The 144,179-nt window shown below is 40.6% G+C and overlaps 8 protein-coding genes across 10 annotated transcripts in view; 4 read left to right on the top strand and 4 right to left on the bottom strand.

The window, feature by feature from the left end:
* Positions 1-23,963: 23,963 nt before the first annotated feature.
* On the top strand, positions 23,964-31,349 carry tmem33 (transmembrane protein 33). The gene is made up of 8 exons (XM_084041283.1): positions 23,964-24,084; positions 25,287-25,361; positions 27,294-27,388; positions 27,586-27,773; positions 28,766-28,833; positions 29,151-29,284; positions 29,626-29,709; positions 30,201-31,349. Exons 2-8 carry the CDS (start codon positions 25,305-25,307, stop codon positions 30,328-30,330), a joined length of 756 nt encoding a protein of 251 aa, XP_083897409.1. The 5' UTR covers positions 23,964-24,084; positions 25,287-25,304; the 3' UTR covers positions 30,331-31,349.
* Positions 31,350-33,342: 1,993 nt separating this feature from the next.
* On the bottom strand, positions 33,343-38,412 carry LOC311034028 (cholesterol side-chain cleavage enzyme, mitochondrial-like; the record flags this gene model as incomplete). Its single annotated transcript, XM_084041766.1, has 9 exons — positions 33,343-33,465; positions 33,590-33,799; positions 34,212-34,290; positions 34,817-34,983; positions 35,638-35,798; positions 36,327-36,530; positions 36,646-36,845; positions 37,206-37,361; positions 38,150-38,412. 9 exons carry the CDS (start codon positions 38,410-38,412, stop codon positions 33,343-33,345), a joined length of 1,563 nt encoding a protein of 520 aa, XP_083897892.1.
* A 1,919-nt stretch (positions 38,413-40,331) lies between these two features.
* On the top strand, positions 40,332-51,881 carry bbs7 (Bardet-Biedl syndrome 7). Of its 2 annotated transcripts, none has more exons than XM_084085801.1 (19): positions 40,332-40,752; positions 41,259-41,324; positions 41,550-41,612; positions 42,103-42,278; positions 42,534-42,720; positions 42,827-42,899; positions 43,287-43,394; positions 43,811-43,941; positions 44,341-44,425; positions 44,857-44,959; positions 45,751-45,943; positions 46,203-46,277; positions 46,632-46,700; positions 47,285-47,424; positions 48,051-48,215; positions 49,538-49,647; positions 49,929-50,032; positions 50,150-50,273; positions 51,108-51,881. In XM_084085801.1, exons 1-19 carry the CDS (start codon positions 40,717-40,719, stop codon positions 51,239-51,241), a joined length of 2,142 nt encoding a protein of 713 aa, XP_083941927.1. In that variant the 5' UTR covers positions 40,332-40,716; the 3' UTR covers positions 51,242-51,881. The 2 variants fall into 2 exon arrangements, with proteins under 2 accessions (XP_083941927.1, XP_083941928.1); XM_084085802.1 differs by having other exon boundaries at positions 46,635-46,700.
* Positions 51,882-52,717: 836 nt separating this feature from the next.
* On the top strand, positions 52,718-57,103 carry ccna2 (cyclin A2). The gene is made up of 9 exons (XM_084085955.1): positions 52,718-52,977; positions 53,231-53,460; positions 54,082-54,376; positions 54,636-54,742; positions 55,142-55,365; positions 55,462-55,666; positions 55,807-55,920; positions 56,207-56,340; positions 56,478-57,103. The coding sequence occupies exons 2-9, from the start codon at positions 53,239-53,241 to the stop codon at positions 56,527-56,529; spliced, it is 1,353 nt and encodes a 450-aa protein (XP_083942081.1). The 5' UTR covers positions 52,718-52,977; positions 53,231-53,238; the 3' UTR covers positions 56,530-57,103.
* Positions 57,104-67,887: 10,784 nt separating this feature from the next.
* On the top strand, positions 67,888-86,990 carry anxa5a (annexin A5a; the record flags this gene model as incomplete). The annotated part of the gene is made up of 11 exons (XM_084086035.1): positions 67,888-67,966; positions 72,134-72,228; positions 73,879-73,992; positions 76,139-76,229; positions 77,027-77,106; positions 77,720-77,770; positions 80,036-80,129; positions 81,050-81,145; positions 82,166-82,224; positions 83,053-83,175; positions 86,931-86,990. Exons 1-11 carry the CDS (start codon positions 67,954-67,956, stop codon positions 86,988-86,990), a joined length of 876 nt encoding a protein of 291 aa, XP_083942161.1. The 5' UTR covers positions 67,888-67,953.
* Positions 86,991-123,048: 36,058 nt separating this feature from the next.
* fgfbp1a (fibroblast growth factor binding protein 1a) lies at positions 123,049-124,551 on the bottom strand. Its single transcript, XM_084041326.1, has 2 exons — positions 124,473-124,551; positions 123,049-124,080 (listed from the first exon to the last, which is right to left on the bottom strand). The coding sequence occupies exon 2, from the start codon at positions 124,061-124,063 to the stop codon at positions 123,479-123,481; it is 585 nt and encodes a 194-aa protein (XP_083897452.1). The 5' UTR covers positions 124,064-124,080; positions 124,473-124,551; the 3' UTR covers positions 123,049-123,478.
* Positions 124,552-125,942: 1,391 nt separating this feature from the next.
* Positions 125,943-129,586, bottom strand: fgfbp2a (fibroblast growth factor binding protein 2a). The gene is made up of 3 exons (XM_084041579.1): positions 129,132-129,586; positions 127,745-128,091; positions 125,943-126,956 (listed from the first exon to the last, which is right to left on the bottom strand). Exons 1-2 carry the CDS (start codon positions 129,453-129,455, stop codon positions 127,753-127,755), a joined length of 663 nt encoding a protein of 220 aa, XP_083897705.1. The 5' UTR covers positions 129,456-129,586; the 3' UTR covers positions 125,943-126,956; positions 127,745-127,752.
* Positions 129,587-131,662: 2,076 nt separating this feature from the next.
* prom1a (prominin 1a) overlaps positions 131,663-144,179 on the bottom strand; it is a 90,009-nt gene continuing 77,492 nt past the window's right edge. For both annotated transcript variants that reach the window (XM_084085704.1, XM_084085703.1), the window contains 9 exons: positions 142,687-142,740; positions 142,448-142,528; positions 142,290-142,358; positions 141,612-141,701; positions 139,358-139,473; positions 138,169-138,192; positions 135,161-135,264; positions 134,289-134,318; positions 131,663-133,868 (listed from right to left, as the gene is read on the bottom strand). In XM_084085704.1, coding sequence (XP_083941830.1) covers positions 135,195-135,264; positions 138,169-138,192; positions 139,358-139,473; positions 141,612-141,701; positions 142,290-142,358; positions 142,448-142,528; positions 142,687-142,740 — 504 coding nt within the window. In that variant the 3' untranslated portion in view covers positions 131,663-133,868; positions 134,289-134,318; positions 135,161-135,194. The remainder of the gene's footprint in view (positions 133,869-134,288; positions 134,319-135,160; positions 135,265-138,168; positions 138,193-139,357; positions 139,474-141,611; positions 141,702-142,289; positions 142,359-142,447; positions 142,529-142,686; positions 142,741-144,179) is intronic.

A 144,179-nucleotide genomic window follows, 5' to 3' on the forward strand; every position in this document is an offset into this window, starting at 1 on the left:
AAAATCAACACTGATATCCAAGCTGGTTTGAAGAGTACCTACCCACAGAACCATACCAAGTCTATGAGTGAAGGAACCACTTCGAATTAATCAATACTCTAACTCCAAATATCTGCTGTAAGTATAGTATACTTTATCTAATGAGAGCTGAAGTTACCCTCTAAGAGGTGGCATAACTTGTCCCAGATTTTGTAAGAAAAAACTTTTTAGGCCACAATGTGACATCAGCTTTTTGTATAGCAGGCTTTTTGTGCCATTAATAATCCAGGTTTACAGTTAGAATATTACAGCTCTGCGTTCCAGTTGGACAGCATCGTTTCCTTCTCTCATCTATCCATTTCCTTCCAATAACCTACATCCTGATCTCTCTTTCTCTCTCAATTTTTCTCTCTCTCTCTCCATATCCATCCCTCCATCCTTCCATCCCACCCCACCCCACCCCACATCCCACCACCACCCCAGGCACTCCACCACCAGCCAACCCCTGCTATTTTCACCCCACACACATCCGTCGCTGCACTTATCCACCCTCAGACGGCTGCTGGCTCAATGGCTAAACGGATTACCTAACAACAGAGAACGGTACCTCCTCTCTCCATCCCTCCATCTCTCTCCCCCTCTTTCCCTCCGCTCTCTCTTCCTCTCTCTCTCTCTCTCTCTCTGGCTCCCTTTCACTTTTTCTCTCCCCTGCACTCCTGCTCTAGCCGTGGGTCTTCTGAGGGAGGTGTGGGGGGTGAGTGGGGGGTGAGTGGGGGGGTTGGGGGGTTGGGGAGGGGGGGGGGGGTATTGAGGCTCTCTCCACTAGCCGGGCTCTTTATTGAGGCGTCTATGGGGCTTTATGCTGCCAGCGCTCGGCCTTGCCCTCGCCATCATCAATCATCCCCGGCTCCAGGGCTGCTATCACGGCCCAGACAGGGCAGCCAATCACTGCCTTCCAGGAAGCTCTATAGGAGATGGAGAGAGAGAGAGAGAGAGAGATACAGAGAGAGAGAGAGAGATAGAGAGAGAGAGTGAGAGAGAGAGAATGAAAGGGAGAGAAGGAGAAAGGGTAAGAATGACAGAAGCAGAGAGAGAGAGAGAGAGAGAGAGAGAGAGAGAGAGAGAGAGAGAGAGTCATTTTGTTTCCATAGCCGATTTGATTGACAGCCCATCAGATGTGTGACAGTAGGCTATAGTATTAACTAGAGCTGGATTATTGTGTTTCATTTAGTCGCATAGCAAGAGTCTGTGTCATTAAAAACACACTGATAATAATATCCAGTGTTTTGACAGGAACAGCAGGAGACACAGCCCACAAAATTAAAACCAGGAAAAAGGTTATTTCAGGGGAGGCGAAATGTATCGTCAAAATCTGTCGACGGTATCACTTTCCTCTTTTTCATCAAGGCTCAACAGTATGTCGAATTCTACTCTGCGCTTAACTTTTTTAATAACGATTTTTTTTTGCCCCCCCCACCCCCCCCCCCCCCCCCCTCTCTCTCTCTCCCAGGCCCTGAGCTCTCTCATTCCCCTCCTGGAGGAATAGCACAATCTGATTATAGTTCTATTTTACAGCCGACGCCAGGGCGCAATAAAGGGAGAGGAGCACGGAAACGGGGACTTCACCCATCAATTAGAGCTCTATTAGCAGCCAATGCAGACCTCACCTCAGGAAAGACCGTGGCCCCCACCATGCCTTCAGCCCAGGCAAGAAGCTCAAATTAAACAATTCTTCAAAGCCCGACAAGCTCGAGAGACAAATCTTCAACATATTTTTTTTTGAAGGAGTGGGCAATTTGTTGTTCTATAATCACTGTCTCTGATATAGGCTATCTTTATCTATGGCTATGCGGTGCCATTAATCTCCCAATGTTTGACCCTTTGACCCGAGGCAGGGCACAATGTCAATAATGGATAATTATCTGCAGCAATAATGCTAGTTAGAAGGGACACCTTGAAAAACGCGGGTCGGTATAGCCAATTAATTCATTATTGTTTTCAGAAATGTAAACGTATACTTTCAAATTAGATTACTTTGGATAAAATCCAACCTTTTTAGCAGGTTGATATAACAATAACAGTACAATTAAATAATCATAATCTGTAAAGGATTTAGCCGTGGGATCTAACATTTCGTTGTGGCTTAGCGTAGGCTATAGGCATTTGAACGACTTGCATTAAAAGGCTTATATTGAATAAGTAGTCTGTTGCCAGCAATACCATGACCAGAGATTTGATCAATTACTGTTTCTGTCTGTGTAACCTAATGCAGTGAGAATGACACAAGTAGGCCTAGTGGTCATGCATGTCTCTGACTGGCTATTTTCCCCCCCATTTTTGTTTATTTTTTTATTGCTGCAAAGGGCTATAAGCTAAGTTTATTGAAATAACCGTGTGACTGAAACATACAACAAGCTGGTTTATTTGTTGTTGGGCCATCCTCAACTGAAATTACATAGGCCTTGTTTAGTGTGGCAAGTGATAATAGCCCAATTATGATTAGTATATATGTGTGTGTGTGTGTGTGTGTGTGTGTGTGTGTGTGTGTGTGTGTGTGTGTGTGTGTGTGTGTGTGTGTGTGTGTGTGTGTGTGTGTGTGTGTGTGTGTGTGTGTGTGTGTGTGTTTTCAGTCACACAAATGGAATGGAATGATGACGCAATAACATGAGATCTCCTTTAAACAATCTTTTGGTCCGCTTCTCAGCAGCCATATAATTCGGTGGCACGTAATTTCTCTATTTGCTTCAATCAAAGGATGGCCATGTGTGTGTGTGTGTGTGTGTGTGTGTGTGTGTGTGTGTGTGTGTGTGTGTGTGTGTGTGTGTGTGTGTGTGTGTGTGTGTGTGTGTGTGTGTTTTCAGTCACACAAATGGAATGGAATGATGACGCAATAACATGAGATCTCCTTTAAACAATCTTTTGGTCCGCTTCTCAGCAGCCATATAATTCGGTGGCACGTAATTTCTCTATTTGCTTCAATCAAAGGATGGCCATTTATCATCGAGAAGGACAGCTTCAGTATTTTCTACCTTGCTCTCTCTGGTTCCCCCGAACCAAATTCAGCATTTTTATGGAAAACCGCAGTCATTTTGATTGATGAAATCCAAAGATGTCCACAACAATCCGGGGGATCCCCGACTGCGGCGCACCGGCGGGGTGCTTCAGTGTTGTCATTGTTCCCTTCAAAGAAAGGAGAGATCAGGAGAATGCACCAGGGAAAAAATCACGATTTCTGTTTCAAAAGACGCAGAAAAGCAGCATTTCTTTACAGGCAGTGGGAAAGTTGAGCAAAACCTTTTTCCACTTTCAGGCGAAAACAATACCTGCTTGATGCATTCAGCTATAGGCTATAGCCTGGTAGAGATATAAAGAATTGATTATTTTTTTTTACTGTGAGGGTTGGTGGTATTTGTGTTTCTAGTCTAGCCTGTGGTTGGTTCAACCCTGAATAATTTGTGCATCACATCCCCCTATTGCACTATAGGCCTATATTTAGCCTAATTTTGTTTCCTATACGATTTTAATAAATAGCCTAGAGTAAAATAAAAGTAAAATATAGGACTTTTGCTTTAGGGTTGCTGTAGCCCAGTGGTTCTCAACCTTTTCAGGCTGTGACCCCCCAATATAATCATATTTGAACTGGGGACCCCCCACCCTGACAAGCACTTGGAATTGTAGGAGTTGAGGCATTAGGATCTAGTCTGACTTCACTTGGTTACACACAGTGGTGTGTTCTAGGTTTTTTTCCCCGGAGGTATAATAAATATTGTTAAAATAGATCTACAAGCTCACAACGCCTTGCAGCATGAGGGTTGTGTGCTTGTAGATCGGCTATTTTCACAATGTTTTTTTATAGTCTATAGTTTGTTGATTACTTTTGATGGAGTAAGGTTTTTTTTTAGGGATTAAAAGGGCCTTAAAAGTCCTTAAATTGTCACTTTAATGTCATCTGGGGACCCCCCCCCCCCCAAAAGAAAAAAAACATGTGGGGATCCCTCTGGGGGTCCCGACCCACAGGTTGAGAACCACTGGCCTAGCCTACATGGGCTTCATTTGGTCTTCTTGTCTTGTTTGGGTGTGATTTATATAATGTCAAGAAATGTCACCTGTCTAGGCTAATTGGTGCCTTTCTCTGTTATTAATACCGCGAGCGTGCCTCCCTCTCCCTGCCACCTAATAGAAGCTCTCCCAAAGGGAGTTTCAATAAATTTCCCCGCGTGAACGGCGTTTTCCCCTCCAAAGAAGTCCTCGGGGCAAAGTGGGAAGCCACGTCAAGATTGTGATTATGTGCCAGTGCTTTAGGACCAGCTGCTCCCAAGACAGACAAGCCCTTGTCAATTAGGCAGCGACAAGCAGGTTCCTCCGGTTGCCCGAGGCACTCCACCATGCAGCCAGCAGTGTCTGTACAGTCCCAGCAATTAGTATCAATTTGTGTCCAGACCTCCTTGGAGCTCACAGACACAGGCCGGCTAAATGGCCAAACATTGGCCAAATAAACGACCGCGTGTAATGGGCCAGTGTATTAGGCTATAACCACGCCGAGATGCTCCAAGAAAGGTAAACGTTTTGGAGAAAAACTGGGGTATAGGCCTACAGCCTGTATGTCAGTGGTTCTCAAACCTTTTAATTTCAAAGACCACCATAACTCTGACAGTCTACAATCCATTTGTACACTCTCAGAGTTACAGACCTGTAAGGGTCCATTTGGAACCCCCTCAAGGAACCCGAATGGTCCCTGAACCCCACTTTGAGAACCACTGGCATATATGCCACGAAGCTATGACTGTTTGTGTGGTTCCATGAGTGAGTAAATTAATGTCAACCAGAGCAATGTCACAATACTGACAACCTATACAACGATTGCTCAACGGTGCGCCTTTGTGGCTGGTGTCACTGCGAGCAGCTGGTGGTGGCATTCCCGAGCCATGGACACTGGCCTTTGGCCCAGGGGGGTGGGGGGGCCGGACACTCCGGACAGGGCGGTCCAGCCATTTCAACATTGCCCCATGATACTCGGGTCAGCAAGGGCCAAGTTTCCAAGCAGGACGTGCTAAAGTTCTCGGCAGCGGGGCAGCTGAGCCAGAACAAAACCAACCCCCGAGGCTCAGGCCGCAGACCAGAGGAATCATTAGCAGGAGCGTTTGTTTAACTAATTAGCAAGCTGGGCATGCGGAGGGAGGCCAACACAGATAGCCCATGCAGTTCAAAGTATAGCCTACAGGATGGAGATGCCCCGGCTGCATCATCCTGGTATGGTGGTGGCCCACCACTGAAGTTCAAGAACAGTGCAAACAGCACATGCCAACAATGGGGGACAGCCATGTATTCAGCTCTGCGGTGGAGCTAAAGTCCAACTATATACGTCGAACAAGATAAAGAGGGGTGGGGGGAGCCTCCCGCGTTAAATATGGGAAAGTTTGGGGAACGGGTCGATGGGTCAAGAAAAGTCAACAAGAGAGCAGTCTTGATGACAGAAGGAATTTAATATCAAAAATACATAAATCTTCAAGTGCGGGCAGGCGTATAATGGGCACAAAGGAGGCGAGTGTTAGAGTCAACACAGGTTTGTTGTTGGGGATAAAATGGATCGGGCCAAGTTGTTAACATTTAACACAAAACCCTGGCACTAGAATAGGAGTCGAGCAGAATGGAAGGGGGTTCCCTGGGCCATGGCAGGGCAGTCATGTCACACACAGAGACAGACAGCTCATGTTGGAGCCTCCAGCCTCGAGGCCAGTGGGGACAGATCTGGCGCCAGGAGCCACATCTTTTGCTCTTGGCTGTCATTGGCCCTCCAGCACACCAGTTTATGATTAAGAAATATTAATCATTCACAATTGTCTTAATGTGTATAGGCCAATTCACCTCGATTAATATTCAATTTGGATGCAGATTTGTACCTGTCTGATGGGGGTTATCAACCCAAGTCTGTAACTCTGACAGTGTAGAAATGGAACCAAATGGACCCTAACGGCCATTTGGTTGCATTTGTACACTGTCAGAGTTAAGGGGAGACCTTGAAATGGAAAAGTTTGAGATTCGATGATCTAGGATATGTCACTTGTGGTGGCACAGGGCTGAGCCTGGGCACATGATCGAGGCACACACTATGGTGCACTTATCTGGTCCCCAATATGCGCACAAGCTACAGGTTGATATTCCAAGTTGGAGATGCAAGTGGCACCATGCACTTCTCTTCCATCAGTGACTTGAGCTCAATAATTCATATCGGACGTCATGCTGTGACGCGTTGGTATAGCTTGAAGATCTGTTCTTGTCGGTGAGCGACGTTGTCGTGCGAACAAGCCATATAAGGCTTTCTTCTTGGGTTTATCCTTTTAGCATCCTTTTGTATGAAACTGTACTTCTGTGCTTTTTTTTCAAACAATTGATAAAGTATTCAATCAATCAATCAATCAATCAATCAAAGGGAGTGTAAATTAGGCATTATACGCACTGTGTGTCTGCAGTGACCGATAGATTCTCCACCGCTGAGAACTCTGTCTGACCTTCACCCGGCGACGCAGCGGTTGGCCGCCCTCGACCCCCGCGAAGCCACGCAAGTTCCCCATGCGAGTCGCAAACAACTCTGAATTCTATAATTCTTTCGAGAAAAGGGCCACTATTAGGGAAATCCTTCCTTTTTGACAATTTAATAGTGCAAACTAATCATCTGCGTGACACGGGCCATTCATCTCCTCGGGCCAAACAAAGACGGCCTCTTCCATCGTTTCGTCTGGACCTCGCAGCTCAGACCACACTCTATTTTCAGATCAAGTGCACAATAAAAGCATTGTGACTGCTTAATGGTTATGTTTGTGAAACCACACCAAAAACCCTGTGTATTAAGTGCATTTTTCCCCCCAACGAATTGGAAATAACATGGGCTTTATGGTCCCACAGAACTGAGAAGAATAAACCCAGTTTTCACTTGAGGCAATATTTAAAACGATTTTTTAAAATTATTTCCACGCATAAAGCCAGTGATTTTCAACCCTTTTCATATCAAGGTCCATTATTTATTCGGCATTTGAGTCACGGACCACCGCTTGATGAGATTTTGCCTCTCAGACCCAAAACTCAGAATATTTTGTAGGCCTAATCGTTGGATGAGATTTTGTCCACAATTCCATGCTGTATTGATGTTGGTATACGAGAGATTATACAGGCAAACGTTGATCAAAATAACAATTCTTCTACATTCTCTAATTGTGTAGACTTCTTGTAAATTAAGTGATGCAGATGTTTAACAATAATTTAACTGTTGAGCGCGTAAAATGAAACCAAATGGACCCTTACGGGTCCATTTGGTTTCATTTCACACTCTCGGGAGTTAAAGATCTATAAGGGTCCATTTGGTTACCAACTCTCCATCATTTAGCTGGGGACCACCTGGAACCCCCTCAAGGACCACTGGCAGTCCCCGGACCACTGGTTGAGAACCACTGCATGATAAAGCAATCAAAATGTGAAACACGAAAATGGGGGGGGGGGGGGGGGGGGGGGGGAATAAAAGCAGCCTCAAAATTGCCTTAACTCACCAAGTTATGAATTCGTTTCTGAATCAATTTAGCGGGTTCCAGGGCATTTTCCCCAAACATTGTCTTGCGGGAGTAACAAGACAGAGAAATTGATCCGGGGAGACCTCACCTTTCAGTGCAGCCTCAATAAAAGAGACATCAGCCCGCATGCGACGACTGCGTAATTTTTAATATATATGCAATAAATGTTCAATTTGTTTCACTGAAATGACAGGAAATAATAACGTCAAATTTTAAAGCCATCCATTACGGGCCAAACGATGCGCGTGCATGTGTGTATACGCGCTGCAACGGTATACAAGCACGTGATTAATTCATTTTATGATTGCGTTTGATAATAACGCAATAACGTTATAGTGCCGCCTGATCGTGACATTGTCCTCTCTCCTCTCCTTTCCGCGGGGCATGTGGACACATTCCCCCTCCCCAAAAAACCTGATGGTGGTGGTGGCCTCGTTTTTGTTTTGTTTAGACTAATCTGATCAATATTTAATTTATTAGTGGTGTGAGATCAGGGTGCGTGGTCTTTCTTGACATTCTAAAGCGATGGGTAAAACAAAAATCAAACCTTTCATTACAAAAACAGGTCTACCACTATATATTCACTCATATCGCATAACATCGCGTCAAACTGTCATATCTTCTATATGCCTATGCTGCATGTGAAATTTGGGAATACATCTCCAGTCTTCACAGATTAAAAAATGTCATCATCGTCATCCATGGACCTTGGCCGACCTCAAAAACTAAGCCCATATTAGCAGCCACAAACGACTCGTCAACATTTTCCAGGTTATTATAGCCTCATTTAATGAGTTTTTTTCTCCAACATCTTTAGTATAAAGTAGGGAAGTAGGTCCTCACAAAAATAATCAGCATTTGTGACGATTAAAACGTGACCTTTCTTTTGGTTACGACTCGAGGCACGCACACTGCTACTCTGCATCTATCATGAGGCGATCACAAAACGACATCACATAGGTGTAAAGGGAAGAATCGCGAACTACCTTAAGTCTTCGTAATAGAATAAAAAACAAGTGCATTAATTTGGCAAATCTTTTTCCGAACCCTTTGATTAATTCACCCCATTCAGAACGAAAGGAGCGAGGGAGTGGAGGGGATGTGACCAGTGACATAATAGGCTGTCAAACGGCTCTGCAAAAAAACGCCCAAGCCATTTGGTGACAATCCTGACGCGGTCGGTCAATTCCATTAGAGTAGACCGCTATTCAGCCCAGAAACAAACATATGCCCATAGGCCTACTCCCCAAAAGAATAGTTCACTTTGTTGTCTCGCGGCAGGCTTGTGCTGATCGACATGCTGATTGAGCGTCTCTGTCATTATAGATTTTAGCGTTGGCTAACCTTCAAAAATAGCAGATCTACAAGCTCACAGCAAGTCACTTCGTGCTGCGCTGCGAGCTTGCACATCTGCTATTTTTTAATATTTTCGGAAAATCTTGAAAGTTTGAGAACTACTGATCTAGTAGAAGGCATTTGTAGAATCGGCCTCAGGTCTTAATGGGTTAAAAAGCCATCTTATTTGTGTATCGGACGGGATTCGAACCCGGGTCTACCGCATGGAATTCTAACATCATATCTTCTAGACTAAAGATTTGTTTCGCAAATTATGGGATAATTAGACCTTTACCTCACCAGGCTGAGGCTGTGTGCCACTCTGCTATGCATATGTGTAATGCTGCATATCTGGACCATAGAGGTATGATCTGGACGCGGCGGGGCTCACCGTGACACTGAGCAGAGCATTTTTATCTAGGTTAGACTACCTGGTCTACACATAACAGGCCTATATTCTTTATTGTGACAATCCTTTGAACGGGCTTGTGGCCTTTTGCAAATGGAAAACCATGAAACCAGAGGCAACAAAGAGATAAAAGGAATAGAGGGAGAGAGAGAGAGAGAGGGGCTGCTGTTGATATTTTGCCTGAATTGTTTCTTTAACCAGAGTGAGTTCTGAGGGAAATTAACCGTGTCCTTCTTTTCCTCTCTCTACCAAACATGACCTTTTTATTCGTCTTCCTCGCTTGTCCTGATTTTCAACCCCCTGTTTGTTCTGGGAAAATAGAGGCAGGGAATTAAACACAGGCTGCTTTTTCTGGTCGTACAAGCTGCATTCTTTTGAGAGGACTATCTACTTTAGGCTTTCAGTTTAATGTCACTCGCTTTCATTTCTTTTCCCCCCGTTTTTCTCTCCTTTTTAAAAAACCTATAGTCTGACTATGGTCCTTTGAAATAGTTAACGTTAAGGGTGCGGGTTGAAAGCGTCTTTGTTTATGTTGGCATAAGACTGTGGGAAACAAAAACCTTGCTTTGGCTTAAAGTTGAAGAGCAATTGTAAGCAGTAGGCCTACAAAAATAAATTTACATTTGAACAACAGCAACAACAGCAACAACAATAATGATATACGGTCATAATAATAATAATAATAATAATAATAATTATTATTATTATTATTATTATTATTATTATTAATTGTTATTATTATTGCGTAGCCTATATTATAACGTAAATAGGCCTATACACAATTGTTTGCAATAGGCCTAAAATATTACATTTTGACTTTGGCTTTTTGACTTTGGTTTTATTAAATGTTATTTTGATCATATTAAAACAGTTCATTGGGCTTATTCAAAATTACATTTAGAAATGTAAAGCTTTAAGTTTTTAATCGTGTGGCTGCGGCATAGATTCTTCGTTCTATGCGATGTTTATTACTTGTACAATTTCTGCCTATAGAAGGGACATAAACAGTATGTCATCTATTTTCACTGCAAAAGACATAAGAATAAAATAAAAAAAACATTCCTTTCTTGTCTGGTCGTCAATCGGCAAGTCTATAATCTCTCAATGCATGCTTTATTGGGCCTATTAAAACACGGACAAATAATGTTCTCATCAAAATTCTAATGTTTGCTCTCTTGTGACAGGTAATGGTCCTCCAGGACATGGTGATGCTAAAAACCCTGCAGGTCTACGTCTGTCTGTCTGTTCTATCATTTCCAGCAAGCTGATGCGTCAAACAATGTGAGCAAACCATAAAACAGACCCCCTCTATTAGCCCAGATTTTTTTAAAGACGGTCATTTTAGACATCAGACTCAAAGGATAAACGAAACATGTAAAAAAAATGCATGCATGTTATGACGAGGTATAGCCTACTTACTCTGGCAGTCGAGCCTCGGTCCGGAGCTTTAATTATTGTCTATACTTTTTCCAAGCGCAGATGGTGTCAAAAAACTTCTGCGACTATTTCTCGGGGATTCTCTTTAACAAGTGGAAACTTAGTGTCCTCCCTGCACCATTTTATACATGATGAGCCGTCAGTAATGGGATTATTAAACAAAAACGTTTCAGGCGCTGGCGTTAACCTTTTTTAATGCCTAATTAGGTTTTGCAAAGAAATAATTAGATTCTCATGGTGCTTACACTGCCTATATTTTGAAAATGATATCTGCAGCACATACACAAGCCATCTCGATTAATCTCCTCCCAATAACTTCCGAACTCTATGAAGTGGCATTTAGATGTAACATTTTAAAACATGTTTCGACCAAATAAAGGTGCATTCAAAGCTAAAATAACAATCTACAAAAGGAAGTGGGCTATTATCTAACGCTGTTGCACATTACAGACCATACAATGGTCGAGGGCGCCCTCTTGTGGTAGCTTCTTTGTCTGACATTAAATGGGGAATTTTAGCAGGAACGTTTCTCTATTTTCAAAGAGACCAGAAGCCTCTCCACCGACCACCGTCGTCATCACCATCACTATATCACTTTATTTGTGTTGCTTGCTTATCTCTGTGTGTGAGAAGAAACCAGAAGAATCGTTCCAATTCACTCTCCTAGAATGGGGAACTTGAACAACAAAAAAAAACAGATTATGTTGTAACCAAGGGCGCCGATAACGTGGGTGCCCGGGGGCACAAGCACCCACTATGGGTGAGGAGCACCCACTGGGTGCTGGTCAAAAACAGCAAGTCAAAGTGCCTGAAGACAACGATCTATAATCGCAATAGGTGCTATAACTTACGTGATTCAATTTTCAATTCAAAGGAGTTTTATTGGTATGAGAAAACATATAGGCCTACGTTTACATTGCCAAAGCAAGTGTCAAAACATAATAAAAACAATTTAAGAAAAATATGGGGAAAGTATGTGCCTACAGTTGGAGGGGGAGGGGGTAGGCCTACAGTAGGCTATTGTGTTAAACAGAGCTTTGTCACATTGCAACGCTATACATGTTGGCAATGGCAAAGGTTTTTGAAACAAATAGCATTTTGCAGTCACCTTTGGGGCACTTTGCAGAATTTCCCCCAAAAAAATAGTATACAAAAAGCCTCCGATTTCAAATGTGTTTAAACTTAAAGCAAAGTAGCAGCTCCGTTTATATGTGCAGTAGGTTTATGTCAGAGATTCACTCGGTAGGCTACAGAAAACACGATGGTTAACCATTGCTAGAGTGTGTGTCAATAACAGGGGTAACTGTCCCCATCTCTCCAGCTCTTTACTAAACAGAAACATATTTTTCATGTCTGGATATCAATTTCTTCTACAGAACACTCATACAGAACACAGGATAAACATGTGGAATTTGAAATTACGAAGCAAATACATGGGCAGAAAACTGCATGGCACCTAAGATGATAAATGCTCTCTGAGGGGTTCTCTGCACCTAACAAACCATTGAGCTATGGCCACATCACATCATCAGCAGAGATTCTAATGCAGTTCTACTCTGTAACAGTAAAGGGGTTTCAGGGGGAACCAGCAAAATGAAGAATAATATAATAAAAGAATGTCTTGCTAAAGCGCGCGCGCGCGTGTGTGTGTGTGTGTGTGTGTGTGTGTGTGTGTGTGTGTGTGTGTGTGTGTGTGTGCGTGTGGTGCGTGTGCGTGTGCGTGTGCGTGTGCGTGTGCGTGTGTGTGTGTGTGTGTGTGTGTGTGTGTGTCCAGCAGGAGTCGCCCTATGCCTGCTATGTTTCATTTCAAGTTTGGGACATACCGTTAGCTTTCCCCCCTTCTTTTTCATACCGTAAGCCTTTCCTCTGTAGTGGAAAGCCTGGTGACGTGAGGTTACCGTTTCATACGTATTGCCTTGCCTACGTATTTTTTGGCCAAATTGAGATTTCTGCCTAAAACTCTACGCTCACGTCCTCAGCTTGTTAGGCTACATTCCGAAATCACTTTCTGCCGTAGTCAACTTTTTGAAATGAATTAATCTGATTTAAAGAGTGACATGAGTGAAGCCAGTCAGACGTGTTTTCATTTAGCCTATTATTTAGCCAAGCGTACTCAGACTCAGAGGGATGTATACTTTCATAAATCATTTTTAACTGTAGTTTAGCTCCATATTAAAACAATCTCACAGGCACAGAGAAAATACCATAATATCCTCTGTCTAAACCAGTGGACTTTTTCATGTCAAGGACCCCAAAATGATATTTATTAGACCGCGGACCCCCATCTTAAAATGTTTTGTGCCAGGGACCACCAGAAGAGAAGATTTGTGTTAAAAAAGTTTGGAAAATAGCCTACAAGCTCGCAGCGCTGATACGCCGTGAGCTTATCAGCGCTATCTGCTATTTTTGAATAGCCAATGTACGTGGTTAAAATGATTGTGATGCTGTATGGTCCCTGTATTAACACATTTTGTTGGGGACCCCATGGAACAGTTTACACCGCTGTCTGCGAGCCAGTAGTTTGAGGTAAACTCATATGCTTGTCGACTTCCCTGCCTTTGTTTGCTTTGTAGGCCAAGTTCAAGTCTGGATGTCCGAAACGCTCTTTGAATTGAATTGTGTTAAACTGAGTTCAGCTGAGCAGCAGAACATTCATCTGATTAAAAGAGTGACATGAGCGAAGCCAGACGTGTTTTAGTTTAGCCCAGATAGCAGCTGTGTTCCGTCAGCAGAAATAACGGAGCAGAAATAAGACTTCCGGTTGACGATCCCTTCAGAATAAGAGTACCCTCTAGAGTAAAAAGAAACCATTGAAAACCATTGAAAAACGGTTCATTTGCACATTAAAACTATAAATTAAGCATTTAAACTAAGCTATACAACACATATTATGTTTCTGTGTAACAAAAACGTTTTTTAAAAGATAAAAAATGCATCTAAATGGATAAATTTTGTTCAATGGAGTGCATAGCCTATAGAAATTGGACACTGGACCGGAGACGGACACGTGTGCCAACACTTGTGACATACTGACGCGTTCGGGGAGACCCCCTCTACAACGCCAAACTCTCCGCTAAGCGGCACAGGTGTAAAAAAAAGTGTGGCGGACCGTCCAGTGAGGTCAGAGGTCAGAAAAGTGCCGTTTTCAGTGCGTAGCCTATACCAATTGGACACTGGACCGGAGACGGACACGTGTGCCAACACTTGTGACATACTCACGCGTTCGGGGAGACCCCCTCTACAACGCCAAACTCTCCGCTAAGCGGCACAGGTGTAAAAAAAAGTGTGGCGGACCGTCCAGTGAGGTCAGAGGTCAGAAAAGTGCCGTTTACAGTACATAGCCCATACAAATTGGACACTGGACCGGAGACGGACATGTGTGCCAACACTTGTGACATACTCACGCGTTCGGGGAGACCCCCTCTACAACGCCACACTCTCCGCTAAGCGGCACAGGTGTAAAAAAAAGTGTGGCGGACCGTCCAGTGAGGTCAGAGGTCAGAAAAGTGCCGTTTTCAGTGCGTAGCCTATACCAATTGGACACTGGACCGGAGACGGACACGTGTGCCAACACTTGTGACATACTCACGCGTTCGGGGAGACCCCCTCTACAACGCCACACTCTCCGCTAAGCGGCACAGGTGTAAAAAAAAGTGTGGCGGACCGTCCAGTGAGGTCAGAGGTCAGAAAAGTGCCGTTTTCAGTGCGTAGCCTATACCAATTGGACACTGGACCGGAGACGGACACGTGTGCCAACACTTGTGACATACTCACGCGTTCGGGGAGACCCCCTCTACAACGCCACACTCTCCGCTAAGCGGCACAGGTGTAAAAAAAAGTGTGGCGGACCGTCCAGTGAGGTCAGAGGTCAGAAAAGTGCCGTTTACAGTGCGTAGCCTATACCAATTGGACACTGGACCGGAGACGGACACGTGTGCCAACACTTGTGACATACTCACGCGTTCGGGGAGACCCCCTCTACAACGCCACACTCTCCGCTAAGCGGCACAGGTGTAAAAAAAAGTGTGGCGGACCGTCCAGTGAGGTCAGAGGTCAGAAAAGTGCCGTTTACAGTGCGTAGCCTATACCAATTGGACACTGGACCGGAGACGGACACGTGTGCCAACACTTGTGACATACTCACGCGTTCGGGGAGACCCCCTCTACAACGCCAAACTCTCCGCTAAGCGGCACAGGTGTAAAAAAAAGTGTGGCGGACCGTCCAGTGAGGTCAGAGGTCAGAAAAGTGCCGTTTACAGTACATAGCCCATACAAATTGGACACTGGACCGGAGACGGACATGTGTGCCAACACTTGTGACATACTCACGCGTTCGGGGAGACCCCCTCTACAACGCCACACTCTCCGCTAAGCGGCACAGGTGTAAAAAAAAGTGTGGCGGACCGTCCAGTGAGGTCAGAGGTCAGAAAAGTGCCGTTTTCAGTGCGTAGCCTATACCAATTGGACACTGGACCGGAGACGGACACGTGTGCCAACACTTGTGACATACTCACGCGTTCGGGGAGACCCCCTCTACAACGCCACACTCTCCGCTAAGCGGCACAGGTGTAAAAAAAAGTGTGGCGGACCGTCCAGTGAGGTCAGAGGTCAGAAAAGTGCAGTTTTCAGTGCGTAGCCTATACCAATTGGACACTGGACCGGAGACGGACACGTGTGCCAACACTTGTGATTTTGAAATGGCTCCACATCCATTACCTGATAGAAGAGAGTTGCAGATTTTCATGGAACTTGGTAGAAATGATCTCTGGGCTGCCCTATAAAAATGGCTCAAGGTCACAATCATAGTCACAGTCAATGTTACATCAGTCATATCTCAGGAACGGAGAGAGACACAGAACGAGATGTTGGTCTGTGCCTTTATTAATGGTATTGAAATGTTTTACTGATGTCAAACTGGGAAACTGAAATAGAAGCAAGGCTTGTCCATAGCCATGTCTGTTTTGTGGGAGTATCCACACATATCAATCAATAACTGGTCAACGCAACAGTACTGTATACACAGAAGATGCTTTAAAACTTCCTGATTATATTCTGTGGCACTTCCTGGGACTTGCATCCTCTTCCAAAAAGCCAATGAGTAGGTTTGATTTATTATGGAGTCACAAGGAGGTGACATCAATAGAACTTTTTAAAAGGAATTTTATTTAATTTGATACGTGAAGTCACAGCAGTAGATTCATTAGATTGGCTAATTTCAGCATGCAACCAAGTGTAAAATGTAGCATTACGACGCCATCAAGGCCCGCCAAAATACATTTTTGACGACAAAATCAACTGTAGATTTAGTCGACTAAAATCGTATTATATTTAGTCGACTAAAACTACACTAAAACAAACATTTAAGGTGAATAAAATATGACTAAAACTAAATAAAAATTAACACTGCGTCACAGTGACATGACAACAACAGGTAACCTCAGTCTGTGATATTAATCTACAATTTTTTGTGTTAAATTGTGATTGTAGCCTGAATGATCAGCGGTCAATTGTAAGCAAGAACAGATTGTTATAATTGTAAGTAAGTAATAGTAAGTGCCACGGCAAATAGCTGTCTCATGTCCAGCGTCCAATTTGTGGAGTCTATGCACTGAAAATGGCTGTTTTCTGACCCCTGACCTCACTGGACGGCCCGCCGCTTTTCCAAATACACCTGTCTGGCTTAGCGGAGAGTGTGGCGTTGTAGAGGGGGTCTCCCTGAACGCGTGTGTATGTCACAAGTGCTGGCATCGGCAGCCGTCTCCGGTCCAGTGTCCACTATTGTCTGAAAATGGCAGAAAAGGGCACTTTTCTGACCTCTGACCTCACTGGACGGTCCGCCACACTTTTTTTTACACCTGTGCCGCTTAGCGGAGAGTGTGGCGTTGTAGAGGGGGTCTCCCCGAACGCGTGAGTATGTCACAAGTGTTGGCACACGTGTCCGTCTCCGGTCCAGTGTCCACTATTGTCTGAAAACGGCACTTTTCTGACCTCTGACCTCACTGGACGGTCCGCCAGACTTTTTTTTACACCTGTGCCGCTTAGCGGAGAGTGTGGCGTTGTAGAGGGGGTCTCCCCGAACGCGTGAGTATGTCACAAGTGTTGGCACACGTGTCCGTCTCCGGTCCAGTGTCCAATTTGTATAGGCTATGCACTGAAAACGGCACTTTTCTGACCTCGGACCTCACTGGACGGTCCGCCACACTTTTTTTTACACCTGTGCCGCTTAGCGGAGAATGTGGCGTTGTAGAGGGGGTCTCCCCGAACGCGTGAGTATGTCACAAGTGTTGGCACACGTGTCCGTCTCCGGTCCAGTGTCCAATTTGTATAGGCTATGCACTGTAAACGGCACTTTTCTGACCTCTGACCTCACTGGACGGTCCGCCACACTTTTTTTTACACCTGTGCCGCTTAGCGGAGAATGTGGCGTTGTAGAGGGGGTCTCCCCGAACGCGTGAGTATGTCACAAGTGTTGGCACACGTGTCCGTCTCCGGTCCAGTGTCCAATTTGTATAGGCTATGCACTGCAAACGGCACTTTTCTGACCTCTGACCTCACTGGACGGTCCGCCACACTTTTTTTTACACCTGTGCCGCTTAGCGGAGAATGTGGCGTTGTAGAGGGGGTCTCCCCGAACGCGTGAGTATGTCACAAGTGTTGGCACACGTGTCCGTCTCCGGTCCAGTGTCCACTATTGTCTGAAAACGGCACTTTTCTGACCTCTGACCTCACTAGACGGTCCGCCACACTTTTTTTTACACCTGTGCCGCTTAGCGGAGAGTGTGGCGTTGTAGAGGGGGTCTCCCCGAACGCGTGAGTATGTCACAAGTGTTGGCACACGTGTCCGTCTCCGGTCCAGTGTCCACTATTGTCTGAAAACGGCACTTTTCTGACCTCTGACCTCACTGGACGGTCCGCCAGACTTTTTTTTACACCTGTGCCGCTTAGCGGAGAGTGTGGCGTTGTAGAGGGGGTCTCCCCGAACGCGTGAGTATGTCACAAGTGTTGGCACACGTGTCCGTCTCCGGTCCAGTGTCCAATTTGTATAGGCTATGCACTGTAAACGGCACTTTTCTGACCTCTGACCTCACTGGACGGTCCGCCACACTTTTTTTTACACCTGTGCCGCTTAGCGGAGAATGTGGCGTTGTAGAGGGGGTCTCCCCGAACGCGTGAGTATGTCACAAGTGTTGGCACACGTGTCCGTCTCCGGTCCAGTGTCCACTATTGTCTGAAAACGGCACTTTTCTGACCTTTGACCTCACTAGACGGTCCGCCACACTTTTTTTTACACCTGTGCCGCTTAGCGGAGAGTGTGGCGTTGTAGAGGGGGTCTCCCCGAACGCGTGAGTATGTCACAAGTGTTGGCACACGTGTCCGTCTCCGGTCCAGTGTCCAATTTGTATAGGCTATGCACTGAAAACGGCACTTTTCTGACCTCGGACCTCACTGGACGGTCCGCCACACTTTTTTTTACACCTGTGCCGCTTAGCGGAGAATGTGGCGTTGTAGAGGGGGTCTCCCCGAACGCGTGAGTATGTCACAAGTGTTGGCACACGTGTCCGTCTCCGGTCCAGTGTCCAATTTGTATAGGCTATGCACTGTAAACGGCACTTTTCTGACCTCTGACCTCACTGGACGGTCCGCCACACTTTTTTTTACACCTGTGCCGCTTAGCGGAGAATGTGGCGTTGTAGAGGGGGTCTCCCCGAACGCGTGAGTATGTCACAAGTGTTGGCACACGTGTCCGTCTCCGGTCCAGTGTCCAATTTGTATAGGCTATGCACTGTAAACGGCACTTTTCTGACCTCTGACCTCACTGGACGGTCCGCCACACTTTTTTTTACACCTGTGCCGCTTAGCGGAGAATGTGGCGTTGTAGAGGGGGTCTCCCCGAACGCGTGAGTATGTCACAAGTGTTGGCACACGTGTCCGTCTCCGGTCCAGTGTCCACTATTGTCTGAAAACGGCACTTTTCTGACCTCTGACCTCACTAGACGGTCCGCCACACTTTTTTTTACACCTGTGCCGCTTAGCGGAGAGTGTGGCGTTGTAGAGGGGGTCTCCCCGAACGCGTGAGTATGTCACAAGTGTTGGCACACGTGTCCGTCTCCGGTCCAGTGTCCACTATTGTCTGAAAACGGCACTTTTCTGACCTCTGACCTCACTGGACGGTCCGCCAGACTTTTTTTTACACCTGTGCCGCTTAGCGGAGAGTGTGGCGTTGTAGAGGGGGTCTCCCCGAACGCGTGAGTATGTCACAAGTGTTGGCACACGTGTCCGTCTCCGGTCCAGTGTCCAATTTGTATAGGCTATGCACTGTAAACGGCACTTTTCTGACCTCTGACCTCACTGGACGGTCCGCCACACTTTTTTTTACACCTGTGCCGCTTAGCGGAGAATGTGGCGTTGTAGAGGGGGTCTCCCCGAACGCGTGAGTATGTCACAAGTGTTGGCACACGTGTCCGTCTCCGGTCCAGTGTCCACTATTGTCTGAAAACGGCACTTTTCTGACCTCTGACCTCACTAGACGGTCCGCCACACTTTTTTTTACACCTGTGCCGCTTAGCGGAGAGTGTGGCGTTGTAGAGGGGGTCTCCCCGAACGCGTGAGTATGTCACAAGTGTTGGCACACGTGTCCGTCTCCGGTCCAGTGTCCAATTTGTATAGGCTATGCACTGAAAACGGCACTTTTCTGACCTCGGACCTCACTGGACGGTCCGCCACACTTTTTTTTACACCTGTGCCGCTTAGCGGAGAATGTGGCGTTGTAGAGGGGGTCTCCCCGAACGCGTGAGTATGTCACACGTGCCCCCGCAAATAGCTATCTCGTGTCCAGCGCCCAATTTGTGAAGTCTATATGCACTGAAAATTGACCTTTTCTGACCCCTGACCTCACTGGACGGCCCGCCACTTTTCCAAATACACCTCTTCCGCTTAGCGCCGAGTGTGGCGTTGTAGAGGGGGTCTCCCCGAACGCGTGAGTATGTCACAAGTGTTGGCACACGTGTCCGTCTCCGGTCCAGTGTCCAATTTGTATAGGCTATGCACTGAAAACGGCACTTTTCTGACCTCGGACCTCACTGGACGGTCCGCCACACTTTTTTTTACACCTGTGCCGCTTAGCGGAGAATGTGGCGTTGTAGAGGGGGTCTCCCCGAACGCGTGAGTATGTCACAAGTGTTGGCACACGTGTCCGTCTCCGGTCCAGTGTCCAATTTGTATAGGCTATGCACTGTAAACGGCACTTTTCTGACCTCTGACCTCACTGGACGGTCCGCCACACTTTTTTTTACACCTGTGCCGCTTAGCGGAGAATGTGGCGTTGTAGAGGGGGTCTCCCCGAACGCGTGAGTATGTCACAAGTGTTGGCACACGTGTCCGTCTCCGGTCCAGTGTCCAATTTGTATAGGCTATGCACTGTAAACGGCACTTTTCTGACCTCTGACCTCACTGGACGGTCCGCCACACTTTTTTTTACACCTGTGCCGCTTAGCGGAGAATGTGGCGTTGTAGAGGGGGTCTCCCCGAACGCGTGAGTATGTCACAAGTGTTGGCACACGTGTCCGTCTCCGGTCCAGTGTCCACTATTGTCTGAAAACGGCACTTTTCTGACCTCTGACCTCACTAGACGGTCCGCCACACTTTTTTTTACACCTGTGCCGCTTAGCGGAGAGTGTGGCGTTGTAGAGGGGGTCTCCCCGAACGCGTGAGTATGTCACAAGTGTTGGCACACGTGTCCGTCTCCGGTCCAGTGTCCACTATTGTCTGAAAACGGCACTTTTCTGACCTCTGACCTCACTGGACGGTCCGCCAGACTTTTTTTTACACCTGTGCCGCTTAGCGGAGAGTGTGGCGTTGTAGAGGGGGTCTCCCCGAACGCGTGAGTATGTCACAAGTGTTGGCACACGTGTCCGTCTCCGGTCCAGTGTCCAATTTGTATAGGCTATGCACTGTAAACGGCACTTTTCTGACCTCTGACCTCACTGGACGGTCCGCCACACTTTTTTTTACACCTGTGCCGCTTAGCGGAGAATGTGGCGTTGTAGAGGGGGTCTCCCCGAACGCGTGAGTATGTCACAAGTGTTGGCACACGTGTCCGTCTCCGGTCCAGTGTCCACTATTGTCTGAAAACGGCACTTTTCTGACCTCTGACCTCACTAGACGGTCCGCCACACTTTTTTTTACACCTGTGCCGCTTAGCGGAGAGTGTGGCGTTGTAGAGGGGGTCTCCCCGAACGCGTGAGTATGTCACAAGTGTTGGCACACGTGTCCGTCTCCGGTCCAGTGTCCAATTTGTATAGGCTATGCACTGAAAACGGCACTTTTCTGACCTCGGACCTCACTGGACGGTCCGCCACACTTTTTTTTACACCTGTGCCGCTTAGCGGAGAATGTGGCGTTGTAGAGGGGGTCTCCCCGAACGCGTGAGTATGTCACACGTGCCCCCGCAAATAGCTATCTCGTGTCCAGCGCCCAATTTGTGAAGTCTATATGCACTGAAAATTGACCTTTTCTGACCCCTGACCTCACTGGACGGCCCGCCACTTTTCCAAATACACCTCTTCCGCTTAGCGCCGAGTGTGGCGTTGTAGAGGGGGTCTCCCCGAACGCGTGAGTATGTCACAAGTGTTGGCACACGTGTCCGTCTCCGGTCCAGTGTCCAATTTGTATAGGCTATGCACTGAAAACGGCACTTTTCTGACCTCGGACCTCACTGGACGGTCCGCCACACTTTTTTTTACACCTGTGCCGCTTAGCGGAGAATGTGGCGTTGTAGAGGGGGTCTCCCCGAACGCGTGAGTATGTCACACGTGCCCCCGCAAATAGCTATCTCGTGTCCAGCGCCCAATTTGTGAAGTCTATATGCACTGAAAATTGACCTTTTCTGACCCCTGACCTCACTGGACGGCCCGCCACTTTTCCAAATACACCTCTTCCGCTTAGCGCCGAGTGTGGCGTTGTAGAGGGGGTCTCCCTGAACGTGTGCGTATGTCAAAAGTGCTAGCACCAACAGCCGTCTCCTGTCCAGTGTCCAGTATTGTCTGAAAATGGCACTTTTCTTACCTCAGGCCGCACTGGGCGGCCTGCCACTTTCCTTTTTTTACAAATTATCTCTCAAATGTTCACCAGCATTCTGTACTGGTCTGTATCCATTTTCTATCAAGTTTATGGGCGCTCAGTTATGGAGAAGTACACACACACACACACACACACACACACACACACACACACACACACACACACACACACACACACACACACACACACACACACACACACACACACACACACACACACACACACACACACAAACTACAAATTTACTAATATTTCTGTCCTCTATCTTTTTTATGCTGTGTTTCCATGTTGTATATATGTTGTTAAATAATATACATTTTTAATGATTTTTTTCTGATTACATTTGTATTTGTATTATATTTTAGTTTTTAAATAGGTGAGATCAACTTTATAAACCCCAAATTCTTCTTTTTTTTTAATCTCACCTGCACTATCTACTATTATTATTTGTAGCATATTTTGTGGTCTCTTTTATCATTGTTTATTTGCTTCTGCAATAAACAATATTACATCATCATCATTTTCCAAGAGTGACCTGGCCTAGAGTCAGCATTATTACAACAATGGACAAACAATACAAAAACAATACATGTATATATAACACACACAAATCAATATCCAGTTAAAGTGCAAAACAGTGCTAAGTGCACATTTAATGGGGGTCAATAGCCAATTTCAAACTGGAACAACCATTTAAAAAGACATACTGTACATCATAAATGTATTTTTTAAATACAATTGTGTCTTTTTTTTTAAACTTGCCACTTAGAAGTGTTTTAGTATGAGCCATTTAAAAGGCATACATCATAAATGTATTTTTAAATTAGATTTGTGTCTTTTAAAAAACATAAAAAATTCATGATCTTATTTTGAAGGCAACCGGAACCCTTATTTCTGCTAGGTCGAAAACCGGAAGTCCAATTTCTGCTGACGGAACGGAGCTCCAGATAGCCTACTCAGAGGGTATTTTATGTAGTTTAGCTCCATATAAGAAAAAAGGAACACAGACAATTCCATATCCTCTGTCTAAACAACTTGCCATTGTAAATGAATAGGCCTACTACACATTTGGAGAACGTTGTTCACTCATGTTTGACATATGTATCAACATGTGTTCGTCTGGTCCAGAAGTTCTGTTCACAATGTTGCCAAAAGTCAGTGGGGAAAGTGTCTAAGTATATTTACTCAAGTACAATTTTGAGGTATTTGTGCTTTACTTGAGTATTTCCAATTTGCAATACTTTTACATCCACTCCACTACATCTCGGATCCTACATTTATTTAAAAACTTTAGTTACTATTACGTTGTAGATTTTGATTATCATTAGATTAATTACAAAACATACATTGCCCACTTCAGCCCTATACATTTTGGCCATTTGAAAATAGCCGATCTACAAGCTCACAAATTGCGAGCTTGTAGGTCGGCTATTTTCAAATTGCCAAAATCGCAATTTGCAGGTGTTTGCAGGTTGCTGCGAGTCGCAATGCATTGCTTTCGGGATGCATTGTGAGCTTATATATCTTCTATTTTCAAAAGATTCTTATACATTTGAAAATTGTGAAATGGGACATTCTGCATATACTTTTTTGATACTTTAAAGTACATTTTGAACACCAGCCTTTTAAAATGTGAGTACTTCCTCCATCACTGAGAAATTCTGTTCACAATTTTGCCAAAACTAATCATTCATAAATCGAGAAATCACACCCACTGTACCCAACAGTATGAGCACCGCTCCACTCCCTTTATGAACAATCTCGCGATAGAAATGAAGAAAACGGTCAGCTGATCTCTCCCAGCGTTGCCATGACCGCTTATTAAAAGCGACTTTGGGCTTGTTTTTCTGTAAAGTTGCTTGTAAATATTGGTATTTGCAGGTTGCTGTTGCAAGTGTAGTTGCTTATTTGGGCTTGTTTACTAATGTTGTTTAAACCAGTGGTTCTCAAACATTTTCATTGCAAGGACCCTCAATATTAAAAAGAAATGTCCTCCCCAATATTTATTTTTATTTTTATGGCAGATCTTCAAGCTCACAACGCGTCGCAGTGCTATCGAAATCGGCTATTTTCAAAAGAGTGTTTATACATTTTGAACTTGTGAAATGAACTTCAAAATAGCCATGGTTAGCCTAGTCGCTTTACCTCTTTTGGGCTTGTTTTCATAGATCTGGTTCCATACTTCTCACGCAAAATCTGGCAACACTGTTCTCTCCACTCCAGTCAGAGAGCGCATGACAGCTACAGCCGCACGACGCGTTACTTTTATTGAATGATATTGAGGTAGGCAATAAACACATATATTTGTGTATTATCTAATTTGACCGGTTATTCATATAACCAGGTATACATGCCACGGTGTGCCCCGGTGAAAGCTGTCTGTTGCACCCAGGACTTGATGCCGGTAGCCTAGTCACTGCATGAAGCTCAATGCTGTGGCTAGGTTTGCTATCTAGCTAGCAGTGTTGCCATGTCCGCTTATTATAAGCGACTTTGGGCTTGTTTTTCTGTTAAGTTGCTTGTAAATATTGGACTGGTGGTTGCGGTTTTTATGGGCTCGCTTTTTTTCTTAAGTGTAGTTGATTATTTTGGGCTTGTTATCTAATGTTTAAATATTCAATATGTACCCCCCCCCCCCCCCCCCCAAGATTATCTTTGAAAATATCATATTTATATAGGTTTAAAGTGCTCATGTGCTCCATATAGTCGTTTCTTTTGGGGTTGTTTTCCTAGACCTGGTTGCTTGTTTCTCTCACAGAATCTGGCAACACTGCTAGCTAGCTAGCCAACTAGCTAGCAGCGGTGAGAATCTTCTAGACTGGTGTGTCCCTGATGCTAGCATGCTAACATGTTCACTGAATGATGATCATTAGTTAAACTACAGAGATCATTCTATGAAGTGTCTCCTTGACAGACTATGCGGTGGTCCTTGATTCACGTTTGATAGCTTCCTGTTCAGCTAATGTTGGCACTAAAACTATGGACATACACAGTATACTGTACTGACAATCAGTTAGCCAGCTACCCAGTAGCACTTGATTGATTGTACAATGGTGCTAAAAGGATGACATAAAATCTTTCCATTGTGGTCCTGTGTATTCAATTCATAGAGACATTCAAAGACATACAATGATATATCCTAGACATCATCAACACTAGTAGCAATAAAACATATATATATGTACAGCATTCACAGCATACACTACTGTACGTCCAGGTAAAAAGCTATGGATATTTTGACCTCTTTCAAAGTGATAGCTTAGATATTGTGGCTTGGACATTGCACAATCAGTCAGTGCTATAAATGACATTATTGCATTGTATTATTTTATGCTAGTGATGAGATCCATTTTAGCCTTGGATCAAGACTAGCATAGATGTATATTATTAATGATTAATTATTTACATTAATTGACCAGCTTAGCTAGTACTGTAAATGCTTTGTGTTGAAGAATGGCTCATGGTTTGACTTCTCTTGCCAACAGGGTGACCAACACTCAAAGATGTCTGACGCAGACCAAGACCAACAACAAAGCCCTCCCCCCCGATTGGGGCCGGTGGTGAGCAATACAGCTTCTACTCTTAAAATATTGTACTATTTCACAGGAATGTTTATTTAGTTGGTTTCAGAAAGAGAGGGACAGAGATATGACATGTGTTTCCTTGAGACGTAAGCCAGATTCTGTCAATGTTACAATGAGGTCGACAATGATTCTGTGATGACAACCTACTGGTTCAGCCACCAGGATACATTTACTTAAAGGAAAGCAACTGTATTTCCTTTGCAGTTAACTGAATTGAATACTACTTTTTATTTTTTCCTTTTAAAAATGAGTGGGCAGTCGACCTTTTACCGTATTTTATTTATTGCCTCAATAATTAGTCCGATATTTAAAAAAAATACAATTCCTGTGTATTATATATAACAGCCCTATGTTGACAATCGTTGTAGCGCCACCAACCACACTTCACAAACATGGCCCAAAATGTACAGCACAGCCAGACCTTTGTTATAGCCTATAACAGCTACAAACAGCACATAGTCACCTTAAAAACAGCTGAAGGTTATAATGGTGAAAGGAGTTTCTGTGGACCAGCAATGAAGGTAACTGCTCAGGTGCTGTCCGCTGGCACACAATAATGCCTAAATGAAACACACACAATTCATGTCATCTTCTGCTGTGTTTCTGTCCAAATGTCTGAGGAAGGTAGTGTTTCATCAATGTCACCTTATCAGTGTTTCACAAACTTTTTCAGCTCGTGACCCAAAAGAGAACTTGCACAACGTAGAAAAATACATGTTAATATGAATTAATTAACCTTTTAAGCCCTGTTTCAAAAATAGCTAAAATAGCAGATCTACAAGCTCACAACTTGTGACGATGCGTTACGGATCTAAGCTTGGAGATTGGCTATTTTAGAAATTTGTGAAAGAAAATTTTACATGTATTTTTATTTTTGTTACAAATTCAAAGGAACAAAACATTTTACTCTGGTCTGAAATTGGTCACCATTACTACTATTATCATCAGAAATCTATTTAAAGCGTAAAGATGATCATATTTTGAGTTATGTCATTGGATGCAGGGGTCTTTTTTTTCAGGATCAAGCTGCACTGTTGACAAGAGGACAGAGAAATTGGGTTGGCCAAATTGAATCAATTACTTAAAGGGACACTTCACCCTTTCTAATCCATCAAATCCAAGTTTTGTTTGGGTGAAGCGTCCCTTTAATTTGGCTAGTATAGCGTGTGTGAGTGTGTAGCACTCTCCTAACTACCTTTTGCCCATAGTTTAGACGATAAACACCCTCGATATTACAACATGTGTTTTGCATTAGTCTTTATTGAGATGGACAGGAAGGCAGGACTCATCTACAGCCAGTATGGTTATTTGTAGTTCTGATGGGTGCAAGTTTGGACTACTCCACCTATCAGGGTGCACTGCTAGACCATAGCAGACCAGATGACGCATTATCAGCCTGGTGTCTTTCCTCCTCTCAGCTTCATGTCTCTCTACATTCTTACTGTTTAAAGTACAACGTCACCCATGTTCAACCTATCTTCATATAATAGATCCTCACTAATGCTCCTGATAAAATTGTGTCATTTCTTTCTACTCCGTCTGTGTCTCATAGGGCTGTGGACACTTCCGTTCACCAGTGACATTTTCTTTTTTTTATTAACGCGAGAACAATGGCTTCCATTATAGCATGCTAACTTTCCAGGAATAGAAAGCCTGTAGTTTCTATTAGCTTGGATTCCCCATCGATGTCCACAGCCCTCCTCTAAGACACAGGCTGAGTAGACAAAAATAGTGCCATATTATCATTAGCATTAGTGAGGACCAATTATATGAAGACAGGTTGAAAATGGGTGAAGTCGTCCTTTAAATACATCTAAAAGTGCTTGCGTAACCAGTTAAACCCCATATACCGTATAATGTGATTTAAAAGAAAATGATTGAGTTAAAAAATAAAGTTTTATTTTTCAGCAATTTTTATTGAGCAATAAGCTGGAAACGGCGATGTGGCTGTCCAGACTCTTCACTGTCTACTGCTCAGTCATGTTCATCCTGCCATTGTTGGGGTAAGGATACCAGTCATCGCACAATACCCATATATCACCATTTGACTTTCCTCTTTGAAATATGTTGAGTTGTGCGTTATTGGAACCGTATGATTTTATTTCCTTATTGTCATAAATTTGAATAGTTAACATGATGCAGTAGGGGGCCATTTGTACTCACAACATTAGAACTAATAACCATATCTCTGTGGTTTTAGAACCCAAGCGGCAGCCAACTTCTACCAACGGGCTTTGCTGGCAAACGCCCTCACCAGCGCGCTGCGGCTGCACCAGAGGCTTCCCCACTTCCAGCTGAGTCGAGCGTTCCTGGCCCAGGCCCTTCAGGAGGACAGCTGTCACTACCTTCTGTACTCCCTCATCCTCGTCAACTCCTACCCCATCACAAGTATCCTCATCTTTAAGGGTGGGCGGGGAGGGTGTCATTTTGCATTTAGTGGTTTTACATTTTAATAAAGATAATAATAAGAAACTTCTTATTATGCCATACTACCACCTTTCACGGATAAAATCCAACTCAAGGTGCTTTCTCGAGACAGTGTTGAAAGTGCAGGAAATTAGCCATGTAGTCCAGGTGGAAATGAGCAGATTACCTTTTTAAGAGGGAACATATTTGGTGGGGGAAAAACTTGCATTAAAAAAACAATGCTAGGATTATCTATTTTTTGGGTTAAATTATGCCAATTTAAAGGGAAACCTATAGTATGACGTTGTTATCCGTTGTCTGAGAAAATAATGCCTATATTTCCACTTTATTCCCATTATTTCCGTTTAACTCTTCATGAATTACCGTGGAAAGTTTACACCTTGAATATTCCCGGAATCTTGCCTCCCTTGGCAGTATGCTTTTGGGCGTAATGCTGCACTATAAGCTATTTCAAGGAATACTAGTACCTTCTGCACATTGGAAAACGCAAAGTCCCATCTGCTTGGACATTGAGAACTGTAACCAGCAAGTCCATTTATAGAACAGGTGATCGGAAATTTGATATTTAGAATGTATTGTATATCATTCGAGTATGGCATTGGTGTCTCATTGGTGGTGGGCAAGAACTTACCCCTGCTTCACCTGGACAGATTTTCTGACCGTTGAACAAACATTTAGAAATGCATGGAATTTGTTATCTAACTGTTCTGCTTAATTTGGAGTCATACACAGCACATGTCAATTGCACCATATGTAAGATGAACAACATCATAATAGTTCAGAATAAGCAAATTTGCTGTTAAAAACTGTCATTTGGCTTGGCTGCAGGCATTGGTAACATGATCTCATATAGCTGTATTTAAATGATTTGGATGGCCTTACTGGCTGTGATTGACTTGGTTAGTATGGTGTTTTATGTCACTCCCTGTTGAAGCCTTAACCATTACCTCCAGTGAGCATCTTCCCAGTTTTCCTCTTCTCCCTGCTTCATGCTACCACCTATACAAAGAAGGTGCTGGATGTAAGTAAACCAAGGCACTTGCCATGTATCAACAGTATTGCTATCTCACATCTTCTGTATCCCATCTGTGTCCAATTACCTGTCTCCAATTACCTACGGTTACCCATTTCTACAGGGGATTAATAAAGTTTGTTCTTGTGAAAAACAACACCACAGCCATTATACGCTGGTTAATTCAGGGTGCTAGTTGTTATTCATCCGTACGTGATGCTTCACTACTCATTTACAATTATTTACCAGTGTATATTATTTACCCGTATAGCTAAGTGACACTAGCAGCAGCTGAATTCTTGACTTGCTTTGTTTATTTCATGTAGTCCGTGGGTCCCACAAGCCTAGCATTCATCAGAAACTTCCTGGACAAACTTACATCCAACCAGCAGAACATCCTCAAGTTCATTGCGTGCAATGAGATCTTTTTGATGCCAGCCACTGTTTTCATGCTCTTCAGGTATGCTCATTTATTCATCCTAAAGAAAAATACATTCTTTTTATGAGCGAAAGTTGCTAGCATATTGACCATAACAAATTTAAAAAAGCTGATAAGTGGAAATGGTGGCACTCAAAGATGTAAGCCTTTTGCACAGACTCAAATGTATTTATTAACTTCATCAGAATATGTTCTGATAACTATGTTCTGATGATTTTTAAACCTGAATTTAACCAGAGATAGAAATGTATCTTGAATGCTCTTCAGAACATAGTATCTATTACTACTTAGATTTCCCTGAAGCAAGGTAAATCCTTAATCTAATGTGCAGTAATGATTGTTGAACTTTGTTTCATTCACAGTGGCCAGGGAAGCCTACTGCAGCCTTTCATTTACTATAGATTCCTCACACTCCGTTACACATCCAGAAGAAACCCATACTGCCGGTGAGAAGTCGCATTTAACTTGGCTGTAAACCTCCCTTGTTTTTATCGCCCACGAAGCACAAATTCCTTGAACATTTAGTATAAAAGAAACCCATATCTTGACTTTTTATGTTATTTCGTAAATTAAATAATGTGCTCTACTTCATCATGCAAGAGTGTTGCGACGCATTGTGAGCTTGTAGATCTGCTATTTTCACTGTTTTAAAATGTTTTTTTAACCCATTAATACCTGGAACGCATCTATGTCACTTTAGATTTCTTTGGCTATTCAAAAATAGCAGATCTACAAGCTCATAGCTCGGTTTGAAAAATCGTGAACATTTTTTTGTGTGATTTTTTTCAAAAAACTGTTAGGATTTAGAAAACATTTTTAAGAATGGCCTCAGGTCTTAATGGGTTAAATGATAAATAAAAAAAGGAATTGTTTTGGTTAGCACCCCACCGTAACGATATACCTTATCATTAACGGCGGCTCTGCGTCTGCCCCACAGCACCTTGTTCACGGAGCTGCGGGTTCTCCTGGAACACTTCATCATGAAGCCTCAGTGCCCTGCCTTCTTCAGGAGGATGTGCTACAGCAGCATTGCCTTCATCAGCCGCCTGGCCCCCACGGGAGTCTGACTTAAACCACCTGACCTTATTCTTCCTCTCCTTCTAAAAACCTAACCTCGATCTCTTTGTTTTTATTTTTTCTTTGTTTTTGTTCCCACTGTGAGGGGTGCGTTTATAAACTTCTGCTGGCACAGACCTTGCCAACAACTGAAGAATGTTACCAAGTCTAATAAGTCCTGCTTATCTGTATATTTGTGTACTGCAGCGGAGGACCAGGCTACCGTGCACTGAACCCCTCATAGTGCCTTTTTTCAGTTTGATTAGATTTTTTTTTATCTGACCTCATTCAGAAGCTGGACATTCCCCCTTGATCCTCTCTCCTCCTCTCTGTTGGCCATTGAAAAAGAACAGAAGTCGACTATGAGCTGCGATTATGACGGTTGAACTCATAGCTAACGACATCTGTCCTATTATTACCTTATTTATTCATGAAAATGGCTTATTCTGACACTTAATAAAACATAAACTTTCAGAGATTAGTAATTTAAATGAAGATATACTATACAGTTTCAGATTTTTTTATATAATTGTTTTTCAAAGGAACGTGGATGAAAGATGTTATTGTGTGAAATGTATACATCTTCCAATTCCATTTTTTTATGTGCATAACATTTGATGTTATGATTATGTTTTAACAACTACTATAAATGCCATTAACACTTAAAATTGTGAGCTAGAGGTGTGTAAAGATGGGTGCTGCATTTAGCAAAAAGGTATCTGCTGTTTTGTTTTAAGTCTATCTTAAGGTACCACAACATTGCATATATGAATCAAACGTGCATGTTTTATGCAGTACATGGAAAGGGTGCTGCAAATGCATATTTGCATTCTAGATTTTGTTAAGGTTCAAAAATTTCTTGAATTGCATTTGATTCAGCCTCTTTGTGGCTTTTGTAGATATGCTTATTGCATGCCCAGGTATTTCTACCATGTCACATGTATTTATTTGCTTACAAATAAGTCATGTTTGTAGGACCAGAGTAAAATAGAATAAATAAATAAAATGAAGAAAATCGTACAAACAAAAAGGTGTATTCGGTGTGACGCCACTGTCTTTTGTCTTCATGCATTTGGAACTTCTACTGTGTGTCTCTATCAATACTATAATTGTTAACTGGTGGAAGAAGTACTCATATTTTTTACTAAAGTAAAAGTATCAATACTGCAATGTAGAAATACTCTGTTAGGGCGCGCTCCCACTGCACTTTTATTTTACCTCTGGGGCAGAATCTGCCAATGCTTTGTCAATGCAAATGCGTGGATTCATGGTCTTGCGGAATTTTTCCAAGAATCCACGCATTTGCATTGACAAAGCATTGGCAGATACCGCCCCAGAGGTAAAAGAAAAGTGCTGTGGGAGCGCGCCCTTACAAGTAAAAGTTGGGTATTCACAATTTACTTGAGTGAAAGTACAAAAGTATTGGCATCAAAATGTACTTGAAGTACCAAAAGTACTCCTTATGCAGAATGTCCAATTTCACAAGTTTTCAAATAGAACTTTTGGAAATAGCAGATCTACAAGCAGTGGGAGCTTGTAGATCAGCTTTTTTCAAACGGCTTAAGTTTAAATAAGGCTGAGGTGGTTAATGTATGATTTGTAACGATAATCTAAAACTACAAAGTAACTAGTAACTAAAATAATATAATTGTAATGGAGTAAAGGTGCAATATTTGCCTCTGAGATGTAGTGGATTAGTAGTAGTCACAGACAAAATGATTCAGAAAGAATAACAGGAATACATCCCAAAACAGACAACATTTGAATGCCTGCTTACCTCCTTCGAGTCGTCCTTACACTCTCCCCTTGACCTTAATTACGTCAACACCCCGTGTCCTACTCTCACACCCCATCCTCCAGTATGACGCAAGAGCAAAATGCAGTGTGACTGACTGTGAATATGTTTAGTGCTATGATAAGACAGTCCATGCACAATGTTTGCCTCAGATGTGTAGTGGAGTAGAAGTATAAAGTATTTTATAAAAATGGAAATAGTCAAGTAAAGTAAAAGCAGTGGTATAAAGTAACTACATGTGCTCAAGTACTGTACTCAAGTACCATTTTGATGTGCTTTTACTTTACTGGAGTGTTTCCAATTTTCTGTACTTTTACTCTACTCCACTACATCTCAGAGGCAAATATTGTACTTTTACTCCCCTACAATTATTTGAAAACTTTAGTTACTAGTTCCAAAACATTATTACAAAACATACATTAACCACTTCAGCTCTATATACATTTTGACCATTTGAAAATACAATGCATCGCGACGCATTGTGAGCTTGTAGATCGGCTATTTTCAAAAGATTTTAGACTTTCTACTTTTGGTACTTAAAGTAAATTTTGATACCAATACTTTTGTACTTTTACTCAAGTCAATTTAGAATACCAGACTTTCACTTATAAACTGAGTATTTCTACATTGCAGTAGTGATACTTTTACTTAAGTAAAACATATGAGTACTTTTTCCACCACTGAGTAAAAGTAAAAACCTCAAAATTGTACAGTGCCTGAGTAAATATACGTGGTTACTTTATACCTCTGCATGTAGTGTAGGTCAAGGGCCCTGAACCTGCTGTGTTGGGAGTACATCTCTTATCTGCTCAAGGATAGCATGTGGCCCTCGGTAGAAGGACGTTTTTTTGTTGGCACTAAAGAACTTCATCAAGTCAGAAAATGCTTGCTTAACCATTAACCAATAAACCCTATACTTGGTTGACGGGAGTACCTCAGGGCTTTATAGTGAGATAATGACTCTTTTAGGTTTACAGTTAGGGTAGTATGTCTTCAGATTCTCTTTATATGAGCTATATTTTGCATAGAGTGAAAAATATTGCAAAATACATCATTCTCATAAAAATATTATTTTTGGTCAATCATATTTTATTAACCATTAAATGGATACATTTTAATTTTGAAAAATGCATGTGTGCATTGGAGACAGTAGGCTTGCTCAATAAAAACATATAGGTTTGCATTGAGTTACTTTTTTATCTCCAGCATACAGCTCTGACCTTTTCAGTCACCGGCTGCTGTTCAGAGGCTTCAAGGTCAATAGAATAGGTTTTTCTGGTATCACAATGAGCTCAAAGGTGCTCTCCACTTCCACATGCCGCTGTTTCTCCACTCGGAAGTTCTCAAGCATCTGCAAAAGGCAGAAGTCAATGCAAGAACATAGTTATAATACTGGCCTGTGCACATACACATCATGTGTTCATGTTTTGTTTCCACAGTGTAAATGTGTTATAACATGTCTGTGTGCATCTCACATGGATGAGGAAGATCTGCATCTCAGTCTCTGCTATCCTGCGTCCAAGACACTGCCGCGGGCCAAAGCCAAAGCTGAGGCCCTTGAAGTTGAAATGCTGTTGTTTCTGGAGCTCCTCTGTCCTCAGCCAGCGAGATGGCTGATACTGCTCTGGTCTGGAGAATACCCTGTGGTCTCTGCCCATGGCATACAAGCCTAACTGGACCAGAGTCTGTAAACACAACAGAGAGAGAGAGAGTAGAATGCCAAGTGCTGCTAAACTTTAGCTATAATTATACCAGTTACCACGCTGAAATTATACAAAATACAATTTGCTACATTATCACTTAAAATGATTTTTTTCTATCGATGAGTCACCCCATGGAGACTTGAATTCATGACTATTTCTTTTATTTGCCGCATTCCTAAGCCAATAATTTGATGACCGGCAGAGGTTCCGGTAGGAGACACAAGAGTCTTCTTAGTGTTTCCTACCGGAACCGATGCGTACCGGTCTGCTGGTCATCAAATTATTGGCTTAGGAATGTGACAAAAAACAAAAACATATCCATGAATTCAAGTCTCCATGGGGTGACTAAACTTTTTCTTTTTTGGGTGAACTATCCCTTTAAGCAGCCTCTTACCCCAGATGGTATGTGGTAGTTTTGAATGATGATATCTTCAGTTATGTATCTCTGCAAACTCACTGCCACAGGATGGAGCCTGAATGAGAAGTCAAGTCAATTCAAGCATTTATGTGCATACCACAGTTCATACTACAGTAAGGGAAAGATGCATACATGAAAGAAAGAAGGAAGCATTATCACTAGAGGTGTTTAGAAGTATTGGGATGGAATACTGGATATACAGGTGAATATTGACATTTCTGATAAAAATGAGGCAAAACGCAAAAGTATATACTGTAAGCCTCATCATTCCGGTTATAGAATCGCTTACGTATGTATTAAAAACATGTCAGAACACTGGCAGGTTTCAAAGCTGTACAAACTGGTTGCTGCTCTTTATACTGGCATCATGTTTGTATGAATCCGTTTTGTTGTTGCCACACTCTCAGTCAGAGTCAGATTAACCCTTTTAAGACCGGGGAAAATAGCAGATATACAAGCTCATAGTGTGGCACAGAGTTCTATGAGCTTGTAGATCTGTTGAAAAATCTTGAAAATATGTGAAAATGAAAGCGAACATTTGTAACTCAAATCTTTGGATAATGCTGAGTAGTTTGCCTTGCCTCAGTGTTTCCTTCAAGGTTGCTTTGACCAGAGGGACCCTCTGCAGCGTCTCCATCGTGTCTCCTTGGCTCGCCGCCCTGGCAGCAACCACCTCTGCCCTCAGCTCCTCCTGCAGACCGGGGTGTCTGGCCAACTCATACAGTGTCCACAATAGCGTTATGGAAGTCTATGGAACACCTCACAGAACCACACACAATCAAGTTAAGCCTGGTTCTTAATGTTATCTATTTGATGTGTTTCCAGTTTCATCCTGGCCAATAACTATGCATGTTTTAGTTTTAGATTTGAGCTAAAAAGCATTATTTACACATTTGGCTATTCAAAAATAGCAGATCTACAAGCTCATAGCGCGGCACCCAGTGCCACGCTACGAGCTTGTAGATCTGCTATTTTTGAAAAATCGTGAAAATGTGTGCAAATCTTTGAATATATATATTTTTAAAGCGAACATTTTTAACTCAAATCTTTGCTTCTGGGGGTCACTGGAACAAACTATTTTGATGGGGGTCCACGGCCAAATACATATCATTTTGGGGGTCCTTGACATGAAAAAGATTGAGCACCACTGATATAGAAACATACGTTTTTCAGAATACTGTTGGGATTTAGGAGACATTTAGAATCGGCTTACTACTACTATTCATTATGATGTAACTATCAATAGTTATATTGTTGAAATAAAAACGTCTTATATTACAAATCAGCGTTACGTTATTGGCCAAATGCTTGCAGTATACACAGACAGAAATGCTCTGTTCTGTCTGTGTTTAGGTAGACCAGATTCTGCTTTGCCAGAGCAAGTTTGTTGACGTATCTGTACCGTGTCCACTCCCCCAGCCATCAGCTCGGTGACACTGGCCTTGACATCTTCGATGGGAAGTTTGTCCAGCATCAGCAGGTTGGCCAGGACCCCTGGGTATTTGTTTGGAGAGGCAGTCTCCTGACGTAACTGTGTGTAGCATTTGTGGATGCATTGGTCCGCTGGTGAGCCACATAAAAAACAACGCGCGCACGCACACACACACACACACACACACACACACACACACACACACACACACACACACACACACACACACACACACACACACACACACACACACACACACACACACACACACACACATGCTTCATCCTTTTTACGCAGTCACCTTTCGAGTGTTGATGCTTATTTTGAGTTGTCTAGTGCTTTTGTGTACACAGTCCTACGTAGGCCACCCAGTCTGGTGGAGAAATATGCTCCGTGGGGCGCCCTTTTCTAGTTGATAGCAATGGTGGAAAGTAACTAAGTACTGTACTTAAGTACAATTTTGAGGTATTTTTACTTACTGGAGTACTTCCAATTTTACTTCTACTCCACTACATCTCAAAGGTTAATATTGTACTTTTACTCCACTACAATTATTTGAACGTTTTAGTAACTAGTTACTTTGTAGATTTTGAATACCGAACTTGTTCTTGTAACAGACTAGATGTGAGTACTTCTTCCACCACTGGTTGAAAGCATACCATGGTTAAATATAGCATCCCAGGCCTTCACATGGTCCTTCCACATCTTAGCACCGATCAGCCTCAGCAGCCGTGGGGGCAAGAACATCATTGGGGTGGTGGTCTTAAACATAAGGGTGATAGAGTCGATAAAATGCTGAGACTCAGGATCGATGTGATCGTGCAGCAAGCCCAGGCGTTCACCATACAGCACCGAGCTCACCGCTGCAGAGAAAAGATATAAACACAAACGTGTGACACCTATCAGCAGTGTAATGATAACAATCGCAAATGCGGACAGAAGGTTGTGAAATTAGAGTTGAGTTAAGCCCAGTCTTACATTCCAGTGCATATTTGAAAAGTTCGTGAGAGAAATCAGCAGTCCACTTGTTCTTGCCACTTCTCCCTATCTTCTTATGGACTCGAGCCACAAAGTCCTGGCCAACCTCATCCAGCAGAGGTATGAAGTTTCCCAGCACCTTCGGAGCGATCACCTCCTTGTTGAGAATCACCCTGTCTGATCTCCAGTCTTCACCAGTTCTTTTGGAATAGAGGTATAGACTTAGTAAAAAAAAGAAAGGAAACATCTTGGTTGACTGCTCTTACTAGCAGTCAAAACTCCCCAAATCACTGTCATGCAGGCTCAATAGTCTACTGGTTCTCAATGTGGGGGTATGTAACTGAGATTGTACAAAAGGAATCCTATTTTTACACTCAAATGGAATTCTATTTCCATTTGAGCATACAAATTGTAAATTACACTACATTTTACAGTGAAGATTGGGGTCCCACTAGTTATAAAAAATATATCAAATGGGAATCCATGGCCTAATGCATATAAAACTGGTCCTTGGAATAAAGATAAGTTGAAAATGACGCCTAAACGCCTAAAACACGTACTTGAGTAATACTCCATATTTGCGGCTTCTGTAGTCCCTGTATGATGTCCAGGGCTGTACATCCAGCCGTTTAGGATAGTAGCCCTCTGCTTTGAACAGGATAGCTGCATCCTCCGGATTGATGATATTCACACTCTCATAATAACCAATTTTCTCCCTTTTTTTATAGAGATAGAAAAGTTACTGCTATGTTGTAAATCAAACAATTTGTCTCTGTCAGTTCTTGCTAACAAGCACATTTTAAGAGAACAAAGTCTGAACAAAGACTGTCACCACTCACCACCATCAAAAGCTTTGCAAGATGAAAAATTAGAAAACACAGAGGTTTAAAAAAGAGAAATTGTCACCACCTCTACATTGTACAATGAAAGCCCAAACACATTTTTTTAATGATTTTTTATGATTTATATTGATAGGCCTTCATTTTCCATCAAAGTTAAAATGATCAAAAATAGAGCTACATTATAAATAGAGCTTTTCTATTATTTAAGAACCTCCGAAATACATGCTGGAGGAATCACATACCGTAATCTCAGAATGAACATTTGTCATTTCTTTCTGTCTATAATTGAATGGATGGATAGATATATTAAACTTAACAGATGGTTCCTGTGTGCTCATGTTGTCGTACAATCCATACTTGCCAAGTATACTTGTCTCGTCAAGGCCATGAGTGTTTTTGTTATTGAAAAAGACCCATTTGTTTATATAGACACGAGGATTCGAGGAAATAATTTCATATAGCCTTGCCCTAAACTAGAGTTACAATATGCAAGGTCAGATGCAACTTTTGTCTGCTAGATGTTAACAAGACATTTTTAAACACTTTAAACAACAGTTCTTCTATTTAAGGCAGTATAGGCAATTCATGATGATGTTCCTTGCAAATGCAGCTGTCAAGTATAAGCTTCATACCTGGTGGAAAGTGCCTTTTGCTTCTTTTACCTGTAAATGGGTCCAAAAGTGTTGAAGTTGTGAACCATGATGCGGTGAATGCTGCCGAGTCCACCCTGCTTCCAGAAACTGTACAGGCTGCCCAAAGCGCTCCTATTCCCGGGAATCTCGCTGAAAGGCCTCACAATGCTGCTGCTGCTGTTTGAGGACACCTGTCTGATGGCTGCGGCGTCGGCGCTGCTGTGGCGCACAGTCATCCGCAGATCTGTCCAGGATGTGGACAGAGTCCCAGCACATACTCTCCATCTGGCCATCCTGGCACAATGCGACTCCAGCTGCTCTGTGGCACCGCATGGTTATAGTGTGTAGTGACTCCAGCCTTAAGCCCCCCCCACACACACACACACACACACACACACACACACACACACACACACACACACACACACACACACACACACACACACACACACACACACACACACACCACACCCCCCCCCCCCCCACACACACACACACACACACACACACACACACACACACACACACACACACACACACACACTCACACACACACACACACACACACACACACACACACACACACACACACACACACACACCACACAACACACGCACGCACGCACGCACGCACGCACGCACGCACGCACGCACGCACGCACGCACGCACACACACACACACACACACACACACACACACACACACACACACACACACACACACACACACACACACACACACCACCCCCCCCCCCCCCCCCACACACACACACACACACACACACACACACACACACACACACACACATACCACACACACACACACACACACACACACACACACACACACACACACACACACACACACACACACACACACACACCACCACACACACACACACACACACACACACACACACACACACACACACACACACACACACACACACACACACACACACACACACACACACACACACACACACACACAGACTTGTTAACTTCCTTTCATGCTTCGCTGTTTGTTATTAGCTATTGTCTATCTACATGAAATCCAATGTGTCTTCAACTGAGAGGCACTGAATTGTATTATATGTTTACATAATTGTAATTTCTCTGCAGCAGCTTTCATGGTCATGGTTCTCAAGGCTGGCATGAGGGAAAATCAAACAGGGGCTCATTCACTTGACTTGCACTTTTTGTCTTTACATTGCATGCGCAGTGGCTCATCCCCCATAAAATCCGGAGGCTTAACTCTGAGAGTGTATAAAAAATGTATGAGGCACATGGTCTTCTCCCTTCCACCTGGTCTATGTGCTATGTTCATACTGCCAGCCCAAGTCAGATTTTTGGTCTATCCAGATTGGAATTAGATTGGTTTTGACAAGTCTGAACAGCAAAAAAACACATGGGAACTTACAAATCAGATTTGATTTACATTCCTATACATGTAGGTGGTTTAAAATGTGATTCAAAAGTCTGGAAGCATGCCTGATTTTCTCTGAGCTTGTAGATCTGCATTTTTTTGTCAAGCGACACTGTCATGACAAAGTATAATTTAAACTTAAAGCATTACTCACAACTATGTCATTATGGCGTTACTACAACAACCTGTCTGGCATGCATATTATTGAATGCAACAACATTCAAATTATGTCCAAAACATTTTCAGACAAATGTTATAGTCTTCCCCCATAAGGTGCCCACTCTTCCTGGTGCCCTCTCTTCTCTAGTGCCCACTCTTCTCTATAGTACCCACTCTTCTCACCCAAATTGCACACTTTTCCTGGTTTCACTCTTCCCTAGTGCCCAGTCTTCCCTATAGTGCCCACTCTTCCCTAGTGCCCAGTCTCCCTAAACAAATGGTGCCCAGATTTCCCTCGCAGTGCCCACCTTTCCTGTATTCCCATGAACACATAAAAGGGAAATATTCGATAAAGGCTTTTCTGTTTCGTTGCAAATAATGTTGAACTAGACTGGGTCCTGGGGTCACGGGGTCAGGCTTCTGATCCGATGTTGAACAGTTGTGATTGTGAAATGTGTTTCGTGTCTCTCTGATTGGCTGGTAGCGTGAACCAGCGAACCAATTCAGATCCTTGTTGAATGTGTCCACGTCTGCTATAAGCCAATGACATGGAAGCTTGTTACCATGGCTCGTTGCTAACAGCTTGCTGTGTTGTCATTGGCAACGAGCGTCCACCGTGACACCGTGTTCATCATCACATCAGATTCATGTGTTGTTGTTGCTGTCCACGCAATACATTGGAACAGGAGATGAAGTTCATCTCCTGTATAGCAGCACTCTGCGTTGATTATGGATTTCATTCTGGATTCATATAATTCAGTCACTGTCTAGTTGGCAGGTGCAGCTATAGCTGCTTTAGCTTGCTGGGCTAAAGTTAGCATGACAAGCTAACGCCTGGTAATCTCTCTTTGCCCTGGAGGATAATCCTGATCTGTGTGAGAGTCTTTTCATTCTCACTTGATCATTGCGTTGTTCCATAGTGATTCATAAGACACATTCCATTGCGTTATACTTTAAGTATTTGGTTCGCAAGACTGGTGTGCGAGCGAAGTGACTGTTGAGAAGATTGAAGATGGAGATCCATCTAAATCGAGTTGACTACATGCAGGTAAACAGCAGTGGTGGAAGAAGTACTCACATTTTGTACTTAAATAAAAGTATCAATACTGCAATGTAGATATACTCTGTTACAATTAAAAGCCCGGTATACAAATTTTAAAAGTACACAAGTAGTGGGATCAAAATATACTTAAAGTACCAAAAGTAAAAGTACTCATTTAGCTGAATATCCCATTTCACAAGTTTTCACAATTTCTTTAAATAGCAGATCACAGATCTTGTTTTTGAAGATAATTTGCACATTTGAGCATGAATTGAAAAGTATATACATGAATTACTGCAAAATTAGAGAGGCCAAACAAGATCTCAAAGTGGTGGTCGGTGCAGCATGTCTATACATTAAATATGTGGGATGAAGGAGATTAATACAACAGCAAAAAAAAAAGCTAATATATAAACATTATACTCGCTGATTTATGCCTCTAACAATAAGGCAAGGGATAAGTATGTGCGTATTGGCCAGATATCTTTCTCTTTTACATTGTATCATCTCAGGTTGGTGTGACGTCCCAGAAAACAATGCGTCTTCTACCTGCACTGGGAAAGAAGGCAACCCAGAAGGTATTTTTTGGGTAATTGATTTGGTAATAGCAGTGATATCCACTGTAGTGGGCAAAGTATTGAGTTTATATTATTCATTCATTAAACTTGTGTTTCTATAGCTGATATTAGCTATAGAAACAAAAGCCTGAATCTTAATATAGTCTGCGTTACATTATCACAATGTGTTTCACGGTGTCTTTAGGTTGCACAGATTCATCTTGCTAGACTCTTGTCTTGCTGCAGGTTGCCATTGCAGACCATGATGGTGTGCTGACATGTTTTGGAATGAAGAAAGGAGAGGCAGTGGTAGGCTATCTTTATATTTATAACCTGACTCTGTCAAATGGAAGAACATCCCATTTTCTTCTTTCTCATGCATAGGCCTGTCACAATCATTACATATAATAGATGATCTACAAACTCACGATGTGTCGCATCGCGATGCGTTGAGAGCTTGTAGATCGTCTCTTTACGCATTTTTTTAAATATTTTGAAAGTATGTATTTAATAAATGTCAAGCATTTCTTTATATATTCAAGTTATATGTCATAACTGCCCTGTGCAAGTTTTGTTTACAAAGCCTAAAAGGAAAACAGAAATTAAAATTGTATTCACGTTCCAATGTTCAATGCCAAAAACTATTATTCGTATGACAATTAATTGTAGTAAGTACAATTAAAAGTAAGTAAAATTCCATATGTCACGATGACAGCCAGTACTCATGCTGCAAGTTTTAGCCGGATAATGTTTTGAATTTGAGTGTGTACTGTCTAATTCTAAAACCAATCTCCTTCAGCCTGTGTTCAAAACCCTTCCGGGACTGAAGATAGGCCGTCTGGACCTGGGAGGGGCCGAGGGTACTCCTCAGGAGAAGATCTTCGTGTGTTCTGGTTCTGAGGTCCGAGGATTCACAAAGAAAGGCAAACAGTTTCTCACATTTGAGGCCAACCTCACGGAAAGCATTAACGCCATGTACGTGTTACTGTACTTCTGTGCACTTTCATCAGGTTAACCACTTCCACCCTTGGTTGAGTCATAATAGGCAAAAATAGCAGATCTACCAGATCACAACGCGTCGCAATGCTACACGTTGTGAGGTGGTACTGTAGATCGGCTATTTTTTTATATTTTTGGGCCTTAAGTGGTTAATGATGTACACTACCAACATGACTCACATATAGCTCTGTGTAGTGTGTTTGAGCCGTGTTGGTGATCTGTTTTTTGCAGGCATGTATCCGGCGCCGACCTTTTCGTCTGTGCAAGTTACATCTACAACCACTACTGTGACTGCAAAGATCAAGATTACTACCTCTCCGGAGACAAAATCAATGACATCATATGCTTGTCCAGTGAGAACCTATCTCGTGTAGTCCCTGTTCTGGCGTGCCAGGACCGTGTTCTCAGAGTCTTGCAGGTAAGCTCTCATTTTATGTACCAATTTCAATGCAATAAACCTGTTGTCACCCCAACGAAGCAAGGCAAGAATGAGCTCCTTTGTCAACACGTTTCATATTCCATAGGGATCAGAGCTTGCATATGATGTTGAAGTACCTGGCCCTCCATCTGTCTTGGAGCTTTACAACAGAGATGGAGGCAAGTCACACTATGTTTTTCCTGTCCACGTTCTGCTTCTATGTAGGAAAGAGCCTTATGTTACAGCTAATAGTCTACACGCTCACAAGGCTTCGCGATGCTTTGCGTTGTAAGCTTGTGGTTCTGCTGTTTTTGCTATTTTTGGAACTTTTGGGAAAATGTTCATCTGTCAGTAGGGACATCAGGGTAAAGTGGTAAATACTATATCTAATTGCATTTTTGCTTACCATAACTCCTAGGATATGAATATTTAAATAAAATGTAAACCTCCTTTTTCTTAGACTTCCACAAGAAGACTATGGCAAATAAAATAAAAATAACAATTTTATGAAGATCACACATTTTCATAAAGGCATCTTGTACTTAATATAAATAACCCATCAACAGGAGAGGACATTATTTATGGAACAGCTGATGGAAAATTGGGTTTGGTGAAGATCAGTGAATCCAGCGCTGTGTCCAAATGGGAGGTCGAAAATGACAAAAAGAAAGGAGGTATATTGTCTTTTCTAATCAGGACTAGGACTGCTGTTTTTCTTGTTTGTTTGTTTGTTTCATTTTTTGACAGTTATAGAATTGACACTAGAGCTGATATATAGTTTACTTTGTAGAGTATCAGTATATGCCTGGAATGGAATAAAAACTTTGCTATTCTCACATGGAAATTGGCTGATTTGGCTTCAGTGTGTTAGAATTAGCAACAGGCAAGATACAATAAACACACAATTAACAAAATCAATCTCCACAAGACACATCAACATAACAGCTCTCAAAATGTAATCAGTACATATTTCCCCAAAACGAATTCAAAGTATAAAGCCGTTCCAGGTGTTGCATTACAAAAATAAAAGTTATCAAGATGAGCTCTTTTATTCCAAATCAGTTGTTTACAGTGCTATATCACCTAACAGGTGTCCTATGCGTTGACACATATGACATTATTGGAGACGGTGTGGATGACATCCTGGTGGGCAGGGATGATGGGACGGTGGAGGTGTACGGCTTGGACAGCTCCAGTGAGCCCACGCTACGCTTTGAACATGTGAGTCTGCGTATCTTCTCAAGTAATGTTGAAAAATAAATCAGGTACAACAAACTTTGTTAACATGTATGAAAATGTCCCTCAATATCTGGCTCTGATGGCACATACGATTCAGTTGAAGTGATAGACACTGATTTCTTTATTTAAATGTTTATTTGGCCGGGACAGCTCATATTGATGAAGATTACATACAGGATTTTGTGTAAATCAGAATCAGAATCAGAATCAGAATCATACACTGGAAATACACTGGAGAATGGTAATTTCCATCCGTAGTCCCCATACAGAAAACAAGAAATATTTCAAAAGGACACAAAGAGTACAAAAGGTTCCAGAACACATGAGCAATTCCGTCCCCTTATTACTTGTCGTCAAGGTTCTTTTGGTCCCTTTCTTCAGGTGTTGTCTGAGAGTGTGACGTCCATCCAGGGAGGCTGTGTTGGGAAGGAGTCTTATGATGAGGTTCTGACCGCCACTTATACGGGTCAGTCGCAGAGTCCTTCACACATTATCCCTTGTCCCTCACCTCCCACATTAAACAAGCTTAGTGCTTTATGAGCTATCCAGTTTAGTAGACCTTGTATTGTGAATTTTACTTCAATTTACTGTTTATCATGTCTCACTAAATAAAGTACACTTTCTCCCTATGGCCAGTTTGGCCACCCCTGTACTTTGCATTGGTCATTTAATTAATGCATCTAACATGTTTCTGTGTAACTTGTTGATTGCATAATAATGTATTTTATGTAGTAATGCTGGTTATGCCTGAAGAAGGTTTCTATGACCCAAAGCTTGCTAGATAAAAAAAAAGTGAGCAGAGGCTGACATTTAATGTACTGGTGGAGGGGAAAAAGCTCACTTTGGAGCGACTTGAATGTGAACTTGAACATGTTTTTGTGTACTTTTGTGTTCCAGGCTGGGTGACAGGACTGACCACTGAGGCCCAGAAGGCTGAGGCCGGCCCTGGAGACGAAGTCAAGATGAGCAAGGAGACCCAGTCCAAAGTAGCCTCCCTGAGGTATCGGTTAGAAATGCTATTTCAACAAATATTTTTGAATTATTTATTTTTGGGGTGGTGTAGCCGCCCCCTATAAGTGAGTTTTGGACACTGACCAATCCTGCACCGTGATTGGCCAATAGTCTACAATGCATTGTATACCCCTAACCCTTCCATTGTTAATGCAAATCGATACTTTTGCAAAGTCAGCCAATCACATTACAGCTAGTGTCATCACCACTAACTGTAATGTGATTGGCTGACTTTGCAAATTCAGGACTGTGATTGGCTAGCGAAACACATGACACATGTGCAGCCCTATGAATAGCAGTATGTCAAAAAAAGTGTATGTAAGAAAAAGTAATTTATCCTTTTTTTAAAGTGAGTCATGTTGTGATGACCACACACCGCCCACTTCACGCTGGTTGTGATTTTTTACATGAGAAGCCGCCATCTCAAGTTAAATGATGATGAGAATGTGTGCATACAAGCTGTAAAATGGTAATATCAATCTAGCTTGCTTCCTTTTCAATGTGGGACAGGCAGATCAATAAATAGACAGATGGATTACATACAGTACAGTAAACATAATAATAATCCTTCAGTATACAGTATTTCAGTGGTTCTCAAAGTGAGAACTCTCAGGGTTCCTTTAGGAGGGTGTTCTAAATTAACCCTTACAAGTCTGTAATTATGACAGTATACAAATGAAACCAAATATTTGGTTCCATTTGTTTACTGTCAGAGTTAAGGGGGGGTTGTTGGAATTTAAGGTTTGAGAACCACTGCAGTATTTGACTGTTCTCCTACAGGGCAGAGTTGGACCAGCTCCAGGCTAAAGTCCTCCAGGGCAGGGAGAAGTACCAGCAGAGCTCCCAGTCCAGCACAGCCGTGTCCGCCGTGCCCATCTTCAGTGTCAACGACAAGTTCACCCTCTGCCAGGACGACGCCAGCTACAGCCTCACTCTGGAGGTCCAGACCGCCATCGACAACCTACTGCTACAGGTCCAGTATAGCACAAACACAGTGCATGTCCCCTTGGGTGATCGTAGGACTAGTGGGCATTAGAGCTGTTCATAGAGCGTTCATATCTTGAATATGTGTATGTTATGATTTTAGTTTTGACAAGTGTTTGACACAGAGAGCGTACACTACACAGAAATCAAGAGTTTAATTTACCTATTTACCATGTTAGAGTTTAATTTAACATTTAATGTACCCTTTGAGAGTGTAAAGAATATTTCATTCTTTCCTCTCTTTACAGAGTGATGTTCCAATAGACCTGCTGGATGTTGATAAGAACTCAGCTGTTGTGAGTTTTAGTGAATGTGACTCAGAGGTGAGATTTTTTTTTGTTGCTGTTAAAAAACAATTTAAAAATACTTTTGCTGTGCAGAACAAAAATACTGTGTATGAATAATAACTAATAACAAGCTTTATTTGTATAGCACCTTACATTTTATAGCATAAAGCTCAAAGGGCTATACAAACATGACTCAAGTGCACTACAAAAACAGGGGTTATTATGAAAGAGAGGAATTGATACACCAATGAGCAGAATTAGGTGCTGTATAGTTTTACAGCAGCTTTACAGATGTTCATTGCAACTGTAATATTAGTATAAGTATGACAATATACATAAAACAAAGACCCCTCCTCTGCTCAGTGATGGATTGTCTTCTGTTGTTTCCAGCAGACTAATGGAAACTTCCTCCTAGCTACCTACAGATGTCAGGCCAACACAACCAGGCTGGAGCTCAAGGTACTACTGCTAGCCCAAAGTTACAAAGTCCTTTATATAGAATGAATAAGTGCTAAAGAGAAAATGTACACGCAATGCCTATTTTATTCTTAGCTGTGCACCGTAAATAGCAGAGCTTGTGGATGAGCTATTTTCGGTGTGCCACACACTGTGCTGCCATGTATAAGTCGGGCTTCGGGTAAGCGAAAGAGGCGAACCGAACTATTGCACCACTTACGGTATGTTTGATTGATTTGATTTGACAGATTTGACAACTCAACTTAGTAGACAGTAGAGTAAACAGTATTGATTGATTGATTGAATACTTTATTAGTCAGAAATGTAAAGTGCAGTCAGACATTTAGGTTAAAAGGATAACACAAAAAAGTCCTGGGACTGGAGACTTAATTATGTCATAGATAAATCAATAAACCAACCACCCAGCTTTTATTGTGTTCCATGCACAAATGATGCTGATATCTCTTGGTCGGGAAGACCTGTAGGGTTCTAATGTGAACGTGTGTGCCTTCAACAAATTGGGGTGCATGTCTACATACATGCCTGCTGCAGAACTAGGCCTGTTGTAAAATGACTTGTCTCTCTAGGTGAGATCCATCGAGGGCCAGTATGGTACCCTGCAGGCCTACATCACCCCCAGGCTGCAGCCCAAAACATGCCAGGTCCGGCAGTACCAGATCAAGCCACTGTCCCTCCACCAGCGAACACACAGCATAGACCAAGACAGGTAATGATCCGAGCACTGACATAAACTACTGCAATACCATCTGAACAGGGGCGGCCATAGCTGAATGGGTAGAGAGCCTGCCTGGGAAACAGAATGTCCCAAGTTTGATTCACGGCCACCGCAATGTCAAGGTGTCCCTGACTAAGACACTTAACCCCTAACCGCTCAACTTGAAAAGCACTCAGCTGGGTGAAGCTGAAAACTGAATTTCCCCCATGGGATGAAATGGGTTTAAATATTATTAACAGGGACTTCAGGCCAAAGAGGCTGGTAAATTCCAAAATGAGTACCTGACGAAGACCACACAGGTTGAAACGTTGTACACTATTGGGAGCAGCAAAAACAGAGTGCAGATCATTATAATTATAATATATATATAATAAGGTCTCAAAAGGACACACTCACAAATACAGATCTGCATGTGTTTGATTATTAACAAATACAAATGCTTAGAAATCATAAAGCAGATGAGATGGTAGAAAATTATGAAATCACCCCTTATGAAAAAGCTTTAATTACAAGTGTACAAAACAACAAACTAATGTTTCTTGTCTGTATTTATCCCTCCCTCTCGCTCACACTCTCTCTTTTTGCCTCTACCCCTGTCTCCCCCCATGCTCATACAGGCCAATGAACAGGCTGAGTCTTGTGGGTCAGTTTAGTTTTGCAGAGATCCATTCCTGGGTGGTGTTCTGTTTACCAGAAGTACCGGAGAAAACCCCTGCAGGAGAGACCATCACCTTTCACTTCCACAACACCTTCCTCAGCACACAGCTAGAAGCCACCTACTGGTAAACACAGAGACCTGCTGGACCGGCATTTTCCCATTTATACCACAGCACTGAAAAATTACAGACCGTCTAAGCCAAATATGCCATCCTAATTGGCCGAGAAGTGTCACGTGGTGGTGCATTACTTCTTTATATCAATAAATGTACTATGTCAATGAATTTATATTACCGTACAGTGTGGTCAGCTCCACAACGCTGGTGTGCGCTCCTTTGTTCTTGTTTGGATTACTTCTTTCTAACACTTTATAATTAGCGACACCTGTTGACAAAAATACATTACTGTAGCTACATTGAACAAAGAGCCATGGAAGACTTTTGAAATCTAACATTAAAAAAATATTTTTAGCAATTATGGAGACTTTGAAAGTTAGCCGTGGTATAAGCAGGTTAATACACTGTGAGCAAGTCATTTAGAAGAAAATAACCACACTTGTTTTTTTTTAATGACTGACTTGTTCCCAGTTCACTATCCTTTGCATAATTAATATTAATATCACTGCATAATATTGAAGAAAAATCATATTAATCAAATTTTCTTACAGATATAGTGATTGCAATAGACCAATTATTTGTTTACCAACATTGAGACTGGATGCACAGGTGATTGTTTCATGCAATCAATTCTCAACCTATGTTTCGGGGTGCGCTGGTTTCCCCTCTTGTGTGTGGTGGCTAGTGAGGCGTGTCCTAGCGAGACCTGACAGAATGGGTTTCATTGCACGCATACTGGTTGCACTGGTTCTTATCAGTGTGACGTCGTCTGTTTAAGGGGTCTATATGAACTGTGATTCCTGTGAACACAGTGTTTTACATAGTTTATTTGTCTGTGGTCAAAGCAATTTAAAAGAACTTGGAGACTTGAATGCTAATGCCTCAAATGCCCATTCTGAAATAATTGAAGGATTTCTTCTGACATGTACTTGATTTATTCACCGTAGTCTGCCTTACACCAAGAACACTTTGTTGAAGCTGTCCAAAACATTTTTGCTTGCACAAAGAAATTGCAACCACTTGCGATTTGTATCTTGCACAAAGTGATGTTGTGAACTTGTGATTAGATTTTTTTCCGTCTTTATAAAAACAAAACATGAAGACTTTATTCACAAAATACTATGTATGCATTTTGAAAGTTTAGGTTATTTGTCTAACATATAGGATCTTGTTTATAAATGTGTTCTCATTTTGTCAATGTTTGTTTTTAAATGTATTTATAATTATTAGTATCCACATACTGTACATCATTGAAACTTTAACAGTGTAAGAGGTAGCTTCATATTGACAAGTCAGCATTAAATACAGCTCTGTTTTTCTTGTGGCATCAGTAAAGGAGAAGCCCACTTCAGGTCAGACAACATCTCCACCATCTCCATTCTGAGTGATGTCCTCTCTAAAGAAGCCACGAAAAGGAAAATCAATTTGAACATCTCTTATGGTAGGTCTACTCTAGTTCTATTGTAGCCTGGCTCCAGCCCGTGAATCGCTAGCAACGCCCATTAAAAAAAATTGTTGGAGTGAAACGAAATGAAAATTCAGGCTGAGTGTCAGGCTAGTTCTATTGTTGTTTTTATACAATTTACAAGCATCTAGTATATACATGTAATTACGGTATTGTGTTTTATTTACTGGGACCTAAATCAGCATAAGCAACTTACCAACAGGTTATTTATCAGAAATATCGATGTCAATGTGATCCTGTTCCAATATGTTTTGTAGATATCAATGATGAGTCTGTGAGCCACACTCTGACGATGATCCACCCAAAGCTGGAATATCAACTACTGCTGGCTAAAAAGGTTCAGCTTATCGACGCATTAAAAGTACGTATTAACTTGAAACATAATCTTAAAATCATCATAAGCTGTAAACCTGTTGACCTCTCTCACTGTTTCTCTTTTTATTTATTTTCTTCTCTTTCTCGCTGCCTCTCTTTTTAGGAGTTGCAGGTTCATGAAGGGAATGCTGACTTTCTCATCCCAGAGTACCGTAGTATTTTAGACGAATCCACGTTTCTCCTGGAGGAGTACAAGAAGCAGCCAGCGCACCTCGAGAGACTTTATGGTGTGTCACGTACCACCTGTCCTTAACTGACGTCATGTTACATTATATTTAATTTGTTGATGCTTTCATGTGGAGAACCTTACATTTCAATGAGTGATTTGAAAAGATACTTGAAAATTACACTTTGTGAGGAAACATTAGCAATGAGTCTGATGCTAATTTGTAACATCTCTGCCTATGACTTTGGTGATGTTGCTCCCTAATGCTAGAATACCACCACTACTCTTAGCCTCTTACCCAAGCCAGGGTTTATATCAGTTAATCTCCAACAAGTTTTTCTTAACCTCGACCCTGGTACTACCCTGCCAAGATCTGGGCTCGTAACCCACCTCAAACCCCTCACTCCCAATTTAGCACATAGGCCTACTATGTTATGAATTATTTAATTTGTTCAAGGATTTTTCTATCTATTTCCTGTTAAGAACATTGTGCTTCTCTAAGTGCTATAATCGGATTTGTGCGGAACTGTAGTGTTCCGGTTCATTTCCCCATAGCTTATTTTGATTGGTTCAGCAGCAGGTTTGAATCGGAATATGTAACCGATATTGAATATTGATCGAATACTGTATTAGTCCGAATTTTAACAGCACAAGGTACAGTCAGACGTTTAGGCTAAACGGATAACACAAAAAAAGTCCTGTGCATTATATGACCCCTTCACATAATGTTTCCAGTTCAAATTTGCTGCTCTGCCAATCAACCTAATATTATTAGGAACAGGCACGTGTATGCAGCCTTCTGAAAACCTGGGACTACAATGATTCACAGAGCCTATTGCTAAAGTGCTTTCAGTCAGGCAAGATACTAACTTTTGTATATGTACCCTTCCTATAGGTATGATAACAGACCTCTACATTGACAAGTTCAAGTTCAAAGGGCAGAATGTGAAGACAAAGGTGTCCTCGTTGCTGGAGATCCTGGATAACTATGACTTAAACTCTCTACTGGAGTTTTTCAATGAAGCCTAATATTCAATGATCAGGCAATCTTATTTATTTGTACTAGATTTTGTATTGTAAATAGAACACTTGTGTTACTGTGATGTAAGATAAAGTTGGTAGTATAAATAAGTATATATTATCTGTATCTAGATAGCCTTCTGCTTGACACTGGATTGTAGGCAATACAGTATATCATACAATTTCATCACCAAATTATTTGGTTACAATTTTCCATTGTATATTCTCTCATACTGTCCTGAAACGGTAGCATTCAAAACTCACTGACAATGAATAAACCTAGAAGAGGAAGCCAAAAAACAGATTCCCTTTCCAGTCTTGATTCAATGTTAAAGTTTGAGGATTATCTTATATTTTCTCCTATTAAACCGGAGAAGGGCGCACACCAGTATCGCTGAGGTGCTGCTGACCTTGGTGCAGAAGTCTAAAAGTGAAGCAAACTTTTTCAGGGATTGAAGAAGACCATTCCAGGTCGAAACATTGGTTGTCATTAAACTATTTTGCATCCTGGCTATGAGTGTGCAGCCTTTTCTTCACTTTTATAATTTCTCCTATTGATTGGTAAAAAAAACAATGTAAAATAATGTCTGCATATATAATTTGTATACTACTGAATTGTTCTGATGATGATTGTGTAGTCCCACAGCAACACTTGAAATTAAATATTTTATATAGTTGGAGTGCTTCTTGTTTGGGATGATTCTAGGGACCCAGAGTGCAAGATTCATAGACCAAGGTGGAATGGTTGATGAATGTTTGTCAACATAAAATATATATCATTATAAATAAACAGACTAGCTTGCCTTGGACTGTAGTAGCATGCAGAAAAATGCTAATTATGAGCAACAGATTGGAGTAGAATTTGCATTTGGAGCATAGCTCACTCATGACTTATTTGCACAATTATTTGAGTGCTGTGGTTATAGTGACTAATATTACGTTTTTACCATGGCACTCAAGTATGTCTATGGTATATAATAGGTAACTGGAATAGTGCTGCTGAGAACACTGGGCACCATGTAATTAAAATATATATATTATATTTTTATATCTTAAAAAAATAAGGGGACAGAAACAAAAAAAATACAAATAATACAATTGCTACAAAACCTGAATATATACAGAACTAGAAGACTCAATTTGCAACAAAACAAAGTAATAGTAATACGTTAATCTCTATGGAATGCAAAGTACCAGAAACTAGATTATTTGAATGCAATTTGGTGGTTATTCTGCAAAAAAATAGCCGATCTGCAAGCTCACAATGCGCGGTGTCGTCGATGCATCGTGAGCTTGCAGATCGGCTAAATTTCCATGCGAGACACCGTCGCACGACGAAGTGTGTAACCGAGTTTTGAGTTCTCTCGGGTGCCGTAGGAGTGGTGCGTCATCACCGGGGCCGTCTCCTGATTGGCCCGTTTCAATAGTCGCGGGCTACTTGAACTGGAGAGAAAGCAACACATCAGGTCTCAGCCACCAGCCAGAGTGTGTTTAAAGTAAAGGGACGGTCACTGCTGCGGTTAGGAGGTCATTGTTAGAGCAACTGTTTAGACGTTAGCTTTTTTTTTTTACGCGCACATTACGAGAACATGAAGAGCTGAAATACTAAAACGCAGCTTTGTTGTTAAACTTTAGACGTCGTTGCTTTTAAATATTCGAGTGTTTTTAAGTAAGAAAAAAAAAACCGTTGCAGCCGCGGACCGACGTTCTGAACAACCGACAACAAATCTGCATCTGATATAATAGTAAGTGTCCCCCTTGTTGTACCCTAGGTAGGAGGGAGGTAGCAGCTAATGCTAGCGTAACGTTGTTATTATAACTGAAAACTATCTTGTTTTGTGTTTGAAAACGTGAGCATAAAAACGGAACAGCCTGGACCTTTTTTATTGTGCATTATTTAGTGTTTGGCTTTTGTATTGTTTTTAATGCGTTTTTTTGCGTGTAATTTTGTTTTATTTTTAAATACTCGAAATCAACATTCATTCTGGCTTTTTGCAGGAATCATCATGTCCCGTTTGAACCAAGGACGCGCGGCGGTTGAATCCTCCAACCAGGAGAACGTGCTGTCAAGGCTGAGAGGGCTGAAGCCCCGGGCCAACGCTACCACCACTACCGCCGAGGGGAACCAGGAGAACCAGGCCCCCAAAACCAACAGAACCGTCCTGGGACCGCTGACCGGCAACCAGTACAGCAGCAAGCCTCTCACCCAGCAACGCGGCACAAAGCAGGTCAGTTGGTAGTACGTTATCATGGGTGTGGATGGATGCTAAGCTGGCTAATGTTAGCAACCATAGCTTGGACTCTGAAACAAGAGAGCGGCTAAATTTAGCATAGCTTGTGATTAGCAGTTACAACTGCTACTTTCTTTAAAAACAAAGAACGTCTGAACATCTATTAGGTTGACGTTAATACGCTATAATATCGTGCTGATGTATTATGTCAGCGTCGTGGTTCTACAACCAAGGCTTTTTGATTGAATACTTTATAAACAGTTCGCAATAAAAAGCAGAGGGACAGTTTTATACAAAAGGATAAACCCAAGAAAGCACTATGGCTTGTTTCCTGTGTTAATCGAGATTTTTGCTGGTGTTTGATACAGATGCCATTGATTTGGTTATTGTCCTACACAGGTTGTCCGCCATTTTCAGATATTATATTTTACCTATTAATTAGGATTGCATTATAAAGGCAGTCACACTAATATTATCTGCCCTTTACCTGCATTGGCATTTAAGAGCAAAGGACTTTCCCCCCATTACTACAGGGTTGCATATTCACTGCCAGTCACAATAACAGTGTTGCTTAACTTGTGTGTGTGTGTGTGTGTGTGTGTGTGTGTGTCTTTCCAGACATCCTCATCACAGGGGCTGTCCTGTAAAAATGAAGATGATGGCAAAAGCTGCTATGAGAAAGTACCTTCCAAGCAGCAGCCCGCTTTCCAGATTCATGTGGATGAGCCTTCCAAGCAGGCCCCCTTCCAGATCCACACGGATGAGCCTGATGGTGCCTGCTTCAAGAAGCAGGTGGCCATCAAGCCTAAGCCCACAACAGATGACTCCCCACTTGTACTCAATCATGCTGTAACCCGCCTGAGACAGCCCCTTGCCACCATCGACATCCCCGGCGCCATGGATGTCAGTTTTGGTAAGCTTTAATGTATGCATAGATAGGCCCATGTATTTGCTTGATAAATCCTACTGTATTTATAACATCATGCCACGGTTCGCAACTGGACCAGAAAATCTACCTTATGGCTACAGTAGTAGACTCTCATAAGAAAAAGGGAAAAAAATCTTCATTTGGCTGTCCTTAATCTTTATTCCCTGTTGAGGAGAGCTCTGAGTAAACACATGCAATATGTATTGCCCAATTTAATGTATACTGACTTTTGCCGCCTTAATAGATTCTCCCATGGACATGTCGGTAGTCGAGGCTGAGGACAAGTCGATCAATGTAAATGAGTCTCCAGACTACGCTGCAGAAATTCACGCTTACATAAGAGAAATGGAGGTGAGTATTCATGGTTCACATAATGGCTATTGTTTAACCCTTTAAGACCGGGGGCGCAGCTGTGTCTTTTTAGCTACAACCTTTATTTTATACTTTGTGCTTTCAAAAATAGCAGATCTACAAGTTCATATAGTGCCGTGCTATGAGCTTGTATATCTGCTATTTTTGAAAAATCATGGAACATTTGAGCAAATATTTGAAGACATTTTTTTTTACTGCTGCTGGAGGTTCCTTGAACAATATTTTACAAATGTTTGCTTTAAAAAATATACATTCAAAGATTTGCACAAATCTTCACGATTTAAAAAAAAAAAGCCAAGTATAAAATAATTAAAATGACTGATGCTTTCCCGTGGTGATTGCCATGGCGGCTCAAATTATTATTATTTTTCTTAACAGGTGAAAACCAGGCCTAAAGCTGGCTACATGAAGAAGCAGCCTGACATCACCAACAGCATGAGGGCCATTTTGGTCGACTGGCTGGTAGAGGTGGGAGAGGAGTACAAGCTCCAAAGCGAGACTCTCTACCTGGCAGTCAACTACATCGACCGTTTCCTCTCCTCAATGTCCGTCCTTCGGGGAAAGTTGCAGCTTGTTGGCGCCGCCGCAATGTTGCTTGCATCGTAAGTCTCTCCATAAGCTGAATTGCATAAGTTAAAGGTGACACAAGTCGAGGTGACGTGAGACTAATGCACCAACTGCTCTTTGTGTTAATACAGGAAATTTGAAGAGATCTACCCCCCAGAGGTGGCTGAGTTTGTTTACATCACAGATGACACCTACACCAAGAAACAAGTGTTGAGGATGGAGCACCTTGTTCTGAAAGTGTTGTCCTTTGATCTGGCAGCTCCCACGGTCAACCAGTTTCTGACGCAGTACTTTGTACACCATTCGGTTAGCAAGCAGGTGGAGAGCCTAGCAATGGTGAGTTATGAATATGTTTAGGTAAAGCACATTTAAAGGTTTAATTGGAGAACATGGGGTCTGATCCGCAGAAGTTTTGTGGGAATTGAAAGTCCCAGTTGTAGCTTTTATTTGATGAAATTCATTTTATGTTTTACTAGTTCCTTGGGGAGATCAGTCTGGTCGATTCAGACCCATTCCTGAAGTACCTCCCATCACAAACTGCAGCTGCAGCATTCATTGTGGCCAATAGCACCATCACTGGGGGCTCATGGGTAAGTTGAACGTGTGTGTGTTGCATTTCTAAGTAAAACGTCAGGCATTTTTTTTTCTCTTGGGTTATTTCTGCAAGTATACTTGTCGAGAGGTCTGTCAGAGTTCAGGTGGTGGTTGCAAAACCATCTCCTGGTGCTGGTTAATTGTGGGGTTCTTGTTTGCTGTGGGGGGCTTATATAACCGTGGAAACATTACACAGTTGTCTGCATCTGCATTTTGCACGATGATTGACATACGATATGCAACTAGTGGCTTCTAATTCTCTTTTTTTCTTCTCCCACATAGCCCAAGTCCCTGTTGGAGATGACTGGCTACACGCTAGAGGACCTAACGCAGTGTGTCGAAGATCTGCACCAGACGTACCTCAATGCCCCACAGCATGCCCAGCAGTCTGTCAGGGAAAAGTACAAGGCCTCAAAGTAAGTCTTTAGTCTTAGAGTAAATTCATACATGCTGTATGTACTATATATTGTCATGACTCCTATGTACTATATATTGTCAGATGAAGACTATGCCTAGTAGTGTATATTTTCTAAATGTTATTTTTTTCCCCCAGGTACCACGAAGTCTCCCTCATTGAGCCTCCTGCCAAACTGCTTTTGAAATGAGTTATATTTTTTTTGTTGCCCCTTTTATATTTTTATTGTCTTAAAATGCCACATTTCTAATAACTGAACATATATAGCCTCCATTTTTGGCGGAGCTGCACAAATGTGTCCTTTAAAGTAAAATCAAACGATTTTACAAACAATCTTGGAATATTGTCCTTTCTTACTGGATATTGCCACGCGCATCCGTTAATGCAGGATATTAATCAAGTGCAGTTTGTATTGTCATTTGTCTCTAAGACGAATGCACATTTAGTGGTCTTAACACCACACATTGTAAATGCATCTGTGAATATTTTCTGTCCTTGTGAGCTTGACCAACTACATTTTTCTAACTATTTTTATAAGAGCTTTGAGTAGTTGATCTAAAGAGCTTTTTATGTACTGAAAGATGTTCTTCTCCACACACTTTTACCTATTACTGTGCTGGTTTAAATTTGTTCACCTGTTGTGCTGATGAAAGGTTGTTTCACCAGTCTTATCCAACAGGTCTTTAAAACTTAAAAATCAATGCATCTTCTACTCTGTAAAACAAAGGAACAGCTCTTGTAAATAAAGTTAATTTAGACCTTAATTTCTTCGTTGTGTGCTCATGGGGGCAGCAGAGGGCTGCTTTTAGACGTGTAAGATGAATGTATTCTGCAAATGTTTTTTGGGATATTGAAAGGCTTTTCACACTGACTGTTTTGCACACTTGGGGTTCCACAAAAAATGATTTGTTACTTGCTCAAGATTTGGCACATAGAATATTACTGCAAATTTACCAGTTTGAGTAAATTAACAACTTGAACCCCAGCAACCATATTCTGGGGAACATTAGGCCCAAATGACAGATCTACGAGCTCAAATTGAGCTTGTAGATTTGCTATTTGCAAAGATTTGGTGTAGACGGCGAAAAGCGGTCCAAGTACAGAGATAATTTGGGTCCAGTTACCAAGACGAACATGCAGGAACCATGTTCTTGGTGTAAAATTTCTTGTACAATAGTTATGGCTTAATTCATTCAGATCCCCATTAGCTGGCAGAAAAGTAGCAGCTACTCTTCCTGGGGTCCACAACAATACATATAACGCAAGCTGTACAGTCTTAAACATTTTCAAGACAAATCAACATCAAGGTTCAGTTAATTAACATTAGGGTTATTGATGTCTTTCAAGGAGTTTCTTAAAACTTTCCTTACTGTGTTCTTCAGTGATCATAGTTTGTAACGTGATCCATATTGTAATTGCACTATACATTGCAGATCTACATCCCACATTTTTGGTATTTTGCTTAACTATGTGGCCCCTAGAGTGACTGATCTCTCGCATGTATTTGTGTACGCATGTATTTGTGTACAGATAAACTGGTTGTTTACTGTGACAAATATTCCTAAAGGAAACTCACTAAATTGCATGCCAACCTCTTCTCTGAGCCATGAGAGACCTTCATGCAATCCCTCAGTACTCTGCCTCACACCCAATGGACAGTGCAGTGCAAGCCTTGCAGCTTTATTCTGAGCTATGGCTCTTGCCATAATCAGTTAATGTGGGATGCAGCCGGTCATTTTTTAAGCCTAAATGTCTGGTTTTGAGATCAGTATCCACTTATTTTGCTTTTACCCCCTTTCCCCCCCAATTTAGTAGTTATGCTAATTAATTCCTCCCCACACAGTGTGTTGTCACTGCTGTTGTATCCTACTGCCATTGAGGAGCCCCCACCGTGGGGACATAGAGCCTTCGTCCTACTCCTCCCATCCAACACTCCCTGCTGTCAGGTGCCGCCCCCAGCCCGTAGGAATACGTGCAATGACAATTATCACCCTCCCTGCCTGGCTTCCCTACCCAGAACATGGGCCAATTGTGTTCATATATACGCTCGACAAAGCCGGATGCACCACAGAATCCACTTATTGTCGCATCATATGATTACAGGTGTAAAAGGCTGTTCACAGCACTGTAACTCATAGTTTTAAAAATGTGACAAAGTCAAGTGGATGTTCATGCCATAACTATAACAAAGACAATGGTTTACGGTATATTTAAAGTTATAGTGCTTGGTGTGAACGGCCCTTCAGAGTGGGTGAAAATCCGGAATAGAGAGTAAAGGAGCAAATATACAAACTAAGTCCCTTCATACATAAGGTGCATGATTAAAACATTTGCAATAGGTTGAACTACAGCAGAAATGATTTCAGTATTGGATAATGCATGAGTAAATAAAGACTATTCAACACTTTGAATACACCCTTATGTAAGTTGCATCAAAAATCAATTCCAAGATAATGCCAGCACTCATTTACATGGTAATAAACACTTACCCCTTTCAGCGCTTTGAAATCTGTTCAAACAATTAAGTTGTCAATAAATTGACCATATTTGAACAATTGAATAGCGACATTGATGTTTCCGCTTCACATTAACACAGGATTTGATTTCCTCTCCAAAAGTGAGGTAAAGACAGAGGTAGCCAATGGCAGTGAAGGGGTCTGTCTATTTCTCTCTCTCTCTCTCTCTCTCTCTCTCTCCCCCTCTCTCATAATAAATTGGGAGGCAGGGTTTCTACAGGGAGTCTGGGAGGAGAAAGGAGCGCGGAACCCTGCAGAAAGATTTCCTGGATTCCACCACTACTCTCTGAGAATGCAGAGCTTTAGCACCATGATCCCTCTCAGTGCGTTCTCATTGTCACTGATTTATCATACCTAAACAATTTTGGAGAATTAATGGAGAACGAAAGGAAATTCTATTACATAGCTGGATCTCCACTTCACTGCAATTTGAAGATGGTGCTCACATCCTCAACAGCAGGTCCTGTATAACCATTTGAGGGGGTCCAACTTCGGGAAGCCTCTAACAACAGACTACAGCTCAGAGAGACAGAAGGGGGAGGCTCTCTGACAAACCCCTCACCCATGCCCTCGCCCAGGAGGTACCTGGTGACTTCCACCTCGTTGCCCCTGGCACTGAGCTGGGGCTGGAACTTTTGCCTGTACCTGGGACTGCTGCTCCTTCTCCTCCTCCTCATGGTTCTTTTGATCTGGATGCTCGTCAGGCAGCTGAGCAACTCGGTTAGCAACTGTTCCCTACAGCCAGGGCGCTCGATGAGAGAACCTTGCTTTCGTCAGAGATGCCACATGCTGTGAAACTAAATGGACAGTTGGTGCCAAAAAAAGAAAAAGACTTCGGGACTGTATGGCTTGGTGACTGCATGGTTTCCTGCAGTGAGATTGGGGGATTGTTTGAATGTGCTGTGAAACACTGTGAACAATTTGTGCCAAAAGACTTGGTGGGACTCTCGTGGCTTGTTGGGTCCTTAGAACACAGGGTGATGGTTATGAATTCTCTCTGGATGTGCCTCAGTGGGTTCACACAAGAAAATATATTTGATTTGTCTATAATTGCCAGCACAATATTAGAAATTAAATACATTCATTAAATGTCTAAGCTTATTATCTAGACTGATGCTGTACTTTCTCTAGAGCTTGATGTGTATAGTTACAGTGGGGTATACCTTATCATCAGTGATGAAGTATCCAATCAACTTGAATCCTGTCCTGTGTTTTCTTGTAGCTGCTGTGTTGCTGATGTCTCATCTTTAAGATTCATTTACCCCAGCACTATCTGAACATCATCTTAAATTGCCGGCTAAATCACATATGCATGTTTATTCATGCTTATTAAAGCAATGCACACAAGGAAAGCTGTCATTTGTGAATTGGAGAGGGTGGGTGAAAGGGGGGATGTATGGCTGACATACCATTAACGGCACATCGTTGTAGAAAGCAAATTAGATAGACCCTTGGGGAAAAAGGTTAATAACAGGCAGCAGCACAAGACAGACGGTGTGTGTAAACGTATGCGTAGTTGGTGGCTGTACAGCTCAATCTACAAGCAGAAGACCCAAACAATGCATTATTTTTTAAGTTCTGTTTTTATATTTTCTCGACTAATTGCACATACATCTCTGCACATGTGTGGATATTCAAAAAGAAGGGCTCTGTAGTTTGTAAATTCATTTTGGTTTTTGATTTGTTTCTTCCCCCTCCTCCAGTCATTCATACCAGGCGATAAGGCTGTCATTGAGTAGAATAGAATCGATCGAAAGTAGGCCCACACTAATCTATAGCCTCTTGGCCCCATGGGGAAAGTGTTAATTTATGGTTCAACGGCTGACTTCAGCGTTACACAATAACAAACGCACACACTGGGCCTAAAGCATTACAGTGGAACGCCCCAGCAATACTAATAGGTTAACAAGGCTGCCCCTTTTTTAATTTGATTTATTTATTGATGTTACTTTTTCTTTTGTTGCTAGTTTTCTTTTATTTATTCATTTTACTTTTAGACAATACATTCTTTAACAGATTTTAGTTGCAACATCCAGTAGGTGTCACTTACTGTTTGTTGATCCTAATTATTTATTGATGTCTCCCCCCCCCCCCCTCCATTTAGGTATTCTTATGACTTATTTATACCTGTGCTCATGGATACTTTCTCAACAGTTTTGCAAGGATTCTGCAGATGCCATATCAGGGGCATAACAGTTTGCTGGTCTGGCCCCCAGCAGTGTCAGAATTTAAAGATTAATAAGACCTGTGGATCACACACACACACATATACCCCCATGACTCTGCATGGACAGGATCATTTTTAACCTCTATTGTTTACTGTGAACAGGGTGACACACTGGCTGCCAACAGACCACCGTACAGCTTGCAGCCTGGCCAGAGAGAAAGGTGACAAAATGTCCTCTGCCACCACTTGATCATCTGTGGGGCTTAATGAACTGGTTGACCGTTTAACAGCTAGCTCCTTTTATCACCTATTAAGAAACACCAATACAGGAGCACTGAACAGAAGGACCCACACTTTGTCTGATATTACATGACCACTGTCATGTTGTCATATATACTGTAGGGACCTACAATATATTGTGTCTGTTTTCCTGTTGGGGGCTCAAGACAATGTCATTTTGTCTTTTATCATTGTTCATTTGGTAGGCATTATGTTCCATTGTTTAAAAAAAAAGAAAAATAATGCGATCTTAACAGGTGTTTGTTTGAACTCATAGGTTTCTGGTCAACCGACATTCTGATTACAGAGGTTGAGGTGAATGAATCGAATAAAAAGAGAAAAAGGGCATATCTCTGAAAAAAAAGACTAGAAAAAATAATGTTATTTATTTGAATTAATAGCCTAATATTCAAATGTTCAATGTCATATCAACCCCATGGTTTCAGGTATACAACAAATGAGAGTCTGCAAACTAATTTGGTCGTTTCTCTCAGAAGAATAGAATACACAATAGGAAAAAACTGACCTTAAAGCACAATGTTCTAGAGTGTCATGGTGCATTGATCATGAATAAAAAATCGAATTGATTAGGTTTCAAAGCTAGGACTGATAGTGAATTCAGACTAGACTAGCTTCAGGCAAATTAAAACTATTGCTAACTATTTGAGAAGCAAGGAGCTGCCTCGAAATCTGCATATTACACCAAACTTGAATTGAAAGAGGATCTGTGGCGTCTTCCTAAATTTGCATCCAATATTTGGCATTTGGAATTCATGGTTTCATGAAAAGGCAGGCTACCTTCACCTTATTTTTTTATTTGAAATACTGAATTAGCCGTCAAAAGAAACCAGCAGGTAGTAGGGACTAGCATCTCGGCTGGATAATGGAAAAGTCTTGACCATAACAGTAACCTCGCGTCACCAGTCTTTCCACCTCGGAGGACCATAACAGTAGCCTACAGTACTACTAGACCGGCGGTACTCAAACTATGGGTCGCGACCCAAAGTGGGGTCGCGGGAGGGTGCCGTCGGGGTCGCGCAAAAAATGTATCCCAAATTACCCCCCCCCCCCCCCCCCAAAAAAAATCGACCAACTTGATGGGGACTGTGATGAATGCAATTAGTGTTCATAAAGTACAGCCTTTCAGTAGACTAGTCAGGCAGGGTTGTATAATAAGCCTGACCAGCTGTACATATTTTGCTGATTAACATAGTAGGAGGCAAACAGAACCGTGTGAGTATGACAGGGACCCACTTGACTTATTATTTACAGAGTCACAGACAGCTCCGCCTCCAACACAGGCTAAGTGAGGTACACAAACTGATTTAAGCTGTTCATACGATTTACTCAGGACTTATGTTCAATATGAGCAGGTGGTATGAATAGTAATGTAATACATGGATCACGGGTCCATTTGGTTACATTTGTACCCTCGCGGAGTGAAATTTAGATCGCGGGGGGTGGGGGGAGGGGGGGTCGCCAAAAAAATCCCTCATAAAGTCATAATATGGGGTCGTGGTATAAAAAAGTTTGAGAACGCCTACTAGACTGAGACGAGGTTACAGATTGCTTATGGGTGCGTGTCGGTCATCATGTCCATGTAGTATGTTGACATGTTTGCTAATACTGTCTCATGTTAGCGTTTTAAAAGATTGGCCTTGTGTCAACGGGGAGAGCTCTGAGATGAAACGGAGAGCTATTGTTGTAACTGGATAGGAGACGATATGCTCACACTCTCCTCACTACTTCTCACAAGTGCCTCACTTTAATTAAGGCGTGCTGCCTGCCAGTCATACGTGACCAGCGATATGTGAGATGTATCGACGACACATGCTGTCAATCCCACCACTACATATCAAAGATCTACTGTCTAGTACCTGCCACCACATCATGCTTTGTGCCAGGTTTCAGCCGGATCAGATAAGCTTGGAAACATGTTTGTTTTTCTTCAGAGGTGTATGACACTGAAACTCATCCCAACACACACACACACACACACACACACACACACACACACACACACACACACACACACACACACACACACACACACACACACACACACACACACACACATGACCAAACACTTGAGGTCACGAACCTGTTTGAGTGACAGCAGGTGAAAGAGAACACTGCCATAGATCAGGGAAGTGTCGTTCCCTTGTGACCACAGGCTGCATCCAGGCTGCAACCCAGTTATAGAGGCGTTTTAACTAACAGACTGTCTGTCCTTCACTGCATCCCTGGAGAGAAAAGAAAACACCTGTTGGTCAGAACAGAAGTAAGTTCCATGGAGACCAAATTATATTTCCATTATTTACGTTTAGTGTAGCTAAACGTGAGCTGAACATTGATAGTACGTAGACATAACGTTCTTGTTCAGATATTGATTGCCTATTTCTTAACCTTGCCTTTCTCTTAACCTGTACTGACATTTCTTGTGACTATAGGATTATCACATCCGTTCCACATCCTCAGTTTGGACTGATTTATTCAACAAGAAGCATGGTAAGTGTTTCACCATGCAGATTTCTGACATCTGTCATCAAGAAGTATTTTCTTTATGTGTAAGACGATACACATAAGAAGAAATTGCTCTCTTTTTGCAGATTTAGTCATATTATCTGAAATTGTTATTTAGTGTGAAGCAAATTCCAACATGCATATTAGCACATCTCAGAGATTGCCACAGCAACAGATCTGACCTTCTGTTAATGGACTGTGTCTTGACCTTCCAAGGGTCACTGGCTTTTCAAGCTGATTTTGGGCTAGTACTGCATTGGTCAGTCTTAAACAAAGTATTACCAATATGTGTCAACCACAAAACCTGATGATTACAGCAGTTATTAGATTTTCTTCCCCTCCTCTCCACACATTTAATTGAAGTCTCATTTCATGGAAAAATATCGCTGTGAGGATGCATTCATTAGTGGAAAGTTTAGTATCCACTATCCACCGGCTCACTAATGGAGCATGCAAAATAACGAAAAACAGCTTCATTTGATTACCCTTGATTTGATTTTTTTTCTTCTCTGCCTCGCGCAGAAAAAATATTCAGGTGGTTTGATAAGGTTGATGATCGTTTTAGAAACAAAGCGACAAAGAGTCCACAGCTTCATTGGGATGGTGGTCTAATTTGTGCCATATTGTGTTACCGTTCTCATGGAAACTGCTGTTTGCGTGCATCTCATCAGGATAGAATTTCATCAGGGGATAGTGAGGACAGACAACGTTTTCTTTCAGTTGTGTTGGCTGATAAGCTCAAAGCACATGCAAACTTAGGCTTATTTAATCGTTGCTCACAAAAAAGTTCTTCTCAGTGAGCAATGCGGAAGGAATACATTTGGTTTTAGTTACACTGTACAATCTTCATAGTTTGCCTCCAATAGCTTTTAACCCCTGACCTGTGTAGGGCATTAGTTAAGCTGGCTATAAATGCCTTCCAAATGTTGTGGGAGGGACCTATAAAAAAAGAAAGAAAAACGCCATTTAACATGAACACAACGGTCAATCAACCCAAAATGTGACTGGTATGTTGAGGGGCTTCTGTAGAAGCACCAGCAAAGTGCTTCCTCAAGTCCAGACGGCTGCAGCCCACGACTTCCGTCGAGAGTTAAACAGACATTGCAATTTCGCTAAATTGTTTGTATTACTTTCATGGACTCTGGACTGACTGATCAGTTGGTTGCTGCGTTTGGCTGCCTGCTCTATAACTACTTCAATATTCTTTATGTCATTAATATTTGGACAAGATATGGAGGCTTGACTTGTATGTGTGCATTGACAAGCCACATAGTTACACCCTGTATAATCTTACCCAGTCATCATCTACAATCATGTTGTTAGTTGTCCTTTACCATGGCCATAAACTATCTAGCAATAGTGCTGATCCAGATCAGCTTTCTGTAGCTTTTTGTAGCTTTCACAGTCCTATGTTTTATTCAGTCACTCAATAGCATGGCCCCTCAGCCACATCCCTTACAAACTAACTAAATATGTATCTAGCTACTTTTAATAAGTAATTTGTAGTGTAGCTAGCTATATTTTTAAAGAGAGTTTTTAGTGTAGCTCAGTTACCTTTTATGTATTTTTGAGCTATGCTCCATTGGCCCCATGTGCATTTTTGATTAGTGACTGCTCAAAGTTCTTTATTACTTATCTGTCTGTGTAGAGAAGATTTACAGTTTAGAGTTTAATTGAATTCAATTTTATTTTATTGTTTTAATGTCAAATCACAACAAGTTGTCTCAAGACACTTTACGTTTTAATGAGAAAAAAGAAAAGAAAGATTTAGACACATCAGGGGCTATCTGCACAAGCTTGGTGTGGCTGTCCCAGTCTCAAAGAAGAATGTGCCTCAAGGTATATAGGCCTATTATCTCTGTAGCAACCAACAAAAAGTTTCCTGCAGGACAAAAATATTCTGTTTTTTACTTAATCAGTTTATGAAGCATACAGACTAGATAAAGACGGTGCCCCTTTGGTGCAGAATAATACTTTTTTAAAAAGCTATTAAGACTTTTTGTGTTATACTTCTTTTGTTATGCTGATGAAGCCCTAGGCGGATCGCTGTGAGTACATCATCATGAACAAAAGCAGTTGAAAACAAACAAACATGAGATATAAATAAATAAATTAAAACAGACAGAGAGAGGAGATTATAAGGGCGAAATTGTGGTTGGGGGGGCGAACACAATATTCTCTGTGATCTCGCACCTGAGCCGGCCAAGGCAGTTGTTTTATTGCTTTTCCCTCAAATTATATTTTCCCTTGAGAGGAAGAATCCAAATACCAGTGAGGAGAAGGCCGATCTGTGTATGTGACATAGTGGCGACCAAATTCATTGTTCTCCCACTGAGCCCTCCTGAGTTGTCTTGGCTAAAATGTATTTGATTAGACAATTGTCTTGAAAGGTCAATGCAGGCGCTCCCCTGCGTTCAGCGCACACACGCGCGCGCGCGCACACACACACACACACACACACACACACACACACACACACACACACACACACACACACACACACACACACACACACACACACACACACACACACACACACACACACACACACAGACAGACAGAGTCCAATATGGCTTCTCTTAAAGCTGCTTTTCCCAACCTGCTGTGTGCCTCATTAGAATCAGAGTCAGTCAGTTTTGTTGTCACATCACATGGGTCAGTCATGTCATGTTTGTGCAAGCTCCATGTTGTTTTCGGGTAATAGAAAGAAAAGGTATAGCAGAGAGAGGAAGAGCAAAAAGAAAAAGATTAAAACAAAAGAAAGACGCAAACTGTTGGGACAAAATTGAAAAATGTCTTTACTGCACCTATTAAGTGCTGTTGTAACGTTTTGAGCTCATGCTCTTCATCAAGCTGAAGTGAAGACAGCAGACACCCTTCTACAATCAACATGATCACATAGTATGCATTGCAGCTGTTGACGTCAGACAACACTTCAACACATAACCATCAGGTCACAGTGGTTAATTACATTATCGCTCCTCTATATAGCACTTTTATCCAAAGCGCTTTACATAGATTGTGCATTACATTCACCAATTCTCACACATAGGAAACCACAAGGCACCAACCTGCTCATCGGGAGTAATTAGGGGTTCAGCGTCTTGCTCAAGGACACTTCGACACTAACTCTGGGGGAGCCCGGGATCGAACTGGCCATCCGGCCGCTCTACCGGTCACTCTACCCCTGAGCCACTGCCGCCACTAAATATTGCACCTTTATAGAACAATAATGCTGCCCCTATTTCGCTTCACACTTAATGATGGCCTACCAGCCTGATGGTGGTGTGCTAGCCTTATTGAGTACTGTTTTTAATCCTTATTTTCAACTACACCATGTGATGGTTTACGGTATTGTGATAATATTGATATACACTTTGTGGATATGGTGTCACTTTTTCTAGGCCTCCTTGAATACAACGTTGGGTTTCACACATACACATACACTACATGATCAGTGACATCATTTGTTCCACCTTATGTGATGTTTTCATTTTTTAAATGTATTGATGTAATTAACCACCATGACCTGATTGGTTATGTGTTGAAGTCTGACGTCAACAGCTGAAATGCATTCTATGTGATCATGTTGATTGTATAAGAAGGGTGTCTCTCAGTTTTCATTTCAGTCTGATGAAGAATGCAAGCTGGAAACGTCACTGCACTTAGTAGGTGCAATTTTTCAAAATCCAAATAGTACTAGATCCACAAAGGAAGGTAGTCCCTATAGCATAGGGGAACAAAACCACACAAAGGGATACTTCAACATAGGAAAAACAGTCTGTCAAAGGAAAGTATTTCAGTATGGCAGGCCAGCCTGATGACAGGCTGTGTTCAGGCCTTGATAAACAGTCTGATAAATACAAAAAGTACATAAAGGAAAAGCATAGAAAAGGTTTGTTTGACTGCATCATGGGTATTGTAGGAACACAGAGAATGGCCAAAACAGACAGAAAGGTGTGTTTCCTCCATCAATATGGTTTCTATAGACTGAAAGTTTTACAGCCTGACAATCGTTTCCTTTAACATGTATTTCTGTTGATCTTTCCTCTAGGCGGCTTACAGAGGCAGCGTTAAACCCTTTGTCCACTTCAACGCCAAGCATGATGCAGAGATCCTCCACAAGGCCATGAAAGGAATCGGTCAGTTCCTTTCCTGTAGCTACATGGTCCACATACAGTACCACTGCTACTAAGTTTACCAATATACTCACAGCATTGTTTTCATAGGCCACACGTTTTTCATAAAGTCAGTCCAAGGAATACAAGAACGCTCGCCCAAAAACACGCTTGTGTCAAATCCGGTGACCTCAGATTCAGAACGGTCGCCACCAGGTATTCCTAGACGTAACCTCAGTAAAACTATGCCTAAACCTAACCTTATTCCTAAACATAACCTCAGTAAAACTATGCCTAAACCTAACCTTATTCCTAAACTTAACCTCAGTAAAACTATGCCTAACCTTAAACTTATTCCTAACCTTAACCTCAGTAAAATGAATACAAGAACACAAGAACCGCTGGGGGCGAGCGGTCCTCTGAAAAAATGGGGGAAAGTGTGTTTTGGGGCGAGTGTTCCGGTTACCAGTCCAAGTATTTGTGAGGGAAGAACACTCTATGCTCATTCAATGCATACAAACTTAATTGCATGTACTTTTACACTGTAGATTTTAGTAGATAGATAATTCTCCAACACTTACTCATCATAATTTTTTAGAGTATACTCACTATTTCCTCTTGTTTCCGTTTTTGCCTTTCTTCACAAAGGTTAGTACATTGGCGCATAATACAAAATATACATTTTATTTGTAATGTACGGATGCATAATCTAATTGTTTTATCAATTTTCATTTGTCCACTCATCAGGTCATTAACATCTACTGTATATTTTCCATTTCCAATACAGGCACATTTCACATATAGATTATTTGGAATTTACCCCAATGCTGTTACCTACAGTAGTAGAAAGACTTGCTGTACAAATTCAACCATGCAATCTAGGCTAAATAACACCATAAGCAATCAATATTAAGGAGTATATGGTCAGTTTATATTGTGATCTGCTGGGATCACATAGAGTGGAAGTAAAAGACAAGAGATCATAAAGAGTTGTTCAATTTATTTATTTTTGGTCTTCAAAATAAGGACACATTCTGATTATGATAATGAGTAACATTAACCACCAGGTCTGACAATATTGTTCACTGTACCAGTTTTAAATGTCTGTCCGTCTGTCCGTCTGTCTCTCTCTTTATATAGCGCTTTTCTGAGTACTCAAAGTTGCTTTACAAAACAACAAAATAAAACAACTTTGTTATTGCATTTGTACATTTGAAATTGTGTCCCTCTTTCTATCCCCCCCCCCCCCCCCCCCCCCACATTGTCTCTATGTAAAACAACAACAACAACACTGATTGCTTTTATAGTGTTTGGCCTTTGACCTCTCTCAAGTAACCTAATGCCCACTACAGCATACAGAATGGGCCATAATTACAATATTTCTTCCTTTCACCATTACTGTCAATCAGCTGGCCCCCACACTGTCATAATCAATGTGGTAGCTTTGAGTACATGCTATTTCGCAATGCAATGGTGTACTCACTGTTGGCATATAATGATTCATAGTTTTGCTTCTGGGGCCTGTAGCCCATGTGCTTTAACCCAGTGGTTCTCAACCTGTGGGTCGGGACCCCCAGGGGGTCCCCACATGATGATGTCAGTAAACTGACAATTTAATGGCTTTTAAGTCCTTCTTAATAATCAACAAACTATACATAAAAACTGGCCAAATTGTCAAATAATATAAGAAAGATGCAAAAAAGAAAATAGCCAATCTACAAGCTCACAATGCCTCACAACACTGAGTCAAACTAAATGTAATGCCTCACCTAATACAATTCCAAGTACTTGTTAGGGTGGGGGGGCAATTCAAATATGATTATTTTGGGGGGCCCCCTGTTCAAATATGATTATTTCAGGGGTCGCGGCCTGAGAAGGTTGAGAACCACTGCTTTAACCCATTAAAACCGGGAAAGCATCTGTGTCATTTTAGATTTTACCGACGGCTATTCAAAAATAGCAGATGCACAAGCTCACAGTGCGTCACTTGTACATCTGCTATTTTTTTTTTACAATTTTGAAAAATCTTGAAAGTGTTTAAAAAATGTTCAATCGTTTTGAATTATTAAAAAGTTTGAGAACTACTGATTTAGAAGGCATTTGTTGAATCCGCCTCAGGTCGTAATGATCCAATCCCTTCTGTAACCTCACTCGTCATGAACTGTATCTTGTTACACCCAATACTGTCAAATAAAGCATAACAAAATCTCTAAAGAAATCTGGAAGTGAATGGGAAAAGATCACAATCAACCAGTGAGCCGTCTCTAGACCCCATAACAACACCTCTGACCGCAGGGTCTGACACGCATAATTATACCTTATATAACACAGTTTGATCCCCGAGGGAAATGACACATGTTGTCATCAGCTTGTTTTTCTTTTCCTCCGCCGTTCTCAACAAAGGCGCTGGTGACTTTTTAGGCGCTATTGATTTCTACAGTAGGTCATCCGTTTATCTCATCGTTTCACATGTTGGCCTCCTGCTTTCAGAGGTCAGGTCTTTATTTAGATTTTTTGCACGTCGTCTGTCAGTAAGTTGCTCTTATTCTGCAGTCACTGGGGTAAATGGATGCAAAGACAAGGTCCCACAGTGTTTCTAATACCTGTGTAAGTACAGAATAACTATACATGCAACTATAATGTATCTATTGAGTAAGTATGTGTTGTTACAGATTGATAACAGCAGAACAGCGTATTTAAATACACAAGGAGTTAGCGGCACCTGCTGATATCCCTTTAACAATTCAAGTTTAGTTACTGCCCACTTGAAGAAGACGAAAACAATCTGGTTTCATGACTCCAGTCTCTTTACTTAACCCATTAAGACCTGAGGCCGATTCTAAAAATGCCTTCTAAATCCTGACCTGTTGTAACATGGGTCAGAGATGCCATGTGAAAACAGAGACACATATGATGTGTTTAAAGTTTAGACAACATTTGGCAGTTGTTCAAGCATTCTTGAAAAGCAGCACTGGATGGTCCATCATCATCAAGCTAGACACCCACTTAAGCATGTGTCTCAGGAGGATCAGCACTGGACAGCACAAAAGGTGCTTAGGCCAGATCAATATGTTCAGCACTGGACAGCGCCATGGCAGCTTGATCGCGACAAGCCCCCATATGTTATTGCCTCTCCATTAGGCTAAGGCTCAATAGAGATTGTAGAACAAAAAGAGAAACAAACATACCAAAGGTATAAATAAATAACCCAAAACAAAAGGGGTAGGGGACCCCAGCCAAAAAGGACAAAGGATCAGGAAGCTAAATATTGGATCCCCCTTAACCACCAGAACAGAAAATAATCTAAACTACCAAAAATGAAAACTACACTACTGCAAAATCCCACCCAGAACTAAAATAGCAAAACTCAACATACCAGAGAATTTTCCCTAAAGAAATTGGGGGAAAGAAAAAGAAAAACAAAGAGCGAGAAAATAATCCACAACATTGCTGCTGTTCTGCAGCTGAGTCTGTCCCCTTGCACTGCCTTTAACTTGATGGTTAATTGGAGAGGGAGAGGAGGAGAGGGAGAGGGCGAGATGGAGGGGGGGGGGGTCAAACCACACTCACAAGATGTGCAAGAGTGTACAGTCTCACCCAGTCACATGCAACAAACACACACAATGGCCATTTCCTGCCCGGTTACAGTATACAGTAACTACTTTACACTAGATGTAATTACACACATAACTAACAAGTCAAGAGACAAGTCCTGTTGGAAAACAAGCAGTTCTCACCCGAGTTCAACACCTGAGTGAGATAGGTCCATGTTCACACGGGCAGCTACAAAGCTACAGGCAGTGCACTGCCATTTCTTTTTTTTAAATACATGAAGATACAAAATCTACAAAGCTACAATCCAAGTTGAGCTGGCTTCAACTGCAGCTACAAAGTTACAAAATGACCAAACGTTTAACTATTTCCACTCACCTTCTCTCTTCACTAACTAACTTACTAATTATTTCCGTCAGCCAGTTCCTTGTTCTTTTTAACCTGAGGCTTTTTTTTTTTTTCATGACTACATATTTTTAGTATGGGTGTCACCCAGTGAGGAAGGAATCCTGACTCCAGTGAGCCTAACAGGACTGCATATTACATTTAGATAATGAACTGTAAACTCAATTTAATAATGTCTTTATGTCTTTTGTTTTGTTTGCACCATATTCATGCCTGTTTTAATTCTCTTATCAGGCACGGATGAAGACTCCATCCTTATGGTTCTGACCGCTCGCTCCAATGATCAGCGCCAGCAAATTAAAGCAGCGTACAAGAAGGCGTACGGAAAGGTAAGCTGCACCCTCTGGGGCTGGAACAGGTCACAGGTCACATCAGCTACCATGTCCTGTCTACCACTCTCAATCAGCTGCACCTGGATGACGCATGGCCTGAGGCTGGCTTAGGGCTCAGCCTGAAGCTGTCCCGTGTAGTTTGCTGCTTTATAGGCTGATGTCTCCTCATTGCATTCCAAAGGGCTTGGGTCAGCTTTCCTTGACACCAGAAATGATTGAATCATGGATCTGCCTGATGCGCTTATTTACACACACACACACACACACACACACACACACACACACACACACACACACACACACACACACACACACACACACACACACACGGCTCTGGCACCATATTTAAATATGTATAATGTGATTATTATTATCTTTTTAATATTAATCACTTTCAACCTGATGTTCCTATTTTATGTGAAAATGTAAGAAAATAATAATTAAATCTTTGAGCCTGTAGATAGGCTATTTTCATTATTGTACGATGAAGAATAATAACAGAACAGACCATTCAAGGGGAATTAGCCGAAGTACAAATCCAAAACTGCAGGTTCACTGAAATGTGAAGTGTGTTTTCCTTCAGGTATAAAAGCTCCAGGAGATTACTATTGGATCATTGCATTGATTTGACATCATCAGTCTTCAGATTCACAACAAAAAGACATATTTTTGTGCATGCCCACATAGTACTGTACTGTACAAAGCTCCATGCATATACTGTAAGTACTGTACATGCCAATAAACACAAGCATATGAGCACACAAGCACACGCACGCACGCACACACGCACGCACTCATATGCACCACCTGGAATGCCCAAATCTGTGATTAACTGTACATAAAAATCAATTTTAGACGCAGCCCTCAATGAGTGATGTGATGCTGGGTGTAGTTTATAGGACAATACCCCTAGTAAATTTTGTTATGGTGCCATTTGTTATGCTTGTCTTAGATGGCAGTCAACAAATTCAGTCTGTCTGTCTGTCTGTCTGTCTGTCTGTCTGTCTGTGTGTCTCTCTCTCTCTCTCTCTCTGAACCTCAAAACCGATTATTATCTTTTTTGAATGATAGCAATAGATAACTGTCCCATAATGTTTTAGAGACTAACTACTATTGGTTGTGAAGGACACTCAGTAAAAGCCTCATTGTTCATTTAACTTTATTTGTCTCTTCTTTTTTTTGTTTTGTACCAGTGTGATGGAGGATTCTTTTTTTCAATTATTGTTATCATTTAACTGTTATTTAACCAGGCAGACAAGTTAAGAAAAAAAAAATCGTATTTACAACTATGGCCTGGGGAAAGGCAAGACCTCTTGTGGGAGAGGCGGGCAGAGGTCAAAAGAAGCTAATTTAAAAAAAAAAAAAGAACCAAAGAAATGAAAATTAGTGGAAGGATGAAAAGGGACGTGATAATGTTGTACTTTTTCCACAAGTGATCTCATATAGTATTCTTCTTCTTCTTCTTCTTCTTCTTCTTCTTCTTCTTCTTCTTCTTCTTCTTCTTCTTCTTCTTCTTCTTCTTCTTCTTCTTCTTCTTCTTCTTCTTCTTCTTCTTAGTATAGTAGTATTAGTAATAGCAGCTGGATTTGTGTTGTTACTATTACTTGTATTATACAGTATTTAAATTAATCATTAATCTGTCCACAGGACCTGGTCGCTGCTCTGAAATCTGAGTTAGGAGGACTGTTTGAGGACCTTCTTCTGGCCTTGATGTTACCGACCATCGCCTATGATGCTGCTAAACTGCACAAGGCTCTAAAGGTGACTATTAACAGTAATGCTTGAATTATACTTAATTGCATGCCTGTGTCACTCACCGAATATAGCCATCCTACAATGCGTTGATTGAGGCTTGTGGAGAGGCTATTTTCGGCACATGACAACGGCACACAACCACGTCTTAATCAGGCTTATTATGTACTTCAAACTGCTCCCTTTTCCAGGACTAACACAGCATGTTGCCTTATTTTATTCCATGGAGAAGATAGAAATTAGTGCAGGCCACAAATTAATCACAAAGTCAGAAACAAGACCTTTTTATTGTCCAAGTAATATTTACAGAAAGGCGTGTTGGCGTACGTGTATACAGACAAGCAGCAGATATACATCGTCATTAGGGATGTTCGATATTATCGGCCTCTCGATATTATCGTCCGATATTAGCATAAAAATCGATATCGGAAAATATCGGTATCGTTTTTTTTTATTTTTTTGTTTTTTTTTAAATAATTTACAGTAGTTCTTACTGTATGGTGTGTGTGATATGAAATTTGAGCTTACCCTAATCACAATAATCCCCGCATATATCGGTATCGGTTGATATCGGTATCGGTAATTAAGAGTTTGACAATATCGGTATATCGGTTATCGGTAAAAAAGCCAATATCGGACAACCCTAATCGTCATTGTATTGTACTGTAGTGTATTGTACTGCATGCTATTGCTCGCTGAACTACTTTGGCTCTGTCCTGGAGAGGTGCCAATTAATTTCTGCTATATAATTAAGAAATACCTCATGTGGGAGAGATGAATAAGTGAAGACAGTGCGCGGGACTCCCTCTCCCTTCTCCCTTTTTCTTCCATATTCAGCATTCACACTCCGACGCACCTGTCCGTTCGTAGGTGTGCAAAAGGACATAATCCTAAAAGGAGAGATGAAGGAAAAATCCATAAAGGAATAAAATCTACAATATACTGCTGCATTGGCAACAAACAATGCAGCACAATATCGTACATACAGTAGTGACATTAGAGGGATGACAGGACTTCACATGTGTAATGATGATCCCTCTTCCCTCCAGAGCACTTTGTAATGACAACCATTATTCATGTGCCATCATTACGTCCTTCAGGACTATGCTGGGTTATAGGTCAGGGCAGCTGCTTTTCTTTGAGCTACTCTAAATTATTGTCTCTGTGTAGTTGGGACTGATGGGGATGTGTTGGTTGGTTCCTACAGTATGTACAGTTTTTATGAACTGACCCCTGGGAGGTACTTAGGGCATAGAGATACCGAAGTCCTGACGTCACTCATTCATCCCCTGGGTCACGGAAGTCATTTCTCTATGGAGAATGACATTGGGTCATCTTAGAATCGTCTTGTATAAGAATTGTGGTCCAATAATGAACAAATGGTCCCGGCGTATTGTCAGGGAGGTGGCTCTGTAACGTTTACTTATTTATTTGATACAGTCTTGATTATGGCAATTTTTGGAACACAGTTCTTATATGACGCGATATTAAACACGTCTGTGGGAATTCAGAATGGGAGTAAAAAATATGTGACCCAGGTAGGATTATTGTCACACCCCTAATATTGCCCAATTTAATTAAATGTTGCATCAACAAAATCCCCAGGCAGCACCTGAGGTTTTTGTCATTTTATCATCTGAACATACAGTACACTACATGATTTGTATATTGGTACTGTATTAGGCAACACCTGCTGCTCTTTTTTGCTTGGTATGTTACAGTTTTGTTGTGTTATGTTATGTTACAAAAGGTGAATGCGCCCCTTCTCCCTTTAAAACCTCTGTGTCTCAGAGGTCGGCTATGGAAACCTGTTGATGACATCATTGGCAGGGATTTCAAACTAGATGTCCACCTTTCTTTGATTCAACAACCATGTTTAATATTTTAAAATGTTAATGTTGCAGTAAGAGAATGATTGTAGTTTCCATTAGCTTGAAGTCCCTGCCAAGTGCCAACGATAGATTTTCGAGTTTTCGACTGCTCACATTTGAGACACAAGGTTAGATAAGTACAGAAATGGTGCCATCTAGTAAGCATTAATGAGGACCGAAATATGGAGATGAGGTTGAAAAAAAGGTCCCATATGACTCACTCTAGCAAACATCCCAGCTGAAGCTCTGCAGATTTCATCCAGATGTTGTGCTTGGTTCTCCAGGGAGCAGGTACTGACGACGAGGTTCTGATTGAGATTATGGCCTCAAGGACGTCAGAAGAGATCCAGGCCATCTGCAAAGTGTACAAGAAAGGTAGGGCGTGGAAACTGAGGAAAATTGTGAGCTTGTAGGTTGGTTCTTTTCAGTGAAGAGATTTGGTGTACAGGGAAATAAGGAGTGGACCAATATAGACCCTATAGGGTACCCTGGTCAACAAAGTAGTTGAATTGATCACTGGCATGAAAGTAAACTCATGATGGATTATTATTGAAGTTACTTTTATCTTAAAGTATCGACCAAAGTAGTTTTGTCATCACACAGAAGTACTGCACAGTAATAGCCGAGTGTAAAAACGGACACTTTAAGAAATGAACACTCTGGATTTGACTGTGTATACCTGTTTGTGTCTGGCACGATATCAGCACCCTTTTATTTTCCACTGGAATACTACTGAGCAGATATGTACGTCACTGGCAAATCACGTGTGTAATGAAAATCTCTACATTAGCATCTTGGGGCACTATCATAAATATACCTTACGTATATTGTATTGAATCAAGCTCCGGAACACGTGATGGGGAATAAAAAGAACATACGATACTGTACCATTGTGGGAACCGCTCAGTGCTTTTATGCGGCGGGGGGGGGGAGACACAAACCATAATAGCAAGAACCAAGGCACGAGGGGCCAAAGGCATAGACTGGGGCTATATGAGCCGGACAGAAGAGAAGGCCAGGCCATCCGCTAGCCTGATAATCTAATATGTGCTGTCGGAGACCTTCAGAAAAACAGAAGCTTGGCCACTTGGGTCGATTGCAGCCATTAATGGCTGCCGTTAGCGAGAAGTGTAAGCAATCTTCCTTCCCCTCTTCTCTTGTTTCCTTCCCAGAGTATGGTAACAAGCTGGAAAAAGATATCTGCGGAGACACCTCAGGCCACTACCAAAAACTACTTGTGATCCTATGCCAGGTAAACAGGGAGAGTGACAGCGAGAGGGGGGGGCAGGCCGGTAAGAGGGAGGGGTGGAAAGCGGGTGGGTGACAGAGATTAAGAGATAGAGGGGTGAGCAGGAGAGGACAGCTGGAACGACAGATCTTTCCTTTCCTGTTAATTAGAGTCTCTAATCAGGATGCCATTAGAAAGCCATTTGAGGTTTGGGTGGAAATTAGGGAATGAAGGAGAAGGAGGGTGGAGGAGTGACACTATAACTATGACACTACGTCAACACAATATGGAAGGGAGGGGTAGGGAGTAAGGGGAAAGGAATGATTAGGAGATGGCAGAGGAAACCCGAGGGTAAGGGAGCAGGGAGAGAGTGATGCACTACATACCACGTCTCAGGTGTGATGTACTTAGAGGCAGAAATGTAATCATGGGTTACCACTCAGTAATGTAATCTCCCTGGGTCGCCTGATCTGACAAGCATGAGATCACCACGTTTCCATCACGTCTGACCTCCTTCAGCTTTCTGTACATCTGTCTGTCTATGGTAAATCTGTCTGTTTGTGTCTGTCTGTCTCTGTCTGACCATCTGTCTCTGTCCGTTTGTCTGTCTGTCTTGCGTATCGATTTGGCCATCAAGGGGAGCAGAGAGGAGGAGGTAGAGGAAGACAAGGTTGAGAAAGATGCTAAGGTAAGAGAAACTAAATTCTGCACTTTTTTTTGTTTTAGTTTTGTATTTTTCAGTAATACTTCCTAAAATGCATGAAAAAAAACTGTAGGGTTATTTCTAAATTTTGCATAATCTGACTCATAAAGACACACATTATGGGTAAACAGTGCCCCCTGTCACTTGTGAGAAGCAATAAAAACTCAATGGCTGGTTGTAAATAAGGTGTAAATAAAGTTACTAAAGGAGGGTGTATTTTCCCTAAGCTAAAACTGACGTGCAATTCGCAAAGGGGTGTGTAAATCCCTCAAATGCGCGGATCACATGGTGTATGTCATGATGAATCTGGACGGCTGCCAGCTGGTCGTAAAATCTCAAACGCGTTCCCTAGAAGTTCATTTGCATTGTTCCACGCCCCTTTTCGCACCATAAAAGGCAACAGGAAATGAAATATCCAACTTCAACTTCACCAAGTTCACCTTTGTCTCTCCTCAAAAAATACAGATGTTGGCGTCACATCGCCTTGACAGACAACTTGTACATCTGTTCTGTCTGGAAGCGAGTCCCTCAATCGTACGATGGATCAAAACGTAATTAATGCTCTCATGTGTAATGAGAATAAAGACGTTTACAACGTTTAACCCCATGACCAAATTAAAGGCTAATAAAACGTGGAAAGGATATTATATAAGCCTTTTCTAATGAACATTGCTCACCCTTACCGAGGTAAAAAGATGATGTTGGAATCCAGGGCATACTGGAAGTGGAAAGCTTCTATCCTATAGATTATGGAGCAGAGCTTATTGATTACTGAGGGGAAATTCGTCTTTTGGATTAATATATCACTGTCCTTCTCGGAATGGGGAATGGATCTATTCCGAACACAGCTTTCATCCACTGTTTCCTCATCAGATGGTAAGACTTATTAGGCTATTGTGTGTGGCGTTTATGTGATCAATATACAGTAGCCTACAGTATTATAAATTAATACCGCAGACACTGGAGGTGCGTCTGTGCCTCCAGCGACATTAAGGCATGATAGCCTATTTTCATCATTAAGAGAAACTTCGGCTGAGTTGGCCGACACTGGCAAACAAACTGAGGGACCTAATAATTCAGCTCTAAATGCAACTGATAGCCTACAAAATAAATAAAAAGTGGTGGCATTTGCATCATGTCTATATTATGCATAGGCTAGAAGCAATACATCGTTTGACATATTTTTTCTTTTTTATATATGTTTTGACAAATGTTAGGCACATACATATTTTAATTGAGGTTTGGCACTGTTGTAATACATTTAGCATGAAGAATAAAGCATTCTAATGACATACACAAGCCAGGGGGCGCTGTTTACCAAAATGAATGATTTTACTCATGTTTCACAAAACCGGGGTTACATACAGTACGTAACCTATAGTTAAAGGATGCTAGTTTACAGGATCTGATGTAACTATCCCCATTCTAATTAGGATAAGCATCTATACGGGAACCTACTTTAGGTGCTAGATAAGTCGGAGACAGTGAGAGTGGGTACATTATTGTTGTTATCAAACTCACCATAAACACAGATGCTTTATTGCATTAGTTACACTTGCAAGGGAGCTCTTTTAAAGAAGAGAAAATAAGTTTTAAAATGGATAAAACATTATCACAGCAGGAAATATAGCGAGGGCATGACCAAAATAATTCAATTGGAAACTCAAATTGGAAACTTTTAAATGTCAACATGTTATCAGTAGTACCAGCATATGCTATTGCTAGAAGCTGGTCTCCAGAGAGCTATAGAGAGACAAAGGCCATGGGAGCTCTGAGCTCATCACAGTCCTCTTCGATTAATGAGAGATCAATTGATTTAGAGACATCCTCCTGGAATGGAAAATCCTGTTTGTTCAGAACCATTCTGTGTTATTGAATTTTGATCTGACTACCGTACAGACAGTGATGACCATGTTTGATGAGCTCATGTCCATGTGACCCTCCATTAACAACACACCAGTCTGCTGTGACTGGCGACATAATCCTTAAAGGGCCACAATATCGCCAATTTGTATACAGTTCATTTAAAAAATCGGAAAATGTTACAACGTTCAAGTTTTCTATCGAACATATCAGTGGTCATGGGTTTGGGACATGAGGTCGAAAACGCAAAAACATTAAGAAGGCGTCCATAAAGATCAGGCTAATTAAGTTTAAGATACTGCATCATTAATACAGGTGTCAGAGCTCTGAAGGAACACTTCTTCACTGTGTGTGTGTGGGTGTGGGTGTGTGTGTGTTTCATTTCAGGACTTGTTTAAAGCTGGTGAGGGCAAGGTTGGCACAGATGAGGAAAAATTTGTCAATATCCTTGGCAACAGGAGCTTTGAGCATCTTAGAGAAGGTGGGTGTATGGTTGTGCATGCATGCTTGCATGACATTGATTGATTGGATAATTTATTGACAGTTTAAAAGTACAGCAGTACGTTAAAAAAACCAAATGGATAATCGCAAAAAAGCCAAAGGCTTGTTTCCTGTGGTCCATGTAAACATACAACATCTAGACCAGCAACAATACAATAAACAAACGGTACAAAGAAATAACACATCAAACATATACAGAATATGCATTTCAATCAATTCATGTCAGTATATTGTGGAGGACATTGTTTTGCTGTTAGCTTCACTCTTAAACAGGATGTGTCACTTGTGATCGCATGTATGTCTATTGTGGGATTTCACACATTTATGACATTTGTGTTTTCAACAGACCATGTTTTTCTTTGTATCAGTAGGTCTAGGGTTATATTTGTAAAAAAAAATGGAGGAGAGGCGCTTTCTTCTCATACATCAAATAGAGAAAATAGCTGATCTACAAGCAAAAAATAAATTGAATTTGATTTTTTTTATGTTTGTGAAACTTTTGCCCAAAATAGGGACATCAGCGTTAATGTGGTTAACATGTTCTCTCTATATTTTTTTTAAGTAATATTATCAAACATGAATATCAAACATATCACACAATCTACATCTATTTAACCACATGAACCCTCGCTTCCCTATTCTGGGGTGAACATTTAGCAAAAATAACAGATAAGTCCCAACACGTTGCAGCATGACGTTGTGTAGATTGGCTATTTTCGGTGAAGATATTTAGTGTAGAGTTAAACTCTGGTGATAAAAAATGAACGATCAGAAGGCAGGATATCAAAAGCAGAGGCACAGATTTGCCCCAATCACCCCTAGCAAATCAAAACCTCTTCATTTTTAGTTTAGAGTGCTGAATTGGAATAACACCCACGCCCTTGTCTCGTTTCCCCACAGTGTTTGTTGCCTACAAGAAACTATCTGGTAATGAACTTATAGATGTTATTGAAGGCGAGACCACTGGGAACTTGGAGAACTTGATGCTTGCTATTGGTAAGACCATTGTTGTACTGGGATCATGGTAGAGCAATTTACGTTTGCATATTTGAATGAAATACAGCAATAGGGCATAGCAGTGGAGGCCATTTTGCGGTGCCACCGATAGAAAGCCCATAAATGTTTCCCATAGAGCAGGGGTCTTCAACAGGGGGTCCGGGACCCCTAGGGGGTCCTCAGAGTTACTACAGGGGGTCCGCCAAATCTTTGTGTGATCAGGATCTTTTATTTTGCCTTAAACACTTGAACCCTAGTATCCCTTTTCTGAGGAGAACTTTGGCCAAAAATATCAGATCTACAAGCTCACCCCACGCTGCGAGGCTTGTAGATCTGCTATTTTTGGCCAATTTTTACCGTAGCCACTTGAACCCTAGTATCCCTTTTCTGAGGAGAACTTTTGCCAATAATAGCAGATCTACAATCTCACAACGCCTCGCGCTGCGAGGCGTTGTGAGCTTGTAGATTGGCTATTTTTGGCAAAGAGGTATAGGTGTAGAGGGAAAAAAGAGCAGACCAAGTAATCAAAAAACTTTCTGAAACACAATTTTATACAATATCGAGGGGGTCCCTGCTTCATCTCTCTCTCAGCTAGGGGGTCCTTAGCCTGAAAACGTTGAAGACCCCTGCCATAAAGATTTCCGAAAATATTTATGTAAATTATTTTAAGCCTGGAAACAAGCCATCCAGGCTCTTGGTGAATCATGACCATAAAACATTTGATTGTGTCAAAAAAGTATTAATGAATAAATACCCTTTTTGCGGTTTTCAAATATCTTTTGACACAGAATCAAACCACTTTCAACCCGGCCCTGTCACACATTTGGGCGTGTCGTGATTTTTAAAAATGGCAAAAATAGCAGAACTACAAGCGTTGTGAGATCGTAGATCAGTTATATAGGTCTACATAGGTTAAAGAAAGGTCAACGTGGCAAACATTTCACATTGAGTAATATGGTAACAATGGGTCTTCTCATTCATTAACGTATTCATTCATTCAATCATTCACATTTCTCACAGTGAAATGTGCAAAGAGTGTTCCAGCCTATTTTGCAGAGGAATTGCGTGGATCTATGAGGGTAAGTATCTGTTTCCACTGTTCCTGTAAATGAGATTAAATTTTGACCCATGTGCTGCACTTGTTCCAAAGTAAAATTTAGTCTGACGAAGAGAAAAAAGAGAAAAGTTGTTGCTCAATCACTCTCTGATTGCATCATTTATTGATTGCATTCACTCATCTTGTCTTGGTCTTAAACCAGAGCTTGTGTTAGGTTCAATAAATGATAGGAACATGAGAAGTGGAGTTGAGTGTTAAAAAAAAAGAAAATCTTCTATCTGTGAGTAACACTCAAGGCTAAAGAACAAAAGCGGAAGATGGCCATGATGATTGGGAGGATGTTCAAATCTAGTCAAAGCTTAGCTGAGTAGAATTAATTCAAGTAAAACTGTACTGTGCAATAGTCGTTAAGTTTGAACACAAGCACCAACGCCTCTCAGCTTACCAACCCTATTTTATACTTTGGCTTAGGCCTGTCCCCGACCAAGGATTTGTATAGTCTAATCTGATTGGCGACTAATTGCCAATAGTCGACTGGCAGTTGACTAATGCAAAAAAAAAAAAAAAGATTATTTTTTTTTTTTTTGTTTTTTGCATGATTTGACTGAGATTGGCAGTCGAATCAGTCTGATTCTATTTTGGTACTAATTTTTATAATTCTAATTTTATTTTGGTACTTTTAAGTATATTTTGATGCCAATACTTTTGTACTTTGTATACAGGCCTTTTACCTGTAATAAAAGTAACAAATAAAAACTACTCACTCTTTCCTGTCTACTCCTTTCCTTTCCACTTGATATACTGTCAAATAACAGCTGCTTCCAGCTGCTGATGTTGTGTTTGTGTGCAGCGTGCCGGGACCGATGACGATACTCTGATGAGGATCATGGTGTCCAGGAGCGAGAGGGACATGCTGGACATCAGAGCCGTCTTCACAAAGAAGTATGGACAGTCGGTGTATGCCTGTATCAAGGTACTGTACCCCAGACGACAAAGTAATGATGGGTCTTAAATGGTATATAATCTCCAGGTGCAGAAAACATTGAATGTAAAAGCATTTCTTCATATCAACAATGTCACAGAATCACTTCGTCTTTAAAACCACTATGTACTTGATACAGCAGCTGGCATTGCTGCATAACCAAGTGCTTTACAGACAAGGGCAATAAAAGTAAAATTAATAATAATAAAATAAAAACACGAGAACAGAAAATAAAAGCAGAACTAAAAAAAGAACATGCATCAAGCATTTTTTGCTACCATCACTTTTCCCAAGTGCCTTTCTGATCATGTCTTTTGGGAATTCACTGTAAAAGTGAGTGTTGGGAGTAAAATGGCAAAGGGGTGTAGAATCTCTATTCAGCTTTCCCCCCCCCCCTTGACTTCCTTGACATCCGTCATCTAACCAATGCATTTCAAATCACCTGCTGGATATATGGATATGCTTCCACACCATTCATGTCAGAGCGCTGTTGGAGAGAACAGTGAAGGAAATGGGGATTTCCTTCTAACGCTTTTCTCAGATTTATTGGGATAATTTATTTATTTTGCACCCACGATCAGTGCAATATGATTTTTTTCTTTTGGCCCAGACTAACACGACCATCGTCAGCCATAACAGTTCAGACAGTAAGTGAAGGGCTTGACTTCGAAATGTCTCTCAAAGAATCAGAGAAAATAATAATACCTGGTCACTTCAGGAGAGACTAGCCAAATAAAATATACTGGAGCACTCGACTGGTCTGCACATGTTTTATTGTTTTGCAGGGGTGACTTACCCTGCAAATAAAAATGAGACTTAAAGGAGAAATCCGGTCATTTTAAGTGTTATGTTTGATGTGTGTCAAATCACTTACCAACGTATAAATGAAAATCGCGTTACTCCACAGAGCCCCCTATCAACCCCCACCGTTGGCATTATAGGAGGATATCGGATAGCCCAAATTCGCCTATTTTAACCAATGCAAAGTCTGTTTTTTTGCTTCTAGTACTCATTGTTGAGTCCCATGATAATGTAACAGGCGCTAAAACTCCCGACAAGCTAACGGCTAATAACAAACGAGCTAACGCTGGGGCTGCTTATCTCTCTGCATGGCAGCCCCAGGTTGCCAGGTCGGGAGAGAAACCAGCAACCAGCATTAGCTCGTTCTGTTATTAGCCGTTAGCTTGTCGGGAGTTTTAGCGCCTGTTACATTATCATGGGACTCAACAATGAGTACTAGAAGCAAAAAAACAGACTTTGCATTGGTTAAAATAGGCGAATTTGGGCTATCCGATATCCTCCTATAATGCCAACGGTGGGGGTTGATAGGGGGCTCTGTGGAGTAACGCGATTTTCATTTATACGTTGGTAAGTGATTTGACACACATCAAACATAACACTTAAAATGACCGGATTTCTCCTTTAAGGCAGATTGAAGATCTTAACAATAATATTAACACTACTCTGAATCAGATTTGCCCTATTCTTGCAATACTGATGATGACTCGATCTGTGGTAGGCAGTGGTAGTAACTAAAATGGGTTTATAACTAAAATAAATTAAACCATTTCACCCGCCATGGCCTCCTCAGGTTTCCTGGGGTTATATTTCAAACCTTATTGTAAGTCACCCTTATTTTATTTTAACTATTATTGCAGAGATCCAGTAGACATTCTTAGTGTCAGCTCCACAGTTGTCCCTTAAAGCTCAACATGTAATAACTACATATAAAAATAAATGTGAAATGAAGAAGAGAGCCCTGCTTTCTCATTGACTCTGGTGTATCTTGAAATTATATAATAGGATTTTGTTAGCTGTCAACAGCCTACAGAGACTGCCTCGACACATAAATGGCCTTGTTTGTTCGTTCTGGATTTAAAGTAGAGAGAGAGAAAAGAAGGAAAAAAAAAGCAGATCTGTGTTCTTACCCGTCAACACTGATCTACCATTTCCCATCATAGACACAAAGCCTCCTAGGACTCATTAGATGAATCTGTGTCACATACCAGCACACTGAAGACTCAAATATGTGACAGGTATTTTATTCGGGTCAGTCGCAGCACAGGGACAAGCAAGTAAGGATATTGTGTAGGCTGCACCTTTGCTTTCCTAGAAATGCTGTATACAATTATACAGTACATGTTTTTCCTTGGAAATAAACCAAAACACAAGTTCATGTCAGCTCGAGATTAATCATATTTTGGCAGTCGATAGGTTGTCTGTCATGAATTCAGTTTGCACTACTTCACTGCTCTTCACAATTACCGGATGTTTTACCTCAGAAATAGAGATACATCACTATGTATCAAAATCCCACATTTGTGAAGACATTATTCTTGGAGTTGACAGCATGTCTGTCTATCAGTCATTTTCTCTCCACAGTTGTTGGAGCACAACATGTACTACCGTCTACCGTAGAAATAAAGTCTGTCTCAAACACCCAACATCATGTATCACAAACCCGGTTTTGTGACAGCTTTTGCAAGACTGATATTATTTTTAGTGGTTGACAGCATGTCTGTTTGCTATATAGTTGGCTCCCCTCATGTACCAGAACACGAAATGATGTACTACACTGGAAAAACAAACCTCAAATCCTAGTTTATTTATATATATTTTTTTTATAGATTTTGTCAGACAAAGAAGACAAGAAAAAACAAAAACAGTAGACACAACACAAAACAAAACAATAAACAAATCAACACCAGATTATGCTCAATGAACTCAACATTAGTTAGTCTATTTCGATGATGGTAAAAGTAAGTACCAGACACGATTCCAAAGTTGAGCACAATAACAATCAGCAGAACAGTCAACAACACACAGGAGAGAGACCCGTAATAGGACCCCAGATGTTCTCAAATAATGCTGAATGACCTTGTTTGTTGCTGCGCCGCCTCTCAAGGTGTATTAATGATACAAACTCGCTAAGCCATCTAGAGAACAAGGGACGGTGGAGGTCTTCCACTCTGTTAGAATTATTCTCTTTGCTACAAACATACCATACATAAGGGTCTGCTGAACAGAGTACGATAGAGCAAGAGAAGCTTCAGAGCAACCAAACAAGGAAATTACTGTAGTGCATCAGTTTCAATCAGTCAAATCCTAGTTTAACACAGCTTGTTTTTCAACTGTTTCTGGTAATCATGTTAGACAGGGTGTCAGTGTTTATGTCTTTGGTACACCTTTATCGCCTTACCCAAATGGTCTATGTCCATCCTGGTTTATGCCCAATATCAACCCTTGTCAATCAGTCAGGATCCATATCTGATCTGCCTAACCTTTAAACCTCACCTCACAAGAGATCCAGTAGAACTAAAAGACAAGTAATTTTATGTTTGGTTGCGTTCGGGTGTTGTGCTCTGAAAATAGCAGATCTACAAGCTCACAACGCGTTGCGCTGGGATGCGTTGTGAGCTTGTAGATCGGCTATTTTCAGCATGCAACCAAGTGTAAAATCAGCCATCACGACGCCATCAAGGCACCGCCAAAATACATTTTAGTCGACTAAATCAACTGTAGATTTAGTCGACTAAAATCTTATGACATTTAGTCGACTAAAACTAGACAAAAAACTAAAACATTTCAGATGACTAAAATATGACTAAAACTAAATGGAATTTTATTCAAAAGACTATGACTAAAACTAAATCAAAAATGTGTCAAAATCAACACTGCAGTTCATACACAGTCCAGCCATGTACTGTACTAGGTTTTGACCTAGCCTTGGTTTCTTTCTCCTGCAGGAGGATACAGATGGAGACTACTGTAAGGCTCTGTGCTACCTCTGTGGCGGACAGGACTAATGACCGTACACGCTGGTTAACGATACGTACAGTGATGCTGAACGATGACCTGTGATGGCGCTGCAAGACAGAGCTATATGTGAGATGATCACAAATAGCTAGATATGATCATAATTGGTAATACTCTCTTGAGTTATGCTGTTGATTGAATAAGGTACATTAGTTGCTTATCATTTTTGACATGTGTTATGTATGTTATCAGTAGTTAGAGTGCATTCTATTAAACTCTCTTGATGTGTATTTTGTCTTACAAACAAATCACTAAACCTGCTCTACATATCTCTGGGAGAACTGATGAGGACTTGCATTCCAACTATAAAGCAAATACAATTTTTATTTATTAGTAACATAAGTTGTTTGGCATTTGTTCACTCATAAAGCTGCCATGGCTGTGGGGCCACTTATTCCACAAATTAATTGTAGCCTGGAATGGAATCCAGACTGGTTTCGCTCAGCATGCTTTATCATAGCCTTTACCCCATTGCCGTGCGCCTTTTCATAACACAAAACCAAAACAACGTCATCACATTCTCCACACAGACACAATCAATGACGGAGGGAGGTAGGGTCATGCGTCCTAGCAGAGATTTATGCTCCACTGAGTGCCCTTTCTTGTTAGCATTATGCAATAAAACTACTGCATTGGCCCAGTTCTTTCATACATCAATATATTTATGCATACTATAAGGCTTCTTAATAATGACCCTGGCTTGTACACTTGTATGGATGCATGTGTTAAATGCAAGTTAAAATACGATGCTGCTGTTGAATTATTAAAAACCTCATGTCATGATGTCAACACTGTTCCGGGTCTTCATTAATTACAAATGAAACCTGTCCAGACTTGAATTGCAGCGTGGCTGTCAGTGGTCAATAAGTAATGAGATGCTATTTGAAATGGTGGCTCCTTAATTGGCTTCTATTGCCTCTAATTGGGAGCGCTTAGTTGAAGTTCAACTGATGTAAAATGACACCGCTTTCTTGACAGTGTTACCACAAGGTGGCAGGAAAGTCTGAAGCAATCAAAAAGCATTTGCTTACATGGATGTCCTCCATTTAGTGGGAAAAACCATCCAAGATAGGACATGATTGTTGTTAGACTACCATTATCCTCAACATGTTTTTCATTATCTTAGGCAGATAATTAAAGGTAGGGTAAGTGATTTTCTTTGGTTAAAATAAGTGTTAAATAGCTCTATATTCTGATAGTACTCATTGCTATAGAGTGTTTGTTCAGTAAAAGGAGTCTCCTTGTCTCTCCAGCTCTTTATAAAACAGAAAATGCATTTTCGTTTCAGTTTCAGTTTCATTTCCAATTTTATCCAATCAGGATAGAGAACTCAATCAGGATATAGATTAAACAAGTGAAATTGGAAGTGATGACACTAAGAAATGAGCAGGCAAAATTGGAACTGGAACACTATAAAAATGAAGCTTAAAAATGGGTACTTCTCCTGATTGGCTGAGGTTTTGACACCTACCGGAAAATGTATTTTCTGTTTATTAAAGAGCTGGAGAGACGGGGAGACTCCTGTTACTGAACAAACACTCTATAGCAATGATTACTATCAGAATATAGTGCTTTAACATTACATTACAGTCATTTAGCAGACGCTTTTATCCAAAGCGACTTACAATAAGTGCAATCAACAAAGGTAGGGAACGAAAGCTACTAATCACCAGAGGTTATAAGTGCATTTTCTGCAATAACAAGCAACCAAGAGCATACCTAGCGCTAAGGTAAAAGTGCAATATATCAGCTACCTATTTCCTTAAACAGATGAGACAAAGTAGTCAAATGAGCAGGAGCTAAAAGCAAATAATTGTATTGACTAAACAAGATCCAATAAACAATTCAACAATAAGACAAGCATTCGTACAACTAGTTAACAACAAGTAGGCCAGGCAAAGAGGAAGGGTAGTGTTTCCTGAAGAGGTTAACCTTTTAACAAAATACTTTTTGTTTTAACCAAAAAATATCACTTACCCTACCTTTAAGTTTTCGCCCCTGTGTGGGGGTGTGGACCAATCGGCATCAAACTTTTTATGCACACTGCTAGTGCCAATAGTCCAAGGAAGAAGACGCAACACCCAAAAGCCGATAAAATGGAGTTGTTTGTAGTATCATGGCCCCTGCTGTATGGTATATGATGCAGTGTTGTGGATAAAATGGAGTTGTTTGTAGTATCGCCCTTCTGCATATACATGATGCGGTGACATAGCTAAGCAAGCACCCATGGCCAACAATCTTGGCAACAAGATCTGCAAAATCATGCACACACATTTTCCACAGATTACAAACACCCCAAAATAATTTGACTAATAACAAAACAACTCCCATACATGCTCGGTGAATTATATATAGCAATGCACAAACAACAGCAACCAGCAATATTTGTGAGCTGTTGTGACAGGAAAAGGGCATCCATTCTAATAGCCACCATAGAGACAGTCAATAATCTGTATATTCCCGCACTGTGCTTTTCTTGGTACATAGAACAATAAAAACACAGCAGATACCATTTGAAAAAGAAAATGCTATTATGTTTTTTATATTATCTCTCTATATATATATATATATATATATATATATATGTATATATATGTATATGTGTATATATATATATATATATATATATATATATATATATATATATATATATATATATATATATATATATATATATATATTTTATTTTTTTTTTATATATATTTATATATATTACAACAACAAAAGAACAATTTTTCAGTTTGTAGTTTTTAATTTTAAATTAGTTTCAAAGTTGTATTCCCTACTATAGTTGGTTGCAAAGTTGCAATGGTACACAGCTCTATTTATTTAGCTTTATTCTAGTATGGCTATGTCTTTAATTGCACAAACATTTCCTATTTTTTTTGTTCGATCGCAACAAAAGCTATTGTACTAATTGAATGTGAACTACAGTAGCACATGCCAGGAGTTAGAAGGAGAAATACACATCTTCTTGTGTCTACAACACGGCAGTTACAGTACAGTATAGACCAATTATTTGTTTACTAACATTGAGACTGGATGCACAGGCGATTGTTTCATGCAATCAATTCTCAACCTGTTGTTTCGGGGTGCGCTGGTTTCAGCACACCCCAACCCCCTCTTGTGTGTTGGCTAGTGAGGCACGTCCTAGCGAGACCTGACAGAATGTTAAGTATTACATTCCCGAAAAAAAATCCAAGTGCTTGTGATCTCGGTTGCATCTTCAATGCCAGTGTGGCTCAAACGTTAAATCAGGGGTTAAAAGTTTAAGGGCCCTATTTTCACCGGTGCCTTATCCATTATGTGTGTGTGTGTGTGTGTGTGTGTGTGTGTGTGTGTGTGTGTGTGTGTGTGTGTGTGTGTGTGTGTGTGTGTGTGTGTGTGTGTGTGTGTGTGTCTGCTGCCCACTGTTCTTCTTTAACTAAGCTTGTTTCTTCACACTTGTGATTTATTAGTGTGGTTGCCCTAACAGGGCAACCAGACTATTGTTATCCTCCGAGGCCATAACAGTTTATTTTGAACCGCATCTCCTCCCACAATTTATTTTTCCCAATTTAGTGCCATATGTCAAAATGACCGGCTTCACCGGGAATCGTGTGCTTGTATTTTGCTAAGAGATTGGTTTCATAGTTTAATTGATATTGATTTATTAGTGCATTAAATGTCCCCATCCACTTTAATGGGAAAATGAAAAAACTCCCATTCAAGTATTTATTTCTCAGAAACCGTAAGGGCTAGAGTTTCAAGACTTGGAGGGGTGGTTCATGATTTAGTCCAAAATTATTGGAAAAAAAACACCAGTCGGCCTCATGGTGGCGCTATAACAGCCCACTTTACGTTTTGGCCTATAACTCTTGAACCGTAGGTCGTAAATTAAAAATATTTTTTCCCTAGATTCCTTGGGTCATGACGCATTTGTGTCAGGATAGATTTTCCGCCATTTTTAATTTTCATCAAAACACACTTTTAGCTCCTCCTCCCACATATTTTGTCCAAATTTTCTATGTCAAAAATCGGTACACATGATCTCTGGGCCCATGCGATAAACATATCCAAACAGCATTTTGATAGTCCTTACCGTTCGTCCGTAAATGGCTTCCAAAGTTAGTGGGAGGGGCCTGTTTTACCAAAAATGCCAGAAATCACGAACGAAACGTCCGGTGAATCCCAAATTTGAATCACATGTTGAGGATGGTTTACTCAACAAATCCCCAAAAGCATTTCCATTTTGACCCATAGGGGGCGCCACAAATGCACAAAATGTAACCGAGGCAAAAACATGATTTTTGGGGGGATCAGTCCTCTCAAAATGAAATAAAAGCGATATCAGGAGTGACGTGACAATACGATTGGTCTGTTACATTTGTGGGAGGGGCCTATTTATTTAGTGGGAGGGGCCTATTTCCTAAAATCAAAACGGCACGTATCACGAAGGCAGGATCCGATCGGCACCCGATTCGAATGGCACGTCGCACGGCCTCCGACGGTATTCCTCCCGGCGTATCCCTCGAGTCGTGATACGGTCGGCGCAACCACACTTTGCAATTTCCCAGAATTGCGACGCGTCTAGTTATGGATGCTATAAATCAGTAGAGACCCCCACATTAACGTATGCTTTATGGCCACGGACCCCTAGGGACCCCCTGGCCCAGGGGCCCCCATCTGAAAAATATTTAGTGCCAGGGACCCCCAGAAGAGAAAAGTTATGTTAAGAAATTCAACATCATTCAAAATGTTCCAAACATTTTCAAGATGTTTCAAACATTTTTAAAAATATCAGATGTACAAGCTCGCTGCGCCGCCTCGAAGTGACGCGCTGTGAGCTTGTAGATCTGATATTTTTGAATGGCCAAAGTATAAAATATGGATAAAGTGGTTAAAATGATTGTGATGCTGTATTTTAAATTGAATCGATTTTTTTTTTGTTTTAAAACATACTGGTTTTAAATAGACAATTTATTCAAATATGTAAATATACACGATTCACATATGCAAAGTACAAAAGTATTCACATTAAAATATACTTAAGTGCTGAAAGTAAAAGTACTCATTTTGCAGAATATTCCATTTCACAAGTTTCCAAATGTGTAAAAATGCTTTGAAAACAGCAGATCTACAAGCTCACAACGCATTGTGAGCTTGTAGATTTCAAATAGCCTAAGTATGCATAGGACTGTAGTGGTTAATGCATGTTTTGTAATCATATTAAACATCTATAAAGTAACTAGTAACTAAAGCTTTCAAGTAATTGTGGTGAAGTAAAAGTACAATATTTGCCTCTGAGATGTAGTGGAGTAGAAGTAAAAGTATTGAAAATACTCAAATAAAGTACAAATACCTCAAAATTGTACGTAAGTACAGGAGTACATGTACTTAGTTACTTTACACCGCTGCTCTGCACAGGTGAAGATGATTTAGTGTTGATGAGTAAAAAGCAGTCTGTGGGGATCTATTCACTCTGCAGGATGAAGATCCGGTCAGAAAACGCAAATGGTTTGTCCATGTGACGTTCGTTTGAACGTGTTCAACGCACCGGATCCAGTAGGCGGGGCTTTAAACCGGATGTGAATACGGATTTAAAACAGACGCAAGCGCACGACGTCTGCTTTCAAACATTTTAGCTTGCACCAAGTCGCGCCGCTCTGCTGAAGGTAATGTTTGATTTATATCTAAAGTTTAAACACTCACACTGTGTGGGGGGTTGTAGATCTAACCCTGCCATATGTTCATGTGTGTTTATAAATCTACTTTAGTCTTGGATCAAGACGGCCCGTCAGGGATTGTATTATTTATGGTGATCGAGTCTGATGTTTGTTGGTAGTTTTAAACGGATCATAAATCCTCATAAATGAACCCAATCCAACATATAAAGTGTTTAAACACAAAGACACGGATGTTACCCGTCCATACGGGTCTGTTGTGTTCCGTAATATTACGTAGAGTTTAATAAAGACTCGTCTTAGTCCCGTGTGCGTCTGAACGCCGTTCTAGTTCCACATTTACCTGCTGCAACAGCCACTTTACCAAATAGTTTGTGGTTCTGTGTTTAAGGCTCGTGCGTCTATACTTATGTATGCATTGTAAATATAAAGTGATTATCTTAAAGCCACAGATGTTATCCGTACATACGGGGTGTTGGTGTTCAGTTAATGTTCAGTATAGATTAATAAACAAGTGTTTTAATCCCCTCTGTGGATGAACGTCATTGTATTTCCTGGATTACATGGGGTGTAATACCGGTGTTCACCTGCAACAGCGCCACTTACACCCATTGAATGATATATACAGTGATGTTCAGACAGACCAGATTGAAACATTTATTTATCGAATAATGCGGAATATTACCGAACATAAAGGGTCTGTATGGTGGGATAACATCTGTGGCTTTGGGATAAACACGTTATATTTAGATTAACATACATTTATCAAGATGTTTGAGACTTTAACATGGAACCAACTAACAAACACTATTTTTGGAGAGTGTTAAGAATGTCAAAGATAGGATAATGATAATAATGTCATTTTATTTGTACAGCACTTTTCACATTTCATACTTCATGAAATATCTAGAACAAAACAAATGTAAAAGCCTAAGGATAGAGATTAAACTGAGCTAAATTGTAACATAAGATAAATAACACTCAGGCAGGATAATAAGTCATCTAAACTAAATATCGATATCAAAATCGATAAGAAATCTGAGTCTTGATCTAAGGCTAAGATGAAACTATAATATCGTCTCTATCGGGAGGAAACCATATAATGTCCCAAACTGTTACTTTTCAGGATTTAAAAAATGGCAAAAGTAGCAGATCTACAAGCTCAAAACGTGTTGCTTTGTGCCACGTTTCAAGCTTGTAGATCTGCTACTGTTGATGGTACTACTTGAAAATGTGTCCACATTTTTCAATATGTTTTTTTAAAGCGAACATTTTTAACACTAATATTTGCTTCTGGGGGGATTCTACAAATGTCTTCTAAATCAGTGGTTCTCAAACTTTTTCGTGCCAAGGACCCCCAAATAGACATTTATTAGCCCGCGGACCCCCATTGGAAAAGATAAGCCAGGGACCCCCATAATAGAAGATTTTTACGGCTCTCTAGCAGTGATTTTCAACCATTTTAAATTTCAAAGACCCCCAGTTTGACATGCATTAGGGCTACAGACCCCCATTTAATGGCATGTATGTCTCTGGGACCCCAATTCATATTGTAAAATAAATGTTAATTTAACTCTGAGAGTGTACAAATGGAACCAAATGGACCCTAACGGGTCCATTTGGTTCCATTTGTACACTCTCAGAGTTACAGACCCATAAGGGTCCATTTGGTCCCTGTCCATCATTTAGCTGGGGACCCCCTGGAACCCCCTCAAGTACCCCTGGGGGTCCCCGGACCCCACTTTGAGAACCAATGTTCTAAATCATAAGTTTTTTGAAAAAAACTTATGTTGCTATAATCAAACTTTTTCATGTCAAGGACAAGGACCACCCAAAATGATATGTATATTTGTTCCAGGGACCCCCAGAAGCAAAAATTTGAGTAAAAGAAATTCAGAAATTTTCACAATTTTTCAAAAAATAGCAGATATGCAGGCTCATAGCGCCGCACTCGGTGAGCTTGTAGATCTGCTATTTTTGAATAGCCAAAGTGTAAGATAATGGTTAAAGTGTTTACACTGACGCGTTCCCGGTCTTAAAGGGTTAACACTATAGCATACATGGGCAACTGGCGGCCCGGGGGCCACACGCGGCCCTCACCTTAACTTAATGCGGCCCGCAGGTTAATAGTGATATATGTTATTGATTTCAGCTGTTCCAATTCCAAACATGCAATCATGACCCGCTTTAATTACTCCAGTCTATATTATTAGTTCAATGACTTTATATCCAATGTATTTGTATTTAAGTTCATAAAGTTAACTTAATTATAAGCAAATCCGTTTGAAATTAAATTTAAAAAAAAACTGTCAGGATTCCAATTCCAAAATAGCTGATCTACAAGCTCAAAACGCGTTGCGACGCGCTTTGAGCTTGTAGATCAGCTATTTTTTGCTACTTTTGTGTGACATACTAGAATGACGAATTTAACCCATTAATACCTGGAACTGTGTCATTTTTAGATTTGAGCTAAAAAGCATTATTTTACACTTTGTGCTATTCAAAAATAGCAGATCTACAAGCTCGTAGCGCGGCACTCAGTGCCGCGCTACGAGCTTGTAGATCTGCTATTTTTGAAAAATCGTGAAAATGTGTGCAAATCTTTGAATATATATTTTTTTAAAGCGAACATTTTTAACTCAAATCTTTGCTTCTGGGGGGTCCCTGGAACAAGATATTTTGATGGGGGTCCACGGCCAAATACATATAATTTTGGGGGTCCTTGACATGAAAAAGATTGAGCACCACTGATATAGAAACATACGTTTTTCAGAAAACTGTTGGGATTTAGGAGACATGTAGAATCGGCTTCAGGTCTCAATGGGTTAATTTACAAAAAAAAAATATGGAGATAAGAGGCGTCTGCCCGACAGTAACAATAATATGCAATGTGTCCCTCTGGAGTGAGTGTGGAAATATAGTGGCCCTATACACCATCAAAGTTGTATCACCCCTGCACTATAGCCTACTTAAAAACTGTATTTTCTATTATTGTTATTATTATACAATATATTAAATTTAATGTTGGTATATATCTGTGTCTTGCAGGTTAATCATGTGACCTTCTGCAGAGTGGACTAAATCTACTTCATACAGTGAGTTAAAAACGCTAAGTCATGGCTCCTAGCTATGACTCAGCGTTTGACTCACTGTATGAATGCTTCAGGGAAGGTTCAAAGGATGGATGGAGTCATCAGGAGATAGCTGGTAATAGAGTGTCTGTAACTCAGGACAAGGGGCTTGAAGATGGAACCTCGATGGCGTCGACGTAACAACGAGGCCCTGAGAGCTGAAACGTATAACGGTGCCAACGAACGTTCTCCGTTTGAGATACAAGGCGTACGGTGCTCGGGACGTGGTGCCATACAACCTACGCGGCTCTATTAATACCAGCTATCTTCAACCACGCGGCGGGAGGCCCCACACGGTACGTACCTGGATCACACCTGGCCAGCAGTGGTGGAAAGTAACTAGGTGCATTTACTTGAGTACTGTATTAAGTGCAATTTCAAGGGATTTGTACTTTCCTTGAGTATTTCCAAATTTCAATACTTTTACTTTTACTCCACTACATCTCGGATCCAAATATTGTACTTATTACTTCACTACATTTATTTGAAAACTTTATTTTAGTTACTTTGTAGATTTTTACTATAATTAAGAAAAACAATTATTAACCACTTCAGCCCTATATACAGTACATTTTGGCCATTTGAAATTAGCCGATCTACAAGCTTGCGATGCGACGCATTGTGAGCTTGTAGATCGGCTATTTTTAAAAGATTTTAATATATTTTGAAAACTTTTGAAACGGGATATTCTACATAATGAGTACTTTTTATTTTTGGTACTTCAAGTACATTTTGATACCTGTACCTTTGTACTTTTACTCAAGTGAATTTTGAATTCTGGACTTTAACTTGTAACAGAGTATTTCTACATTGCAGTAGTGATACTTTTACTTAAGTAAAAACAAATCAGTATTTTCTTCCACCACTGCTGGCCATTATAAACTAGGGCTGTGTCACCATTACAAAATGGAAGTTGACGATTCATTGTCACATGATTGATTGCAATCAAAGATTTAATTGTGTGTTGACGTTGAGCATGGGAACATTATGAATACAAATGTAATTTATTTTTGGCTTTTAGGGCTTCGTAAACAAAAGTTGCACAAGGTAGATATGACACATAATATACATCATTTAATTACAACAAATACATTCATAGTGGGATTAGCAGAGTGGAAATAGCCAATCTACAAGCTCAGAACGTGTCGCATCGCAACACGTTTTGAGCTGGTAGATCTGCTATTTCCACAAAATGTTTGAAAATATATGAACATTATTAACATGGTAATGATTATGACGATTATGCAAAACATAATTGCAAATTCAAATAATTGCAATTAGGCTATTGCGTAATAATTGTGACCGGTCTAGTATAAACCCTAGGGTTTATACTCATGGTAACTGATGACTGGTATCAGACATCACTTTGAGAGTCACTGGTCTAGCGGCTGAGAGCTGAACCAAGACGTCTGTGGTTTTATTTTCAAGCCGAATCCCAACCCTCAACATTCTGCCTCCTCCAGTGTTATGGAGAAATTGGTGACCTGGCAAAAGATGTGTCCATCGTGTCCATCACATGTCAAACATCCAAAGTAAATCACTGCTGTTAGTTCATGAACAGAGTTGCTCTGTTCGTAAACAAACGGTTATTTACATTTGGACGTGGTGATGTTTTTGTGAAGTCCACGAGATGGTCGCATGTTTTCTGAAGGTCACCAATTTCACTGTAACACACAACCATGCTGGAGGTAGGAGGCACAAACTGGAGTTTTGGAATCAGCGGCCATATTGGAAATAAAACGGGCCTCTTCCTCATTTCCCTTCACAGGTGTTACCAATGATGCTAATGAAGGCTCTGTTCCAAATGGACCCTTACGGGTGTGTAACTCTTGAGTGTACAGATGGAAACAAATTACAGTCCATTTGGTTCCATTTGTACACTCAGAGTTATGGGTGTCCTTTGAGAACCACTGTGCTACACTAAATAGAACAGAGCCTTCATTTGTATCATTGGTAACGTGGTAATGTGAAGGAAGTAAGGAAGAGGCCCAATCCTTGGCCAAATGAATATTCATGTGGGGGTCCTTGATATGAAAACATTTGAGAGCCACTGTCTTTAGTTGTTTCTGAAACTTGATGAAATGATAAGCATTGTAGACTTTACTTGAACATGGTGTTTGATACAGGAATAGACGGCACCTCTTTGCTAAATTGGCAATGTTTCTCCCAAAATGTAAAGCAAATGAAGAATTTGCAAAATGTTCTTAAAGCAGGGGTCTTCAACAGGGGGTCCGGGACCCAGAGTTACTACAGGGGGTCCGCCAAATCTTTTTTTACATTAACCACTTGAACCCTAGCATCCCTTTGCTGAGGAGAACTTAAGCCAAAAATAGCAGATCTACAAGCTCACAACGCCTCGCGCTGCAAGGCGTAGTGAGCTTGTAGATCGGCTATTTTTTAGCAAAGAGTTATAGGTGTAGAGGGAAAAAAGAGCAGCAAAAGTTTATCCCAAACACAATTTTATACAATATAGAGGGGGTCCCTGCTAAATCTCTCTCTCAGCTAGGGGGACCTTGGCCTGAAAACGTTGAAGACCCCTGTCTTAAAGGGATAGTTTAAAACAGTGGTTCTCAAACTTTTTCATGTCAAGGACCCCCTAATTGACACTTGTTACCCCGCGGACCCCCATTTGAAAAGATAAGCCAGGGACCCCAATAAGAGAAGGTTTTTACGGCTCTCTAGCAGTGATTCTCAACCATTTTCATTTCAAGGACCCCCCAGTTTGACATGCATTAGGCTACGGACCGCCATCTAGTGGCATTTATACCTCTGGGACCCCAATTCACATTGTAAAACCAATGTCAATTTAACTCTGAGAGTGTACAAATGGAACCAAATGGACCCGTTAGGGTCCATTTGGTTCCATTTGTACACTCTCTGAGTTACAGACCCATAAGGGTCCATTTGGTTCCTGTCCATCATTTAGCTGGGGACCCCCTGGAACCCCCTCAAGTACCCCTGGGGGTCCCCGGACCCCACTTTGAGAACCAACGGTTTAAAACACTTTTTCCTATGGATTAGTCACCCCATGGAGACATGAATTCATGAATATGTTTTTGTTTTTGTCTCATTCCTAAACCAATAATTTGATGACCGGCAGCGGTTCCAGTAGGAGACACAAAGAGTCTCCTTTGTGCCTACCGGTCCATAATTCAAGGCTCCGTGGGGTGACTAATCGAAAAAAAGTATGTTTTTGGGTGAACTATCCCTTTTTAGTAGTAGTAATGTAAAGTATACATGATGTGAACATGTACGGGTGGGTACATCATTATCAGACCTAAAACGTATTGTTTTATGCCCACAGTGGCTGTAGGCCAGTCAAGCATCTTCAACGCATGTACTTAAAGGAGTAGTTCACCCAAAAAATCACTTATTTTCTATAAATTGCACACCCCATGAAGCCTTGAATTCATGATTTAGTTTTTGTCTCATTACTAAGCCAATCATTTGATGACCGGGTGTATTTCCGGTAGGAGACACAAATAATTTACTTTGTGTCTCCTACCGGATACATTAGCCGGTAGGAGACGGGAATCTAATTATTGGCATAGGAATGCGACAAAAACAAATCCATGAATTAAGGCTTCATGGCGTGTGCAATTGATAGAAAATAAGTCATTTTGTGGGTGAACTACTCCTTTAAGTTACTTAATTACTTACTTTGAGGAATAGAAATGGCCAATTACACATTGAAGTGCCCACTTTTCCCGGGTGCCCACTCTTCTAGTTACAAAAATGTTGATTTATTTTCAAACATGTTCAATGTTCATGTACAATACAATTAAATCCTTAATCACAATTATTTGTGACAATTACTCAAGTAAAATGCCATAATGGTGACACAGCCCTGTCAGTGACCAGCTTATGGTTCTACAGACCATCTTGGCTTCCAAAATGTCACCCTGTAAGGCCTGCTCAACTCAACGTTTTTGTTTTCTTTTTTGTGTCTTTACAGAACACGAAGATGACAAGAAGTAGACGTCCGTAAGTGAAGATGGCAGGAAGGTAGGAACCTTTTGATTGCAGCTGCTGCTTGTTAAGGGGGCTACATGCTACATGCTACCATACATGTATGTGGTAATTTGCGTCGTCTATCGTTTCACGTCATTTGCATCGTGTCATTTGTGGATAAAGCTTCATCACGTCGGTCCACATCACATAGGACCATGTGCCTTTCTGTGATGTGGATTAATGTGATTTTATTTATTGTTTCACGTCATTTGCGCCCAAAACTTTGATCACATCGGTCCACATCACATATGACCATATGTGGTCGTAACTTCTCCTCTTTTTCTCTATTCTTTGCTTTAATAAAGCAATAACAAGATTATTTGTTTTTATTTACTTTTGTGTCTGAGTTATTTGATCGATTTTTTATTTTTGTCTATCTTTCTTTTCACAAACACATTTCTTTCTTCTTGCCTGTCTATTGCACTAGTTCTTCACTAGTGGTTTGTGTGTACAAATGTATGTGATGTGGAGCTATGTGATTTATGTCTGGTATCATTATGGTAGCATGTAGCCCCATTAACACTGTGTTAACAGTCATCTATGCTGTAGGTCTGTGCAAACTAAAAGAGAAAGCAAATGATGTGCGTGGTGTCATTTGCTTCTTTCTTAGTGTTTTTTTAATTTCATCTGCTGTTTGAGTCGTGGCTGCTGTTCAAGGTAAGTGATAGTAGTGACACGGTCTATCATTGGTTGTCGGGCAGAAACCATATATATATATATATATATATATATATATATATATATATATATATATATATATATATATATATATATATATATATATAATTTAAAGACATTTCTTTACTTGGTCATACCGTGTGACAGTGTCACATACTAAAGCAGTACAAACAGCCGATCTACAAGCTCACAACGCAAAGATCATGATAATTATATTGGATCCATTGGAACACAGGTTATTTTGTGTCCATTTTAAAAAGTAACAATTTTGGACATACAAGGTTTCTGCCTGACCTCCATACTTTAACTTCCCCTCTTTTCTCTTCATTATTTGCTTGAATAAAGTTATAACTTTTTTTCCTTCTAGTGTGTCTTTGAGTTTTTTACAAATGGAACCAAATGGACCCGTCACTGGTCCATTTGGTTCTATTCGTAGTACTGACAGTATACGTATCCAGGCTGTTTATGTAATGACAGGGTACAGTATATGTAGGCCTACGCTAAGCTGTATAATATAGTGACAGGGTACAGTAGATGTATACTAGGTTGTATAATATAGTGACAGGGTATAGTATATGTATACTAGGTTGTATAATATAGTGACAGGTGTACAGTATATGTATACTAGGTTGTATAATATAGTGACAGGGTATAGTATATGTGGCTCTTGGTCACATAGCAAACTCACATAGTTAAACCTATTTGTGCTTTATCTATTTTTGATAAAGTTAAAAATATAGCTTTTTTTTTGCCCTGTCATAGTATCAACTAAACATTTTTTTAGCTTTAACTGTAAAATTTGCACTATCAGCGCCGCTTGCGTTGCGTCATTTAACGGGTGGCGGGCCAGCGGTTTGCGTCGTTTGCGTTCAATGCCCGTCATTCGTGAAGAATATGTAAGGGACTGGACCATTTTTTTTTATTATTGGGTCACGGCCAGCGTTTGTGTGATTTATGTCTCGTAGCATTCCGCGTCATTTGCGTTAAGTAATTTGATTTGCGTCGCGTCTCAGGATTTCACGTCATATCCGTGCAGGTAAGTCTTCATCACGTCAGCCCACATCACATAAGTCCATGGTGTAGTGTAGTGTAGTATGTGATGTGGATTGATGTGATGTATGTGTTGTCATTTCACAACACATGTGGGTAAAAATTACATTTGATTTCACGTCGCTTCCGTCATATGCAGGTAAGTCTTCATCACGTCAGCCCACATCACATATGACCGTACACGGGGGCCGTATGTGATGTGCATTGATGTGATGTATGTCTTGTGTTGTGTCATTTCACAACATATGCGGGTAAAACATCATCACGTTAGTCCACGTCACATATGAACATATGTGGAGGTATGTGATGCATGTCGTCCTTTACGTCGTGTGTCGTTTCGCGTAATTTTATTGCCGTTGTACCGTTTCAGGCTATTTGCGAGTAAAGCTTCATCACGTCAATCCACATCACATAATAATAATAATAATAATAATAATAATAACATCACATTACTGGTCGTAGGGTTAGGGTTATATTTGATGTGGATTTATGTGATTTTGTGATTATTTCACGACATTTGCGGATAGCTCGTCATTCACATCGGTCGGCAATTTTTTCTTTTAGGCGAGGTACACGCCGTTGTTTACAGTAGGTCAGAACAGGGAGAGATGTAGGGCCATCATTCATATCATATGCATTTAATGACTTTGGTTATTCCTGTTGCTTGTGTTGCATGTTGTGTATTAATGTCATTCATAGTGTTGTATATTGTGTACTAATGTCATTCATAGTGTTGTGTACTAATGTCATTCATGCTGTTGCTGTATTGCTGACAAATATTGGCACAATTGATTTTGCGTTGCGTCATTTGCGGTAAAGCTTAATCACGCCAATCCACATCGCATATGACCAGTATGTGATGTGAAGGTGTTTGACGGATGTCGGCATGTGCATCACGTATAGTTACTCGTTATTTGTGCCGTCATTTGCGAGTAAAGCTTCATCACGTCAATCCACATCACATAATAATAATAATAATAATAATAATATAATATAAACGATACATACAACCATATGACCAGTATGTGATGTGGACTTCGTTTCACGTTGTTTGCGTACAATGCTCGTCATTTGGCCGGAGAATAATGAAGAAAATGGACTGATGCTGGACTGAGACTGATGCAGAGAACATGAAACAAAGAATGCTGCTGCCATTGCGTCATATGCGCCTCGTATGATTTATGTCAATCGTTCACAAATGCTGTAAATTATACGAGTCTCTCTATCTATCCCTCTCTCTGTCTCTTCATCCCTCATCTCTCTATCTCTCCCCCTGCTAAGTATGTTGGTGAATGTAATGCACATTACAAAGTGCTTTGGTTAAAGGTACTATAGATAAATGCACCATTTAAATTGAAACTTTGAATTGAACTCATAGGCATCAGCTAGCAGCCACTGTGACACTGTGTAAGAGGCAGTTCAGTCACTGTAGACTGTATTACTTCTGGAAAATAAAATAAACATTAGTCATAACTGTGTGATTGCATTCTAAACATTACAGTCATAACTGATGTCATTCAAAACGTGTAAGCTCTATATTTAACAGCTACCAGGCATTGTGCCACTGCAGAGGTTCCCAAACCTTTTAGCTCAGGACCCAAACTAGTGAAGATAATAGATTTGCAAGCTCACAACGAGCATGTAAATCTATTTTCACAACCTCTTTTTTTTGTTTTGTTTCTAATTTATTGCTTAGATTTGTTGTTTTCACGAAATAGCACATGTTCTATTTTGCTTGCTTCTTATATGTGCTTTTAATTCATTTCATTTTACTATTTTACCCCAGAAAAAATAGTCACTGTTTGAATCTGGATCTGAAATTATCAATAAACAAGCAATGGCAAAAACACACTGGAATGTAAACATTTCAGTGTAAAGATTTTCATAACGTTTTAGCTCGAGACCCAAAAGAGAAATGTGATGTCTCCCTGGGACCTAGTGAGAATAGCAGATCTACAAGCTCGGCTTGTAGATCTGCTATTTTCATTACTCTTATTTTAATTTGAATTTTAAATTGAATTTCTTTGATTTTTGTTTTTAAATGTATCGGGTTCTTTTGAAACATAAGAACGTTTTACTACTCTAAATATTGTATTTTATTCATGTAAAACAAATGTAGGATGCTAAAAGGAAAGAGGAATATTCACTGACTGATCTCAAAAACAAATTAAAACTGGCAGAAATAAAGACTCACTCCATAAAAACCTTAAGGAAAACTCCTCAGACAGAGACTAAGAACATATATTTTTATTTTATTTTTTCTATGTTCATAAAGTGCTCCAAGTGCTCAAAGTGAAAAGTGCAGCGACACACATTTAGGTCGTAGGACCATCGTCGGTGCAATTAAAGCTTCATCACGTCAGTCCACATCACATAATGACCGTAATGTAGTGTAGTGTAGTGTAGTATGTGATGTGGATTTCTGTGTTATCATTTGTGGGTAAAGCTTCATTATTCATGCCGGTCAATAGGCGAGGCACTGACGATGGTCCTTTGACCCAAACGTTTGCTGCTGCACTTTTCACTTTTAGCACTTGGAGCTCTTTATGAGCATGAACAAATAAAACACTAATATATTTTTTTAGTCTCTGTCTAAGGTGTTTTTCTTAAGGTTTTTGTGGAGTGAGTCTTTTCTTCAACCGGTTTTCCTTTTGTATAAAGATGTTAACATGGCTTCACATTTATGGTCTGTAATGATTAAATTATTACAAATTTCTAAATGTTTTGTTTGGAAGAGTCAAGATTGTATTTCACACTTGTAAGTTCTGTGGATATTTTTGCTTTGTTTTTTTGATAAAAATATGATGTATAGTTTACCCGATGATTAAATGCATTATCAAGTTGTCATTAAAAAAAAAAAGTAAAACAAAAAATCCACAGAGCTTTAAAAAGTGTTGAATAAAATAGTTTTTCCTTTAAAAACAATCTTAATTGTGAACTACATTTTGCTCATGTACAGAGCGTTAATCGATAGGGTTATGTTTTGATGTTGTAGATCTTTGATTTGATTGAATACTTTATTAACAGGTTTTGGGGGGGGGGGGGGGGGGGGGGGGGTGTATTTACTCATGACCCAAGAAAATGTGTCCACGACCCACCATTGAGTCCCGACCCATAACTTGGGAAACAGCGGACCAGGGTCCATTTGTTGCCTTAATATGAGAACTTTTTATTTCTGTAAGTGTTTTATTTAAAAAAAAATGTAGGAAACTTAAAGGAAAAAGAGAAAGATTGATAGACAGATTAAGAAAATCTATTTTTGTTTTATTTGTTTCATGATCATAAAGTGATCCAAGTGCTCAAAGTGAAAAGTGCAGCAACACACATTTAGGTCATAAGACCATCGTCAGTGCTATATCATCAGATCTAATCATTTGCGGTTAAAGCTTCATTACGTCAATCCACATCACATAATGACCATAGTGTGTGTCTGGTGTAGTGTAGTGTAGTGTAGTGTAGTATGTGATGTGGATTTATGTCTCGTATCATTTTGCGTAATTTGATTTGCGTCTCGTCTTATCATTTCACGTCACTTATAAGTCATTTGCAGGTAAGTCTTCATCACGTCAGTCCACATCACATATGACCATAGGCGCTGTATGTGATGTGGATTTATGTGTTGTCATTTGCGGGTAAAGCTTCATTATTCACAGCGGTCAGTAGGCGATGCACTGATAATGGTCCTTTGACCCAAACGTTTGCTGTTGCACTTTTCACTTTTAGCACTTGGAGCTCTTTATGAGCATAAAAAATTAAAACGCTAATATATTTACTTAGTCTCTGTCTAAGGAGTTTTCCATAAGGTTTTTGTGGAGTGAGTCTTTTCTTCAATCGGTTTTTATTTTTTTAAAAGATGTTAACATAGCTACCCATTTATGGTCTGTAAATGATTACATTATTACAAATTTTAAAAATATAAAATTGGTTGGAGGAGTCAAGATTTTATTTCACACTTGTAAGTTTTGTGGACATTTTTGTTTTTTGTTAACAAATATGATCTATATGTCATTTACCCGATTAAAAGCATTATCAGGTTTTTATTAAAACAAAGTAAAACAATGTCCACAGAGCTTTAAAAAGTGTTAAATAAAATAAAGTTCCTCTAAAAATGTCAATCTTAATTGTGAAACTTAATTACATGTTGCTCATGTACTTAATCCATAGGGTTAGGTTTTCATCTGCCGTAGTTGTAGATCTTTAATTAAATGTTCATGTACAGAGTGTTAATCCATAGGGTTATGTTTTCATCTGCTGTAGTTGTAGATCTTTGAAATGTGTAAATCAGTGGTTCTCAACCTTATTCTGGATCTGACCACTTAACATGGCAGCCGTGTTAAGTGGACAGATGGGTGGGCCTTTTCAGATCATGCTTTAAAGACCAATCAATCCATTGGTACTAACTTAGTATAAATGATTTATTTAGTATAACTTTTTTATATTAAATCTTAATGTTTTTGCCAAATATTTAGGAGGAGAACCACTGGTTTAAATTTCAACTAAATGTAAGTTGTATGTTAAACAAATGATTCCCCTACTTTATGGAATTGCTTCTTTTTTAATTTACTTTATTAAATTAGTTTGAGCTTGTAGATCTTCACTCTTGTAGATTTTCATTATTTTCTTTTCTTTATGGAATTTCTTATTTAGCATTTTCCTAAATTACATTATTTTGAATGTTTTTCTTTATTTTTGTGACATTGATCTTGTAGATCGGCTATTTTCACATTGTATAATGTTTTTTGGACATCAACAATATTCCAATATGTCATATCTGCTCTATTCAGAACAAACCAATGTCATTTTCAAATGTATTTAATACATTACAATGTTCAATGAACCGTAATCCACAGGCCAATCACCTGCTGGAAGCTTTGATTGAATACTTTATTAACAGGTTCGGGGGAGGGGGGGGGCTAATTTACTCATGACCCAAGAAAATGTGTCCACGACCCATTATTGAGTCCCGACCCATAACTTGGGAAACAGTGGACCAGGGTCCATTTGTTGCCTTAAATGTATGAGGTTCTTTTGAAATATGAGAACTTTTTATTTCTGTAAATGTTTTATTTTAAAAAAATGTAGGAAACTAAAGGAAAAAGAGGAAGATTTATAGACGGAGATTAAGAAAATCTATTTTTGTTTTATTTGTTTCATGATCATAAAGTGATCCAAGTGCTCAAAGTGAAAAGTGCAGCAACACACATTTAGGTCATAGGACCATCGTCAGTGCTATATCATCAGATCTAATCATTTGCGGTTAAAGCTTCATTACGTCAGTCCACATCACATAATGACCATAGTGTATGTCTGGTGTAGTGTAGTGTAGTGTAGTATGTGATGTGGATTTATGTGAGTGAAAACGTGGCTACCTATTTATGGCCTGTTCATGAATTTTCCATGGCCAGTCATTTGGGATCAATAAAAGTAGGACAAAAGTCTGTTATTCTAGTCCGGACTTGTCCTTTAACATGGCAACCTTGTTAAGTGGATAAACTAAATTGGTAAATGGATGAACTGTGATGGGATAGATGAGGGAGGTCAGCAAGAGTTTTTTTTTTGTGCAAATATTAATTTGAATATCTGTTAGTTTATTGTATCTTATCTGTATTTTGTTTTAGTTTTTCTCCTTTTTTATTGTAATGTTAATTGACATGTATTTTGGGTTATTGTTTTCCTGTTTTCTTCTTGGTCGTCATGACTTCATAGGCTTGTCAAAATTACATAATAGCATTAGTCTTGGATATGGATAATATCATTGGAAATTATGTAATATTTGCACAAAAAATATTTCAGTTGTAATGTATGTTTTGTTTTAACTTCCATTTACTGTATTTGAATGTGATTGTATTCTATGTATGTGTTTACCTTGTTTATTGTGAGTCACTCTGGACAAAGAGTATAGATGAATATCTACATTGAAAATTGTGAAGTGACTTTACTGTTGAAATGTAAATGAGTGAATGTTACCATGATTTGTAAATAACAACATAAAAACAAAGGCTCTGGTGTGGTTCTCCTGGTTTACCGGGATGGGGTTCAATTCCCTGCAGTGCCCTACTCATAGTGTTGTATTTACCATTTTATATTGTCTGTTTTATTTATGTTCATAGTGTTGTATTTACCCTTTATGGTTTTATGTTTTATTCTTTATGTTCATTGTGTTGTATTTACCCTTACATGGTTTGTTTAATTCTTTGTTCATAGTGTTGTATTTCCCCTTATGTGGTTTATTTTATCTTTATGTTCATAATGTTGTATTTACCCTTACATGGTTTGTTTTATTCTTTATGTTCATTGTGTAGGGTTGGGATCCTTCATTATCATTATAATTGTTGATGACCAAATGGACCATTACAGGTCTGTAACTCTTTAGTGTACAAATGGAACCAAATGGACCCGTTATGGTGGTCCTTGAAACGTAAAAGTTTGAGGACCACTGGTATTGTAATGGTTTATCAGACGTGAAGTCCACACACCAGCTCTTACAGTGTGATGGATACGGTTCCAAATGCTAACGCAGCTACAAGCTCTTAGCCTGTCTCAAAGTGGGGTCCTTGGGGGGATTTCAGGGGGTTCCCAGCTAGAGTAGTTAAGGTAGCATCATAAACATTTTAACCACTTTATCCATTTACTAGAGTCTCGGGGGACTACGCCCCCCGAGACCCCAGCCGTTGCGCGGGGCTTTGCGTTCGCTGGTGCCTACGTGTGTCTGTCTTTGTGTTAGTGTCGCTGTAGCACAGAGTGGGCATTAAGATGGGATGTATGCTCCTTTAAGGGAGGTGGATCGTGGGATTCTGTTGTTTGCAAAGAGGCGTTGTGAATATTGGCTCATTGCAGACTCACCTTATTGCCACCTGATCGTGTGAGTGAGTGTTGTGTGTACGTAGGGCGGAATAGCTTGCGAGGTTGTGTGCTTTTTTGTTTGCTACTGGGCCTTGCATAGGAATGGATATTTTGAAAAGATGTGTTGTGATGACATGTGAAAAGGAAGTGCAATAATGTGAGATAAATGACATAGACGGAATTGCATGTGACGAAGTGAGGAGTTTATTTGCATGAGATTTTGTATTTGTAGAAAATGATGTAGGAGTGAGCAGGTGTTGCAGACAGTGGCAACGTGCTGAGGACGACAGCTTGTCATGGCTGGGCCTGCGGAATGGGAGAGAAAGAGAAGGCAGGAGTCAAGCACGCAGTCTGGCATGTCCATCAGGGAACAGGTGAAACGTAAGCTAGTGGTGTATTAGTGAAGTGGTGAGAAGCATTGTCTGCATCGGTGATGTAGGTCAATGAGATATGGCACAGGTGACAATGCAACAGATGCACCTAATTTGTGAAGGAGTACTTCCCCATGAAGGAATGTTGTGAGGGATGCAGTTTCCATCGATGGCATTCATGGCAGAGCCTGCAGAATGGGAGAAAGGCAGGAAGAAGGACATAATGTGGATGGCCAGCATAGAGTATGTAACAGTAAAGGAAGCGTCTTTTGTGTGAAGTGGTAGGCCTTGACAATTATGTAGTGCAAGCATAAATGACACATGGAAGAATGCAACAGATGTACCTCAATGGAGAAGACGCAGATGTCCATGATGAAAGGAAGTTGGCACGTCATCAGGTTCCAGAGATTGGCAACGCAGGGCCTGCAGAATGGGAGTGAAAGAGCAGCCAGGAATCAACCACACAATGTAATGTAAAGTATTAGTAAGTAGTGAACTATTCATGAATAAGCCATTTATATACATCTGTAAAAGATTATTAAATCATTTGTAACGACCCATTCTAAAGCATTTATAAACGTTTATAAGCAGTTTGTAGACTATTAACAAATCATTAACAACCTGTTTATTGATATTCGTAAATGATTACTAAAACCTTTATAACTACGGTTACAAATCATCTATAAAGGTATTATTAACTATTCATGAATAAACCATGTATAATACATCTGTAAATGATTATTAAATCATTTGTAACTGATGTTACATAATATATACAAGCTATTGGTAGCTTGTTCATGTTTAACATATGCTTTGTTAAACATTCCTAAAGTATCTATAAATCCTTAGTACATGTTATTATGTGCCCTATAGTAAAGTGAAGACAGTTCATCATTTACAACTGTCTGTTAATGTGTTTGTTCATGTTTAACATGCTTTGTAAAACATTCCTAAAATATCTATAAATCCTTTGTACATGTTATTATGTGTCCTACAGTAAAGTGAAGACAGTTCATCATTTATGACTGTCTGTTAATGTGGACTTTCTCCTTACCTGTTGCAAACTACCTGGCTTTCACGAATGCAGACACCAAACAATTACTAGAATTATCATTCATGTTAAGCAAATGATGCGTAAGACATTCGTAAAGAGTATGTAAACCATTTGTGGTGTTAGGGACCAAAAAAGTCACTACAAAGTACTACCTATCAACTCTAAATTGCCTGAAACGTACTCCTAACAGGTTTTTGGGGGGACGATTTTGGCCTCCACACTTAGTGATTATTTCGGATTTAACTTTCGTTTCGGTGGTGACCAACTTTCGTTTCGGTAGTTTGATTACAAAATGTAAGTTGTGTAAAAGATAATCTGACTATACTAAGTTGTTATTTGTTTGTTTAAGTCAGGCTATACTCTACTCAGAGTCATAAGTTTACAAAATGTACTAAAGTACAGTGAACGTCTGTGCGGTCTGTCTTCATCACTGAAAATAACGTACATGTAAACTGATGTCATGTGCAGTTGGGGTGAAGAAACACAACCATTTCACTCCTAATAATACCTATTTGATTTGACATCCTGACTTGCTGCTGGAGCTGAGGCTTGAACCTGTTACCTGCGGCTCACTAGTCAGTGACTCTATCCATTCACCTACAGCTGTTTCCTTGGAATCTGTGGTTCTGAAACGTTTTGTTGTCAACCCCCCAAATTGACATGTATTTGGGCAGTGGACCCCAATGTGAAAAGTATTCATGATCCAGAGGCCATGAGTTCAAATCCCATTGATGTCTTTCCTATGATTCTTTCCTTTGCAGACTGGCTTCCAGAAGATCAACTGAAAACTACCAGGAAGGCTATATTTGTCATCCAACTGTTAGCTCAATGGGTTGAGACGCAGTATACATGATCCAGAGGCCATGAGTTCAAATCCCATTGATGTCTTTCCTATGATTCTTTCCTTTGCAGACTGGCTTCTAGAAAAACAAGTTAAAACCACCAGGAAACCTGTAACTCTCAGCCTACAGCATAGCTCAACTGGTAGAGCGTCTGTCCAATAACATGACTTGACTTGACTTGAGTGGGTTTGATTCCCACTCGAGTCAAGTGTCCCCGGTATCTTGGGGCAACGGATAAATTGACTGATATCCTTAGTGATGCTTCCCTTTGCAGACTAACTTCTAGCAAACAAGTTAAAACCACCAGGAAACCTGTAACTCTCAGCCAACAGCATAGCTCGACTGGTAGAGCGTCTGTCCAATAACATGACTTGACTTGACTTGACTTGACTTGAGTGGGTTCGATTCCCACTTGAGTCAAGTGTCCCAGGTAACTTGGGGCAACGGATAAATTGATTGATATCCGTAGAATAACTTGTAGGAGTGTGCTGGTTCAAATCCAGTACAACCCAGGACCGCTCTACCAGCTCGACTGGTAGAGCGTCTGTCCAATAACATGACTTGACTTGAGTGGGTTCGATTCCCACTCGAGTCAAGTGTCCCAGGTAACTTGGGGCAGCGGATAAATTGACTGATATCCGTAGAATAACTTGTAGGAGTGTCCTGGTTCAAATCCAGTCACCACCTTAGTAACTACTCTGGGCCCTACTCCTACTCCTACTCCCCCCCTATTCCTACTCTGGGCCCTTCTGGGACCTACTCCTACTCCTCCCCCTACTCCCCGACTATATTCCCTCTTTACTCAGTTTAGCCCGCCTCCCTCCTCACGCCCTCTTTTAGCTCCGGTAGGAGAGGGAGGAGCATGGAGGGAGCCCACCTCCAGGGGGAGGAGCTTAATAAATTTACATATTAATTAAAGATTTTTATTTTAGTATTTTTTGTGATTTTATGGCCACTGTTTTTTTTTCACATGAATTTGTTTGAGACATTTTTTTATTGTTTTTTTTCATCACCAGTTTGTATTGACCACAGCTCCATTGTTTTTTTGTTGTATTGCCCTTTTAGTTTTTATTTAGTAGTTGTTTTGAGTGAGCTTTGAACCTCGAACCTTTAGTTTGTGAACCTTTGATTTATCTTTTAAGCCACGCTGGCATGGAAGGTGCAATTGGGAACGTCATCCTTAACCCATCCTTAACCCGCCTTTTAGAATTTAGATGGACAGTGAAAATGTTCTTCAGGAGCCTTGAACCCCAAACCTTCTGCTTTCAGACCCTGTATTTATCTCTTAAGCCACGCTGGCATGGAAGGTACAATTGGGAACGTCATCCTTAACCCGCCTTTTAGAATTTAGATGGACAGTGAAAATGTTCTTCAGGAGCCTTGAACCCCAAACCTTCTGCTTTCAGACCCTGTATTTATCTCTTAAGCCACGCTGGCATGGAAGGTACAATTGGGAACGTCATCCTTAACCCGCCTTTTAGAATTTAGATGGACAGTGAAAATGTTCTTCAGGAGCCTTGAACCCCAAACTTTCTACTTTCAGACCCTGTGTTTAACTCTTGAGCCACGCTGGCATGGAAAGTACAATTGGGAACGTCATCCTTAACCCGCCTTTTAGAATTTAGATGGACAGTGAAAATGTTCTTCAGGAGCCTTGAACACCAAACCTTCTACTTTCAGACCCTGTGTTTAACTCTTGAGCCATGCGGGCATGGAAAGTACAATTGGGAACGTCATCCTTAACCCGCCTTTTAGAATTTAGATGGACAGTGAAAATGTTCTTCAGGAGCCTTGAACCCCAAACTTTCTGCTTTCAGGCCCTGCGTTTATCTCTTGAGCCACGCTGGCATGGAAGTTACAATTGGGAACATCATCCTTTACCCGCCCTTTAGAATTTAGATGGCCAGTGAAAATGTTCTTCAGGAGCTTTGAACCCCAAACCTTCTGCTTTCAGACCCTGTGTTTGTGAGCCACACAGGTATGGATAATAAAAAAGAGAACGTAATACTTAAACCACCTTTTAGAAGTTAGATGGACAGTGAAAATGTGCTCCAGATTTCATAGATAGCCTCATAGACTACAGCGCTGGCATACAAGTTGCAATTGGGGATGTAATACTTAACTCACCTTTGACAATTTAGATGGAAAGTGAAAAATGCTCTTTGGGAGTTTTGAACCCAGAACCTTTGGATTATAAACCCCTGATTTATCATTTGAGCCATGTTGGCATGGAAGAAGAAATCGGGAATGTAATAGTTAACTCATCTTTCACAATTTAGATGGAAAGTGAAAAATGCTCTTTGGGAGCTTTGAACCCAGAACTTTTGGATTATAAATCCCTGATTTATCATTTGAGCCATGTTGGCATGGAAGAAGAAATCGGGAATGTAATAGTTAACTCATCTTTCACAATTTAGATGGAAAGTGAAAAATGCTCTTTGGGAGCATTGAACCCAGAACCTTTGGATTATAAACCCCTGATTTATCATTTGAGCCATGTTGGCATGGAAGAAGAAATCGGGAATGTACTATTTAACTCATCTTTCACAATTTAGATGGAAAGTGAAAAATGCTCTTATAACCCAGAACCTTTGGATTATAAACTCCTGATTTATCATTTGAGCCATGTTGGCATGGAAGAAAAAATCGGGAATGTAATAGTTAACTCATCTTTCACAATTTAGATGGAAAGTGAAAAATGTTCTTTGGGAGCTTTGAACCCAGAACCTTTGGATTATAAACCCCTGATTTATCATTTGAGCCATGTTGGCATGGAAGAAGAAATCGGGAATGTAATACTTTGGTAGTACTTTGTAGTGGAGTATATCTTTTTTTTCACCATTGTGTCACTACCGAAACGTTTTTGTGTCACTACCGAAACGAAAGTTAAATCCGAAAAAATCACTAAGTGTGGAGGCCAAAATCGTCCCCCCAAAAACCTGTTAGGAGTACGTTTCAGGCAATTTAGAGTTGATTGGTAGTACTTTGTAGTGGAGTAATTTTTTTTCACCATTGTGTCACTACCAGAACGTGTTTGTGTCACTACCGAAACGAAAGTTAAATCCCAAAAAATCACTAAGTGTGGACGCCAAAATCGTCCCCCCAAAAACCTGTTAGGACTACGTTTCAGGCAATTTAGAGTTGATTGGTAGTACTTTGTAGTGGAGTATTTTTTTTTTCACCATTGTGTCACTACCGAAACGTTTTTGTGTCACTACCCTTTTGTACCACTACACTTTTTCGGATTTAACTTTCGTTTCGAAAGTTAAATCCGAAAAAATCACTAAGTGTGGACGCCAAAATCGTCCCCCCAAAAACCTGTTAGGACTACGTTTCAGGCAATTTAGAGTTGATTGGTAGTACTTTGTAGTGGAGTATTTTTTTTTTCACCATTGTGTCACTACCGAAACGTTTTTGTGTCACTACCCTTTTGTACCACTACACTTTTTCGGATTTAACTTTCGTTTCGAAAGTTAAATCCGAAAAAATCACGAAGTGTGGAGGCCAAAATCGTCCCCCCGAAAACCTGTTAGGAGTACGTTTCAGGCAATTTAGAGTTGATTGGTAGTACTTTGTAGTGACTTTTTTTTTTCAGCATTGGGTCACTACCGAAACGAAAGTTGGTCACTACCGAAACGAAAGTTAAATCCGAAAAAATCACTAAGTCTGGAGGCCAAAATCGTCCCCACGAAAACCTGTTAGGAGTACGTTTCAGGCAATTTAGAGTTGATTGGTAGTACTTTGTAGTGACTTTTTTTTTCACCATTGGGTCACTACCGAAACGAAAGTTGGTCACTACCGAAACGAAAGTTAAATCCGAAAAAATCACTAAGTGTGGAGGCCAAAATCGTCCCCCCGAAAACCTGTTAGGAGTACGTTTCAGGCAACTTAGAGTTGATTGGTAGTACTTTGTAGTGACTTTTTTTTTCAGCATTGGGTCACTACCGAAACGAAAGTTGGTCACTACCGAAACGAAAGTTAAATCCGAAAAAATCACTAAGTCTGGAGGCCAAAATCGTCCCCACGAAAACCTGTTAGGAGTACGTTTCAGGCAATTTAGAGTTGATTGGTAGTACTTTGTAGTGACTTTTTTTTTCACCATTGGGTCACTACCGAAACGAAAGTTGGTCACTACCGAAACGAAAGTTAAATCCGAAAAAATCACTAAGTGTGGAGGCCAAAATCGTCCCCCCGAAAACCTGTTAGGAGTACGTTTCAGGCAATTTAGAGTTGATTGGTAGTACTTTGTAGTGACTTTTTTTTTTCAGCATTGGGTCACTAGTACCGAAACGAAAGTTGGTCACTACCGAAACGAAAGTTAAATCCGAAAAAATCACTAAGTGTGGAGGCCAAAATCGTCCCCCCAAAAACCTGTTAGGAGTATGTTTCAGGCAATTTAGAGTTGATTGGTAGTACTTTGTAGTGACTTTTTTTTTTTTTTACCATTGGGTCACTACCGAAACGAAAGTTGGTCACTACCGAAACGAAAGTTAAATCCAAAAAAATCACGAAGTGTGGAGGCCAAAATCGTCCCCCCGAAAACCTGTTAGGAGTACGTTTCAGGCAATTTAGAGTTGATTGGTAGTACTTTGTAGTGACTTTTTTTTTTCAGCATTGGGTCACTACCGAAACGAAAGTTGGTCACTACCGAAACGAAAGTTAAATCCGAAAAAATCACTAAGTCTGGAGGCCAAAATCGTCCCCACGAAAACCTGTTAGGAGTACGTTTCAGGCAATTTAGAGTTGATTGGTAGTACTTTGTAGTGACTTTTTTTTTCACCATTGGGTCACTACCGAAACGAAAGTTGGTCACTACCGAAACGAAAGTTAAATCCGAAAAAATCACTAAGTGTGGAGGCCAAAATCGTCCCCCCGAAAACCTGTTAGGAGTACGTTTCAGGCAATTTAGAGTTGATTGGTAGTACTTTGTAGTGACTTTTTTTTTCAGCATTGGGTCACTACCGAAACGAAAGTTGGTCACTACCGAAACGAAAGTTAAATCCGAAAAAATCACTAAGTCTGGAGGCCAAAATCGTCCCCACGAAAACCTGTTAGGAGTACGTTTCAGGCAATTTAGAGTTGATTGGTAGTACTTTGTAGTGACTTTTTTTTTCACCATTGGGTCACTACCGAAACGAAAGTTGGTCACTACCGAAACGAAAGTTAAATCCGAAAAAATCACGAAGTGTGGAGGCCAAAATCGTCCCCCCGAAAACCTGTTAGGAGTACGTTTCAGGCAATTTAGAGTTGATTGGTAGTACTTTGTAGTGACTTTTTTTTTTCAGCATTGGGTCACTAGTACCGAAACGAAAGTTGGTCACTACCGAAACGAAAGTTAAATCCGAAAAAATCACTAAGTGTGGAGGCCAAAATCGTCCCCCCAAAAACCTGTTAGGAGTATGTTTCAGGCAATTTAGAGTTGATTGGTAGTACTTTGTAGTGACTTTTTTTTTTTTTTTACCATTGGGTCACTACCGAAACGAAAGTTGGTCACTACCGAAACGAAAGTTAAATCCAAAAAAATCACTAAGTGTGGAGGCCAAAATCGTCCCCCCAAAAACCTGTTAGGAGTACGTTTCAGGCAATTTAGAGTTGATCCGTAGTACTTTGTAGTGACTTTTTTTTTCCAGCATTGGGTCACTACCGAAACGAAAGTTGGTCACTACCGAAACGAAAGTTAAATCCGAAAAAATCACCAAGTGTGGAGGCCAAAATCGTCCCCCCAAAAACCTGTTAGGAGTACGTTTCAGGCAATTTAGAGTTGATTGGTAGTACTTTGTAATGACTTTTTTTTCCAGCATTGGGTCACTACCGAAACGAAAGTTGGTCACTACCTAAACGAAAGTTAAATCTGAAAAAATCACTAAGTGTGGAGGCCAAAATCGTCCCCCCGAAAACCTGTTAGGAGTACGTTTCAGGCAATTTAAAGTTGATTGGTACTGACTTTTTTTTTGGTCCCTAACATTCATTGAGCTCTGGAGTAACAGTAATTTTTTTTCCGTTTCGGTAGTGACACTACCGAAACGAAAAAAAAAAAGGTTCCCCCAAAAACCTGTTAGGAGTACGTTTCAGGCAATTTAGAGTTGATTGGTAGTACTTTGTAGTGACTTTTTTTTTTCAGCATTGGGTCACTAGTACCGAAACGAAAGTGGAGTAACTGGAGTAACAGTAATTTTTTTTCCGTTTCGGTAGTGACACTACCGAAACGAAAAAAAAAAAGGTTCCCCCAAAAACCTGTTAGGAGTACGTTTCAGGCAATTTAGAGTTGATTGGTAGTACTTTGTAGTGACTTTTTTTTTTCAGCATTGGGTCACTAGTACTGAAACGAAAGTTGGTCACTTTCGTTTCAGAGCTGAGAGTTTTCTCAACCTGCAGCCTGTCCCTGTCCGAGACTAGCAGGGCCGAGTCATCTGCGAACAGGAACAGGTTGCAGTCGCAGGCTGAAGACATGTCATTCACATATATCAGGAACAGTAAGGGTCCTAGTATACTTCCTTGGGGAACACCACAAGTCACTGGGAGGGGGGGGGGGACTGGGTGCCGTTTACTTCCACCACTTGCTCCCTCCCTTCCAGGTAGGATCTCATCCAGTTCACTGACGTGTCATCAAAACCTATTGCTTTGAGCTTTTTGATCATAATTGGGTGATTAACGGTGTCAAAAGCCTTCTGGAGGTCCAGCATGACCATGCCGCAATATTTGCCCTTTTCGATCTCTTGTTTGATAGAGTCGTTCAAATAGAGAAGGCATGTGTCAGTGGAGTGGTTTGTTCTGAAGCCAGATTGGAATTTGTAGATTAGATTTTTCACGGCAAGATACTTGTCGACCTGTTCATAGACTATTTTTTCCATGACTTTCGAGATGGAGCTTAGAATAGAAATAGGGCGGTAGTTGCCAGGGTCTAATTGGTTTCCTTTTTTGAACAGAGGGGTCACCCTTGCTTTTTTGAAATCGTTAGGGACCTGTCCCTGTATGGTGGAGAGGTTTATTAGGTGGGTAATGATTGGAGCAATGGAGGCGGCTGAGTCTTTTAGAAATTTGGGGGGGATATATTGTCGAGGCCTGTGGCTCTGTGTTGATGAAGAGCACTCAATTTTTTAAACACCTCTTCTGTTTTCACAGGGGAGAGTTTAAAATCATCTTTGCAAACACCCTGTTTTTCGTAAAATGAGACAACATACTCCTCACCATATCTTTTCCCATAGAGATTTCCAGAAATATTTATATCAATTATATTAAGCCTAGAATCAAGCCATCCAGGATCCTGGTGATTCATGACCATAAAACATTTGATTCTGTGATTTTTTTTCTTTTTGAAAACCGCAAAACAAAGGGTATTTATTAAATATAGTATATCATATAATTAAATATTCAAATTATTTTTTTCACTGAATCCTACTGGTACCTGCTGATTAGTAGTTTTCGTTCCCTACCTATGTTGAATACACTTATTGTAAGTCGCTTTGGATAAAAGTGTCTGCTAAATGACTGTAATGTAATGTATATGCTATATAGTAGATGTTTGTTCCCTTTATTTTACTCTTCTTGACATGTTTTACTGTCCGCCAAATATTTGTGTGATATGATTTTTTTTTAGCATCCCTTTTCTGAGGAGAACTTTAGCCAAAAATAGCAGATCTACAAGCTCACACCGCCTCGCAGTGCAGAGCTTGTAGATCGGCTATTTTTGGCAAAGAAGTATAGAGGTGTAGAGGGTAAAAAAGAGCAGACCAAGTAAAAAAAGCTAGGGGGTCCTAAAAACGTTGAAGACCCCTGGTGTAGACAGTAATTTGAGCTTGATTGCTGAAAGTAGGCCTACATACAAAAAAAGATTGTGTAGACTTTTACATTTTTTCCACCTGTTAGTTATACATTTGTTTTACAAAGTTTAACCTACTAAATTTGAATTGTTCTGCTTTCAAATTTATCGGGGCCAATTGCATTGTTTGTTTCACCTCTCATATCATATTTCCTGTACGTTATTTGTTTTGGGGAAGTCCAGGAGGTTTGCGTCGCCAGACCTGAGGGAGCCTGGTTGTTGAGGGCCTTGTAGGTGGTGATGAGTATTTTGAAATCTAGTCTGTGTTTTGTCTAGTCTGTGTTTTATGGCTGCTGAGCAGGAGTCCAGTTCCATATGTACAGGTACAAAGTTCCCACATGTCTATACTATGAGCGTTTGCCATGAACCCAATGTGTCCACGAGTCAGTAATAACAGTTTGATAATGTGCACAGTAATTGATTGATTGATGTACTTTATTTAGTAAGACATGAGAACAACAGTACATGGAAGTACAAATTCACAATACAAGGTCTAATAAACTGGAAGACTCATTAAGCACTGAGCTTGTTTAAGATGAGACCCCATGCTCACAAATCATGATGCTATAAGAGACAGACAGATATACACACTACTATACGGAATGTCATACAATCAGTTTACAGGTTACTGGTATGAAGAGTGAAAAATATGTACAAGAGAAGAAAAAGAAAGGGGGGGGTAGGGGGGTAGGTTAGGACTTGGGGTAGGTTAAGACTTGGACAGGGGCCATTTTCGAATTGCAGCCTCCTGAAGGTGTATCTTTAGGGCGGTTTTGAAAGTGAGAAAGTGAGCAGACTGACAGTGTATATCAGAATAAATTAATATCAATAACTGTAATAAACTGACATTCAGTGACCCCCGACCCAAACAAAAAACAAACAAAAACAAAAGTATTGTGCCATCTCATCCGTTATCATTTCAATGTGACATAGAAAAAATACTTTGCCTGAATCACAGTACATAGCTGTCTTCTAAACCACAAGCAGAAGATTCTTGTCAAAACATGAAAGAATTTTCCAGCTTGAGCCCTGAGATGTGTAGGAACAACTAGTTATGTAATGGTACTGTATAGGCAGGTGTTTCTGAATAATCTCTAGGAATCTCTGCCACATTCCCCACATCTTTGGACATTTTCTCTCTTGTGAGCACAAGTTGTGCTTTACGCTTTGCAATATCAAAATATTCTGTGACTCTGTCAGAGGACAAGACAGTGTTGTGACAGGACTGACAGTGTTGTTGTGAGTTGTGACAGGACTGATGGTGTTGTGAGCTGTGACAGGACTGACTCGCTGACTGACAGACTGACAGAGTTACAGCCTTGGTCGGATAGCCTTAACAACTAGACTAGCCAGTCACAGAGCAATAGTTCCTCCAGGCTATGGAATAAAATGTGTGATAAAACATTTTACTGCATAAGACATTACTACTGACCATCAGCCACTGTCACAAAATGCGTACTCATGAGTGCCTGTTGAATCCCTGTAAAGTGTAAAAGGTCACTATACTAAGTCATTACAATATGAATATCTATTTACTATTACTGAGTGTAATTTGTTGCATTATAATTCTCTTTCAAATCAAGCATCTGTTGATGCAATGTAACAATCAAGTATTAGAGAAAACAGCTCTCCATGTGCTGAGAGAGGCACATGGAGTGGGTCAGTACAGTTATCAAACAACATTCAGCATGAGCGCAATGTTAAAACTGATGTGCTGCACAGAGAGCTTATAGATCATGCTAATTTCCAACTCTTGTCCCTATTGGGATTTAATAATTAAAATATACAGCTGTCATCATAAAACCTCAATACACTACAGATATAAAATACACTACAACAATAACAAAAAAGAATACAAATATACAATAGAATACAACGAAGAAAATAAAACACAATTAACATTATAAAACAATTAGCTAAAATGGGTACAGCTCAGGCACATCAGGGTAGATGTTTTGAGCTGGAATCTGACTCACATCAGTAAAGATCAATATTTGACTGTAGGCCAAATGAAATAAATACCATCTCGGTGTAGGTTTGGGATTCTCCTGATAGCTTAAGAAGCAGCCTTTTTGTTGAACATGGTTTTATGTGGTGCTGAGACTGAGCAATCCTGATATTTTATAATGGGATACATGTATCCCATGTATCATCCATAAAATAACCTTGGCCTTGGGTTTACAGCATCATAAATGCAAGCATTGTGACCACAGTTCGACCAATTATTTATCATTTGACTAACACTAACATTTATTTTGACACTCAAATTGTTAAAATAACACTACTAGGTTCTACCAAAATAATGATTACTTCATGTGGGCACTTGTCTGAGACAGGGTGGGGTTATAGCAGAGGTATTTTTAAAGGTCAGTCCATACTGTCTCCAACCGCCGAACAGACACCAAAATAGGGGCAAAATGAAAGAGCTGTCAAATAAATCTGTATGCCCCCCCCCCCCCCCCCCATTATTTTAGGCAAATATCCCAATCCATCATTACTGCAGATTAGAGCAGGTTCATAATTTTGTGGATTTTTCTAGATTTTATCAGCAGAGGTCGGTTGGTATGGGTACATGGAAATAAGACTATTTTCATTATAAGTTTAAATGAAGAGTATACAAGCATTTTGTTCTTCATTAATTTAAAAATACCTATCCAGTGTAATGTTTTTATTAAGATGGGTGATTTTTCTTCAGCCCCACACAGCTTCTGTAGGCTACTTATTTGTAATTGGGAGCTGCCCAGGCCAGTACAACCATAATCAGCATACTGTGCAGCTCTACTTGAACAACTGGGGTCATGCCTTTTAGGAAGCAGCTGAAAGAGAGGATTTTATGCATTTCACTTCAACCGGATTTTCTTCGCTGTTCAGATGATTCAATCTAGTAATCTGGAAACAAGCCAGTTTCACAAAACGTTCAGATATTGAACCACGACCATCATCCCACATTAGTGGGATTCATATAAGGCTAATACTGCACAGTTAAACGTTAAGCTTAAGTTTCTCCCAGCAACAGATTCCCACAAATAGATGTCCTACAGTGACAAATGGTGGAGGAAAATGACAGAGTTGCAGTTGACTGGATAGAAATGTAGATATTGTGTTGGGACAAGTCCCGGTACGTTTAGTGGGTCAGTACAGTTATCAAACAACATTCAGCATTCCTCCAACTCATACATCAGTCAGCAACCAGATGGCAAATTACCTGTGTGGAAATGTCCTACTAATGGAACTGGACAGCTAGTCGACCCAACAGGTAGGCCATGCAGACACATATTGACTGCTAATAATAAGCAATGATGTGTTCATGCTGCAGGCCTATGACACAGTGAGATAAAGGGTACACTGACAGCAGCGTAAGCAATAGATTTTAAATGATGTCACTGACCAACACTTGTCAGTATAGTTATGCTCTGAAGTTGAACCCTGTCTGTGTGTGTCTGTTGTTTCTTACTTAGTGAGATGATCCAACACTATTTCATAAGTAGGCAACCAATATCAACCTTGATTTATCAGACCATATGCCAAGCTAGGTATTAAACATTGCACCCAGCGAATGTGGATTCCAAAGGTTCATTGGTGCCAAGGAATGTGTTAATTCTTTTACTGTGTCATTATCCAACATGCTCTAACTTCTAATCTCTTGGCACATGTCATGTGTAATTGTTACAGTCAGGGCAGGGAGTGCTTTCTTTGAAGGATGATGGAAAATTACAGTTTCACTACACAAACATATAATTCATAATCTGTGGCAGCACCCATGCCCTTCTATTTACACATGCTTTGGTAAAGTAAAAAAATAAATGATGTTTTTTGTTTGTGAAATATCATTCCAGCTATAGAAGAATACAAGCCTAAAGTCGCTCGCCCCAAAACATACTATCCCCGGGTCAAATCCGACTATATGCCTAAACCTAACCTTATTCCTAAACATAACCTCAGTATAACTATGCCTAAGCCTATAACCTTATTTCTCAATGTAACCTCAGTAAAACTATGCCTAATAACCCTATAAACTTATTCCTAACCTTAACCTCAGTAAAACAACTACAAGAAAACAAATCACTAGGGGCGAGCTGTCTGTGAAGAAAATGGGGGTGAGTGTGTTTTGGGGTGAGCGTTCTGGTTACCCTGTAGAAGCCTATACAGAAGGGACATCAGGATCAATAATTAGAAATAGCTTGAAACATTTATTGAGAGGTAGAACCAAACACCATTAACATTAGGATTAAATAATGCATGTGCACAAAGCTGAACATTTTTTTCAACGAAAATATATATATTTTATCCCAGCAGCAGTGAGGCTATAACGTGCCCAGCCCCACACTGTAAACCATCATTGCTGTAGACCTGAGCAGTGGTGTAAAGTAACTAAGTACATTTACTCAAGTACTGTACTTAAGTACACTTTTGAGGAATTTTTACTTTACTATTTCCAATTTTCAATACTTTTACTTTTACTCCACTACAATTATTTGAAAAGTTTAGTTACTAGTTACTTTGCAATTATCAATTATTATATTATGAAACATACATTAACCACTTTAGCCCTATTTTATACATAGGCTATTTGAAAATAGCGTCGCATCGCGACCGTTGTGAGCTTGTAGATCTGCTATTTTCAAACATTTTAGTACTTTTACTTTCCGTACTTTAAGTACATTTTGTATTTCAACATTGCAGTATTGGTACTTTTACTTAAGTAAAAAATGTGAGTACTTTTTTACACCACTGGACCTGAGGATGGGCTACTTCACCTATTTCCACAGGTAACAAGTCAACAGGATAGGTGGGAACCAAGGAAGAGTGGGCAGACTGGGCACCTCTGTGTTAAATTGGCTATTCTTTCCCAAATATTTAGATGTTTTAAGTAAAGTAAAGTAAAGTATACATGATTAGAGCATGCTTAAACATTTGACAATTTCTTTTTTCAACATTTTGGACAAAATAGCCTATTTTACATCGAGGTGCCCAGATGTCCCTAGTAGTGCCCACCTATCCTGCATCCATTTTCTCTCAGCAGTCACCATTCTGCACCATGGAAAATAAGAAAACACAAAAACTCGACCATGAGCCCTTGCAGTGTTCCTCTCCTAGTGTCCTAGAGTCTGTTTTACAAGCCTTCAGCCCAGCAGGTCGTTGGGGAGAAGGTGTGGTGGAGGTAGTCCTGGCCCTGGGTGCATTGTTGAGTCTGAAATGAGCATCCTCCGGAGCCTTTCTGCACAGTCCGGCTTTCACCAACGCGCCGCTGTCTTGGCACAGCTTCTTCTGTTTGCCCAGAGCCCGTGCTATTTGCTTCCAGTACAACTTCATCTTTGAGGCATACTGGGGACACGCGGCCGGTTTGGCGACGTACTCGCAGTTGAAACTCTTGCTTCCTTTCTTGCAGGTGACGCCGAGGGTTAAGTCGTGGACACCTGTCGCGACCCAGGTGCACTGTGACTTGTCTTTAGCGGTGAATTTCCCCTTGACCGGCGACTTGTTGGGACTTTCCTTTGCTTTCTCTGTTGTCGCCCTCGGTGCGTGACAGCTGGCCAGCATGAACTGCTGGGAAATACACGCAAGGACCAATAATGTGGTCACATTGGTGAGACGCGCCATGAATTCTCTCCAAAAACCTGCAAGAATTCAGAAAAACTATAAATTAATACTTTAAGGCTTGAATTCTATGCATTTCTGATTGATTGATTGATGGATTGAATACTTTGTTATCATTTTGCACACAAAAAAGCACAGAAAGTAGGCCTAGTTCTATACAAAAGGATGCTAAAAGGATTAAACCCAAGACAGCACTACTGTTTCAATTGGGGTCCTGTGTAGGCCTACTGAATTCAATTCATCGAAACATTTACTGACAGACAAATATACAAAACTATGCAAAAACATCATATAAACGAGTAGGCTAGTAATCAAAAAGAAAAATATGTACAGTAAACAGTTCAGTAAACAGTTCATTAAATGTTTGTTTAATTCAGAAGAGTATAGCTAGTTTTAACTTCAATGAACCTACCTGTTCTTTTTTCAAGTTAATTGCGGTTAAACTGTGTTCTGTTCTGGTCCCTAGGGGTTGAGTTTGTGCTTTACCGTTCACTTGGCTAAGCTTTGCTGCGGAGAAATGCTCCTCCCCTCGTTTACACACTTACACACACACACACACACACACACACACACTTACACACACACACACACACACACACACACACACACACACACACACACACACACACACACACACACACACTAAAGTAACTAAGTACATTAAGTCAAATACTGTATTTTGAGGCATTTTTTACTTTACTGGAGGCTATTTCTAATTTTCAGTAGCTTACTTTTACTTCTACTATTTCGACCATTTGAAAATAGCCGATCTACAAGCTCGCAATGCCTCACACCACAATGCATTGTGAGCTTGTAGATCCTCTTTTTAAAGATTTAAAACTTGTGAAATGGGACATTCGGCATAATGAGTAGCCTACTTTCTTTTTTCTTTTTTTCTCACACACACACACACACACACACACACACACACACACACACACACACACACACAGAGTAGCCTATGCATGATGCGTGTGCTTTAAACAAACAGCTGACATTTTATTTCACGTCGATTGTTATTGGATTTCTGATTTATTATAGCCTATTCTTAGACGACGTGCTAGCTAGATTTATCGAATATGCTGTAGGCATACATGGGCGAAAAATAAAACATAGCATCAATAGACTAAAAAGCCAATACAATTAACATGCTTTTGAAATTGTAATGATAAATTACAGATAGTTTTAAGAGCATATTATTTTCTAAATAACCTACGATTTAACCATGGGGAACATGTAGTCTATTAGTACAAAATCACGTAAACAATATTAAATAACCAGGGGGGGGGGGGAAGTTACCCTTCAGGCCTATCCAGAAATGTTTTCGTTTAATATAATCTACAACATTGCCATCCACTGGACAGAATAAGATGCTACAATTTTCTCCTCCAGCCCAGTGGTTCTCAAACTGTGGGTCAGGGGGGTCCCTAAATTATTTTGGTGGGGTCCCCAGATGTTTTGCTTAATGTGCAGCATTGTTTTCTCACTCAACAGAAGCCTAAACAAGCCAACATACAGTATAAGTGTAAACAGGGTATCTGCGTATTTCTAAAGTTGACAATTTAAGGACTTTAAATACCTTTTTAATACCTCTAAAATGAAATATGAAATAAGACCATCTGTCAAAATGAAACTAGACTCTAAGAAATTGTCAAACATTGGCCAAATTGTCAAATGTTACTAAGAAAGTCAAACAAAACTGAATGCCTCAACTCCTACAATTCCCCAGGGTCCCCAGTACAAATATGATTATTTTGGGGGGTCATGGCCTGAAAAGTTTGAGAACCACTGCTCTAGCCTATAGCCTATATGTGCCACCCTTCAACATCCTTTCTTTGGACAACAAAATCAATTGAAACAACACACAGCAATTAAGAACGCATGTTTATTCATTGAATAAAAAAATCTATATTTGTGTCAAACCCTCATTTGCTCAAAATGAAAAGGATACCATCCTCAATAACATAGGCCCAGGCTTTTGTAAGGTAGGCTATATGATCCAATACATAATTTATGTTAGCCTATATACATACAAAAATAAAACACACAATACAAGGACGTGAATCTGTATCAAAGGGATACAAAGAAGAGTGGGCACTAAGTTAGAGTGGGCACCTCGATGTAAAATTGGCTATTTTGTCCAAAATGTTTATAAAATATATTATATTAATAATACAATATTTGAAAAATGGTCTTAAGTAATGTAAAGTATAGGCCTACATGATGTGAACATGCAGTACATCATTATCAGACTTATCCTTCAACTTCTTGTTTATGCCCCAAAATGACTGGATATAGGCCTACAGGTTTTGTAGCGATTTCTAGCAATTGTAGAAATATTAGACCTTAATTGTCGAATGTTTAAGCATGTTCTATTAATCATGTATACTTTACATTACTTTAAAACATTTTCCGAATTTTTTGTTTTTTTTGTTTACATTTTGGAAAACATAGCCAATTTAACACCGAGGTGCCCAGTCTTCCTTAGTGCCCAGTCTTCCTGTCACCTATCAAAGGTTTGGAACTGTTGAGTAGACTAGGAGGCTAGGCCTACTACCTGACAGTAACAGCAGCCTACAAACTCAGCTATTATTGCCTAAACATGTTGTTGCGCCAGCTATAGAGACAGTACCAACCCCAGGTAGTAACATTTGGAATGATGTTCTTACAAGCACATCAGACTAATATATCTCTCAATAACATTTTGCACAGCTCGGCGTAAAATATAGATTACGCCCGGTTGTTTTGGCATTCACGGTGATGTTCAACCCTCCCCTGTAGGGGTCGCAAGAGCTCTTCGATTCACCAGCAAGCTCCTTTTAAAGGAATTTCTCTCCAGACGTCGCACTACTCCAGTCGCACTTCTGCAGTCATCTATCTCCAAAAGAAACGCAATCTGTGGGGGAACGCATGTGGAGATGATAATCATTGATAAGCAAAGTGAGAAAAAAGGTGTAAAAATCTATAGAAAACAATTATATAATTTTATGACAGTTTAAATTATCCTCCTAATCAACACTATGCTTGCATTAGACTATTATCAGTGGTGGACAATGTAGCCTACTCCAGTGGTTCTCAAACTTTTTCATGTCAAGGACCCCCAAATTGACACTTATTAGTTATATCGTAAAATCAATGTTAATCTAATTCTGAGAGTGTACAAATGGAAATGGACCCGTTTGGGTCCATTTGGTTCCATTTGTACACTCTCTGAGTTACAGACCCATAAGGGTCCATTTGGTTCCTAAATATCATTTAGCTGGGGAACTCCCCTCAAGGACCCCTGGGGGTCCCCGGATCCCACTTTGAGAACCAACGGCCTACTCAACCCCAGTTGAGTGAAAGTATAGATAGCTCTGGTCAAATATTAGGCCTACACTACAAGTCAAATTTTACTTGAGTTAAAGTAGCCTCTTTTGCTCTTCTTTGCTTTTCCTGTTTTTGTTGTACTACTATGTGTAGGCTCTTTTTATTTTCCTTGTCTTAAAAAATAAATAAATGGGACACTGGGATCCAATGTTTATACAAGTAAGTATGTTTACTTATAACCACAGCTGGTTATAAATACATATATATACATATATATACACAATAAAAATACTCTAGCTTGTTAAGAGTTTTTTTTTTAATGAGGAAAAAAAGGTTAGGGGGAAGCAATATGCTGCAGATTTACTGCTCACCTACCTTCATCACTAATTTTTAAACCAACCGAGGACATAGCCACAGACGCCTTTCATGGACTTCCAGCAGTACTGCTCAGCTATCTTTTTGGCCTCACTCGGGCCCACCGGGGCAGAGGTGGTCGTAGTAGCAGCAGTAGTAGTAGTAGGCTTGGTTGTTTTCTGCGTCCTCCTTCTCGGGGGAGTGGGTTTCACCACTACCTGCTTGGTCCTCTGGCGAGGGTTGGGTCTCGTCGGTTGTGCAGGTGCTGATGATGACGGGGAGGAGGAGGAGGAGGGAGAGATGGACGAATAGGCGAGGACCATCCTAGCTTCTTCTGGCGCTTTCCTGCACATCTGAGGCTTGACCACCTTGGGGAGTGGTGGATAGTGATTAAGTACATTTACTCAAGTACTGTACTTAAGTATAAAGTTTTGAGGTTTTTTTTTTTTTTACAGTACTTTCACTTCTACTCCACTACGTCTCAGAGGCAAATATTATAATTTTACTCCACTACAATTGTTTGAAAACTTTAGTTACTACTAATTACTTTGTAGATTCTGATTATTATTAAAAACATACATTAACCACTTCAGCCCTATATACATTTCGTCCATTTGAAAATAGCCGATCTACAAGCTCACAATGTGTCACCATGCAATGCATTGTGAACTTGTAGATCAGCTATTTTCAAAAGAAAATTATACATTTGAAAACTTGTGAAATGGGACATTCTGTGTGCATAATGAGTAGGCTACTTTCTACTTTTGGCACTTTAAGTTTATTTTTATACCAATACTTTTGTACTTTTACTCAAGTAAGTCTTGAATTCCGGACTTTTACTATATTTCTACATTGCAGTATACTGATACTTTTACTTAAAGGTAAGGTAAGTGACTTTCGATGGTCAAAATAAGTGTTAACTAGCTCTATATTCTGATAGTACTCAATGCTATAGAGTGTTTGTTCAGAGTCTCTATGTCTCTCCAGCTCTTTATTAAACTGAAAATGTATTTTCAGGTCAGGATACCAATTTTATCCAATCAGGATAAAGAACTCAGTCAGTATACAGATACAGTATACAGTGAAATTGGAAGTGATGACACAAAGAAATGAGCTGAACAAATTGGAACTGGAACACTATAAAAATGAAACTGATAAATGGGTACTCTCTCCTGATTAGCTGAAATGTTGTCATCTACCTGAAAATGTATGTTTTGTTTATTAAAGGGCTGGAGAGACGGGGAGACTCCTGTGACTGAACAAACACTCTATAGCAATGATTACTATCAGAATATAGTGCTTCAACCTTTTAATACAAAACATTTTGTTTTAACCAAAACATATCACCCACCCTACCTTTAAGTAAAAACATTGAGTATACTTTTCCCAATTCCCACCCACCACTGACCTTAGGCCCCTGGCAGGCGTTGTGCAGCTTCCGCAGGCCCCACATCATCTGCGTGAAGTAGTGGCGAGGGTTGTTGTTGTAGGTCCGACACGTCTGGGGCTGGCCCACGTAGTCGCAGTAGTAGGTGCGCTGCTTGCCCCAGCACGAGATCCGCAGACGGGTGTTGTCGCCCTGGCCGGTGAAGGTCATCGTGCAGTAGTCGTTGCTCTTGCTGTTGAACTTGATGGGTTCGTTCCAACTCTGAGCGTCAACGGCCGCCGGGTAGAGACAGCAGCAGGCGAACAGCAGCAGCAACAGGACAGTGAGCTGAGTCCACAACAACATGATGGCTGATGATCTGTGCGGATGCTGAGAGGAGAAGAAAGTACCGGAGCCTCCGATCCCTCCTCGCTATTTATCGTCTGACTCTGTCCTTACAAAGACGGAACACAGGTTGGGGGAAGGAAAAAAAAGAAGAAAAAAAAACAACTAGAAAAGGCTTCCTTTAAAAGGGGAGGAGAGTAGCCCCTTCACACACACACACACACACACACACACACACACACACACACACACACACACACACACACACACACACACACACACACACACACACACACACACACACACACACACACACACACACACACACACACACACACACACACACACACACACACCACCACACATGAGTCAGATGTCAGACCATCACTCACTGATGTCTGGGGACTGCCACTGCCCACTGAAACATCACACAAACATGTTTGGCACTGGCAGGTCTCAATAAAAACTCTGAATGAAACACCAGCTGACAGACTGACATTTAAGCACGGGGGGGGGGGGATTTATCTTTGCTTTTTTCTCAAACTTTTCCATGTCAAGGACCCCCAATTGATATGCATTTGCCTGCGGCCCCCCATTTGAAAATATGTTGTGCCAGGAACCACCATAAGAGAAGATTTGTGGGGGGGTTTATGTTCAAAATTAGACATTTCAAAATTCAAACATTTTCAAAAGATTGCAGCTCACAGTATTGTGAGCTTGTATATTGGTTATTTTTGGTTACACTGATTTTTAGGCTATTTTAACAGATTTAGCTTGGGACCCCTGGAACCTCCTCAAGGACCCATGATGGTCCCCAGACCCCACTTTGAAAACCACAGGCCTAGGCTACTGTCAGCAGTATGAAGCTGCAAAACGTTAAATTAGATATTTTTCTTTTCTTTTCTTTCTTGCTGCCATGCTGACGTGGTTGGAGTGCGTTTCAGTCAAAATGCTTAGAATAAGTTCATGTGCAGACTGCCAACTGCTGCTGATGTAGCTTACAGTACAGGCAGCACACAACGTCTATACTTTTCCCCAAAAACTTTAAAATGCTCAACCACGAAGTGACATGTTTTAAATCGGCTGCTCTTGAACACACAGACAGGGGCAATCACTGTCGAGCAAGGGGAAGTAATTACCGTGCCCATTAAGCCAGAACAAGGAACAGAGGCTTCTACGAATGTGCCACGCTTGAGCCAGAGCGTGTGCCTGGAACTAACACAGGCGTGTGTGTGGGGGGTCAGTAGGCTACATGTCTTTGGCAGCTTTATTTTCACAGCAATTAGTCATAATAATGAGAGGAAAAGGGTCTCATTGTGAGTGACGTGGGGTCAGTGACAGAAACCTCCAACCTATTATGGCGGGGGAGTGAGTCCAGAATCAGATCATTTAACAGTTGTAGCTATTGCTCAGAGCTCTTCTATAGCCGTTCCATTTGGAGAGATGCACTGGCCGCAAGATAAAACAAAATGCTCATTTACACTTTGTAAACTTGTCCGTGAATTTAGATATGTCTAGTGTTGTTCTCTTGAGTTTCATGTCAACACTCGAGCACATGTTCATTAACGTGATTTTCTTTTTACAAAAAGCATTAGAACAGAATGTTTTCATCAGTAAACAATAAAAAAAAAGCCAGTCTGTGGACCACTTCCTCTGCTATACCCCTCTTAGTTTGCTTTAAAGCCAAGCTTATTTAGATGTGAGGAATGAGTCGGTACGAGGTTTCTGTGGCTGCGTTTTTTGTTTTGCTATTTCATGGGTAGCTTGCTGAGTGGAGAAACCTCAGAGCTGCGCTTATAGGCTACAGAATAAGATAATCATCTCCTATTGAAAATAGCTCACACCCGTAATGCAGCACAGTGCGTTCTGCCCGCCGATGGCAGCGCACCATAACAGAGAAAAGAATGCGCGGTCTTGAGTTATAAATTCTTACGTGCTCTATGCGTGTGCCAGCTGTCATATGGTGAACGCTGTTAGGGGAACTTCTATAGGACTGGTTTTGCTTCACACACATACACATAGTAATTTAACAGCCCTAGGCTACGTCTCACTCTTTTGCTAAGAATATATGGCTGTATATATCTGTAAATGCACTCGTATGCACGCACACCAATTTGTTGTTTTATGTTGTCTTTTTTTGTTATGTTAATGTCAAAATAGCTTCAGAATTCTCTCAAAACCTCTTGGAAAGTGTGAAAAAAATGAAAAAGGCATAAACGAGACTTCAATTGAAATTGAATGTATATTCACAATTTGTACACTCAGTTTTCCATCACATAAAAAATAAATTCTCTCCATCATCCATGCCAATGCCACAGTTCATTTACCATTGTGTCGCGCCTAATAGTGTCCAACTGTCCATCGCTAAAAGTTTGTTTTCAAGCACTTAGTAAAGAGTGTAGAAATCATACATTTTCAGGGTCTTATGAAGACAATGTAAGGTACTACATCAACGATAGTCCTGTCAAAGTGTGCACACCGGGAAGTTAGAACGCAAAGCATTTGCTGATCTTTATCAAGACAGAAAATCTGTTCTTAACAAAAAGGTAAAATCTGGCACTGCGATTATATTACTGCCAGTTCCCAAAGCAACCCAACTTCTTTGAGGCAATTTTCTTGCATAAAAAGGGGCATTACTGTAAACTTGATAACCTCTGACATACAGATTTCAAGCGATTTATATAAAAACATTTAAATTTGTTTGTCATGATAAAAAGCTGATTTTAAGAATCAATGCACGATCAAACCTCCCATTATAATGGTCGATATTTCTTTGCAGTATAAAGGCGTGTAAACCATAAAGCCTTCATTGGAGTTTCTGCATTTTGATTGACAACACATTTACGGTAGCTACTTGTTCCAAGTATGAGATGCGATTGTCAAATGTTTTCTCATTATTATGCTGACAGTTATAGTGAATATATATTTTAGTCTGCAAAGTGAGTGGAATATGGGTAAAGTCATTGGAATGGCCTGTCCAGTGCGTTGGGAGATTGCCCAAAGTAACTCGGACACCGGTGACCACCAGACATAGCAAATACACATATCACATGTACATAGCTGCTGAATACATTCATCCTTTTCATGGCTTAAAATGTATCCATAGCGGGGATTGCAGAAAAGCTGAACAATATACAGTATGTATATAATTGAAAGACAACTATGACCTGAGACCTACAGTAAAAATAGAATTTGGCTTGGAAAAAGTACTTCTCCGCTTGAAAAAGTTGGACATTATCAAAGCAAGAAATATCTTGATAAAGATGCCATGTTAGTGAGATTAACATGATAGTTTGTGTTACTGTTAATCGATTAAACAACTAAAGAATATTCTATGCTTCTGACACTGGTGTCGTGTGGTTAGACCGCTTCGCTCCCGATTGAAATGTGATTTGAAATGTGAAGGGCCACATCGGTTGAAATGCTATGGTAGACAATAGACATACTCTGAAAGGCATCTAGTTTGCTTTGTGCCCTGAAACCAGCAAAGATGACAAACCCTGGCTGTCATACGATACTGTAAACATAAAAAGCATAAAAAGCATGTTATATTTTTGAAAGTTTCTTTCAAATGATCCCCTTCTGAGCTCAGCTGTACCGCACAGCTTTCAGCTCACTACACTTTAATGTCAGAACAACTTTGTTTGACTTTTTAAGACAAAATAACATGAGTCACAACATTTTCCATCACTATATGTTGCTATAGCCAGGCGTGACCACCATCCCACAACGGTCAGATTCCAGGTTCTGTCCCCCCCCCCCCCCCCAACAGCTGTGTGTCCTGACAATTTGCCCTTTAGCATCACAAGAGACTCCCACTTGCTCCTCGGGTACAATGAGGAAAATATCCAACGTGAAAAATGCATTATGTTGCATTGAAAAGTCACTCAAATGTGTGCTGCTCCGAACTATATGCCTGCCTGTGTCTGAAAATGACACATAGTTTCTTTCTAGTTTCTCAAAATGGTCAAGTCTCTCCTCAGTCAATTTGCCACGACCCCGCAGCCACTGTTTCCACGGCACAAATAAGTACAAAGACAAAAGTTAAAAAGAGCCTTGATGCGTATTAGAGTTTTGTCATGTCCTCGCACTGAATGTCTTCTCAACCTCTTACTGTGTCCAAACTAATGTAAACGCAGACACCACAGTCTCTCTAAAATAAAAAATAAAAAGACCACTGGCTCAGATTAATGCCATGGAGGGTGGGTGGTAGAGTGGGGGGTGGCAGTGTCCAGTGGGCGGAACTTCTGGGGGAAGTGGGCAGGTGTACTACAATGTGATTTTCTTTTCTTCAAGTGATTATTGAAGACAGTGGAAAGAGAGCGAGCAAGCGAGGGACCAGCAGAAAGGTGGGTTTGGGATGGTTGTCTTCTTCTGAGGACTGGGTGGGTTCTGTGGAAGCATCATCTGGTGTCAAGGTTTCAACATGAACCACTGTAGACAATGGGGGAAATGGCTTTGGTTAATAAACCCAGAAAGAAAAGTTTTTTACAGAACAACAAGTTTATACCATTACCTTCCTAGTTTGGGAAATACTATTTTGCAGGGTAAGCGGACAAGTGGGAGAGTATGCACTAAATCCTGAATGTTAATACTCCATACAACCACCTCTTTAGTTAACCACTTTCAGCCTCGTGTCCATATTTTGGCCATGTTGTCAATACAAGCCAAAATTATTTAAAGATTTAAAAAAATGTGCTAAATGAGCTATATAGGTCTTCTTAAGTGTTAGTTATTTGATGTGTGTTTGGTTTTGGTCTTGTCTATTACAAATATGTATTATATTTTATGCACTGCTATAAACCACAGTAGAATAAAATCCTGAACTTGAACAAAATAACAAGAACAACTTACTGTCCAGTTCAGTTCCAGTTTTCGAGGACACTGTGGGAAGGCAAATTGTGGGTAAAAACAAAACACAAAAAAACAATTTAATCACATTCATATTTCAGAATTGTTTTGGCCCATTGCTGTGTGTAATGGCACAGGAGATTGAGGGTGTTCTGGCTTGGTTGTGAAAATGAAACATATGCAATTGCAGTGAGTTATTATGTATTAAAGATGGAAAGGGTTTTCAAGGAGAACATTCTTATTCACTACACATATCACTACTGTAAGATGCTTCCCACTGGAAAGAACGATGCTTCAGTATCTGTTTTGGGAAGAAGCTGATATTGCACCAATGCACCCAATCTACTCAACAAAGACCAATTACTGTCATATATGGTTTGGACAGATTAATATTTAGGATTGTATTAGTATAATTTAGGCTGTTATGGAAACTTTAAAGACGGGCCTTTAGCTTTGCGACAGAAACATGTAACTGTTTAAATGTAAAAAAAGAAAAAAAAAGTGTTGCAAAGTCATTTCAGTTTTACTTTCATCACCCTATCCAAAGCTAATCCTAAAGTTAGAACAAACAAAGGACCAATTATTGTCTACAGCACCATGACAGAAGAGGGGTCAGACGAGCTGTAAAGAAAGGTTAGAACAAACATATGGGGGGGCATAGGCAAAAGTCCAAAGGAGCGAAGTACAAATATACCAAAACATAACAGGAGAAAGGCATTGATGGAATGAAGAAGGCACATGACAAAGACAGTGAGACGAGAGCTGTGTGAAGGAAGTAGGTGAGTACAGACAGACATCAGTCATTAGGGTGATGCAGGGCAGATGGAGGAAAAGCAAACAGATCCGGTGTGATGGCGTAGTTTCTTATAAAGTACCTTTCAGGAGCAGATGTATTAGGACAGCTCTCTGTCACCAGTCAATATGCCTCGGTGGAGCAGAAGCCCGAGGGAACCTGTTCATAGTGTCATAGGCAGGGATGCTACAGTAGTAACATCGACACACACATACAGACACACACACACACACACACACACACACACACACACACACACGGGACACGGTCATCAGCCAGATGGGGAATTCAACTGAACTGCTTTGATCGTTGTTAGGGCAGTCATCATGTGATAATTGTACCAGGCACTGAAAAATTGTACCGACTATATCATTGGCGGTAGTTTGTCATTCTAAAATGTAGATTTTGGGCCCGGGACAATTTTCGCATTACACACCAGCTGCTCTCCCATGAGCCTCAGCGTGGTGCAGCTGTTACACAGGTCAGAGAGCAGAACACCTGGTCTGTCTATTCTGAGGGCTTAATAGTGGTTAAACAGCACCTAATTCAAATTGGAATTATTTTGAGGATAACCGTGCAATTAGGTTTCGTTCCAAAATGCCATACTCCGTCCTCTCAAATATCCTGGATATTTAAGGCAAAGGTTGCAAGAAGAATCCAAAAGTCCCCCCCCCCACCACCGCCACCACCACCACTTTCCATCAGAGCAGACATTGTGGAACAAATCAATTCATGCAATAAAACAAAAAGTGTCAAAACGTCCAATTAGTTGAAGTGATGGAATATAATTAAGGGAGCAAAAAGCATCTAGTGACTGGTTTCCTCAGGCATTTTCTTTGTGTGTTTTTGCTCTCTGCCTGCCTTCAGAGTAATTTGTCTAAAGATGCTTAGACAGCCTGATCCAAAAAAAACAAACATGTTAGAACAAGTAGACAAAACAAGCCGGCATTTTCAGTTGTCACACCAAAGCACTCAGACATGCTTGCCTCTCTCTGAATAAAAGGACCAGGTGTACATTCATTGGAGTTTCAGTTTGGCTGACTCTGGACAAGAGGAAACAGGAGGATTTTCATTCCGCGTGCAGAGCGAGCATGCAGTGGGTTAGTGATACAGCAAGACCCCAATCAGTGGTGTAAAGTAACTAAGTACATTTACTCAAGTACTGTACTTAAATCCAATTTTGAGGTACTTTTACTTTACTGGAGTATTTCCAATTGTCTATACTTCTACTTCTACTCCACTACATCTGGGAGGCAAATATTGTATTTTTACTCTACTACAGATATCAATTATTACATTATAAAATACATTACATTAACCACTGTAGCCCTATTTTATACCTAGGCTATTTGAAAATAGCCGATCTACAAGCTCACAACGCGTCGCATCGCTTGTAGATCTGTTATTTTAGTACAAACATTTTAGTACTTTTACTTTTGGTACTTTAAGTCCATTTCGATACCAATACTTTTGAACCTTTACTCAAGTAAATTTTGAATTCCGACGTTTACTTCTAACAGAGTACTTCTATATTGCAGTATTGATACTTTTACTTAAGTACAACATTTGAGTACTTTTTCCACCACTGACCAATAAACACTTAATAGTTTACAATAACAAGTTTGGCAAAACTGAAAAAGGTGAGAATAGAAAATTGTCAGACCAAAAAAGTGGGCCAACTTATTGTAATTACTTCATACCAAAACCAAACATGCCGTAGACTGGGAGTGTAGTGTAATATATTGTTCAATGACCAAAGAAAATACCAGCCTGGTCGCCAAAGAAAAACATTGGCATTGTACGTGTCTGCAAACCACAGATACATTGAATGTTGACTTTTCTGGACGTAAAAAAAGGTTGCATATAAACGTTTCCACATATGTCGACTTAATCCTAGATGTCTATATCACTGCAATGTCAAAACAGATTATACCGATTCCAGTGGTGGATGATAACAAAGTACATTTACTTGATTACTGTACATGTGTTTACTTTAGCATTTGTTTTTTGGGAAACAAGACTTTCTCTCCACTACATTTCAAATCCAAATATTGTACTATATATAATACCGATACTTACATACATTGACCACTTGAAGCCATATTTCAATGTATTTTAAAAAGATAGCATATCTACAAGGTCACAACATGTCGCATCGCGAAACGCTGGCTTTGAAACGAGAATCAATGTATTTGTGGTTTGAATAAACATGCAGTGGTAATGTTTCTTCTGTGGCATTTGGGTTGGAAAATAAATAGCAGACACCGTTTTCTTACAGTGGCAACTGTTACTTTTTACAGCTGTCTGATTGTTCCATGGTTGAGGAGTAAATAAGGATGCAAAACATCCCGCTGACCTCCAGATGTGTATCATCTAAATGTATGTGTGTATATGCTTGAGTGATTAGTCAACCCCCTGTGGGCATGCATTTTGTCATTGCATTAATCTGATACATTAAGCTCATTACACATGGCCTTCCCAAGCTATCCAGCATGCCTCCACTTCCAAACAACATGCATGCAACACCATTATAACTATGGTATTTACCTTGTGATTATCGGATTTGGGATACCTTGTTAACGCTTATTATGATAACCATTACTACCAATTTCCATACTGAAAACACAACATTGTATACAAAAAAAGGGGAATGAAAAATGCATGATATATGGCATGCTGTCAAAGCTTTTCTTTTTCTCCTTTCGAAATCACTATAGTACTATCAAGTGTCAGGACATAATTGTACATTTATAAAGCCTTTAAATATAATCTGTATTATATATATATATAAAAAAAAAGAATCTTACACCATCTTACAAAGACAGGCGGATATGGTGCTTTTGTAAGGTAATGATTATAAGAGCCCTTATTGAACAGTAAGGGGGCACTTTTTCAAAGATAGCACACGACAAGAAGCTGAACCACCCACCCAGTTAAGAGCAATTACTGTAGCTTAGAAAAGAGACATATAAGACCAGCACCAAGAGTTCAGTAGTTATATGTACAACAACAACACACCCAGAGACCAGTGACAGAACGATGCGCAAGAATGGAAGCAGACAGGGGTGGAAATCGTGTAACGAAGCTTACGTTTTCATGGGTATTGTCTCAATGCTATAATGATACAAAAAAACAGAGATGTAAACATGTTAATGAGTTCTTCAGCAACGAACGTGTACCAACAAATGCTCTGTGCATCAGTATTGATCCAGTGACGGGAAAAACGTCACGAATCAGCTGTTGACGTCTCTATTCGCATTTGTGCACCGGGGGAGCGGGTTGGGGGATTTGGGGGCGGGTTGGGGGAGGGGGGGGAGTTGCAGCGGGACCCATGACATGCAAATCCATCAACTCCTTCTTTTTTAAAGTGCAGAGTGCTTGACAGAGAGGAATGAAACTGAACAAAATTAATGCAAAAAATAAAGACAACAGATGGAAGATGGAACCAGTAGAAATGGTTATCACAAAGTAAAATGCCATGTCCCCGAAACAGAGGAACTACAAGGAAGAAGAGTGGAGGAGAGAAGAGATTAAGAGAGTAGACCACCATGTCTACACGGCACACACACACATCTACTGATCTACATAATATCGCCGTTGTCAGGCAGAAAACCTGTATCTCCACATTTCATCTTTTTATGTTTTTTGATAAATGAATGGCGAAAGTAGCCAATCTACTGTACAAGCTCACAACGTGTTGTTGAAAAGTAACGTTTTTGGATATACATTATAAGGTTTCCACCAAACATCAACGATATGTATACATTTCAGTGTTTGTATTGAGTCTTAAAAAATGCTTTATATTGAAAAAAGATAATTTCACTTGTTTCCAATCTCACCTTGTTCCAGTTTACCTGATATAGTCTAATGTAAAGATACTAAAATTTGCATCAAGATTTTTGAAGACTCAATAGCAAAACGACTGGAAAGATGATGTTTTTTGGCACTGTACAAACGGAAGAAAGGAGTTATTCAAGTCATTAAATAAAAATAGATGATCAGCCCCGTAAAAATGTACCGAGTTAAATTAACATGTACTGTGAAGACCATCAAGCAGTACTGTATACACTATCCACTGCCTCCATCTAAATAGCTCATTCATATATTCATTGGATAACATGAACTGTTGATCTACCTATTGAATATGTAATTACAGTACAGTATGTAGCTGGACTATAATTGCCAACTTATATAGACTCTATAGACAAAAGGGCAGTTAGATTAAGCTACACTAGATATATTACTTTAAAGAAAATAGTAGAATGAATGCTATACTTACTCATCGTAAACATCCTCTGTGTCCATTCGGCGGTAGTACTTGGCTAGTTTTACTGCCAGGATGATGCTAGGCAACAGGAACAGAGTGCTGAAGCCCAGGCCCATCCAAAATGTGTTCTGTTAGAAAGACAACATTCACACATCAAGACATCATGATGCTCTTTTGTCAATAATGCTTTTGACAAAGTATAATATTGCTTTTACATGTCACCCACCTCTTTCATGTATCTACAATGTACTGTCTAATGAAGCAAAAACATAATTTAAAAATAAATCTCCAGAATGTCCACATTCATGGCAATTCATATTTCGTTATATCTGTCAAAAATCTAATATAAGCAGTATAATTCGTTTTTGCAATATAACACAGATCATCTGAACCATCTGTTTAAATGACTGGTTTTGTCTTTAAGGAGTGCTTGTGGTTTTACAGAGACATTATGTTCCAACTCAATGTCAATTAGCCAGAGGTGGGATCTGTAGGGGCTTGGAAGAGGAGGGGATTTAATGAGCCGCTTCCTGCCTCTGCAGCGTGCTGGTGCTTCTAAACAGACCCCCCCCCCCCACTGGCACAACACAGGGGTCAGGGTCGCACTGTGACAAAATAAAAGTCATTCTACCCTCTTGTCCCCTAATTTTCAAAGTGGCCCTTCTTTGCACATCCACTATAAAAACCCAGATGCAGGACAAACTGATCAAAGGGCCGTTAAAAAGAAATAGAGTCTGCACACTGGAAAGTGACTTGCTCCCAGTCAGTTTATTAGCGTTTCAACCCGTCTTCACCAGAATTCCGATGAAGACCCTATGCGGGTCACTTCCTTTCCAGTATGTGGACTCCATTTATCTTACCCGCTAAGGACTTGACCCTTTGACTTGCAACTTGACATAAAAGCCATGGATTTTACATAACACTTACGTTAACTGGCTTAGGAAGGAAGCTCTCTCTCTCTCTGTTTACGTTTGCACGTGTGCATAACGCATTGTACATATATATATATGCATGTGTGGGAGAGGACATGTGGAGAAAGTGTGTACACAGTATTTGTTTATGTGCGTGGGTAGAGTGAGGTCAAGTGTACAGAATCTACTCTACGCTTTCACTGTAAGCACTAAGCAGTCTGTGGTGTGTGTGTGTGTGTGTGTTGCTGGGCGGGAAACACCTTATCCATCTCTCGAACCACACACCACACATACCATACCGTACATACATACTGATTGTCTGTATACTGTACACAGACAATCAGCTTGCAGACACTTTGTATTGCCACACTCACTGTACATGCAGAAACATACACACACACACACACACACACACACACACACACACACACACACTGCGCCCCCCATCTAGGTTTTAAATATAACATAACATTACATAGGCATCTACTTGAGCTATAGTTTCTTGTTACCATATCTGGCAAGGACATTTGGAGGTAAACCATGTGTGTGTTTTCATGTCTGTAGAATGTACAGCGTTATGTCTGGACCTGTTAGAACACTATGTACTGTACATACAGTTTGAACCCTTTCTAGGAGACATTTGCCTTTCACTTAAGCTGCATTCAAGCAGTAGGGAAAGATATTTTTCCCGTCGCTTCATTTGCAAAGTGAACTTTTCCAGAGTTGGGTTATTTCAACTGGAGCGAAGATGAGGAAGAAGTGAATTTCCTGCATTATTTGTATCACCTGATTCACTTCATTCGCACCACCCGATGCAACACTGCGATAATTTGCGTCTTTGCATCAACTTTGTATGTAATCGCGCTGCATGATTAAAAAAAAAATCTTTGCCTCCTGTGTGAATGCACCTTTACATGTCATTAGGTGGCTGCTTCTATCCAAAGCACCATTCTGTAGGAGCGTCCTGCTCTGCAAATTGAATTGCATAGGGAATGGATCCCCTCAAACTTGCACTGTTAGTCCCATTCTCTTCCCATTGAGCGAACCAGGGTATGGGTCCTCTAATTGAGTTACAGAGGCAAACAAACCCTTAAATTTGGTGGTTCTGGCATCAAACCCGTTAAACTATCGTACGCAGAGAATCAAGCCATGGACAGACTGTGGCTATTAGCGCAGTGGTTCTCAAACGTTTTCATGTCAAGGACCCCAAAATGCATATGTATTTGGCCACGAACTCCGGTCTGAAAACGCGCACGCACACGCACACACACACACACACACACACACACACACACACACACACACACACACACACCCCTATGAGTTGGGTTTCAGGAGAGCTCTGAGGTCATTACCATGGAATCAACCAGGAAGCTGCAGGCTATGATTTCAACAGTGTCCACCATGTTGCTGAAAGGCTTGCAGGCTGCAACCTCCATAGCCAGCTGCAGCACAAACAGGGAACAAAGAACAATCAAACAGTCATAAATAATGGAGATAATTGTGCAGTGTGTTGTGATGGATTTCTAATTGCACTGTGTGAAAGGTCCTGTTTTTATACATAATGTTTACTGCCTACCAGTCCTATACTACAATCGGAAAAGCGTGGATTCTGTGTGGTTAAGCGTGCCAGCGGCCCAATTGCCTGCCAACTTGGCACAATATCGGTCATGGTCATACTGATTACAGACTAACGGATTAATTCTTTATATCCAAAACAACTGAACAGGGCAATATCTTCAGGGTAAACAACTCAAGATGGCCTTTTTCAGATTTGTTTTGGATTTTCACAGCAGGATTTAGCAGAAACCATTATGCCACAGACCAAATTCCTGGACTTTATAGATGGTGACATTGTTATTGGCCGACTCTATATTTATACCCAAACACGCAAAGCTCTTTACCACATCACACAACTTCCTATGTTCCAGTAATCTGTGGGGACAACAGCATGTACATCTTTTGTGTCATTATACAACACCGTAGCCTTCTTTGAGCATCTATGACTTAATGAATTACCACTCAATACTTACAGAGGTCATGACCCACTCTACGTATTGATGGAAGTAGCTGCGAATGGTCCCTTTGTATTTCCCCGTTTCCTGAGGACGATTGGGAAATATATCAGTTAGACTTTATCCCTGCATTGAATGGAATCACCTTCACTCTGAATTAAAGTAATGATGAATACCTGGTTGATCAAATGTGTTGCATTTTGAGAGATGAGATACTGGGCAGCTTCAATGGCATTGAGGACAACCAAGACTTTATTCTGAAAATGAATAAATGAAAGGAGAATTATGTCTATTGACCTTCATTTAAGCATATTAAACTAGAAAAGTTTTGGGAAGCAGGTATCCCTGCTAACACTTCATACTTTATCTCCTACTCATGTTTTATGTAATGTTGCACCATGAATTTAACACTAACCGGCAGATCTGAAGCAGTCCTCTCCAGAAACCTCATGCTCTGGTTCAGTGTGCTCTGTGAGAGGAAATGAATAATGCAAATTAACTAACAACCTGTTAGTTAACCTGTCAAATAGAAATAGCAGTGGTTACATGCTGGGGTCACCTAGAAATGTTACACCAATGAAACACAGCGGGGTGGGGGTGGCAGGCAGGGAACCAACCAGACTCCATAGTACATGTTGCTTGCCGACAAGAATTAATCTTCATCTCGGCAAGCGCTAAGAGTCACTTTTGTGCGATAATGTGTACATTTAGATGAGCTCTTCTGCTTTCACTACAATCAGAAGGATTACCAGCACTCAAAGAAATGTCCCCTCCTGGGATTCGAACGCAGCTCCCCTGCACAGGAGATTACATTTCTACCAATGAGCTAAGACGGAACTCCCGTTTGGGCAGGGGAGATATTGCGGTTTGAGCTTCAGGCAATACCACTTGTCAGCTTGTAATGGTCCTACCCGAACATAGGGTCTAAAAATTCTCAATAGAAGAACTGCACAGATTTACTAGTTATGTTTTAATAATACTCTGCATTACAGATTGGCCAAAATAAACGTTTAATTCACACAAAAAAAGGTTCTGCCGCTTTAACGTTAAGATAATGCTGAAGAAGGATGTGTGCCAAAATGTATGCTGCTCATGCTAACTAAATAAAAAGTGTGTGAAGGACATGTCCGTGAGTACTGGTAATCCCTCTGATTGCAGGGAACTCTACTAGATCGTGCATCCGCTAGGGAAATTGCGGGAAGACATTTTTCGGTAGTGCTCACATAAGTCAGCATTCACTAAAGACACGCAGAGGAAAACCTGTTTCTGGTTTGAAAAACACGAAGATGAATTTCATTCCAATATGAGAAGTCCAGGGACTTCCTGCTTGCCAACCATATACAAACATTACTGACAATGGAAACATCTATAATCTGATTGAATTACGATTGAATCAAAAACAAAACAAAAAAATGTGCTACCAGTATTTTGGAGAAAAACTAACAACACATGCTAATCGGTTTTATGTACACTCAAAATACAGTACACGACTACATCTTACAACACATGTTTACTCAAATGACTTTCACACAGAATGTTCAATACTTGTACAGTACTATGTTTCATTATAAACAAAATGATGGAGGGAATACATGATGGATTGGAGGGAACACAAAACAGAGACGTGTACCGGTACATAGTTTGACTCAGGATAGAGCTGCTTACCCTCGCTCTAACATATTTCTGGATGTTGAATGCGGTTTTAGCAAGTAACAGAAACAAACAAAGAAAACATCTGAGATGCAATGCACAAGCAGAAGCCCCAAAGGTTAAAGTCATTAACTACTTAGACCCTATATGTGAGCTTGTAGATCTTCAATTTCCACCGAATGTTTGTCTATTATGACATGCGCAGAACAGGAACGCTAGGGTTCATGTGGTTTATGTCCTTGGCTTAATGGTACAGTA

The sequence above is a fragment of the Gymnoscopelus microlampas genome (assembly GCF_963454915.1).
Source record: "Gymnoscopelus microlampas genome assembly, chromosome: 18".
In the NCBI taxonomy this organism is placed as follows: domain Eukaryota; kingdom Metazoa; phylum Chordata; class Actinopteri; order Myctophiformes; family Myctophidae; genus Gymnoscopelus; species Gymnoscopelus microlampas.

What these genes read in the sequence shown, in the direction of transcription:
- tmem33 (XM_084041283.1), top strand. Translation starts at nt 25,305, where the DNA reads ATGTCTGACGCAGACCAAGACCAACAACAAAGCCCTCCCCCCCGATTG. An exon ending in CCCCCCGATTGGGGCCGGTG is followed by an intron (nt 25,362 to 27,293) that starts GTGAGCAATACA and finishes TTTATTTTTCAG; the next exon opens with CAATTTTTATTGAGCAATAA. An exon ending in CAACTCCTACCCCATCACAA is followed by an intron (nt 27,774 to 28,765) that starts GTATCCTCATCT and finishes CATTACCTCCAG; the next exon opens with TGAGCATCTTCCCAGTTTTC.
- bbs7 (XM_084085801.1), top strand. Translation starts at nt 40,717, where the DNA reads ATGGAGATCCATCTAAATCGAGTTGACTACATGCAG. An exon ending in ATCGAGTTGACTACATGCAG is followed by an intron (nt 40,753 to 41,258) that starts GTAAACAGCAGT and finishes GTATCATCTCAG; the next exon opens with GTTGGTGTGACGTCCCAGAA. An exon ending in TCGACAACCTACTGCTACAG is followed by an intron (nt 45,944 to 46,202) that starts GTCCAGTATAGC and finishes CTCTCTTTACAG; the next exon opens with AGTGATGTTCCAATAGACCT.
- ccna2 (XM_084085955.1), top strand. Translation starts at nt 53,239, where the DNA reads ATGTCCCGTTTGAACCAAGGACGCGCGGCGGTTGAATCCTCCAACCAG. An exon ending in AGCAACGCGGCACAAAGCAG is followed by an intron (nt 53,461 to 54,081) that starts GTCAGTTGGTAG and finishes GTGTCTTTCCAG; the next exon opens with ACATCCTCATCACAGGGGCT. An exon ending in CGCCATGGATGTCAGTTTTG is followed by an intron (nt 54,377 to 54,635) that starts GTAAGCTTTAAT and finishes CCGCCTTAATAG; the next exon opens with ATTCTCCCATGGACATGTCG.
- fgfbp1a (XM_084041326.1), bottom strand. Translation starts at nt 124,063, where the DNA reads ATGGCGCGTCTCACCAATGTGACCACATTATTGGTCCTTGCGTGTATT.
- fgfbp2a (XM_084041579.1), bottom strand. Translation starts at nt 129,455, where the DNA reads ATGTTGTTGTGGACTCAGCTCACTGTCCTGTTGCTGCTGCTGTTCGCC. An exon ending in ACGCCTGCCAGGGGCCTAAG is followed by an intron (nt 128,092 to 129,131) that starts GTCAGTGGTGGG and finishes CCACTCCCCAAG; the next exon opens with GTGGTCAAGCCTCAGATGTG.